The sequence below is a fragment of the Schistocerca americana genome, chromosome 2 (genome assembly GCF_021461395.2).
Source record: "Schistocerca americana isolate TAMUIC-IGC-003095 chromosome 2, iqSchAmer2.1, whole genome shotgun sequence".
In the NCBI taxonomy this organism is placed as follows: Eukaryota; Metazoa; Arthropoda; class Insecta; order Orthoptera; family Acrididae; genus Schistocerca; species Schistocerca americana.
The window spans coordinates 592271716-592385529 of NC_060120.1; the positions used below are offsets into that span (position 1 = coordinate 592271716).

The 113814-nt window shown below is 38.5% G+C and overlaps 1 protein-coding gene across 1 annotated transcript; it reads left to right on the forward strand.

Moving 5' to 3' along the window:
* Window positions 1-659: 659 nt before the first annotated feature.
* LOC124595696 (esterase FE4-like) lies at window positions 660-72635 on the forward strand. The gene is made up of 11 exons (XM_047134554.1): window positions 660-807; window positions 1039-1179; window positions 15814-15948; window positions 22246-22396; window positions 24995-25180; window positions 31997-32196; window positions 49303-49468; window positions 60922-61103; window positions 71842-71974; window positions 72132-72252; window positions 72395-72635. Exons 1-11 carry the CDS (start codon window positions 736-738, stop codon window positions 72546-72548), a joined length of 1641 nt encoding a protein of 546 aa, XP_046990510.1. The 5' UTR covers window positions 660-735; the 3' UTR covers window positions 72549-72635.
* The last annotated feature ends 41179 nt before the right edge of the window (window positions 72636-113814 follow it).

Consider the following 113814-nt stretch of genomic DNA (forward strand, 5'->3'; position numbering starts at 1 on the left):
GTGGTGTGTCTAATAGAGATCTAACAGCAAAAGAAAAAAGAAACAGTGGAAGTGCCTACCAAGCAAGCTGCAAATTAAACTGAAAGAAAAACTGTCTACTGCATAAAAGCGATTAGAATTCATGTCTCTGTGAGTTTATTTCAGTAACAATCAACGCAAATACATATTGGCAATAACACAGATACCACAAAAAATTTCAGTTGACTTGATTTCTTTTGGAGCAGTGATTATTTCATCTGATTTATGTATCTGCAACATCAGTATTATTGTAAACTTAATGGGGTAATCATATTTGTGCAAAGATCTGTAATGCTGTTAAGGAATGATTTTGAGGAAATTTGTTGATATTATTTCCAGTATACAATGAATTTTTGATGTAATTACATGATTAATTTTGAAAGGAAGTGATATGTCAACTATACCCTTGTTTTTGTATTTATAATCAGTCTTCAAAAGGTATTCATGAGAATAGTTCTTATACAATGTGATTACTGTAAGCTGAGAAATAGTGTATTGAAAGGATCAGTGAAAGAGTGGAATTTTCCTTGTTTTGTTATTATCAAAACTCAATCTCTTGTGATCTTTATCTTAATGTATATTTTATCTTAAAATAACAAACTACTGATACACGGATGCACGTACATACATTTATAAAGAGACAGGCAGGCATTAAATTACCTGTGGTAAACTGCTCTCACTCAATAGATTCATACAGTAATTAGTTTCTTATAGACTATGATGCCTCCCTTAAAATTAATTTGCCTAGCACATGTGCTTTTGTTATGCATTCACCTAAAACAAGCTCAGGTAAGAGACAAATCATGTCTAAGTGCTCTTAATTTTGTAACAAGTAGGTTAAAATTGGAAAAAATGTACTTCATATCTATTTTGTATATTATTTTCTGTAATCAACATTTTTTGGTTCAGAAGCGAACCTTTAGAATAATATATGTTATTGAGTGAAGCTGTTGTTCTTATTGTTGAAAATTTTGTTTATTGCCTACAACTTTTTCATAATAAATCTTATTTTTATGTTAGGGTGCAGGAAGTTACAAAACAATTGACACACCACTGGGCTCTCTAAGAGGTCAGCAGTTAACCACTACAGCTGGAAACACTGTTTATTTCTTCAGAGGAATTCCATATGCTGAACCTCCAGTTGGGTCTCTGCGTTTTCAGGTGAGAAAAAGACTAGTACTGCAAATGAAAAAATTTATACATTTGTAAATATGTATTTAAAGGTAATGATCAATGGTAGAAGCATAAAACTATTTTCAGATTCAGTAGCTGGTATCAAAAGACAAAGCCTCAAGTATATACAACATTTAAAACTGTTACATCAAAAGAACCAAGACTGAATATCAAAATTGTTAGTCCTTCTGATGGAAGTTTTATTTTGCTTATGATCCAAAATATTGTTTCTATTAACCAAGCATTCAGTTAACAGAAATGCCTCTTTGATAACATCATCATTTAATTTTGCTATTTATTATGTTATTGTCATAATTTCTTTTGCAATTTAGTTTCATTTTTTTCCTTAGTTTACATATACTACTTTTGTTACATTCTGGACTTTCCATTCTTTGATTTTATTCTTCTGTCTTCCTTGCATCTGCATATTGCTGGCATTTGATAGTGACTCAAGTGAATAATATTTAAAACACATACCATGCATAAGTATTCGTAATGGGCTACTTTCATTTATGTGTCATATAATTAAAAGGAGCCAAATAATAAAATATATGACTGTGAATCCAATGCTCTCTCTTGTACTTTGTAGGAATAGATTGAAGACATTTGCATTTCATTACTGATATCCTATCTTTGTCGTACAGAAAATGCATAATTTTTGTATTTTGTAGTATCCTCAACATAACAGAAGCAGTTCAAAGTAATTATTTTAAATATTTAACACTTAGAAAGCTTTTGGGCCCAGAAAATCAGCCGTTTATGTCATTATTTGAAATTTTACTGGCTGATCTGTGTTGGAGATATCTTAAAGGGCAATACCAATTTGTATCTATGTACAAAAATAATGAAGAGGATCAATAAGATGATACAATACAATACACACTAAAAAGACCAAGCTTCAAGTTTTGTTTCTCATCACTATCATATTTCTGCACTATATTGCAAATTTTACAATACTGATGAGAGAAAATATAACTATCTTTTTAAAAAATGTGCAAGGTAGGTTTTTGAACAATTTCACACATAATTTGCCTATGCATGGAAAAGTCTGAAACACTCTGGCATGAAGAGAAATATGTTGCAGTTAGGGTAATATCAGCTTGTTTAATAATTTCAATTACGTGATTTTGACAGTAATACCATCATACAAACCTACTGCTGATAGTTGCACTAAGAACAAGTTTTGAGCCATTGTTGTGCCTTTTCTATAAGAGTTCTTCATCAATTTCTTCAGACTTTCTCATTCAGATATTTCTCCCTCCAGTCCAGAGTCATAAATTGTTTCATCTAGTTTCCAACCCTTTTCACTCTCTAAACAAATGTGACATATTTGTCACAGAATTACAGAAAATATCAAAAGTTAATGGCTACTTGCATGAAACTCATGACAATGCAAACGCACAATGGCTCAGTTAGTTGTGACAGCAACTCTTAAACTCACTACTGTTTCTTTTGAAATAATTCTGTAAACTGACGACAGAGATCTGCACCAGTCAAGGGACAGGTAGATAGATGTACATACATTGTTCACATATGAAATAAGTCCAGTTTTTGAGCTTAGTTGACTGACTCATCATAAACCATTGCAGCCCAAAATATACTCATGTATGGACCGGTCGCAGCAGTATCACGGCCCAAGTTGTGTGCAGGCTTTGTCATCAAAGTGTTAGAGTGAGGTACCTAAACAGATACCATCATAAAATAATCTTACTGATATCTTGTCTACAACATGGAACTTGTATATACTATCCACAGTAGCTAAAATGATGTGAGAGCAGAAGAGGCTGTGTTTTGTGCTATTGTTTAACACATCCCAGGTACACTTCTTTTAAACATATCCATATGGTCTGTTTCCAGTGCCACAGTAAACAGTAAATGTGGTATCTGTGCATGTTCAGAATCCAGAATAAATTGAACAGATCTTACATACTGAAGGATATGATTCCAAAAAAAGGCAGCAGATATCCAACATTGTCCACAAGAAAATGTATGTTGATGCCAGTAGAATTGTTTTGCAGTTTGCTTCAAATGCCAGTTCTCTGAATGTTCTCTTAATGAACTTCAGAATCCTCAAAATAAACAACTACAATGTGTATTAGAGATAAAAAAAGACCCACTGTGACACTTGCTAAGGAAAGAGGTGGAGTGGAAATAGTATTTGGCACAACAAGAACATACTAAATAAGAGAATGTCTCAAAACACCTCCAGTGCTTCATTATTATGATGTACATGAAGATGAGAAATTGTCAGTTGATCCCAGCAAATGAGTTATAGTAGCTGTCCTATTTTAAAGTGAACAACCAGTTGCATATGCTACAAACTCATAGTCACCAGCACAATAGTTCCATCCACAAATAGAAAGAGGTCACAGCAGTTAAATATACAGTCAAAAAATTTCATGAAGATAATTATGGCAAAAAATTGATCACAAAGGACCGGAGTCAATTTTAAAAATAATCATTGAGAGGTGCACCTGCAGGACTAATTATTGATATTTGGCCATACACTCATAAAGTAATTCATACTAAAGCATCAAAACATACAAATACCTGATATTCTAAGTAGAGTCTGCAAGGAACAAGAAGATAAAGCAGAAATGGAGGAACTGGAAGTACTGATGGTTTCATCTGACAGTGGAGAATTCCTGATTTAAATGAAGGAAGCTACATTAAAGGATAAAAATATTAGTTACCTGACCATATGTAATGCAAGGATTTCCAAATACAATTAAGGAATTTCCACAAGAACTGTCATATTTTTGGACCTTTAAAGAAATGATTAGCTATGCTGAAGGAATTTCCTTCAAAGGATAAAATATAATTATGCCAGCACAATTAACTGGAAGGACAGTGAAATCAATCCATGAAAGACACCTTGCCATAGAATATTGTTGCAAGAGAGCTGTAGAATATGTGTACTGGAGAAATATGAAACAAGACATTAAGAAATACATATCAAGATGTAACATACGAGGTGTGGCTAGAAAAAAACTGGTCTAGTACTGGTGAAACAATAAAACGAATGCAATAAGGCTGAGAGTCGCTTGGCCTGTCACGTGACTCTCGCTCCACCTACTGCTCGAGTTTCATCTGCCTCCTGCACTCAGTCTGCCCGTGGCGTCTGTTTTAAGTAGTTGACGTTTCGTCAGTGCATCGGAAAATGTTGAGTGTACAGAAAGAACAGCGTGTTAACATCAAATTTTGTTTCAAACTAGGAAAATCTGCAAGTGAAACGTTTGTAATGTTACAACAAGTGTACGGCAATGATTGTTTATCGCAAACACAAGTGTTTGAGTGGTTTAAACGATTTAAAGATGGCCGTGTAGACACCAGTGATGACACTCGCACTGGCAGACCATTGTCAGCAAAAACTGATGCAAACATTGAAAAAATAGGTAAACTTGTTCGACAAGATGCCGTTTAACAATCAGAGCAGTGTCTGAGTTAACAGGAGTTGACAAGGAAAGTGTTAGGCAGATTCTTCATGAAAGTTTCAACATGAACAAAGTGTGTTCAAAAATGGTTCCAAAGTGTCTCACAATTGAACAGAAGGAACACCGAAGAATGATTTGTTCTGACATCCTGGAAAACATTGAAAGTGATCCCACCTTCTTACAAAATGTTATTACTTGCGATGAATCGTGGTTTTTTACTTACGATCCCAAAACTAAACGCCAATCGATGCATTGGAAAACTCCTGGTTCTCCACGACAAAAAAAAGCACGAATGTCAAAATCGAAATTCAAGGCAATGATGATTGTTTTTTTTGACATCAAAGGGATTGTGCACATTGATTGGGTACCAGAGGGACAAACAGTGAATCAGCATTACTACATTAGCGTCCTGGCTACCCTACGTGAGCAAGTACGGAGAAAACGGAACAATTTGTGGAGAAAAAAGTCATGGATCCTTCACCAAGACAATGCCCCAGCTCACAGTGCATTGTCAGTGAAGACGTTTTTGGCAAAACACAACATTCCCATCTTAGATCATCCACCCTACTCACCTGATTTGGCCCCCTGTGACTTTTTTCTTTTCCCTAAAGTCAAGTCAGCTTTGAAAGGAACTAGATTTGAGACTGTTGAAGCAGTAAAAGAAAAAGCGACGGAAGTAATGTATGGACTTACTGAAAATGATCTGCAGCATTGCTATGAACAGTGGAAAATTCGTATGGAGCGGTGTAGAGACCGAGGAGGAGAGTACATTGAAGGAGATAACATGAAATTGTAAATAATTGTAAATAAATGTTTTTTCCAGCATCAGTCCGTTTTTTTTCTAGCCGCACCTCGTATGTCAACAGCTTTCAAGAAATGAGATAAATGAACCAATTATAGTAAAATCAATACTAAGTGGTGGCTAGAGCAAATGGATGTGAAAGTTAAGGAAATGTGCAAGCTTTCAGAGCCAGTGACTCCTTATTCTGAAAGAAGGGTTGAGGGGGAAGGTAGAGTATTGAGGGTTACAATTCAAGCACAACCTCTATTTTATTTTGTTTTTTTCAGTGTGTTCCTTTTTCCCTTTCCCATGGCAACTCTGTGCTATTATCTTTTATTCTGTTGTTGATATGAGGTTGCCAACTGTTATGGTTTCTTGTGCTTGTTTAGAAGTGAATAGCTGTTAACTGTAGTTCATAAAATAAATCATTATTATCACTCATAAACTGATAATTCATGTGCCTGAGGAATGCCCACAGCTCTTTAGATTAATCAGGTTATGGGCCCAGAGGTGCATTGATCTACAGGACACATAATTTGCTTATATAGTACAAGGGATGTGATCTCAATATTGATCATGGTTGTTGAGGCAGGGGAATATAAAATTCCGCTGTTTGTGGAATCAGTTTTAGTAACTGGAAATTTCAAAATGAGGTATTATTAAATGAGATCTATGTGTTGGAATTTATTTGAATGAAGTATTCAGAAATTGTCATATTTGAAGATAATTGTATGGCAGAAGTACAAGCAAAGGAAGTTGCACAATTGCATCCTCAGGGTCTTTCGTGGTGGAAAGACTGGATAAAATCCTCTCAGTTTTCAAGCTGCATCAATTCCAATAAAATTCTTGAGCTTTCAACAGCTAGCTTCACTGTCATTGTCAGGAGTAAAAGTGCTGACTGCCGTGAATGGCACTATTTCCCATGTATATACCTATGATTACACCCACTGGCACCAATCAGAGAGGGACAAAATGATGTGTGCGCGGAAGGCGAATTGAGCAGCTCATAGCTTATTAGAAGATGACGCATAGCAGTCACAATCTGACACAGGCCATAGTCAGGAAGACAGGGAAGTTATTAAAGGAATCTGGTTTACCAGATGAAGTGGTGAAGAAATTGATGCTTCACACTGCGAGACCTTCCAGGCTTTATGGACAGCCAAAGATATATAAGGAACTTGTTCCTCTTATACCCATTGTTAGTGCAATCAACTCGCCTGCCTGTAGACTGGCAAAACATGTTACAGGATTATTAGAGCCAAAGCTGGATCATTGTGAACACCATGTTGTAAACTCACAGCCATTTGTTGAAATGCTCAAGACAAGGAAAATAGGTCAAATCAATGTAATGGTTAGTCTGGACGTGGGGTCACTTTTAATGAGGATGCCAGTACAAGATATACTGGATATACTGGATATTTTGGCTAAACAGTTTCCACTTGGAATTCTCAAGTTGTTATCATGTTCTAGCAACAATGTACTTCTTGTACCATGATGAATATTATGAAATGATGGGTGGCACAGCAATGGGCTCACCACTGTTTCCTGCAGTCACGAATTTCTTCGTGGAGCACTTTGAGGAAAAGACTCTGAACTACAGGGTGCTGTGTCCATCTTGCATCCTCAGGTACATTGATGACACCTTCCTGATGTGGCCTCATGGTGAAAATACAATGCAGCAGTTCATGGTCACATGAACGTGTCAATCCCAACATTAAATTTACCGTCTAGATGGAGAAGGATTCTTTGATGTTTTAGTTGAGTGGAAGGAAGGAGGCTGGTTTGGTCATTCAGTCTACAGGAAACTGGCACACACTGATTGATATTTAAATGCCGATAGTTTTCATCACTCTGTACACAAGAAAGCGGTTCTGAACATGTTAATGCCCAGAGCCAAAGTTATTTATGATGACGACCACCTACAGTCTGAATTGGAGCAACTGAGGCATATGTTCAGGGAGAATGGCTACAGCAAAAGAGACACTGCAAATGCTGTTGGGTGTACCAAAGAAAGACGTCTTGTGAATCGGCAGAAGAAGTTGAGCTGATGGCTTTCCTGCCATACTGTGGGGCAGAGCAGCAAGGTAGGATGTCTACTGCAGAGACATGGACTGAGACCAGCGGTCTGGCCCACCCCCAAGATATGAGATACGTTGTGCCCTGTTAAAGATGACATAGCTCTTCATGTATCCAGTATGTGTTGTCCCTTGCGAGTGCAGCAGCATCTATATAGGCCAGACAATTCCCACAACTGCAGAGCATTTTACCAAGCACAAGAGACATATTAAGCAAAGAGAGATTGACACAACAGCCATAGCTGAGCATTGCCTTGAAAACAGACACAAGATACAGTTTGAGAACACAAAGACTGATGGCTCATGTGTCAACATACTGAGACTCAGTTATAAAAGAGGTGGCTGAGATTAGAATGAACAGCAACAATTTCAACAGAGACCAGGGCTACTCACTGGGTGTATTGTGGGGCAGGCTTTGGATATTGAAAGGAAGCAACGGTGGATGTTTAACGTTTATAAGGAGGCGGGAGCAGCAGTTTCATACATGGCACTGGCCTGTTATGCCATCTGACGTCACACGGTCCTGTGGCAGGCTGGAGCTGTTATGAGATGCCCAACTCATCTTTCACACACATGTCATTTTGGCCCTCTCTGATTGGCACCAGTGGACGTAATCATATTTATATAAGCATGAAATGGTGCCAGTTCTGGCAGTCAATAGTTTTACTCCTGATGATAATGGTGTATCTAGCCACCGAAAGCTCAAGAATTTTTTTGGAACTGAGATGGCTTGAAAATGAAGATGATTTTATCCAAGATGCACAATTAGCAACTTTGAAGAAATGTGACAGCAAATAAAAATCACAAATTGTACAGAGAATTACAGATACTTATCTGGAGTATGCCAAAGAGAAAGCTACCCCATTTGATATGTGGTCAGTGTTAAGCAATGTTTTCAAGCAAAGGGGAATGGCAAACCAGTTGTTAATTTGGCAAATTTTACTAATGATGAAATTTGACGCAACAAAAAACTTGATTATTGGTTATTTTCTGCAAAATCACAAATTGATTTGAGAACTATGATTGTCTGACACAAAAGTAGAAGAAGCTGATGTTGTTTGACATCTTTTGTTGACAATACCTCCAGATTATGATAATCTTGTCACAGTACTAGAAAGACTGTGATCAGATACATTAACTCTAGATTTCATCACAAACCAGCTTTTGCATGAAGGGACGAGGAGGTAAGTTGCTGTCAGGAAAGACCACATTAAATCATTGACAGTTTTCTTGTCACAGCCAGGACAGAAATTTAAGTCTGGTAAGTATGGTAAAGTATTAAATCAGATAGCAGACGTACTTATCATTTAGTTTTTCCTTGTTATAATTATAGTTTGAAAGGATATAAAATGTCAGGTTGTTGAAAGCCAAAGAAAAATGAAGCACAGAAACTGAAAAAAACTCTGCAGGGGCAACCTCTGATAATCAAGATGGGAAAGAGAATAATTACTGTTTCCTCACAGCTAGTTGTAAAAATTCATCAAAATTTAGTGGAATTAAATGGTATTCAGATTCTGGAGCTATAAATAATTTAATAAATAATAACATACAATTGAAATGTGTGAAAATGTTTCCATAATCAATTAAAATCAATGTTGTGAAGTTTGCAGCATTTTATATGGGCTGTGATAAATGCATTGTTGAAACTGAAGTTATGAGTTATGTAAAAAAGCCAGAAAATTCTAATTTTGAATATAGATATTTTCTCAGTTGCAGACCTCAGCTATAACCTGTTGTCAGCATGTAAACTAGAACTGAAAGGTTTACAGGTAGTTTTTGAGAACTATGTATGAGCCAAACACATACACACTAAATTTTATATGCAAGGGACTTCAATGTCATGTAGCCTCAGCAATAGAGACTATTGAACTATGGTGTGAAGAGTTGTCTTATCTGAGTTACGTAAGTTTTCATAGGTTACAGATGCAAGTTGATGGAATGAATTTCAAACATGACTAGTCAGTTTATGATTTTTATTATACATATATTGATGGGGAACAGATGTCATATCCCCATAAAACATGAAGAGCAAAAACAACCAGACCACTAGAACCTATTTATAATGATCTAGATGGATCAGTTACTCCAAACTCATATGAAAATAAAATGTATGTTTTAACTTTTATTGATTATTTTACTACTTTTTCTTGTGTCTATCTGCTAGAAACATAGTCAGAAGTGTCGTATTTTTCAAAATTCTTGAAGCAATGTCTACATCTCATTTTAATTTGAAAATTAATCATTTTCACTGTGGTTATGGGTGATAGTTTCTCAAATTAGCTGTAGACTTTCTGTTAAATTTTGAGCATTCAATTTGAGTTAACTATGTGATATATACCATAGCACAATGGAGTTTCTGAACATCTAAATAGGACTATTTTGGACAAAGCATGTTGTATGCCTTTCAAATCAAAACTCGACATGAGTTTCTGGACAGAAGAAATGTTGGCCACAGTTTATATTACAAATAGGAGTCCAACTAAAGCCTTGGTAGGAAAACTATTAGCAGAATGAAATTTTCACTCTGCAGTGGAGTGTGGGCTGATATGAAACTTTCCTGGCAGATTAAAACTGTGTGCCGGACTGAGACTTCAACTCGGGACCTTTGCGTTTCTTGGGCAAGTGCTCTACCAACTGAGCAACCCAAGCATGACTCACAACTTGTCCCCACAGCTTTAATTCTGCCAGTATCTCATCTCCTATCTTCCAAACTTCACAGAAGCTCTCCTGCATACCTTGCAGAACTAGCACAACAGGAAGAAAGGATATTGTGGAGACATGGCTTAGCCACAGCCTGGGGGATGTTTCCAGAGTGAAATATTTACTCTACAGAAGAGTGTGCGCTGATATGAAAGTTAAGGAAATGTGCAAGTTTTTGGAGCCAATGGCTCCTTCTTTTGGCAGAATGGTTGAGGGGGAAGGAAGAGGGATGAAGGTAAAGGGCTGGTGTGGGTCAGGGGAGACTTACTGGACAGTATGAGAAGAAAGGACTGATTGTTGTGGACTGTACTGGATAACACTGAAAACCTTTAAGTTCACAGGTTTTCAAATCTCATCCAGTGCAGTATTTCAGTTGTTTATTGTGTATTCAGTTTGATAACAGGTGATAGAAAATATGTTGGTGACTCTGTCTGATTTAATAAACTAGCACAGTGTCATCCATGATTATCTGATAATAATAAAATCTTATGCCTTGTGCCTGTACACCTTCCAACACTTTCAACTTTCTAGCAACTATCACTACTTATTTTACAGGAGATGCAGTTCTAACTATTTATTAACATTTCAAGAGCACTTTATTTACTTTTGGAGTTTCCATAATTCATCACAGATAACACTTATAGCAGTTAGCAGTGATTGTGCCCTAAATTTACACTTCCATCACACTTTTTTTCCCCCATAATCTGTATACTGTTTTTGTACACACAACATTTGTCCACTTAGCCAAAGAAGTTATTTTCGTGAGTGCATTTCATTATATCTCACTTCAACATTATCTAACATTTTTCTAATTTTACTAATATTTGCTTTGAGTGCACTTATCATAAGCTGAAAACTAGAAACAAGTTTATTTAGCTTTGATACTTCACCTTTACTTTTACATCCACCTGCTTCTTATCAGCTGAATTTGTCTTTTTTTTTTTTTTTTTTTTTTTTTTTTTTTTTTTTTTTTTTTTTTTTTTTTTGTTTTTTTTTGTTTTTGGGTGATACATTATAAACTTTCACATTGGTTCTCAGCTTGGTTCATCTACATCCATACTTCGCAAGCAACCTGACGGTGTATGGCGGAAGGTACTTTGAGTACATCTATCGGTTCTCCCTTCTATTCCAGTCTCGTATTGTTCGTGTAAAGAAAGATTGTCAGTATGCCTCTGTGTAGGCTCTAATCTCTCTGATTTTATCCTCAAGGTCTCTTTGCGAGACATACATAGGAGGAAGCAATACTCTGGTTGACTCTCCTCGGTGAAGGTATGTTCTCGAAACTTCAACAAAAGCCTATACCAAGCTACTGAGCATCTCTCTTGCAGAGTCTTCCACTGAAGTTTATCTGTCATCTCCGTAATGCTTTCATGATTACTAAATGATCCTGTAATGAAGTGCGCTGCTCTCCATTGGATCTTCTCTATCTCTTCTATCAACCCTATCTGGTACGGATCCCACACCAGTGAGCAGTATTCAAGCAGTGGGCAAACAAGTGTACTGTATCCTACTTCCTTTGTTTTCGGACTGCATTTCCTTAGAATTCTTCCAATGAATTTCAGTCTGGCATTTGCTTTACCAACGATTAATTTTATATGGTCATTCCATTTTAAATCACTCCTAAAACCTACTCCCAGATAATTTATGGAATTAACTGCTTCCAGTTGCTGACCTGCTATATTGTAGCTAAATGATAAAGGATCTTTCTTTATATGTATTTGCAGCACATTACACTTATCTACATTGAGATTCAACTGCACCATGCGTCAATTCATTGCAGATCCTCCTGCATTTCAGTACAATTTTTCATTGTTACAATCTCTCGATATACTACAGCGTTACCCACAAAAGCCTCAGTGAACTTCTGATGTTATCCTCAAGGTCATTTATATATATTGTGAAGAGCAATGGTCCTACAGCACTCCCCTGCAGCACACCTGAAATCACTCTTACTTCAGAAGACTTCTCTCCATTGAGAATGACGTGCTGCGTTCTATTATCTATGAACTCTTCAATCCAATCACACAATTGGTCTGATAGTCAATATGCTCTTACTTTGCTCATCAAACGACTGTGGGGAACTGTATCAAATGCCTTGCAGAAGTCAAGAAACATGGCATCTACCTGGGAACCTGTGTCTGTGGCCCTCTGAGTCTCGTGGATGAATAGCATGAGCTGGGTTTCACACAATCGTCTTTTTTGAAACCCATTCTGAGTCCTACAGAGTAGATTTCTAGTCTCCAGGGAAGTCATTATACTCAAACATAATATGTGTTCCAAAATTCTACAACTGATCGACGTTAGAGATATAGGTCTATAGTTCTGCACGTCTGTTCGACATCCCTTCTTGATAACGGGGATGACCTGTGCCCTTTTCCAATCCTTTGGAATGCTATGCTTTTCTAGAGACCTATGGTACACCTCTCCAAGAAGGGGACGGGGGGAGGGGGGGTGTGGGGGGGGGGGGGCAAGTTCCTTAATGTACTCTGTGTAAAATCGAACTGGTATCCCACCAGGTCCAGCATCCTTTCCTCTTTAGAATGATTTTAATTGTTTTTCTATCCCTCTGTCATCTATTTAGATATCTACCATTTTGTCATCTGTGTGACAATATAGAGAAGGAACTACAGTGAAGTCTTCCTCTGTGAAACAGCTTTGGAAAAAGACATTTAGTAATTCGGCCTTTAGTCTCTGTTTCAGGACCAATTTGGTCACAGAGTGTCTGGACATTTTGTTTTGATCCACCTTCCGCTTTGATATAAGACCAAAGTTTCTTAGGATTTTCTGCCAAGTCAGTACATAGAACTTTACTTTCAAATTTGTTGAACGCCTCTCACACAGCCCTCCTCACACTACATTTTGCATCATGTAATTTTTGTTTGTCTGTAAGGCTTTGGCTATGTTTATGTTTGTTGAGAAGTTCCCTTTGCTTCTGTAGCAGTTTTCTAACTTGGTTGTTGTACCATGGTGGCTCTTTTCAATCTCTTATGATCTTGCTTGGCGCATACTCATCTAATGCATATTGTACAATGGTTTTGAACTTTGTCTACTGATCCTCAACACTATCTGTACTTGAGATTCCTGTTAATATGATCTATTTCTGTTTAATAGCAAGAACAATTTCGTGAACTTAACTTCCTAAAGTGACATAGCAATGTCAAGAGTGATATGTCGTGCCATTTCTTTATAGGCTGTGAAAAGATCCAGGATTTAATTTTTAACGGTGGCACACAGACTAATGACTGTGATCTGTATGTCACCATCACTTGTCCCATGTCTGAACAAATACTGCTGATAAAAATTTGTTTCACTGAGTAGACTCAAAATTACTATCTTTGGATGCAAAAGGAATACACCATCATCCTACAAAGTGTAACCTACTTGTTCTGACCCAAGCATAATGAAATGGAAAGTTCAGAATGGAATTACAACAATATGAAAAGGATAGATTGTTACTCACTACATAGAGGAGACATTGAGTTGCAGACAGAAAAGTCCTTCTTCCAAAATAGAAAACACACATTCACACAAACACAAATCACACCGTCAGGCCACTGTCTTCAGGTGCTGGGACTTCACTCACAATAAAACACAGCAAGGAAGAACAGGAAAAGGCTGGTTACTGAGTAATGTAATGTGTTAGACTAAACAAACAAAGGAAAACAGCAGTGGGCTGTGGGATGGAAGGAAAGCCATTTGGCAAAAATCAAACTGTGGAAAGTCAAGGGTGGAATGAGAACAATATCAAAAGAATATTCAAATAAATTACAAGAATGCAGCCAGGTGACTTAGCCAACAACTGTCAATATTTTGACAGGACACACCCTGCCATTTTCAAGACATAACTGCAACAAGGAAGTGCTGTGCAAGGGCATTTAAAAGTCCAGCTTTCAGAGAAACTCTGAAGCTTCAAGAGTTTCGCTGAAAACCAATATTTTAAGTTTCCTTGCAGAACACTTTCTTGCTAAAATTTTGCCTTGAAAATGGCAGGATGTGCTTCTGTCAAAATATTGGTAGTTGTTGACAATGTCATCAACTGCATTCCTGTAAGTTATTTGAACATTACTGAAATGTTTTGACATGAACGAATGTAACCAAGTTAAGACAACAATGTATATGCCAGAAGAAACTAAGGTCTCACATGAAAAGAATAGATTGCTACTCACCACATAAGTCACAGACAGGTACAATGAAAAATACTGCTAACATTTAAGGTTTCAGATAAAAAAGATGAAACAATGGAAACTCTAGGTAGGAATATCAACAATGTGGGTCCAAGCTGCCTGAGATGGCAGTTGTATATGCATGAGGTGTGCTTGCTTGTGTGAATGAATGGTGTGTGTATCTCTTTCTTTTTCTGACAAAGGCTATGGCCAAAAGTTAATCTATAAGTGCCTTTTTTAACTGTCCTGCCTGCAACTTAACATTTCGTCTTTATGGCTAGTTGCAGTCTATCTTTTCCTACATTGTAGACAAAAAAGAACTCCTTCTGAAATAGAAAACACACACACATTCACACAAGCACAACTCGTTCACTTAGCTCTATCAGTATTTCATTCCAACAAAATAAAATATTTATTTAGCACACTGAGCAAAATAATTTAACAAAGCAGGACAAATTGTATTTTTCTGTGTATCTCATTATAATCTTTCATTCACTGTAACCAACTGCAAAACAGCTTGTTTAGATTTTTGGGTTTTGTGTTAAATTCAGATACATCTTGTCAATCAGATACTTCATGGTCAAACGACAGCTCACTTTCAGTTTTTAGCAGACACATGTACATTGTAGCAGACACATGTACATTGTATTTGGGAACTGTCTAAGCATTCATCTCAGTGAAGACTATTTCACAATTGACTTTACAAATATCAGTATTTCCCAAAGGTGTTACGTTGAAGAAAGATGTTACATATCAGAGAGTTTTAAAACTGTTACATGTTTATCTCTCAACACAATTGATTTACGAAAGTATTATGAGTTTGAATATGGTTTTTTAAAAAATGTTGCATGATCAAATTAATATAAATTCACGTCTGATTTTCTGATAAAAGTACTATTAAAAGAACAACTTCGTTGCAACACAATTATACATAATAATAATTCATGCAAATACTTCCTCTAAAAATATAAATGAGCAAACTAATACCATATGGCTTAATAATTACAAAACAAAATGACTGATGCCACATCACAAAACTAAGTGCACTATGAAACCATAAACTGAAGATACTGATGCTCCTTTTGCAGAAACAGCACACAGAGATGAAAGTGGTCATGTGTGTGTGTGGGGGGGGGGGGGGGGGGGTTTACATACCAATTTATGAGTGAGTGTGTGTAGTTTGCATTACTGAATTTATTTGCTTGTGTTTCTGTATCTGATGAAAGACTTTGTCCAATAGTTAAAAGAAGACTACAGTCTGCTTAGCGGCTATTTAACGTTTTCCTAAGGGGTGAATTGCAATCTGTTCTTTTCCTAATGTTATTCCATCCCAGATTTTCTATTATTTGATAATTTGTATTTAGTTTAAGAATAATGTACATATTTTCAAAACCAGTACTGAAGAACACAGTCTTTTACATTTAACACTGTGCATGAGCCCATATGGTTAAATATGTTGTACTTTGCAGCCACCTGTACCTATATCACCATGGACTGAAAGGAGGGATGCCTTGGGAGCATCAAGTAGCTGTACACAGCTAACTGGTAAAGGAACTATAGAGGGAACTGAAGATTGCCTTTATCTCAACGTGTTCACTCCTGAGGTACTTTCCTATATGTATTTGTTTATTTATTTAGATCCTTGTATCTCATCATTATAAAATGATGTAGGATTTGTCATAGATGATCTTTCATAGATAACAGAACATTAAAGATTCATAATTATATGTTGGCTAATAAGATTTTCTTACATATAACATGAAACCATAGACTTGAGAACAGTCATAATATATGAAATTAGAATAATAAATGAATACAATTAATTTTTCAAGTAAACATGTTGGGTCAGTATGATAAAGGAAATAAACTGTTCTATTTTTCTGGCTGAACTGCTGTATTTTGCATGCTGATGATTCAAATATTCGTTGACACTATAAAAACTCTTGCTAATTAACATTTCTTTGGCTATTTTTTGAATATGTGGAATTTTGATATTATTTTAACTTTCTTTGGTAGTTTGCTACACATAATTTTTGGCTGATAAGGAGCATCTTTTTGATACATGATTTTTGTGTAAATTTCTCTTTGAAAAGCGTTTTTATTTCTCATTTTGTAATTTTGTATTCATATTTGTCATATGACATACTTAATATACAAATATATAATGTTTTATAACATGACACCTTCATTAATATGCTCAGTTAATATTGATATGTACATGGTACTATTTTATACATCCCTTCTTTGTATCTGCTATAGTGTCTTGTTGCCTGTGTAGTGTCTATACTCTTATGTCTGAATAATTTCTTTTTTAATTCAATTGATATGTTCAAACATCACGATTTCCTTCTCTGAAATCACTGATATGTTTCAGTCTGTAGTTATCAAATAGATGAATTTCTTGTGACTTCATAGCCTTTCCTGGAGTAATAAGTCTTGAAAGTCTCTTCAGATTTGCTGCTGCATCCTAATTTTAATATTTTGGTGATCGAACTGGTTGCCATCTTCAGGAGAATGCTGCTTCTGCTAATGTGTCCCACTGAGAACTGACGCCAAGCTGGAAATCGACACCCTGTATAAGCCACCATACTGTACATGGCGCATGCACTGCCCATCAAGGTTGCCGCCCTCCAAGACTGGGTAGTTTGAGCCCCCTTTAGTAGAACACTGGCGGCAACAATATATCGCACTCAGGACAATTTTTGAACAATTGGATTGGCCACACCAACGAATGTTCGGTTTTGATGCGGCATAGTACAGGATTCCATGTCCTGCTAAGAGGAAACCCATTATCTCAGTTAATTGAATTATCTGCCAAGCTAATTGCAATTGCCTCTATTTAGAGACTGTTCCAAAAACCAGAAGTGTTGGTAACTATCTTAGTTTCATCAAATTTTGTACTGTGTCCCTAATTTAAGCAGTGTTCTGCTACTCGCGATTTTTCCAGCTGTTGTAGCCTCATATGATGGCAATGTTCCTCACACCTGTCATGAACTATGTGAATCAAATGGACGATGTTAGCCTTTGCACATTGACATGGAATTTTGTGTACACCATGTTTGCTAAGCCCCAAATCATCTTTCACGGAGTCGAGTAGTTCCTTGATCTTAGAAGGTCGATGAAACACACTCTTAATGTCAAAAAGCCTTAAAATTCTTCCAGTCTTAAACAAACACCACAGCACAGGGAATAAATGCCACCAATCTATGTTCCTCTTCATGAACGTCCAGTGATGATCCAGACTCCATATCCCTTCTCAGAGCGTTCATTACCCTTAAAAACAGCCATCAAATGTGCAAGTTCTTGGGTTAAGCTATCTGCATCGGAAATGGCATATGCTCTGCATACCAATGTCCTGAGGATGCCACTGCATTGGTGTGGTGAATGACAACTCTTAGAATGCAGATACTGATGTGTGTGTGTTGGCTTTAGGTAAAATCCTTACTTTTACATTTGAAAAGTTTTACAACTTGTTTCTTTGTTAAGCACAATTAGAGACTAAATGTATTCTTCACTCATTCAGTGACATCCTGTACAGGCTGCTGTTCTCTTACCAAACTTTTGTCCTTATTGAGGTGGTCTCTGAAAATGAATTCAGGCTACTGCAGATAGAAAAAAGTTAACCTAACATCCATTATAAAAAATATTGTGTAGTTAAAACTTTGCTCACAGTATTGTTTCTACAACTGTCCTCTATGATATGCACATTGATTGTACAGAATGTAGACTCAAAATAAAAGCAAATGGAAACTACATTGGTTCTGGTGCACTTTTGTACTGTAGTATGTATGCATACTATTTACATATATTAAACTGCCATAATTCTCAATTTGATAATTGCTTGAAGATAGGAGGATGTCAAGCTAATAGCTGCATGTACATGTGTCTAACATGTATCTGTTATGAAAGTGTGAAGATATCAATATAACTTTATTCAAAAGTAAAAAGGAAATGAAAATCTGTGTTTTGTGAGGTGGAGAAAAGATTGCCATTTACTATCTCAGGTGCAATTAATCAAGAATTGACAAATTCATGCATGGGAAAACAGACCATAGAAATTCTAATGGGTCATAGTCAAGAGAAATAAGCCTGAGTGAGCTAGCAGGCTCAAAAATAGGGTCTGTTGCACTGACACAGTGTACATTAAATGTAGTTTTGCAGAGGTCACTGACGTCCACAGTAACATGTGATAATTTTTTTACTGAGAGTTTAAAAGAGATAGCACTTGCACATGTAAATAATTTATCTCTGCTCAAAGCATGTACAGGTGAATATAGCTACTACCAGCATATCACTGAATATGAAATTAGTTCAGTTAACACTGTCATGGGCAGTGGAAAACTGGCTTCCATGCCGGAAGAACTTGTCACACACTGCAGCAATGAGCATTTCTCACTTCTAGAGACTTTGAAAGAGATAGTATTTGCACAATTAAATATGTTTTTGCTGCACTCAAAGCATTTATGCATATATACATACTACCTTCATGTCACTACAAGTGAAATGAATCCAGCTGACCCTACCATGGGCAGCAGGAGACTGGCTTCAGTCACTATAGATCTTGTTAAGTATTGCAGTAAAGAGCATTACTCACTTACAGATGGTGCTGTGATCTACTGAATGCTTCTGTAAACTCATTGGTGTCATATTGACTTACCTACATTTACACAGTGGCAGTATTATGTTCCCAAAAAGAATTTAAGTGAGGTAGTGGTGTTTACCATTCACTTACTAATTCAGATGAAACAGAATACTTTTACAAAACTGTTGTCACAATAATTGCCAGAATAACATTTTTTTGCTACATATGTCAAAATCTTGCCTACTAATTGTTTACACAGTTACTTTATTTTGGTAAGAAACACCATCCCACTGTACTGTTGGTTGCCTCTGCTATTTGAAGATATCCTTGTGAGATATTTTAGGTACTCTGATTGCATGATAACCAGAAAATGCTCTTTGATCATTTATCAAATTGTGTGATTTTGATTCATCTTTGCTGTCAAGACAAAGATTAATCATCCACATAAAAAACTGTCTTATTAGTATCTTTTAAACTGCAGTTACATCTTTATTACATTTACCGATGTTGAACTGTCTGGATTTGATTATTTTTCTTAAAGAATCCTTATTTATTCACCAGCATAAACTTTGTACCCTTTAAATTAATCCCCCTTAGATATAATACACTTGTGCTAGTGCTTTTAACAATCCTTGAAGTACATCTGGAATTCACTTTTCATTATAATGTTCAGCTCCTTTAGTGATTCTGCTTTTAGCTCATTTAGCTCATCAGTAGTAGCAAAACAAGATCCTTTCATGGTGCTCTTCAGTTTCAGGAATAGAAAGAAGTTGCAGGGGGCATGTCCAGCAAAAACGGTGACTGACACAATATCAGTTCTGCTTTTTGCTGAAAAATAATGAAGAAGCTTTGAGTTGTGAGAAGGAGCATTATCGTGACACAATTTCCCTGAGGAGTTTTGCCACAATTATGCTTGCTTTCTTTAAATTGTTTCATGCAAATGGCACATAACTTCAAAGTATTATTCCTTATTGCCATACGGCCAAAAGGCAGGAACTCATGATGCATTATCCCATTGTAATCAAAGGTAACATTCACATGTGATCAAACTTGTCAAATTATTTTTGGTCTTGAATGTTCAGGTAATTACCTTTGGTATGATTGGGCCATACCTGTATACCCATGTTTTGTCACCTGTTATAAACTTCTTTAGAAGTTCTCGACCATTGTCGACTTCATTCAGTAATTTCTGAGTGATGTCTATGTGATGTCATTTTTGGTCAAAATTCAACAACCTTGGAACAAACTTTTCTGCTACACATATTGTGTCAAAAAGGTTCAAAAAATTGCTAGGCATGAGCCAAGGAATCTGCTGACATCATCAGCAACCTCTGAGATGGATATTCGGCACTTTTCCAAAACAATTTTCTTTACTTCTTCCACATTGTCATCAGCAATTAATGTGCCAGAGCATCTAGGGTGGTTATTTTCTTCAACATCTTATTGAACCTCTTTGAAACATTTACACTGCTCATAAACTCTTGTCTTACTCATAGGAGATTTGCCTATAGTTGAGCAGTGAAGCACAATGTGCTGAGCAGCATGTTCAGCAACTGGGTGGTCCAGCTGTCTCTTGGGCACAAGAGAGATTAAGATGTTTTTTCTGGGACATCTCAAAGGAAATATTAAGGGATCCTAAAACTGACAAAAATGATGAAAAATAAGAAAGGGGTGTATTTTAATTTGAAAATAAAAGTTGACTTTCAGACATGAAATGGATGGATAACAGGTCTGCAAGTTTTCTCTTGGTACTGGACAATGTAGTGGAACTTACAGTTGTCAAAAGAAAAATTAAGGGTGGTTCTCACCAAAAATATTAATCAGTGTTTTGTAATCCAAGTGTGTACTAAGATTATGCTACAGGTATACTAGCTGAATGGCTGCAGTGCTGTGAAAAGCTTCTCTGTTGAGTGGCTGAGTAAGATTTATTTAATTTTTTTGCTATAGCCAATAATTTTATACTGGGAAGACTAACAAGAAACAGGTGTCAAAATCAGCTACCATTTCATGTCTTTGGCAAAGTGATAGCAAGAACTATTTCTTGAAATACTGAGGATGGCAGCCTCTTTTCCTGTTCCTATGGATGATTAGTGTAGGCAAATACCAACCTTTTGTTAGGAATACCTACAATAGGTGTTCAAATTGTTGCATGTACTCATGTGAAAAGCTTACAGTCTGCATGTGTAAAACAAATTATATACCTTTGTCCAGTACCCATTCTTCACAAATTTTCATGTGGAGCTAGATTTTGAATTTTCAGATAAAAGTCAAGTTTTTGCTCTTGAAATGTGAAATAAACAGCATATGCTAAAATGTCTGAAGAAGTGAGTCATATGTAATATACAATTTAATATGGAAGTATATGTTGGAGGAATACTTTCAATCTCCTAGTATAACCAGATACAAAGGGAAAACAACACATATTGTTCTACCAGAATTATTTCAGGTAATCCCAGATAATATTTTAATGATTGTGTCTTCTAAGTGACACACAAAGGGGTTAGAATAACAGACGAACCGGTTGCAGTGCTCATGGACATGATTGATCACATGTAGCTTTGCAGTTTACATTTGCTAATTCAAAATGTTCAGTACAATGTTAAGTTTTAATGACCACGTGTTCTGTTCCCACCTCTGTATGTATAGGCAACAATGTGATTATAAAATTACAAAGAGACAGAATGGTTGGCCAGTACCTACCTCTAGGAGGCTAAATCCAGTATTACAGGCAGACATATTTAATAGAGACAACTGCAATTGGTCTTGTCCCTCCTCATCCACACACTCATAAAAAGAATTGTGGCCTGCCCCTATCTATTACTAGTTATTGTAATGCAGCTGGTGAACAATCTAACAGTTCAGAAGGCTCAGATTAGGGTTTTCACTTTCATTTTTAAATGTGTATCCCGTGGTACAAGAATTTCACCTCCTGACAATAAGTAAATGCCAGCAATTCTGTCTCTTTGTAATTTCATAGTTTCCTCAAGTGAATTTGCGTTTCTATACAGCACTGTAATTACTCTGTTGCCTATAGATACAGAGTTTATGCTTAGAGTGAATAAGATAAAGGGTATGATAAAATTAGCTCCATTTATAGAGTTACTCAGACAATTCCCAGAAAAAAATAAACATACCAGTGTATAGGTAAATCAAAAGTTCTCCTTGGATGCATTTGTCTAGACAGATTACATGATCAAATGTTATAATCTGCATACAAAATCTGATATATTTAGCTATTACAGTGGACATACTTTGAACTAGTTCAAAAGCTGTTATTAAATAAGTATTGGCCTCAAGTTCTCACTTTCTTTCCTGACAGCTACCATCAGATAATGATAACCCCAAACCTGTACTAGTGAATATCCATGGTGGCTGCTTCACTGCAGGATCTGGTGGTTCACGACCATCTGAGTATTTTATTGACAATGGTATTGTATATGTTGCAATCAATTATCGTCTTGGACCATTAGGTAAGCATACCTCCAACATTTTAGAAAACTCACAGATTCTGTAATACATATGTCACTATCCATGATTTTGTTTCAATATGTTTGCAGATAATGACAACATAGAACCCACCAATGTCATCAATCCATCTATGTAAATGAAAAAAAAAAATCTGCCTAAAGAACTATCTGAGTCATATTGGATCAAATGCTGTTATTTTTCTCAGAACAAAAGAGTAAGAGGAACAGAACTGAGCAGTTTTACTACAGAGTATGATGAGGAAATAAGGAAGTAGTGACTCTTTTGCATTTCGTAAGAGAAATGAGTGCTTATTATTAACTGGAATACAATTGATAATGATTTATGATTTGAATTATAGAATGAAACACTTGCAGAATGAATAGAAAAGAAGGAATGATAGGGTAGACCATCATGTTGTTGGTATGGTTATAAGGAACTCAACATTATCTCAACTGAAAAATTTTGGGCTAAACAATATTGGTTGTCACCATCTGGCAGGAACCACAATGGCACTACTTTTACTGATAATAATGTGTAATGAGATTACTGCACATTTTAAATGAAACATAATCTATGTGAAGAAAGCACTCTAGGTTAGTCAATCATTGTAATTGAATGTTTATACAGCTCACCTGTTTTAGGAGCTGTAGTGACTAAAAGTTACAGAGAAAACATGTATAATAAAATGTTTTCTGATTATGCTGTGGCAACAGGGGGATATTTCAGCTTCTTTGTTCTAGATTGGGTGACTCACATGATTAAAACAGGTGCCAGAGACAGACATTCACAAGTGATCATGCTATATATGTTACCTGAAGATTACCTTCATGAGATAGAAAATCTAGCTGTGAGGGCAATGTATTGCATCTAGTGGTAACTAACATATTCCAACTTTTGGATGAAGTTACTGCAGGGTATGGAATCACTGTACATGAGGCTGTTACAGATTCAGTCAGCACATATGTCAGTATTAATGTTAAGAAAGGTAGAAAAATATTTTTGCATTGCAGCTGTAACAAGATACAAACTGCAACAGCAAACATTCTTCTGTGAGGATGAAAATGTGGAAAAGCAATAAATAAATTCAGAAATATTGTATAATATGCTTTACCCATGTTATGGACTAGTTAGTTTGTGACAAATGGGAAATATCTGCCATTATTTACTAGCTATGTTAGAAAGTTGCTCTGAAAGCAACATGTAGATGCAAATGATGGCAAAGAGTTTTTGAGGAAAAACGCAAATAGATTTACAAAGATCAATGTGAGAAGCATTCAGTGAATCCAAAAGTAAACATTTGTCTCCTAGTCTGATGAAAAATCCTAAGACTTTTGATGTTACATAATGTCAATAAATGAATTGATGTCACCCACACAGTATCCCAGTAATTATTCTGGTATTGGAAGGGAGGGTTACAAAGAGAAGACTGAATTACTGGATTTAGTCTTCCAAAACAGTTTCACTGTGGAAGATCATCCTATGGTGTCTCCTTTCAAATATTGCGTGAACGTCAAAATGTCGGATATTGAGAAAGTGATAAGGTAACAGAAAACCATCTACAGTCACTTAACAGGAGAAAAGCAACTTTACCTGATAAGATAGTTGTATGATTCTACATAGATTAAGACAAAGAACTTGCTCCCATTCTTGTAACAGTTTATCATATGACTCTGAAGTAGTCCATGTGACTGCAGAAAGATACAACTCATTCCCATTTTAAAGAAAGTTTCTGGGGCAAGTGCATAACTACTGGTCTATATTTTTGGTATCCATTTTTGTAGAATTATGGAATATGTTTTATTTTCATGCAAAATTACCTGTTTGAACACCAAAAATCTCATCTGTAGTAATCAAAATGGGTTCCATAAACAACATTCTTGTGAAACTGTCACAGGGCAGTAGATAAAAACATCCAGGTTTATGTCACTTTCCTTGACTTCCAAAAGGCATTCAATATAACTGCCCACTGTCACACAATGATCAAAAGTTGAGCTTATAAAATATCACACCAGGTTATAACTGGATTGAAAACTCTTCAAGACAAGAATTCAACACACCGTAGCAGGATGAAATTATATGATGCAAAACTGACTTGGGACATACCCCATGGCAGTATTACAGGAACGTTATTGAGATGATTAGTAAGCACAAGATCATCACAGAAGCGCTTATCAGATTACAGTGACAGACACTAAAACAGAAACATTCTATATCAAGGAGAAATCTGTACTGAATTCAAACAGTGTACATTCCAGAAGAGTTAGGCAATACATTATTTCCTTCATCACACATTTTACAAAATGACCATGATGTAAAACTCAGGGAAATTTGAGTTCATGCAGAGGCTTACTGACAGTAAGTGTCCTTGCACACCATTCTTAAATGGAAAAGGAAATGAAAGAACGGTACCCAAAGAAATTTCTGCCAGTCACTGTGTGGTGATGCAGGCGTAGATGATATAGGGGAAACTATGAAAGATGTGAATCCTGTAGTTCCCTTACCCTCTGTTTCATAATTGGTCTGTTGAATTCTCATCTTTGTTAAAAAGGAATTTGCATTCTGCTTCAGACTTAAAATATATGTTTTTTTTATATTTTTAGGATTCATGAGTACTGGAGATTCACTCCTTCCTGGGAATCTTGGTATGAAGGATCAAGTACTTGCACTTCAGTGGGTACAACAGAATATTGCTGCATTTGGTGGGAATCCCAATGATGTTACTATTTTTGGTCAAAGTGCAGGAGGAGCTTCAGTTCATTATCATCTATTATCTCCATTGTCAAAAGGTATGATTACAAAGACAAAGTATCATAATAGCAGATTTTCAGGAAGACAGAATGGCTGACCAGTATTTACCTTAGGGATGTGAAATTTGAAGTATTGATAAATATGTACAGAAAGACTAATTTTTGAAACTGGTAGTAGTTCCCTCATTTAGGAAAGCAGGACAAACAGAGGAAATTTAGAAAGGAGAACCAGATCACTCTTACCCATATTAAAATGGATTGACACAGAAAATATAATGTAACATACACATTCATGACACTTTAAATATTGGTGTCATACAATGTTTGTAATTGAAAGCTTCAGTTTTCAGCCCTATTCAATATTAACAAAAAATAGAGGGAAAAGGGTTATAACATAGTCATTCTTAAACAACCATAAAATTTAATGTTCTATTATTCATACAATTCAAATAATATTGCATGACATATCACAATTTCTCCACAACATTATGGGTTAAGCATTAGCTATAACTAAATTATACTTATCTGCTTATTTCATTGCAGTCATTCATTGATTGTAGGTAAGTGTTAACCAGCTTCTTCCATCCTTTGGACTCTGTGGAAAATACAAACACAATATGTTGGTCAGGTATATCAAAATCAAAAGAAGACCTTGAATTCATTCATTTTTCATGAGATGCAAAATTTATTTTTCACTATGTGAATACATTTCTTCCAATCACTTTCATTAAAAAGCTACTCGTATTGCTGCAGTTATTACAGCATACAAACATAATACTAACAACTGTGCCCTCGAGATATGACCTGGCAGACTGGTCTTGTGTGAACAGAGAAATTCGCCTAACGAATAGTAAACCGAAACACTTCTGCACTAAGCTTACGAATGTAACACTACTGGATACAGACAGGTATGAGAGACACTGCTTCACAAAGCATGGACTACATCTAAATCAGTTTGGCAAAAATAAACTAGCAGCAGACATTGGAAAAGCTTTTCATGAAATAATAGGCCTAAACAATAACGATCATGAAAGCAGACCAGTCATAGCCCTAACTAACGAGGGAAACTAGTGGCCTGGGCCAACTCTAGAAGGATTTGGTCCAGTAACAAAAATCTGCAACAAGTAATTAATACACAAACGGAAGATCACTCAAACACCAATACAATTAAATACAAACAAAAGTTAACAGTGTTTCATCAGAACATAAGAGGCCTATACTGCAAGCTGGATCAGTTCACAGCAAATATAGAAGACACAAAAGGTATAAACAGTGCCCACATTCTGTGTCTAACAGAACACCACATCACTGCTGGTATTGAAGTGGTCCCTATTCCCAACTATGTTTTGGCAACATCTTATTGCAGGAACTATATGGGCAAAGGAGGAGTGGCTGTATATGTAAAAAACAATATCTTGTTCACGGCATTAGATGTACAAAGATTCTGCTTTAAGCTACATTTTGAAGTATGTGCTATAGAGGTGCCAGACACTGTCTCCAGATTAATAGTTGTGGCAGTTTACAGGGCACCATCTGGTAATTTTAAAGCGTTTGTTAAACAATTAGATACTCTTTTGTTGTACTTAAGTAGAAAAAATAGGGGCATGGTAGTTGTTGGGGATTTTAACATAGATTTCTTGGTTAATTCTCCCTGCAAGGTGGAGTTTGAAAATCTCATGTGCACGTACAACCTTGTTCCCGTGGTTAGCTCGCCCACCAGAACCACAACCTCTTCCAGTACTCTTATTGATAACGTTTTTGTTGATCAGAGTAAAGTCAACCATATTAATATTGAAATGGTTATAAATGGTCTGTCTGACCATGACGGACAACGAGTTACTTTCAACAGCTTGAGAATTCCTCTGAGTGACACCTCACTTAGATGGAAAACAGTAAGGAAAATAAGTGAGGAAGCTATTCAAACATTCAGATCATGTCTTCAGCATACTGACTGGACACCTGTTTATCTAGCAGAAACTGCTAATTCAAAATACCATTTATTCACAAATGAGATAGCAGGTACCTTTGAAAGTGTATTTCCAAAAAAGTCATAGAGTCCAACCTGCTAGGTCTGCAAAAAAAAAACATGGCTCACTAAGGGCATCATAGCTTCCTGTCAGAGAAAAAGACAACTCTACATAGCATCAAAGACTTCTAACAACCCTGCTCAGCTAAAACATTATAAACTCTACAGTAAAATTCTTGCCAAAGTAATTAAAAACTCTAAGAGTATGTGTATAGCATCTGAAATTACTAATTCTGCAAATAAAATTAAAACAATCTGCAATGTGATACAGAGAGAAACAGGGACTGTAAACTACACCAAAGACAAAAATATTGTTTTAACTGTTAACAATTCAGAGATAACTAATAGTGAGGAAATTGCTGAAATCTTTAACCAACATTTTTTAACTGTCCCAACACAGATAGGTTGCCATGGTTCTGTAGATAAAGCTGCCTGTATAATGAAAAATAATTTTCCAGAACCTTTCAGTCAAATAAGTGTGCTTCCCATTACTGCCAATGAAATCAAAAAAATCATACAGTCTTTGAAAAATAAACATTCTGCCGGTATCGACAATATTTCAAGCGAGCTGTCGAAGGCTTGCTGTAGTGAAGTGACCAAAGTTTCGTCTCACATCTGCAACACATCCATGCAACAAGGAGTGTTTCCAGACAGAATGAAATACTCTGTTGTCAGGCCCCTGTACAAAGCAGGGGATGCTACAGATGTGTCAAACTATTGTCCTATCTCTCTATTAACAACATTTTCAAAAGTCCTAGAAAAAGCTCTGTACAACAGGATTGTGGCACACCTTGGTGACCTGAACCTCATTAACAGTCAGCAGTTTGGTTTTCAAAAGGGAGTTTCAATAGATAACGCAATTTTCTCATTCACAAATGATGTTCTAGAGTCTATAAACAGCAAGAGGCTGCCAATTGGTGTCTTATGCGACCTATCAAAGGCGTTCGACTGTGTAGATCACCAGATACTCCTCAAGAAGGCCTGTCATTATGGAATTACAGGACCTGTAGGGAACTGGTTAAAATCGTACCTCAAAAATAGGAAGCAGAAGATTATTCTAGATGTTTCAGATAGTGTATCACAATATATAGTGGACTGTGAGTGGGGAATTGTGCAGCATGGAGTGCCACAGGGATTAGTGCTTGGGCCCTTGCTGTTCATCATATATGTTAATGACCTGCCTTTATCAATCAATAAGCAGTGTAAATTTACAATGTTCGCTGATGATACGAGCATTGTGGTGGATAATGTGTCAACTACTGACTTAGAATCCGAGGTCAATGATATCCTTAAAGAAGTTCTGTGTTGGTTTAGTATTGACTCCTTTTCAATAAACCTGAAAAAAAAACAATTTTATCCAGTTCCAGACAACCCACAGAAGCCCAAAAGAAATAGTTATCACACAGAATGATCAGATGATAAAGCAAGTGTACTTATCAAAATTCCTAGGCGTATACGTGGACAGTAGGCTGAACTGAGAACATCACGTTCTACAAACACTAAAACGGCTGACGTCGGCAACATTTGCTTTACGAATTTTGTCACGCTTCAATGACATTACCATCTCAAAGTCAGCTTACTTTGGCTATTTTCATTCAGTCACGAGTTACGGCATCATCTTCTGGGGCAATACACCTGCCGCAAAGACAATCCTCACAGCACAAAAAAGAGCAATAAGAATCATTTGTGGTGTACCCCCACTAACCTCATGTTGAAATCTTTTTAAACGACTTGAAATACTGACAGCAACATCTCAGTACATATATTCACTGATGTGCTTCATAATAAATAACCCCACTCTGTATGAAACGAATTGCCTACATCATGAACATAACACCAGAAGAAAAGAGGATTTCCACTGTGAGTTAAAGAACTTGACACTTGAATAGAAAGGGGTAAAGTACGCTGGAACGAAAATTTTCAATTCCCTACCCAACAGCATCAAAAGTATAAGGAGTAGTACATCAGTATTTAAACGTAGCTTGAAAAATTATTTACATGAGACCTCACTTTATTCACTAGAGGAGTTCTTTCAGAGAAATAAGTAAAACCCAGATTGGAAAGATGTTTTTAAATTTTTTGACACTGTTTACTGTTAAACTAATGTAATAATGCCCTAATGTAAAAATTCCTGTTTTTCTCATTTCCATTTTTGGGTCACTTTTAAACCCAAAGTGGAAGTTTTGATTACTGTTCAAGGTTAAAATAGATGCAATAATGCCCTAAATATGAAACTGCTATCTTCACACATATGTTGACTAGTTTTTGAGCTAATAAGTATGACTTTTGTGCACTGTTATTAATACTATAACAATGTCTTTATTCTATGTATTTTATTATGTACATTGACACGTTCCACAACTGAGTGACTTGCTCACATGTACAGATCTATGGAACAAGTATATAAATAAATAAATATATAAATAAAAATAAAAAAAACAATCACTCTCTAAGCATTAATGCACAACCAACAAAATCCATCTTACAATCAACTACCCAATGTTCAGCAAAGATGGTGTTCATTTCAAAGACATTTAAGATATTAAATATTTATCTTTAACACATTTATTTTAAAAAGCATTTTGAATTTTAATATAATTATTGTAAATGTTCATGTTAAATATTTGTTTTTTCAAAGTGAAATAATTATTGTAACTAATAAAAATTTACAGTGTGATTATAAAAAAGAAATAATTTCTTTTTCCTTAAAAAATTGACATGGATGTGACAGAAGTATACATCATGTGAAAAATTTCCTCTATTAGATAAGGAGCAAAGTATGGCATACAACACAAAAATAACAAAATGGAAAAACTGATATCACATCACAAATAGTATTGCAAAACTTAGTTTTTGTTGTCTGCGAAGTTGTTATTTCTTAGTAACTCATGATCCCTGTGGCACTGCAGGAACTGACATTATTTAGCCCCTCTTGTAGCATACTTATTAGTGCATTCAACTTTTTGAAACTTGATTTATGTGAAACTGTTTCCATAATGAATATTAACAAATCAAAAACTTAGATCAGCATGATCAATGTCAATTTACAATTAATGTTTTGCTTAGCTATCATAAAAACTGAGGCAAATAGCAAAGCAAGGAGAAATCAGTGGAGTGTTACATTTCAAATCAAACTACGTAAATAATGTTTATGTATAAATACAAATTTGTATTTATATTTAAATAAAAAGATTAAAATACACACACACACACACACACACACACACACACACACACACACACACACATACACACACACAGAGTCATAGTTAGGGTTTGCAGTCCACCATGTCACTAAGTCCGTTCACATTTGTACTATATCTGTATCATCCCAAATAGTTATATGTGCAATTGTAAGTGATGTACTATAGCAATGCACTCTTTAGTTTGCACCCTCTGACAGATTGTATTATCTCACTGCCAAATTGAAGGAGAACCATTAGGTCTAGCAGTGAGAGGCAGACAGTATTAATCAGGTCTATAACCTACACCAACAAAAAATTATCACATCAACTATTAAGGAGAATCATTATGTGCAGTTTGTACTTCAAAAATGAATTTATTATTTAAGAAGCACTAAATATAAGCAAAACGAAAAGAATTAAAACATCAGCAACTCCTGCTTCGTCAGATAAACTAATTCATTGCTGTGTAGTTACTACTGAGTAGCGTACTTTATGTTTAAGTTTATTTTATGGTCAATACAGATGGATAACATTTACTATGTAGTGCAAGAAACCAGACTAATTCAATACATTGGTTATTTGTAATACTGCTATTGACATTTTTCATTTTAATGCAGACTGGGGTGAAAGATGGTCTGTGATGTACTGCATGGTCCAAGTTAGGTTGGAAGCTGATAAATTGGTTGTGAGGTGGCAAAGCCAACAAATGTGTCATGACAATCATGCCAAGGAGTAACAAACAGATGTAGAGGTGGGCATGCATGGTCCTCAAAGATAGAAACGTACTTGTGCTGATCCATTGTGCCGTTCAGAATGATGAGATCACACACGTGATTACATGAAAACATTCCCCATACCATAATCTTCCATCCTCCTCCCTGGACCCTTCCAAAGATTGTTCAGAGTGGTTTTTTTTTAGACTTCATAACATATGCACCAATGGCCATCTTTCTGAGTTTAAAATGTAACTCATCTGAAATGGCCACATATCACTATTCAGTGGGTGTCCAGTAGTGATATTGGTGTACAACTTCTAGCCTTCATCACCAGTGAACAGCAGTAAGCCCCGGTGCATGAACCAGGTGCCTGCTGCGAAGGTCCATACACAGCAACATTCATTGATCAGTCATTGAGGAGACATTGTTGGTAGCCGATTGATTGATCTGAGAGGTCAGTTGCACCTGTCACCTATAGACCGAGGGGCACCACAGTTGTCTTGGAGCGAATTTTGGATAGCACCATTTCACCATGTACAGTATAATTTAACCACAGCAGCATGTGTACAGTTTACAAACTTAGTCATTTCAGAAATGCCTCCATCCATGGCCTGAAAGCCAAAGATGATGCTGTATGTCAAACAAATCCCACTATTTCCACATTATGACAATGACCGCACTGTTTTCTGGATCCCCACCAACATGTTATATATATCCTCCACTGCTCATAGTGCCACCTTCCATGATGTTGAACATAGGTGGTCGCTTCATAAGTGTGACTGGACTGTCTAATTCACTTTTCTCTCTACCACCTCTCCCTTCACCTATGTCTAGAAAATAAATATCTACAAAGTATAAATAATATACTCATAATATCTCATTACAAATTATATTTGGTGATGATTATTTCTAGTTTGTCTATCCACAGGTCTTTTCCATCGTGGAATAGCGTCAAGTGGAGCAGCCCTTAATCCGTGGGCATTTGATAAAAATGCAGCAGATAGAACTTTCCGTTATGTTTCATACTTAGGATATAATGCAGAAAGCACTTCAGATCTTATGGACTTTCTTATGAATGTTGAAGCAACTGAATTGGTAAAAGCAAAGTCCCCAGCTCTGTCTGATGAGGTATGATCCCAGCTGTTTTTTAATGCAAAAATAGATATATTGTCTTGCAGAATGTCCATGACTGATATTATTATTCTAACTAATCTATTGCCAAATAAAACTTTCATCATTCTACAGTTGTCAAAGTAATTTGTCTGGGAATAAAATGGTTGAAACTTTTTTTTTGTCATATTTGTAAAATAAGTATTGGTAGCTCAGTTCCAGCTTTATAAAACTATGTTAGCTGACTAAAGTAATTTACTTCCACGTAATGAAATGAATGTGTGGGAAGGCATTTCTAAATTTGGAAAGACTTTGGTGTTTTCTGTTGCCCTAAAAGCAATTGTCATATTTCTCATAGTATTTGCAACATGTTAAAGGAGCTCTTTAAGATGAGAAAGATATAAGTTGGCTTGCATTTGGTTACGTTGATATCTTTAGAAACACAAAATCTCAGCTCACCTGCACTTAACTTCACCAGTCATATCAGTAGAGACTTTCATCATCCAACAATCAACTGGGAAAATTACAGTTTTCTTAGTGGTGTGCATGATAAGACATCCTGTGCAATATTACTAAATCCCTTCTCTGAAAACTGCCTAGAACAGATAATTCAGAATCCTGCTCATGATGAAAATAAGTTAGATCTATAGGCAACAAATAGACCTGACCTCTTTGAGGATGTCCACACCAAAAATGATATCAGTGATGATGAGGTGGCTGTGGCAACAATGATTATTGAAGTACAAAGGACAACCAAAACAAGTAGAAAGATATATATGTTCAGGAAGCTAGATTAAAAATCAGTAATGTCATATCTCATTGAGGAACCTGAAACTTTTAGCACAGTACAGTTTAAAAGAATAGTTGACGATGCACTGGATGCATATGTACCCAGTAGATCACTTCATAATGAGAGGGACCCTCCCACTTCATAATGAGAGGGACCGTCCATGATATATAGTCACGAGTCACTATAAAGAAGCTTCTAAAAAAAAAAAAAAAAAAAAAAAAAAAAAAATAGAGATTACTGCATACCAGATGAAAAACAAAGCCTAGGGCTATAGATACAGAGATGCAGAATTGCATGCATTTGGCTGTCAAGAGAGCAGTGTTGAAGCCTTCAGTGACTACCATAACAGAATATTGTCAAATTATCTTTCACAAAACCTTATGATATTCTGGTCATATGTAAGGGCTATTAGTGGAACCAAAGGTAGTGCTCACTGCAGTGTTATGTGGCTTTATGCTTAATTACAGACTTACAGTTTTATCAGTTGATTTGTTTTCACCACGTAACACCCACTGTTTACGTCCTTCTTCATTGCTGAGTGTTGTATCACTTTTTGTTCTGACACCACAACTCTTCCTTTCCTATATCTTTACTACTTTTTATCTATATAAATGATGAACTATTGGTTTTGCCATTTAACAACTTTTTAATAACTGTGGAAGTATTACAGGCATCGGGTCCCACCTAATGTGTCACCCACCTATATGTTTTACATGAACCTTTCAAGACTCAATTGATCTGTTTTACAAAGAGAAGGCAGAATATCTCTTCCTTTGATGTTGTCCAACAATGACCTAGGAGGCTCGACGCCCTCGTGGCCCAGTCTCTTCCATGGCTCGCGGTAGTTTGCAGCATTCGTTTTATTCCTTGCCCACTTGCCGCTATGTCAAACTTTCATGGTGATCATTGGGCAACGTCTTCCATGTTATCTGCAACATAAATAAACTTTCTTCCCACAGTATTTCTAAAAACCCAAAAACAAACTTAAAGAACATAATAATAATAACTGTTCTTACAATTATTCGTATAAGTCTTGGTTGATTTAATGAGGGGTGGGACAGGCCTAAGCCTTGTGACACCACACCACACGCTCATGAATGAAACAGGAACTGGTATTGTGGGCACCAAAACAAAAGCTGAAATGCTTAATTCCATTTTCAAATGTTCTTTTACAAAGGAAAACCCAGAAGAATTGCCCCAATTTAATCTTCATGCCACTGAAATTATGAGTGAAATAAGTTTTAGTGCCAGTGATGTTGAGAAACATCTGAAATTGTTAAAACCGAACAAAGCTCCAAAGCCTGATGAAATCCCTGTCAGATTCTATAATGAATTTGTAGTTGAGTTAGTTGTCCTTCTAATTAGAATCTGTCTTAGGTCCCTTGAACAAAAGACTGACAAGAGGCACAAAATGTACTTGAAGTGATCCACGAAACTACCATTCAATATCCATGACATCAATTTGTTGTAGAAACTTGGAACATATTGAAGCACAAACATAATGAGGTACCTCAGACAGAACAACCTCCTCCATGCCAGCAAGCATGGATCCTGAAAACATCAATCATGTGAAACGAAACCTGTACTTTTCTCACATGATGTACTAAAAACTTTGGATTAAGCCAGTCAGGTGGATGCAGTATTTCTTGATTTCAGAAAAGTATTTGAGTCAATGCCACATCTACGCTTATTGTCAAAAGTATGATCATATGGCATGCATATAAGCAAAATTTGTTACTGTATTGGGGACTTTTTAGTAGTGAGGGTGCAGCATGTTATCTTTGTCAACTGTAGAAGTAACTTCAGGTATGCCACAAGGAAATGTGTTGAGACTCTTGCTGTTCATATTGTACATTAATGACAATGTCAATAGTGATCTCAGACTTTTTGCAGATAACACAGTTATCTGCAGTGAAGTACTATCTGAAAGAAGCTGCATAAATATTTGGTCAGACCTTGATAAGATTTAAATGTGGTATAAAGAGTGCCAAATCACTTTGCTAACTTGCTTTAAATGTTAAGGAATGTAAAATTATACAGTTCACAAAATGAAAAAAATTTATTATCCTATTACTATAATACAATCAGTCACAGTTGATATTGGTCAACTCCTGCAAATACCTAGCTGTGAAACTTGGCACAGATATGAAATGGAATGATCACATAGGCTCAGCTGTGGATGAATCAGATGGTAGACTTTGGTTTATTGGTAGAAAACTGGGAAAATGTGATCAGTCTACAAAAACAATTGCTTGCGAATCACTTGTGCGACCCACTCTGAATATTCCAAGTGTATGGGACCCATACCAAATAGCCCTATCAGGGGATGTTGGAAACAGAGAAGGGCAGCATGAGTAATCACAGATTTGTTTTTATCCATGGGAGAGGATCACAGAGCTTCTGAAGAAACCAAACTGGCAGACTCTTCAAGATACACATAAACTATCCCAAGACAACCTACTTACAAAGTTTCAATAACTGGCTTTAAATGATGGTTCCAGAAATATATTAGAATCCTCTTTTTTTTTTTTTTTGCTGCCATAGGGACTGTGAGTCAAGATTAGATTAATTACAGCACACACAGAGGCATTTAAACAATCATTCTTCCCACAATCCTTATGTGAATCGAACAGAAAGAAACCCTAATAACTGGTACAGTGGAACATACCATCTGCTGTGCACTTCACAGTGGTTTGCAGAGTATAGATTTAGATGTATATGTACAATTTCTGTATTACTGTTGTTACAAAGCTTTAATCAGTGAGAATAAGCAGCATAAAAATATTTATCAATTGCTATATGTCCAAATTTTGATACATGTATCACCCTCTGTGTTACCATTTGTAGTATTTTGAAGGAGAATGCCATAGCAAGTAGTTTGTATGTATACACCCAGATCTTCTTATATGCAAACATAAAATCATTTTTCCCAACATATATGAACTGCCATTTTTCCAAATATCATTTATATTCTATATTATTTAGTGCATGGAAAAGCAACTGAAAAATGTAACATTTATGAAACAGAAAAATTAGATAGAAGGTAAACATGAAAATATTAACATATTAAAATGTAGTTATGTCAAATGAACATTAAGAGTAACTACACAATAGCATTTGAAAAGACCTTCATGAAGTCATTTCAGCCTCCTAGAAAATTCCATTTTGAGTATTCACAAATGGCATAGTGTGTTGTTTGCTCCAGTGTGTAACAATGGGATTCGAGGCTGTATACAATCCCCCATTTATAAAATGATGCTTTGCATCTTGAATGCCTAGCTCTGCTGCAGTTTAGGTGGTTTGAAATATTTTTTGACGAATGCATGCTGTTGGTGGCATTGTTGGCTCCGTTTGATTTTCCAGGCATTGTCCAGCAAATATTGTTCATGTAGTTCTCTAGCACTCTTTTAAATTTCAATGACTATGTTAGTGGATTAGTGGAAACTGTTGACATATCACACATGCATTTTAGATAAAGCTTGATATGTGGAAGCTGAGAAAGAATTTTGTTGATCTGAGACTTTACATTCCTTATTCTGCTCCAAGTTCATTATATTTTGTCAGTACCTCACTTTTTTTGTTTCTTTGGCTGCTACTTGTGCTGTTTTCCCTCTTTATCACTTGTCACTTTTCAGTTTTCAACTCTTTTTCATTACTGTTTTACAGCTAAGTTTTCTCATGTACATCTGTCCCATCAGTCCAAAAAGTTTCAAAACTAGAGTAATAAAATGTAGAGAAGAGTTAAGATGGCGGTTTAGTGCTTCAAATGCTCTTCATAGTCTCCCCCTACTTGTGTGACTTGATATGTATCCTGTAGGTATGCCTGTAAGAGGCTTTTGGCTATTCCTCTGATACCATAAGCTTCGATTTTATGAAGTAGCAGCTCATCAGATACTGTGTCAAGTGCACATGATAATCTGGCAACAAATATGTCATCTTTTCTTTCTCATTCAACTTCATAAATGTTGTATGTATTAGTTCACACATGGCAGATGTTGTTGAGAAGCCTTTTTCCTCTGACAAAAAAGCTTTCTAACCTTATTGCAGTAATCTTTTCTAATACTATGTTGGTAGTTTTCAACTTCATCATATTACCTTTTTGTGCAATGGCTTCACTATTGTATATTTTAATTCAGAAGGAAACACATCTTCATTCGAATTTTCATTGAAGAGGCGGCCCATAACAGGAATGAGTGAATGTTGGCATCTTTTTAAGATAATGAAGGAAGTTTCATCAATCTAGTAGAGACTTTGTTTTCCATTTTATTTATCAGTTATTCTCTTTATCTTCAGTGTTTTCTGCACAATATATATCATTCTGTGTCTCAAACTGCAGTGTGGACTTGAACTTCTCAAAAGATTTTTCTTTGTCATCTAATTTTGCTCATCTCATATGTGCGTTGTGAATTGTGCATGCTCAGTAATTCCATTGTCTGGCAAAGATGACCAGAGAGGTGAAGTTTTATTATATAAACTCTGCAGTTTTCTAAGTTGGTGTAAAAGTGATCTATACAGCTAGAGGAACTCAAATACATCATGTCATGCATGTGCATACTTCAGATTGAGACTGAAGGCTGTCATTCAAGCTAAAGACAAATAAACTGAATGATTGTACTTGATAGGCTCACCCAAGTACTGTGAAAAGTGATTGTGTAATACGTAAAATTGTAAGAAAAAATAGAAAAGTAGGAGATGAGATACTGGTAGACATAAAGCTGTGAGAATAATTTGTAAGTTGTATTTGGGTAGCTCAGTTAGCAGAGAACTTGCCCACAAAAGGAAAAGGCTGTAGGTTCAAGTCACAGTCTGGTATACTATTTTAATCTGCCAGGAAGTTTCAATTAATGGTGACACATCCTATTGACATTTGTTTGTATCTTTTATTTACATTTTCTTTGCATGGAGCTGTCACAGTGACGGCTCTTGCAAACTTCAGAAATAATAGTATGACAATAATTAAAAACTAAACTAAGCTCCACCTGAACAGACCACAAAGGCCAAATGATACCAACTGGCCACCATGCCATCTTCAGCCCACAAGCATCACTGGATGTGGCTATGGAGGGGCATGTGGACAACACTCTGCTCTCCTGGCTGTATGTCAGTTTGTGAGATCAGAGCCACTACTTCTAAACTCTAGCAGCTCATCAGTTTGCCTCACAAGGGCCGATTGCACCCCATTTGCCAACAGCATTTGGTAGACTGGATGGTCACCTTCCAAGTGCTAGCCCAGTTTGACAGCACTTAACTTTGGTGATCTGATGGGAACTGGCATTACCACTGTGACAAGGCCACTGGCATGATAATAATTACACTTACAAAATATCTTACAAACTACAACTGCTGCATCTTGTATCTATTTTATACATTTAACAATAGATGACAGGAAGACTTTATAGAATCATGTGATCATTGTGCAGTTATACATAGAATATTTATGTCTAGGTCACACTTAATTTCTTATAATTACATGTTTCCGCAGACTGTCAGCATCACAACTGTAGTAAGCCAAAAAAGAATAAGCATGGAATACAACTTATTACATATGTTACTATAAAGGACACAATTTCAGAAACTGATAAAAGACAAATAAAGCAGACAAATATGAAATATACATATCAGTAACTTAAAAAATAAATACAACATATTACATCAAAAAGTACATGTTCACACAGGCATGTACTACTGGTAACAAATCAACAAGTGAGAAAGTAAATTGTTGATCCATTGCCAAGTGGAACTCTAAACTCAAGAAAAGTGCACTCTAATTTAACAGAAGAATCACAGGTTTGAACATAATTAAAATACAAATTACATTAAAAATTTGTTTTACCTTTGGGTTTCAATAATGCAATGTCATTTGTCACATGCTTATGGATTAATGGATAAACACATACATACTTAAATGTTGTAAGCTTTACCAAACATGAAGTTACATAAGGATAAGACATTATGAGAAAGAAACTTTCCTAGCAAGTTAAAACTATGTGCCAGGCAGGAAATGAAAAATGGGACTTTTATCTTTCATAGGAAGTGTTCTATCAACTGAGCTATGCAAGCACAACTGATGTCCCAACCTCACAGCTTTTCTTCCACCTGTACCTCAACTCCTGGAAACAAGCCATGTCTCCACATTATCCCTTTTTTGGTAGTTGAAGTCTCACAAGGTACACCAAAGAGCTTCTGTGAAGTTTGGAAGATAGGAGATGTGATACTGGTAGAGAATAATCTGTGAGACTGAGTCATGAGTAATGTTTGGATAGCTCAGTTGGTTGTGCAATTGCTCGTGAATGGCAAAGGTCCCAGGTTTGAATCCCAATCTGGCACACAATTTTAATCTTCCAGGAAAGTTTCAAATCAGCATAAACTCTGCTGCAGAGTGGAAACAAATTATGGAATTATGAGACAGTTTTATAACAAAATGGTAGCAAACATTAAAATAATATTGGGTGAATGAAGAATACTAACTGCAGCCCAAACTTGTGGTGGACCTGAATAAAGGAGTGCAACTTGAAGAGCAGTCAGATCTCAAATAAAGGTGCACTAAATAAGATATTTTGCTTTTTAAAGATATATGCAACACAAGATAAAACTAATAAGAAAGACACAAACAAATCACATACAAAATAACGTGAAGAAACTGTATAAAATATTGAAGTAGCATGATTCGGAAGAGTAAGGCCACAGATTGTTGTGAGAAATTACAGAGCATGAAAATACAGTTAAAAAAATCAGTAGCTAAAGGACATTGCAAGTGTAAAGTATAAAAGTCAACCACTGCACAACATTCTTTCAAAGCCATGAGAAAGTAGAGCTTGCAGGTGTTTTGACATCATAACAAGTCATAAAAAATATCAAACAACCAGTTGTTACTAAAATCAATGTGCTCATTTAACACATTCTGACTGTAAATACTTTAGGAATACACACCTAAAAGTAGAATCATTAACTCATTGACAGGAAAAAAGAAAGAGAGAGAGAGGAGGAGGATAAGAAGAAGAAGAAGAAGAAGAAGAAATAAATAAATAAAGAAAGAAAGCTTGCTAACTTCTAGAATAATCCTTCTTTGAGCTAGTGTAAAAACTCACACAGGCACACCTTTGCCCCTACATGAAACCACTTGGACACACAGTGCCAGGTCTGTCTAGGATGAAGTGGGGGTTGTGTTGCGTGGTGTCACTAGTGGGAGAGAGAGGTGGAAGGCAGGGAGAGGGGTTGGGGGTGGGTTGCTAGTGGCTCAGAAGGAGGCAGCCACTTCCTGGCTGGGTTGGTTAGAACTGAGGATGTGTTGCAACAATAACTCCCATCTGCATAGTTGTGAAGCGACCATTGAAATTGAGCATGATATGCTCATCTGCATTTTGCACCATCAGATGGTCAACTTTGTTTTTGGCTACAATTTTCTGATGGTCATTCATCCTTGTGGACAACTAGTTGGTAGTCATTCTGGCATAAAAAGCTGTACAGTGTTTGCAGCAGACTTGGTATACAATATGGCTGCTTTCACAGGTGACTCTGAAGCGATAATGGAAGCCTGTGGCATGACTGGAGTAGGAGGTGCTAGATGGGTGGATTAGTGAGATCTTACACCTGACTCTTTCACAGAGTACCACTTGAGAAGGGGTGGAAATGATCTTGGGTAGGATATCCCTCATAACAGCATGATGGTAGATAATTGAAACTGTGACAAAGGACAGGGTTCACTCATTTGCAGCTGATTCTTGTGGGTGGTGAGAGGATTGGGAGTGTGTGAGGATGTGGCACAGGAGATCTGTTTGTGGTGGGTTTTGGGCATAGTGCATGTCTGTGAAGGCCTTTGTGAGACTGTAAGCATACTAGGCAAGCGTGTCACCCATGGGTGGTCAGGATGACTGGGTGGGATTTATGATGTTGAATGGATGGCAACTGTTGAAATGTAGGTACTGTTGGTGGCTAGTGGATTTAAAGTGGACAGAGTCATCAGAGGTGGAGGTCAATGTCCAGGAAGGTGACACTATGGGTTGAGGGGGACAAGGTGATGCATATGGGAGAGAAGGTGTTGAGGTTGTGAAAGACTGACAATGGGTGTCTTGGCCCTAAGACCAGGTCATGAAGGTATCATCAGTAAACCTGAAACAGGCTAGGGTTTGGGAATTTTGGGAGGCTAGGAAGCTTTCTTCTAGATGACCCATAAACAGGTTGGCATATGAGGGTGCCTTGCAGGCAGGGCAGTTTCAAAAAGATTTTTCCATACAGAGGACAAATCATTTGGCTCCCTTTCCCCCTCCCACCCTCCTTACCCATACAGACCTAAGTTACTTTTCTGTGTGCTCTTATCAAGACTTTCATGAATAAATCCAAATCTAGTGATTTTTTACAAATAAATTTTACATAGACAAATCTCTGTAACAGAAATATATTTCTTTATCTTACTCCAGTGCTAAACACTAAAATACCAACGATTTATTTCTATTTAAGATAATCTCTGAGATTTTGTTAGCTTTATTTTATTTTTTATGGTTTTACTACGGGAGAAAAAACTAGACAGTGTAATTTTCTATGTTCAGTTAAATTGTGCTATTGACTAAAATGAGTGAAAAAGCATGCAAACATAAAATTTTGTTATTTTATTTTAGTTTATTAATAGAAGTTTTTAACTTTATAATTTCCAAGTTATTTCATTTTCTACCAGAAAAAGTCTGGGAGCAATATGATAAAACATCGATATAACTTTCATTTGCCTAGATCGTCAGTTTGTAAAATACAAGGACCCATCACATTAATTTAACCACTGCCCATGTTTGACATCAACATATTTTAATCACTCACAGATGGCAAGTGGCAGCTTTAGCAATGGAGGACACATAAAGTTTGTTGGGGCACATGGAAAACAGTGCAGCTGTCATCGTATTACCTGATGTCCAAAAAAGGGCATGACATTGGATTTTGAGGCAAACATGGAACCATTTCTAAAATGGCTAAGCCTGTAAACACTTCATGTGGCTCTTTGGTTAAAATATACCATCTATGGCAAGATAGCACTTCCAATACTGGATCAAGGCAACTGTGGTCAACCATGGACCATGGATGACAATGGTTACCAATGGCTGCAGAGATGTGTACAGGCAAATAGATTACAACTGTTGAGGAGCTGACTGCCCAGATGAACTACCAACAGGGTCTCCTCAAGGAACGTTCGCTTAATGTTGTTGCATATGGGCCTTCACAGCAGGCACTTGGTTCAAGTACCCAAGCTGACTGCTGTTCCTCAGCAATGAAGGGTGGAATCTGCTCACCAATACTGCAACTTATTGTCCACTGAATGCCAACAGGGGCCCGTTTCAGGTGAATCACATTTTGTGCTCCATTGTACCATGGCTATTGAATCACCAGAAGGGTCAAGATCAAAGGAAGGAAGTTATGAAGTGGGGCTCTATGGCATCCACCAGCAGCAAAATTCAGTGTGTCTCACAGCTTGCAGCATATGTGCATGGTTCAAAGATCACTGTGATAAACTGATCATACTCCTATGGCCACAAAACACCCCAGATTTAAACCCAATCCAGAATCTGTGGGCTCACCTTGATTGGGGTGTTCACACCACATATCCTTAGCCAAGAAATCTAGTGCAGCTGGTGACACCATCAGGGTCATCATACTCCAAATGCCTTTTGGTGCCTCTGAGAGCCTCAATTACCCTCTTTCTAGATGTTTCACAGTGCTCTGCACTGCAAAAAGTGGTTACTCAGGCTTTTGATAGGCAGTCACACTAATGTTGCTGGACAGTGTACTTTTACTAGTTTCAAATGTATTAGCAATCATCTCAAGATCATTATATGTCATTACTAACTGTAACACATCACTTGTTTTAAATTCAAGTACTGCATTATTTTTTAATGATTCAGTGCTTGATTGTACAACATGTGACATGTTACACTCTGTAACATTATTTTGTGATCTGAAGATGATTGCTAGCACAGTGGAAATTGGACATATAATTCTACAAACCCACTACCTAGACAATTAAAGGTTATTAATGTCAACACAGTATTCATTTCATTACATTTCTTTAATAATACTTTTCATGTCCTTACCATTCTGTTTTGGAAACATTTACTTTTCACTGATCAGGACACCTCTTCCTTTTCCAGGAGGGACCATCACCCTTGGTCTCATCATGATCATTTGCAACTGCTACAGTGCATTTGACTTCTTGCAGAATTCCTACTGTTTCAATTATTCCCACTTTGTCTGTACCATCTCTTGCATTTAAACCATCCACAAAATAACTTATTTTCTTCAAAACATTCATTCAAATATGTCAACAAATGTCCTACTGATAAGCTGAACTGTCCTTACCAGTGTCTATTTCGACAATGCATTGGCAGCAAGAGCTTCATTGTTGTGTACGCATTCACTACAGCGCAGCCAACCTAATTCTGAATAAGAAAAATATTCCTTTGAATTGTAACAAACTGAAAAGAAACTTCGAATGTCTAGATTGGTAAGTCTGATGTCAGTTGGTATTCCTTGCATCTGGACATGGCATGATGACCACCATGCATATTGAATTTGGTTGGTTTTGCAAACGTTGGACTCTTAGCGGGATTTGAACTCAAAGGCAATGTGCAGTTAGCAGCTTTTGCAACTGAATACGATTTTCCACAGCCAATTTCAGTGGTTTATTGTGGGGTTTGCACCCTGAAACCTATTCCATCGTTCCAGGACTGAAAAAAATTTATATGGTAGTGCACTCCAGTCAAAATCAACAAAAAATGCATTTAGCAGCATTTGAATCTGGCCTGCTCGTGTACAATTTGTTATTTTTGGAACTTCACAGTCATTTGTGAAACTGCTAGGATAGATTTTGCTACTGTCAGTACTGATAAAAATTTAGTCTGTGAACAATATAGTGGTCTAGGAATTTAGAAATGTTCCTGGAACCATTTTATGGGCATACACTGGCTATGTCCTATTTACAAGTACAAGCACTATACTGAAAATCATGGAAAATTATGAAAACCTTAATTAAAGGCTTAATCCAATTAATGAAGTATGCCAACCCATGTTGCGTATAAACATTAGGTCAGCAAAAGTGTAATGTCAAAGACAAGAATCTAAAATGCAAAGAGGCTCTATCTGTTATGGAAAATGTAACAGTTTTTGTAGTTTTCTGTTGATTATATTGTAAGTTAATTAGTTTCACCAAATTTGAACTATTTTTCTGAAAAGTTGGAATGCCACTCTTTATAATGTATAATGTGTGGTGTCACTAAGCCCATAAAGACATATTTTCTTAAGCAATATTTGCTACATTTTATGGCAATGAAAAGTTTAATCATTCATATATTTTGATTAGTATCACTTTCATAAAAAAATACATATATTAGAAGTATTGGAACATTAAAACCAATATTCTGAACATTGAATCTAAGTGAAATGAAGTGTAGAGAATATTTTGAAACATTTATGTACATACCACGTGTAAATTTCATAAGTAGCACTATCCAGATAGGATGAAGATCAGAAAAAATTAGTTGTTACCAGGAGTTGAAATCATAACAGATGGAGTAATCCCAGTTTGTTATGTCTCAAAGTCTAGTTGGTTTCTGAGACACTGAATATTTAAGTGAATCATCTTTAAGGGTGTTACATTTTCTTGTTGATTTGTCACTTGGTTCAAATTACATTTAATTATGTCACATTGTTGCAGTAACTAATTTCACTAACTGCCTCTTTAGGACTGTGTTTCAATAATTGGTCACTTATTTCAGAACAGCTTTTCTTCAAGCAAACAGGACTCAGACACATCGGAAATACATCCTTGAACTCTTACATGTTGGCTCTTTATTCTAAAAGAAGCCTCTTGGTTGTAGTCTAGGCCAATTGGACCCTCATTCTTTTTAGCTTTGTGGCACAGCTTACTTATTTGGGAGAGAAGCTTACCTGTCCCTTTGTGCAGTCAATGGCTTTTGTGTTCATTACAATTTATTTTACCTAGATTTAGCAAATGTTCATAGTTAAACTTATCACTGCATTTTTTGGCTCTGAATTGTAATACTGAACTTCTTTGTTCATACGTAACCATTGTGGCAAATCATATCACACTGACATGTTTTTGATGATGGTATTTGTATCAAATAGCAGAGGGAGGCACACAAAGAGGATGAGGGAATGTGAGAGGGGAGGAGGTGATGAGACGAGGGGCCAGAAACTATTGGGTGGAAATTGTAGGGACAGTAGGTTGCCATAGGCTGAGAGGCCAGAATAATTTCTGGAGTGGAGAATGTGTTGTAAGGATAACTCCCACATGTGCGGTTCATAAACGTGGAAATCAAGCATATTATGTTCTGCAGCATTTAGTGGTATAGGGTGGTGTACTTTGCTTCTGGCCACAGTTTGGTGGTGGCCATTCATTCTGATGGACAGTTGGTTGGTAGAAATACCAATGTAAGAAAAACTGTGCAGCTCAGCTGATACACAACATGACTGCTTTCACAGGCAGCCCTGCCTTTGAAGTGGTAAGATAAGCCTATGAGAGTTCTGGAATAGGAAGGGCTGGGAGGGTGGATTGGAAAGGTCTTGAACCTAGGACATTGTGGAGGTTGGTTAGGAGATGAAACACCACATTGGCAGGGCTGAGAAGGATCTTGGGTAGGATGTCCTTCATTTTTCAGGGCATGACGATAGCTAATCAAAGCCCTGATGTATAAATTAGTGCAGTTACTTCAATTCAGGGTGGTTTTGGGTGACAAAAGGGGCATTCTTTTGTAGCTGGGTTAGGTTAGGTTAGGTTAGGTTGGGTTTGGCTCTTGGAGATGGTGGGAGGATTAAGGGTGAGTGGGGAAATGGCACATGTCTGTGCATGTCTTTGCACGCCTGTATGCATTTTTACTTATCTTTTTTGTTATCCAGCCCCTCCCAAGCAACTAACAACTTTATTTCATTTCCTACCCATTTCCTAAGGCATTCCCATTTTCCCAATGCCATCCCTGCCACATTGGACCCCTGCTCTATCTTTGTGCACCAGTTCAGAAAGATATCTCTTTCCTTGGCTAAAATCCCACCCCACGTCCTGTTCTTTAAATGCTGCTTAAACCATGGAATCCTGGCCAATGGCCTAACCAAAAAAATTCCTTTCTCCAGATCAGACTTGTCCTTTCATAATGGCATCCACCTTTTCAGAGTCCACCAAACTCTATCCCTTACATACTGCAAAAACACATTTCCATGGCACAGGCATCCCAGAACCTCCTCTGCTCCCTCTGCAAGATGATGCTACTCTGCAGTCCCTATTCCATACATCACATTTCTGAAATTGAGTCCATTGCTCTCCAGCACCTGGGAGAGCTTTCCAGACACCACCTCCATAAGTTACCCAACATGCTGACATCCTACTGCTGCCATGGGGCACCACTATCCAGTCCTTATCCTACTCAAAGTGTTTCTCCTCGTCAACCTCTCATAGCACCCAGACCCTGCCTGACAGACCTTTTCAACATGACACATCCCCGAAGACTCCCTACCATCATTCCAAATCTAGAGTCTGACAATCTTGTAATATTGTTGTTAATCTTTCCATAAAATTACTCAGCCCCACAGAAGTTTCAGTCCTATCCAAAGGACTCACTTTTAGCACTACACCCGTATTTAACCATACTGGACTTGTCAAAGATGTACTCTCCTTCTCATCCCTGTAATGGAAACATTTCTTTGCCACCAATTTCTCCAACCAAATCCAACCTAATTCCAACATTGAACCCAGCCTCTCCCAGATCATGCCACCATCCTACAAGTGTAATCCTCCCCCACTTCCACCTAACCTGCCCCAGACCACTTTCCAGGAATTCCTTGCCTCAAAATTGGCCTCACCATCCTTCCCCAGGAACCTTCCTCAGAAAACCAACCTTTCAGCAGAGGAAAGGACAGCCATACACAGTGTGACCTAATAATCCTCCCTACTGACAAAGGCTCCACTACTGTCATGATGCATCACAGTGACTATCAGGCAGAAGGGCTCTGCTAATTGTCTGACCCATCCACCTATAAACTCTGCCTTAGTGATCCCATCCCAGGAGTACAACATAACCTCCAATCCCTGTTTAAATCCTTAGGCTCTTTCCAGAACCTCTCCCCTGACTCCAGTTCCCTCATCACCCTTGCGACACCCTGCACAAGCACAGTCTACATACTCCCCAAAATACACAAACCCAACACCTTGGTTGCCCCATTGTAGCTGATTATTGTGCCCCCATGGAAAAGATTTCAGCCCTCACTGACCAACACCTCCAACCAATTGCCTGTAATCTACCCTCCCATGTTAAAGGTACCAACTACTTCCTTCACCAACTCTCAGCCATCTTGACACCTTTACCTCCTGTTTCCCTATTGGATCACTGTTGATGCCACTTCCCTATGCATCAACATCCCACATGCCCATGGTCTTGCCACAACTGAACACTACCTGTTCCAATGTTCTTCAGACTCCACACCCACTACCTCATCCCTCTTTCACTTAACTGACTTTATCCTAACATATAACTACTTCTCCTTTGAAGGGAAGGTATACAAACAAATGCATGACACAGCCTTGGGTACCTGCAAGGCCCTCCTATGCCTACCTGTTTATGAGCCATCTGGAGGAAAATTTCATAGCATCCGAGAACCCCAAACTCTGCCTGGTTCAGGTTCACTGATGATTTCTTCATAATCTGGACTCAAGACTAAGACAGCTTATTCTCATTCCTGCACAACCTACCAATCAATTCACTTGGTCCTTCTCAACCCAGCATGACAACTCCATAGATGTTGTTATTGTCCTCTCTGATTGTTCCATCCACACCTCTGACCACATTAAACCCACAAACCACCAACAATACCAACATTTTGACAGCTGTGAACCTTTCCACTCAAAACATCCCTCCCATACAACCATGTTACCCAGAGATGGCATATCTGCAGTGACAAGAACTCCCTTTCCAAGTATACTGTATGTTTCACCAAGTCCTTTACAGACAGGCACTATCCTTCACACCTAGTCTGCAAACAGATTTCCTGTGCTATTTCCTTACATGCCCCCAGTCCTCCATCAATCTCAAGAGTCAGCTACAAAGCAGTGCCCCCTTTGTCACCCAGTACTGCTCCAGACTGGAACAACTGAACCACATCCTTCATCTGTGCTTTGATTGTCTATCATCATGCCCTGAAATGAGGGACATCCTACCCAAGATCCTTCCCACATCTTCTAAGGTAGTGTTCCATTGCCCACCCAACCTCCACAACATCCTAGTCCATCCCCATGCCACACCCAAACTAAATCCTCTGCCCCATGTATGATATCCCTGTGAAAGACCTAGGTGTAAGACCTGCCCAATCCACCCACCCAGCACTTCCTGTTCCAGTCCTATTACAGGTTTATCTTACATCATCAAAAGCCAGGCCACCTGTGAAAGCACCCATTTTGTGTACCAGCTCTGCTACAACCATTGCATAGCTTTTTTTATTGCGGCCAAGAGCAAAGTAGACCACCCTGTGGCACAACAGGCAGCTGAATATAACATGCTTCATTTCAAAGACTGATTCACAATCCAGGACATCTGGATCATTCCCTCAACCACTGGTTTTCTGAACTGTGCAGTTGGGAGTTATCCTTACAACAAAGTCTCTGCTCCAGAAATTATTCCAGCCTCAACCTAAAGTAATCTACTGTCTCTACACGTCCACCAAACAGTTTCCACATCCCCTTTCCTATCATCTCTTCCATATTCACATCCCCTCACCCTCTTTGTGTGCCACCCTCTGCTGATACACCCACCCCTTCCCAGCTCCTCTTCTTTTTCACTCCACTTTCCCCCACACCCCTTTCCCAACCTCTCTGCCCCACAGCCTCCCGACTCTGCACCTGGTGGTAGTTTTGTCATACCTTGTTCATGCTCCATTCTTCTCTTCCACAACCTACAACCTGCTATCCCTTCCCCTTCCTTGCCCCCTCAAGATTGCTGCTTCCTTTCAATGTGGCAGCGGCATTCTGGTCCAAGCCTCCGGAGATGGCAGTCGTGTGTGCGAGAGGTGAGCTTTATTGTGTGAATGAATGTGTGTTCCTTTATCTGAAGAAGGCTTTGGCTGAAACCTAAATGTGTAACAGTCTTTTTGTAATTCCTGTCTGTAACTCAGTGAGTCAAATTTATGATGAGCAGCAATCTGTCTGTTTACTTATATTGTTGATATTCCAAACTGGAGTTTCCATTGTTTGAAAATTTTATGACTCATACAATCACTACCTGTTGCCCAGTTGTGCACATGGAGAAAATTTTGGTATCAGCTCAATGTTTTCAGAAATATGTACTGTATTACAGGACCGTACAAGTTTCATGATGTGCGTGTGGGTACCACATGTGGAACCAGAAAATGATGGTGCCTTCCTGACTGAGGAACCATGGGTTATTATGTCTGAAGGACGCTATAATCAAGTACCTTATCTAACTGGCATCACAAGTTATGAGTTACTTGGCAGAACACAAGGTACGACTTCAAAATATATTAAGTCCTCTGAAGCTTCTGTGTTGTTTCAATAGCAGTCACCAAAGTGAGAGCAGGTACCAACTAGGTCAGCTAAGAAAAGCATTCTTTGAAAACACAACTTGTTTTATTCTTCATTTTATATGCTCCTGTAAACAAGTAAACCATAAGTGTCTATGTATTTGTTTTGTGTAGTGCTTGTAATTTTGTGAGCGTTACTATTGATTGGGTGTAGTAGAGTAATAGTTAGGAGCAACATAGCAGCAGTATTTAGATTGTATCTAGCAACTACCCAACTTACAGTATATTTCTTGTCGCATAGCGGAACAAAGTTAAAGACCTATAGGGACTGAGCCTGTTGTAAACACAACAGAATAGTGGGGGAAACTGAGCACTACCTGGAGACAGTTGGGAGCTGAGTTGAATGTGGTTGACTGACTTGAGGGTGCTTTCCTGATCTGCAGTAATGCTGAGACACCTGCAGCAAAAACTGTGGCAGCTCTTCCCTTGAGGACTCTTATGTCATATCACCCTCTGGCCATCCCACACTCACCTGAGTGTTAACAGCAAACCTCTGGGTGGAAGGTAAATGTGAGTACTGGCGGCAGTCTTGCCATACCTTGTTATAGACCCCACAGGCTCCAACAGACAGTGCTCTTCTTTCCTCTTCCCTGACCTGTCCCAGTGTTGTGTCAATCTTGTGATACATCATGACGTTTTAGATATATCTTAGAATTTCACTGAGACAGTACAGGATGCCTCATATTTTGGGCCTTGGTATAGTCATATGATATTCCTAAAGGTTCTGGACAAGTGCAGAGAGAGTGTTTGCTGGACATGGAGATGTGAAATGTAAGATGGGTGATGGAGCCCATCAGGAAAACAGCAAGCATGACAGGAAGGCAAGTGTGCATTGTGGTTTCTGGATGTAGAGAGCATCAGACAATGGCTGTTTAATGCACTGGATACAGCCAGTAACAAGTTTGTGAAGTGTGGCCCACATCAGCACAAATGATGCTTCCCCAATTCCAACAGGGAATGACTAAGTTGGTGAAGGCAGCTAACCTCTCACATTGGGTGAAATCTGAGCTAGCATGCTGATTGCAGTCCTTGGTTTGGAGCTCAACAGAAAGCTTAAACAAGATGTTCAGGCAAAACTATGATGCTGTAGGATGCAGATTTCTTGACATTTTTGGGTATAAAACAGCGGGACAGGCATTGACTATACCATGAAAGCGTCTACTAGAGAATCAAAGTCCATGTGGAGTGCACATGTTGGTGTCTTAGGTAGGAGAAGCCCCTCCTTAGATAAAATAAATTAGATGCTGATTTTGGGGAGGATAGAATATAAATCTGATGAAATCAAATGTTAAAGATGGACAAAACATTGAAATCAGAAATCTTAACAGGCTCATTGGCTCAGGAGCCATATTTATTTGTCATTAGCCAACATATGTTGCAACAGACACTGCAAATTTTGCAATTCTGAAGTTTTGCATGAAATTCAATAGTTTGCCATCTTACAGATAGAAATTTGCTTCATAACAGTTAAATTGATGTGCTGCACTTGGAACTTGGGGTGTTATTGGTGTCACTGGTTTGCATTCATGTGCTATCTGTCACCTAGTTGCATGTGTGTCAAATCCAAATAATTTATGATCACTAGTTGTGAAGTGAATTTCTGTAGTGGACCTGCTCTGCAGTGCCACCAAACCATACCATGTGACTTTTTCTCTTTTCCAATAGATGTGGTTGCTAAAAGAGAGCTCTGATCTATTTAAGCTACTAAAATTATGTTATCAGGTGTGTGCTAACTCTTCTGTACTAACATCAATGTCTCCATTGTACAATTACTTTTACAGTTGCAGGTGATGCAAATCACTCACATCCTGTAGCTCACGATAGAGCATAACATGTATGTACCATGCTTTGACATTAGAGACCAAACAACATTTCTCATCATGATTCTACAGTTGTTCCATCATTCATATTCTTGCCAGTGCCCCTATTCTCATTGACTTCCACAGCACAACCAAGCTGTGATGCCAAAGCATAAGTGGGCCTCCTCAGCAGGTGGAGACGCACATTTGCCATAATGCCTTGCTCATTTGCCAAGATGACTTCTTTTACATGAATCTGCACTTAAATTTAAGAAGGGCATGCGCGGTGGGATGTTCTATACTTAACAACAACTTAAACTACATTTTTATCATTCATCAGTGTAAGAGGGTAAGAATGGAAAACACTATTTCATTAAAAATGCACCCAGCCTTTTTTCTTCTCTACTTTTCCACTAACGCCCCCCTCCCCCTTCTCTCTTCCCTGCCCTCCACGTAACCTCCCAAGAGCACCTAGATGTCCTACCCTCTCTCCACCTCATCCCTGCATGCTCCACAACAGCACTTCATGATCCCCCACCACTACCCTGCTATCCCTCACCCCCCCCCCCTACCCCAGCCTCCTACTTATGCTCACCCACTTGCCTCTCCCATCATGCACTGCTGTTGCTGCATGTAGAGACTGTGGTCATGTGTGTGTGAGTTGTGTTTGCATGAGTTGTGTGTGTGTGTGTGTGTGTGTGTGTGTGTGTGTGTGTGTGTGTGTGTGTGTGTGTGTATGTATGTATGTGTTGTTTATTTTTGACAAAGGCCTTATTGGCCAAAAGCTTATTTTGTGACAGTCTTTTTGTTGTGCCTATCTACAACTCAGCATATCCGCTATATGGTGAGTAGCAACTATCCTATTAATAATATTGTTACATGCTCATCATCTGAATTTTCCTCTGCATCCTCAAGAGAAATTGACTTCTTGTTCTTCTCTAACCTGACTTCTATTTTCTTCCACAACCTAAATTGTCATTTCTCCTTCCTGCCCCTTTCATTTTGAAATTTTGTCTACGTTCTCTTCATCACAACAAGTAGTATCTGATTCTATTACAGGAATATCAGTTTGCTGGTGGCAAGAAACCTAAATCTTGATATACCTCAATTTTCTTTGTGAAAGGTTCAAATACTCTGTACCCTTTCGCATCATCATCATAACTGATAAATAAGCCATCTTGTACTTAGGATCTAGTTTCAATCTCTTTTCTTTGAGTAGAAGGACAGACACACAAACCCCAAATATTTTCAAATCCTCTAAAGGTGATTCTCTGACGTAATAACCAGTTGAAGTGGCGCTGTGGTTAGCACACTGGACTCACATTTGGGAAGACAACAGTTGAAACCCATGTCCAGCATAGGTTTTCCACAATTTTCCTAAATCGCTTCAGGCAAATGCCAGGATGTTCTTTCAAATGGCCACAGTGACTTCCTCCCCTAGCCTTCCTTAACCTTATGGGACTAGACTTCGCTATTTGGTCCCCTGCCCCAAATTAACCAACCTGCCTTAAAAGGTTCCAGAAGAAGTTTTACCTTCGACAGGACTTGGACCAGATTAATTTAGCACATAAGCCACAAGTTAAGCACATCAGACCAGAAATGTCTGGGCATTCCTTACCTCTGTGAACAAGGAGCTTCAACCAAGGTGCACATTTCTCTCTCAACTCTTCCATTTTGCTGTGATGTTTATATGGAGCATCTATTTTTTGATGGGTTATGCCATTTTCACTCACAATGTACCTGAGTCAGTACTGATACATTCCAGTACATTATTTTTGATTTTCTCTCTCAGCTTTTGCAATAAAGTTCTTGGTCAAACCTTTAACTTCATGCCTCTGTTCATAAAGAATACTTTGAAATAATCTGAGTAGGCATCCTACGAATGCATTTCCCTCAGTCTGCAGATGTTTGCATGAAGTCGGCATTAGCTCTTTATGAATTTATGAATTGATGTAGAAAGGAAAAAAAAAATGTTGTTTATCTGCCAAACACTCCTCACAACTGACAAACTCATCAGTGAAGTCCACTACTTTATGTGACAATAATTCTTTTGCATGCACAATGCTATGATGGCAGAACTTTTTATGTCAGAGACTCAAATTTTCAACATAATTAGACGAATTTACCTGACCACTATTAGTATTGACTGATGAAAGGTCACTAGCGTCATTATTGTCAACCAAAGACTGCATTTTATCTGCAGTCATCAGAATAATCATTTATGGTTCTTACTGCAGTCTGTTTAGGGAAAATAACATATGATACATTTTACTGATGCATGAACTTCACTTCTACTGTTCAAGGATTTGTATTTTTCCTTCTTTGGCACTAAATAGGTACCTTCATCCAACACAGCTCCTACAGAAAACAGATTTAATTTCAGTTCCGGCACAAAAAAGCAGTCCACTAAAGTACTGTTTTGATAACTTTAACCCCATTCCCTGCATGCAGTTCCACAGTACCACACCCAGCCTCATGAAGAAGTTTACCATCACCCACAGTAACTTTCATTGAGCTTTCACCTGGTCCAGTTTCTTAAACAATTCTCTCTTATCACACATATGCTCACTAGCACCTTACTTATGAACTAGGCTGTTACTCATAATATCACCAAAACACTCTACCACTGCATTGAAAAACAGACATAAGCACATGGGGCTGTAACATTTAATCAGGCACAGTACATTAAGCTTTATTCTAAGTAAGCTTGTACAAAGTTTATTTAAAAATGTAATAGCTTACAGTCAATGCCTGATGACAATAACACACAATGAGAATAAGCAAAAAAACCAAAGCAGTTTACAAACATAAGTTAACTCAAACCAAAGAGAAACAGCAGTGCTGCCTTAAAATTACACTAACATTTTACCACTAATAAGAACACTGAAACCTTTAATAGGAAGCTTGAAAAACACACTAATATCTATGTTTGATGAGTAATCTGCACTAAACTAACTGTTATTTCACTCTAAATAATTTATCTTTTTGAAACCACAAAAATTTGCACATCTCATCTGGCACAGAGCTGTTCATGGTGCATTGGTATGAACAGAAAGTCACCCTGTGTTAGAAGTAGGACTAGACTACACTATTTCAACAATGTGTTGCCATTTCTTTTAAGGTTGTTGTACTACATTTTCAGAAGAAAAATGGGAACTTGGAAGAATAGTTATTCCACACAATGTGATCCAGGGCATGAGCAACCTGATTGAGGTGGTCCCACAGATTCTCAACTGAGTTTAAATCTGAGCAGTTTTGTGGCCAGGAAAGTAGGTAAACTAATCCTGGTGTTCTTTGAACCACGCATGTTCAGTAAGAGCTGTATGACATGTTGCAAAGTCCTTCCAGTAGACACCATCATGCTGAGGGGGGCGGGGGGGGGGGGGGGGGGGGGGAAGGTTCAAATGGCTCTAAGCACTTTGGGACTTAACATCTGAGGTCATCAGTCTGCTAGACTTAGAACTACTTAAACCTAACTAACCTAAGGACATCACACACATCCATTCCCTATGCAGGATTCGAACCTGTGACTGTAGCAGCAGCACGATTCCGAACTGAAGCACCTAGAACTGCTCAGTCACTGCAGCCGGCTCATGCTGAGGAGAAATAAACTGCATGTAGGGGTGTACATGGTCCCCAAGGGCAGATGCTTACTTATGTTGATCCATCACGCCTTCCAGAATGACAACATCACCAAGGGAATTCATGAAAACATTCCCATACCATAAAACTCCCTCCACCATCCTAGACCCTTCCAATGATTGTGGCAGAGTATTTGCTTTCAGACTTTTCATTCCCAATGGACCATAAAACATGATCATCTGAAAAGGCTATCTTTGCCACTCAGTGTATGTTCAGTTGCAATATTTTCATGCAAATTCCAGCCTTTGTCGGAGATGAACAGCAGTCAGTGAACCAGGCACCTGCTTTGAAGCAACATTCATTGAACAAGAATTGAAGAGATGCTGCTGGTAAACCTTTGGTTCATCTGGACAGTAAGCTGCTCAACAGTTGTACTTCTATTTGCCTGTACATGTCTCTACACTCATCACTGAGCCACATTATCTATGGCCCATGATGCACCACAGCTGCCTCAGTGCCAGTTTTGGAGAGCACCATTTTGCCATGTGCAGTACATTTTTATAAAAGTGGCACACAACAAGTTTATAAACTTAACCATCCTAGAAATGCTCCTACCCTTGGACAGAAAGCCAGTGATCATGTTCTTTTGGATGTCAGATAAATTGCTTCATTTATGTGGTATTACAACAATGACTGCACTGTTTTGCAACCCCAACCCCTTCTCTCCCTGACACACTTTACGTATACCCCACTGGTAGTGCTGCCACCTGCCATCTGTGAGTCGTTATTTCACATTGATGTCAGTCACAGGGGGTGGTCACATTAATGTGACTTGAAAGTGTGTTAGTGCCAGTCCATTATTCTTGGTATTGTAGCACTATAGCTTACATATGAGTATTTTCTGTGGCACAGTGAGATCTAGAAGTAAGGCACAAGTGAAGGAATTGTCTGAAAACCATCAAGAATATCTGCAACAAGCATTTGTACTGTATTTACTGTAGAAAAACCTACCCTAAAACCAAAGAATGAAGAGGAAATCAAATTGTGATAGTCAAAATAGTTGCAAAAAAGACAGCAGATAACAGCACCCAAATTGATTACCTGTTCCTTGTCTTCCTAAAACCATTCAGTATAGTTCCACCCCCTTGTCTAATGGATATTGATTGAATGATTCACCTTATTTATTTATTTATCCATAGAACAATATGCATTGTATGGACATCACCAAGCAATCTGTTGTACAATTTTATTCCATAGTATAATGTACTACCTTGAGATTTGATTTGTTTCTTATGTTTGGATGTAAACAGTGGATTTGGTTCCATGGTCACGTACTGTGCTGTTTGTGGTGTACTGATTAAAATTTTTTCTTATATAAAGTTGTGATAGACGTAATCACACAGAAGTGTAAGATTTTTTCTTATATACTCCCTTTGTCAGAAAAGTTCCAGGACAAGACTTTTAAAAAAATAGAAAATTGCACTTACCAAGTAATGACCATAGCTCATATTGAAGTCGTCCCCTCGACTATATACACATAGAGTGTCAGAAAAGTTCCAGGACAGGACTTTTTAAAAAATAGAAAATTGCACTGACCAAGTAATGACCATAGCTCATATTGAAGTAGTCCTCTCGACTATATACACACAGAGTAACCAACGTTTCCAGAGGTCTTGGAAGCAAGCCGGAAATTTTTAAACTGTGATGCTAGTAAGCTCATTCAACAGAGCCAATTGGATGTCTGTGATATTTTGATGAAGCTTTCCTTTCAGTCGCCTTTTCACTCATGTAAACAAGAAAATAGCCACAAGAGGTCAGGCAAATATTGCAGATGTGTGATGGCAATAACACAGTGTCTGGCCAGATATTCGGTAACAGATAACTGTTCCGCAGTTAGCACCAATCTTGAGAATGCCACAAATGGGGGCAATAATGAATTGCTTCTCACAAATGTTTCAAGATTTGATGTAAAGAGTTTGGTTCAATGTTTGACTTTGAGGAATATTCTCATCATGAACCAATCCTTTACTATCAAAGTATTTTATAAACATTGTCCCTATTCTCAAAGGTTGTCATTTGACTTTATTCAAGGCTGGTAATCCAGGACTCTGCCATTCAGCACTTTGACACTTCATGTTATGGTCATACTGGTAACAACTTTCATCCTCAGCAATATCTTTGACAGAAAAGTGGGATCCCATGTGGCTCTATCCAGTAGATCAGCAGAAATTCTTCATCTTACCTCTTTCTGTTTGTCTGTTAGTGTGTGAGGGACAAGTTTCTGTTTCCATAAATCTTTGCATAAAATTTTATGACATACATCATGATTCAAATTAAGTTCTTCTGATATTGCACACACAATTTTATGACAGTTTTCTAGGAATAACTGCCTACATGCTCCATATTTGCATTGGTACATGCTGTAGGTGGATGACCAGTTCTTGGATCACCTTGCACTGAATCTCTGCCTTCGCAAAACTTTTTATGCCACTCAAAAACAGGACTTCTTGAAAGTGCCTCTCCTCCTTATGCTTACTTAATCGTTGCCCACATTTCACCAGGGGTTTTCCTGAGTTTAACACAGGACTTAATGTTCACTCTTTGCTCGCAATCAGGATATGTTGTGTCACTGTACTAGTGCACCAAGAACCCAAACAGTGTGTTGCTAGGCACAGGCCTGCCACCTAGTGAGTTTGTCGAGAACCATGATTAAGGTCATTTCAAGGATGCACGCATACCAGGTAACATAAAAACAATGCTTGTTCCTTTTTAATATTACAAGTTCAGAAATGAAAAAATCTGGTCCTGGAACTTTTCTGACAAAGGGAGTACATTATGTTGTGATAGGTGTATTCACATAGGACTGTCAGAATTTCTAGCTTTATGAATTATTCTTTACAGTGTTCCCTGTTACTGCCATTCATACAAGTCTTTCCTGTATCTTGAAAACAGTTTGCATCTTCACAGCACTTAATCCCCAAAAATTTATCCCATAATTGAGGGTAGAATGGATATATCCAAAGTAGGCTACTTTGAGGAATGAGATACTGTACACTGGTGCAAGGTTTTGCATGCTGAGGGTAAAAGGCTCACATGGTCTGTCAATTCCAACTGACAGTCTACATTCCTCCCCAAGATTATGGTATCAGTTACACTATCTAGTACATCATTGTTTACTTTCAGTGTAGTATCATTGGGTTTTTTTAGTCAGAAGTTTATAAAGTTTTTCTTTTTCACATTTAAAGTTACTATATTGTGCAATGACCAGTTGTGAACATCTCTGAGAGCTCCATTGCATTTGTCTGTTAACTGTATTGCATTTTTAGTCTGTAATCACTACAGTACTGTCATCAGCAAACAGTATCTTTTTCTACTTACCTGACACACTGTGTGAAATCATTTACATATGTATAAGGAAGAGATCTGGGTCCAATAAACTTCCCTGGGGGACATCAATATTAATATATCTCAGGTCTGACAAGTCTTTCCTTTTCATCCCATCTGATAAGTCTCCCCAGACCCAGAGTCCTGGGTGACCTTCACAAACTCTACCCCTTTTCCTAAACCTCTCCAGTTCCTTTCACTTCACCCCTCTTCCTTCCCCTTCAGCCTTTCTACCAAAAGAAGAAGCCACTGGCTCTGAAAGCTTGCATTAGTAAAAGCCTTTATTTTACATGTGTGTCCTCCTACTGCCACTTGGTGAGTAGATCTTTTATCTATCCATTTGTTTTTAATTGGTATTTCCAGGTAAAATAGTGTATGGGATATCAGGCCAGCTTTATGGTTATATTGTAGAGTTTGTTTTGAACAGGACAGATTGTTTCATTCTTACCAGAGAGAAATCTTCAGATGTAGAAGTAGCTTAAGGATCTGCCCTGAAAAAGTTTCATAGAAGATGGCTGTTTACTATAACTTATTGCGTATAAACATGTGGCAAGGTCTACTGTAGTTTGATTATATGATTGTTGAATGATCACTGGAAATGGTCACATGTATTAAATATCTGGAGGTATGCATGTGGAATGATTTAAAGTGAAGCAACTAGATAAAACTCTTCATATGAAAGGCATATGCCAACCTGAGATTCGCTGTAAGAATCCTCAAGAAGTTGCAGTCCACTTTCAAAAGAGGCAGCTTACAAAACCCTCAGTAGATTAATACTCGAGTACTGATTATCAGTCTTATCAGGTATTATTGACTAGAGTATTACAGTGCACTCAAAAAAGAATTGTGTATTTCATCACACATTCATTTAGCAAGTTAAAAAGCACCATGGAAATCCACTAGAAGAAAGGCACTGTGCATCACAGTACAGTTTACCGTTAAAATTCCAAGATCATGTGGTTCTAGACATGTCAACCATTGTACCGATGCCTCCTACATATAGCTTGCAAAGATTAGAGAAATTTAAGCGAGCTCATTCCATTAGTCATTCTGTCCCCACACTGCTTGCACCCAGAGCTGGAAGGGGGAACGTAACATTGGTATGTCAACTAACCTCCACCACACATCATAAGTTGACTTCTGCATTATGAATGTAGTTATAGTTGTAGATGCAGATGTACACGTAGCCATAAGAATTCCTTCAAGATATTCTTCAGTGGAGTAGGTAGAGCCATTCAACAGAAGCTTCTAAACTTTAACAGTCTTAAAATTCACTAAATTTCCTAGGAGACATTTAACATGCTCCAGCAAGTTATTTAATACATGTGTACCCATGAATCTAACTGCTTCCTATTTTTATGTTCAACTCCTCTTGTGTTTATAGAGGTTTCTTGGGTCCTAGTATGATAATCATGCTTTCCATTATTTTTTATCAAATTAGAGATAATGGAATTGCTTTCTGAAGAGTAGGTATCTGGAGGAGTTTCTAGAAGTAAGATAAGCTATTATTTCTATAACACTTAATTACTTAGTTTAATGTTCCATAGATCAATTGCACAATAAATCATAATAATGTGAAATGGGCCATTTTACATTCACATCAAAAATTACGAGAGCATACAGATAAGTTATGCCTCCAAATTTTTTATATGAAAACTCTTAAGGCTTTTTAAATAAAATAAAAATTATTACATTGTTGCAGGTGTTGCAGCACTCATGTGTGGTCTGGCACTTTTATGCTGAAAGAGACAGTGCTCCATTTGTGGATAAACTCTTCGAATTCAAAACTGAATTACAGCACACTGTTCCACTCACTAGACATTACATGCTGCCATGTTTCATGCTAAAATTAAGAGTCCTCTTGCAGCATAGGGCTGCAAATATGTAGACTGTTAATAACATTTGTTTTATTTAAAAAGCTTTAAGAATTTTCACTTAAAAAATTCTGAAGCATTACTTATCAGCAGGCGCTCATATTTTGTAAATATGGCTACATGCTGAACATTTAGAATTTTTGTTAAGACAAACAAATATAAGTTGATAATTTCTACCCAGCACCTTTCACACATTACAATAACACAAAATATTTTACAGAATAGAAGGAGTTATCTAGGAGAAAGTTTTTCAGATTATTTTCAAATTTTACTTTGCTGTCTGTCAGGCATTTTATGTCAAATTTCTGTGTTCTGAAAGTGTTATCATTGCAACTTTAGGTTCCCTAAGAAGTGGTTCCTTAACATATAACTGAACATAAAAACACAGAACAAAGTACTTTTATCAATTGTTAAATCATTTATGGCTGTATTCGTGTGTGCATATAATGGCTTCTTTAAATGCTGTCAGCTCTAAACACAAATGCAATGGTCACCAATTACATTTTTGAAGTACAAAAAGTTATCCACTGGAACTGGTTAGATATGTATAGCATATCTAAATTATTGTGTCATATAAAAATCTTCACTTAGATTATATTACTTGTCAGTGGGACTATATTTTGTTTCATGTCATGTTTAGTACAAGAGTTGCTTTTATTTATTTATTTTCTATAAACTGCAGAAGTCTTATTGAGATACTCACTACTGCACTAATAAATTAATTTTCTGTTTGCAGCAAATGGAGCATTTGCATCTGAAGATGGTGTAAAAAATCTGAATGATAATTTTGATGCCTATGTTGCTCATGATCTTCGAATCTCAGATAAAGATGAACAATCGGAAGTTTCAGCACAGATTCGACAGTTTTACTTTGGGGACAATGAGATTACACTGAAAGATAATGATACAATTGCAACTGTAAGAGATATTTTTTTACTTATTTTTAATGAAAACACAACTTCCTTGCTTTATGAGGATGTTAATCATGATTGGTGAATGATTACCATCCTAAAATCAACAAGTAAAACAATATATTTCAGACGTACACTGTGCTGTTGAAATCTCCCCCTTTATTTATTTTTTCCATTAGCATTTATAGATATGAAAATCACTGTGTGTGTTACTTCATGACTTTGAAATACCTAGAACAATTTCATCAAAACTTGAGGCAAATATGATTTATCATGTAGAAAATCCTTTTATGTTATTTTTACTATACAAAAAATGCTGTGGTGATGGGATGTCCATGTGATCCAGTCCGTAGATAGATGTAGGTGGCAGTGTGAAGAGAGTGACATGTAAAAATAATTTGCTGGCTGACAGCAATCCCAATGACATAAAGCACTCTGTCATCAGGCCCCAAGTGGCCCATTGGGACCATCTGACCGCTGTGTCATCCTCAGCTAAGGATGCGGATAGAAGGGGCGTGTGGTCAGCATACCGTTCTCCCGGTCATTACGATGGTTTTCTTTGACCGGAGCTGCTACTATTCGGTCGAGTAGCCCCTCAATCGGCATCACGAGACTGAGTGCACCCCGAAAAATGGCGACAGCACATGGCGGTCCGGATGGTCACCCATCCAAGTGTCGGCCACGCCCAACAATGCTTAACATATGATGGAGATGCTGAGTTGCAGACAGGCACGACAAAAAGACTGTCACAAATAAAGCTTTTGGCCAGTTAAGGCCTTCATCAAAAATAGATCACACACACACACACACACACACACACACACACACACACACACACACACACACACAACTGCAGTCTCAGGCAACTGAAACCACACTTCAGTTGCCTGAGACTGCAGTCATGTGTATGAGTTGCATTTGCGTAAGTGTGTGTGTGTGTGTGTGTGTGTGTGTGTGTGTGTGTGTGTGTCTGTCTGTCTGTCTCTCATCTATATTTGACAAAGACCTTACTGGCCGAAAGCTTTATTTGTGACAGTCTTTTTGTTGTGCCTGTCTGCGACTCAACATCTCCGGTATGTGGTGAGTGGCAACTTTGGTTTTCATAATATTGTTACATTCCATACTGGATTTTCGACTGTTTGATTGTCACCATGCATTGTAGCATGGATTATGGAGGGTGCATGTAGATGTATATGAATTTTAGTTTGGAGAGGGAGTTAAGCTGTTATAGGAGGTTGAGGAGTTCTTCTTCACCATAAGCCTAGGGCATGAAAAGTTCATAACCTGTATTATTCTACAGCATTTAACAGCAGAGCTAGCTAGAGTCTTTAGTTCGCATATATCAACATGGCTGTGACACTACAAGATGTAAACCTTCAAAGAACTGCCCTGCTAGGCAAGAGGTGAGGCTATCCAGTTCTTGAGAGCAAGACGGAATTTATAAAGTACATTGAAGCTATTAGATTTAATGAATGTGCATATAAAGATTTAGTACCAAAGTACACTTGTATCAATTTTAAAATTATTGGCAACTTCTGAGGTAAACACAGGCCGCAGTAATACAGGCCCCTTCCCTGACACTCTTTCTGGTCTGAATTCACAGGCAAAAAGAATATCAGAGTGGACTGACAAAGTGTAGAAAGCATTCAACTAGCCGAAGACTGCCTCACAAGAGTGATCACTTTGGTCCATGCAATACTCAATGCACCGCTCACTGTCACAGTTGACGCTGGTGAATCAGCCATCGAAGCATTTGTACAACAAGTTGTAGTGCATGAAGCACAGTTACTTCGCTTCTTCTCTAAAAAAAACTGAATGGCCTCACAGTCAAAATGGTCCATGTTTGACCATGAATTACTCACCGTCTACGAAGCAGTCAAACATTTTAGTGAAGATAATGAAGGAAGACATTGTTATTTACATGGACCACAAGCCACTTGCAGATGGCATATGACACCCTTCGAAAGACATTAGTCAACGTCAACTCAACCTTATTGCACAGTGCATGACAAGACATTTGTCATCTATGTGGTGCCAACAATGTAGTCTCCTACTACCTATCATGGATCTATGTTATTTCAGTACAACTAGACTACAACAAACTAGCAGAAGAGCAGAGCCACAATGTGGATATTAAAGACTTACTTAACAGTGATTTCACTAGTCTCAACATAGAACAGTGGACAGCTCCTTTGACTAATATCCAAATACTATGTGATGTATCTCAGAATAAAATTAGGTCACTAGTACCAACATCTATACCCCACATGACTTCCAGTCAATTAAACAACCTGGTGCTCCTGGGGGTTAGGCCAACAGCACTGCTCATCACTGAACATTTCATTTGGCTGAATATTAAACATGACTGTTGAGCCTGGACACAAACTTGCCTGGTGAGCCAGTGCAGCAAATTTGGTTATCATACACAATGTCAAATAGGTCACTTTGATATACCATAATCACATTTTCAAAACAGCATATAGACCTCATAATCCCCCTGCTTGCTGTCAGTTACAGGCAGAGACTCTCATTGAGTGGAAGCAGTCCTAAATAAAGATACTACAGAAGAGTCAGTGACTTGTGTTCATGAATGATCGAATACTTGATTTGGCTACCCTAAAATGATAGTGACAGACCAGAAAAGACTATTTCAGTCCATGATATTTGAGGCTCTCTGCCACCTTGTGGCATTACACATAATTAGATGACCACGTACCACCCTCAGAATGCTGGGCTTGTGGAGCAGTGAGAGAGAACCCTAAAAGCTGCACTCATGTGCCACAGAGGACAGTGGAGAGAAGCCTTGCCTTGGGTGCTACTAGGCATTCACATGGCATTCAAGGACAACTTACACAGATCACTAGCAGAAATTGTGTATCAAGAATTACTCACACCTCAGGCAGAATTCTTTCTACCAACTCAGCCCTCTGGCCCAGCAGACTTACCAGCACTGGTCAAGTGAATGGATAGCCACACCAACAACACTTCGGTGCCACTGCCTACCTCGTATGCCAGGGTGAAAGTTTTAATGCATTAGGCACTGATTAATTGGTAATTTGTAATGCTATGGAACATTATGATCCAGCCAGCTTAACAGCCACAATACTCTGGCCAGTATAGAGTGTTAAAACATTACACCCACACAATGAACATTTTGCTCAATGAGAAAGCAAAAACACCTAAAACCAGTGTGGATCCTGTGCAAACACTCAGCAGTGCATTGCAAGGACCCTCAAGAAATGGACAATGACCCGTATGGTCATTTACCGCTTGACATGCAGGTCCCTAATTTAAACTCAGAGGAGCCAGTCTTCATCAAACTTAACATGAGACACTGATCCAGTGAATGTCCTTGTGAAGCACAACAGTGTGCCACCTCTGTTATCAGCATGACCACTGCACTTAGTCCGCACCATTAGCTGAGTGGTCAGCACATCTGACTGCCACACTATGGGACCAAGTATGATTCCTAGCTGGGTCATAGTTGTGTTGTCCTCATCATCATTTCATGATTACCAACACACAAGTTGCCCAATGTGGCATCAACAAAAGGACTTGCAACTCAGTGACTGAACTTTCCAAGGACTACAGAACCTCCATCAAACTGTAATTACAAGAGCAATTGCTGCTCCTATTGCATCTGGGTCACCCCTAATAATGCACTCTCTGTCTTTAGCCAGGCTGATACCTTCTTCACTTGCTATGATTACCAGATATCCATTATCAAAATCCCTTTGTAGTAGTGCTGTCCCCAGTTACCTGCCTAAAACTGGCTTCACAGTGGTTATGACCTTGTAACCTGATTCTAATTTCTCTCCATTTGGCCTACACCCTTCCCATGACTACTACCTAGTAGCAGAACTCTTTATCTTCCTGCTTCATTTTGTTTACAAACTACCATTAGTTATATGACTATCAGCCCGGTGCACTCTTCTTTCTATTATAGCTAGATGAGTTTCCTCCTCAAATACTTCAGGTAGCAAGCAAAATTATTATCTAATATGATTTCAAATGTGACTGCAGATCTCTTTTCATTTTGCTCCTGGCTTGGCATTTATTCGCTGTTTCCACAGTATTTTTCCCCTCAGCTCTATCTAACTCACATTTCTCAAAATCTAATTTAGTCTGAAGGGTACAGATGTTTTCCAATACTCTTCTGTATACCCTACTGTTCCATGGGAGAAACTCAATCCATTCTCTGTGGAATTCCCCACCACTATCGGTCCAGTGGAAGATCCACCCACAACCCTCACATGGCATTATATTGTTCACTACCCTACAGCAGTACAGAGTCTTGTCACGTGTCGTAAAAATTTCAAATCACAAACAAGATTAAAATACTAAAGGAAGATTAGAATTCACATAGTGCTGTCAACTGCAGCACCCAGAGGGTCAATAATGTGCTGAACAGCACTTTCAGGCATGTTTCATTGATATAACAGTCGATTATTATTATAACTGTTATTTTTTACTTTATCAGCCCGTCTAATTTTCAAAACCCATCTGTAGAATATCTCAAATGCATCAAGTCTCTTCAGTTTTCCCACAGTCCATGATTCACTACAATACATTCTCAGAAATTCCTGCCTCAATTTAAGGCCTATGTTTGGTACATGTCTTCTTTGCCAGGAATTCCCTGTTTGTCTGCTCTAGTTTGCTTTTTATATCCTCCTTTCTTCAGGCACCATGGGCTATTTTGCTTACAAGGTAGCAGAATTCCTTAACTTCATCTACTTCATGATCAATTTTTATGTTAAGTTTTTTGCTACATTCATTACTTTTGTCTTTCTGCAATTTACTCTCAATCCAATCCGGGGGGGGGGGGGGGGGGGGGGAGGGACATTTCAGGGTTTCTCTTCAAAATGACATATGCATGTTATCTGTACAATGTTTGGTTCTTGTGCAATAAATAATTGAAAGTGTTCCTGGACTTTATGTACACCCTGTATATTATTACGTGCAAGCACGTGTGCACACAGAAACACACACACACACACAAATCTCTCAAAACATTACACCAAACTTGCTTTGGTATTAAGTATTTCATAATGTCTTTCTTTCAGCACCATCTTTAGGCACTTTGGGCCACACTGTGCAGAGATGACAGTGACCATCTGTGTGTGTGTTATGCATGGGTGAATGTGTGTGTGTGTGTGTGTGTGTGTGTGTGTGTGGCGGGGGGGAGGGGGGGGGGCCACAAGCACACATGTGCACCTCTATTGCTAGCACCACATATGCGCAGATGTGTGTGTAGTAATATTTTTAGTAATATCCGACACACTTCTTTTAAATCTGCCTGTCTGCAACTCAATGTGATGAGTAGCAAACTATTCTAATTAAAATTGGTCAATGGAAATTCTGAGATGGAATAACAACATGAATTAGGATAGATTCTACTCACCACACAGAGGAGGCATTGACTGACACACAGGCACATTTAAATTAGCTGGAGCAGGCAGTGGGGATATAGAAGAGATCTGAGGCAGAAAGAAGAAGCAGATGTTAGAAAGGGTTGAGAATCATTTATGAAGCTGGAGTGGGAGCAGGGAAGGGCACAGAAGCAGGCTGAGGGTAGGGATTAGCAAAGGTTCAGGCCAGGGGGTTTATGAGAGCAAAAGATATGCTGCAGGGAGAATTCCTGCCTCAATAACTAAGAAAAGCTAGTCTTGGTGGGGAGAATGCAGACAGCTTTAGCCATGAAGCAGTTGTTTGTGTAAAGTAGACCAACCAGCATGGCACACTTAGCAACTGGGTGGTCGACCTATATTTTGGCCACAGTTTGATAGCAGCCATTCGGGTGATGTGCACATAGAGTGCCGCACGTAGGATGCATTAAAGTTAGTACACCACAGGACTACTTTCTCAGGTGGCCCTGTATTTGATGTGGTAGGAGAGTGAATAAGACAGTTCTTCCATTTAGGTCTTTTATAGAGATATGAACCAGAGGGTAAAGGTTTGTGAGGGGGGTGGAGCAGGGATGGGCAAGAATACTGTATAGGTGGGGTGGGTGGTAGAGTATCTCTGTGAGAGAACAATGCAAAGAATACTACTAATTTCAGGGTATTATGAGAGATAGTCGAAACCTTGGCAGAGAACACGATTCCGATGTTCAAATCTTGGGTGATACTGACACATGAGGGTGGAAGGCGGAGGGGGGGGGGGGGGGGGCTCCTTTTGTGGCTGGTCAGTGATTATGTAATGGATAGTAGGAGACTTGGGGGACACAAGGATGGAAATCTGTTTCTGTACACCTTATCACTTAATTTGTGAAAGGAGGGCATTAAAAACCTTACAGCTACTGAAGTGGATAACCTTTGTACTATTCATAGGTTTGTATGATCATAGTGAATGTCCCTTAAAAGTGAAAGTTCCTTAAAAATATTTCTGCATTGGTTCTAGGATCAATTCCTCTCATGATTCTTAGTCTCATTTCTGTGGATATAGTGCTTCTCTCGCTAGTAGCTTTATTCCATATTTCTGTGATACCAAACAATGTGTGAACACAGTCTTTTGCAATAATCCAGGATATAGTTTGACCAGTTTAGTTTGCAGTATAGTACTACCCTAGCAATCTTTTCGTCAACCAGTTTTCTCCTATCTATTCATCACTAGAGGTTGTCTGAAACTAAGAAAAGCTCGTTTTACTGTAACTAGCAGGAAGACCATTTATGTATAACATTTCATAATATACATAAAAACCTTATTAACTGACACTTCATGTCCATTGTAAATTTACAATATTCTGCCCAGAGAGACAGATCATTAATAAAAATAATAAAAAATTAAGGCACCCACAACTGAGCCCAGAGGCACACCACATGTGATGGTAGCTCTCTCTAATGATACCCTGCAAATTGACACCATTGGAACTGTTGCTTATTACTGTTATCTTGATGCCACACACCTCAATTTACCATTCACCACAATATTGGTGTGATACTAGAGATATATATAATACATTATTTCCAACAACTTACAGTCTTGTTTACACACAACTGGCCAAGTTCCTGCAGGATCACCACCCAACCCCTTACTTGCATGAGCAGTTGCTGCTCCTATTTCATCCATTTACCCCTAGTGTGAATCTGAGTAAGGTGATGCAGTGGTTAGCACACTGGACTCAAATTTGAGAGGACAGTGGTTCAAATCCTCATCCAGATACAGGTTTTCCATAATTTCCCTAAATTGATTAGTGCAAATACTGGGATGGTTTCTTCAAAAGGGCACAACTGATTTCCTTCCCCATCCTTGACATAATTCGAGTTTGTTCTCCGTCTCTAATGGCCTCAGTGTCGACAGGACATTACACCAAATCTTCCTTCCTTCCTTTCTTCCTAGTACGGAACTCTCTGTCATTAGTGAGGCTGTTACCTGCTTCATTTACTAAGATCATGCTAAAACTGGTGCTTGGCTTCACAGTACTTGAGACACTGTAACCTGATTCTAATTGTCCTGCAGCATACATAACTCTCCCACCTAATGCAAGGCTCTTTTCTTCCTGTTTCATTTTGTTTCTGACCTACTCAATAGCTAGATAAGTATTCTGAAGTACTTCTAGTAACAAGCAAAATTTTCATCTAAAGTAATTTCAGATGTGACTGCAGATCTGTTTCCTTTTTGCACTTTACTTGTTACCATTTCCACAGAATTTTTCCCCTTCAGCCTATCTGATTCACATTTCTCAAAACATCTTATCTCTCCTGTATGGCCACCTGTTCCACAGGAGAGTCTCAGGTCTTTCTCTGTTCAATTCTCCACCACAGATGGTACATAGCAGAGATGCTACCCATAACCCTGACATGGATGACCATTCTATAGCAACAATAACACTTGTTATATATCATAAAATACTTAAAGGAAGCTTAAAATGCACATTTTGCCATTGTTCATGCATATCAATATTAAAAATATATAAGATCACATGAGCCGTAAACATTTTTCATCCCTTTTACCTGATGTTACATAACAACTTCACTAATGCACCTAAGCTTAACTTATATCTATATTTATCAAGGCAAATTGTGCATAAAGTAACTTCTAAACTACCAATTACTTAAATATTGAAGGAGCAAAAATCATAACATTCCTATGCACAGTGTTGCCAACTGTTGCACAAAGGGGGCCTTGTTAACAAATTGTACAATGTGATTAAGTGTCAGTTTGAGATGGTGAAACAGTAAACATGGTGTCTCATAATGTTTGGTGGTAAGCTACTCTTATTCCTGGTTTGCATAAATTATTTAACTGGAAGATTGGAGAGTGTTCCAAAAACTGTGATGTTTGCTAATGAGACTAGTATACTAATAAAGAGTTCAAACACATCCATACAAAATACAGCCAGGAGAAAAATGAAACAGGCTTATGACTGCATCACACCAAACAGTTTAACCCTTAATCATACAAAGACTCATATTATGGAATTCCAAATTAATCTAATTGATTTACAGAAACCAGCACATACAGGATGAGCTGGATGAGTCTGCATGTGTGACATTCTTGTGTATCTAGAGAGATAGTAAACTGAAGTATTAACAGCATTTGGATAAGTTAAATGAAGAAGCTTTGTAATGCATGCTTTACTTGGAAACCTTTCTCATTACACTATTATGAAAATTAAAGTTATTACTCACCCCATAGCAGAGATGCTGAATCGCAGATAGGCATAACAGAAAGAATGTCACAAATAAGCTTTCGGTCAGCAAGGTATTCATCAAAAATAGACAACTGAGCTGCCAGAGACAGCAATCATGTGTGTAGTCTCATCTGTGTGTGTGTGTGTGTGTGTGTGTGTGTGTGTGTGTGTGTGTGTGTGTGTGAGTGTCATCTATTTTTGACAAAGGCCTTGCTAGCTGAAAGCTTATTTGTGACAGTCTTTTTGTTGTGCCTATCTATGACTCAGTATCTCTATTATATGGTGAGTAGCAACTTTTCTTTTCATAATATTATTACATGTGGTCCTATATGTCTCATTATACTGTTATGCAGGTGTAATTCCTAGACTGCTTTTCACAGTTTCACTCTTAGAGCATAATCTTCCAGCATACTGCAGCTACAATTAAAAAAATTTTTATTACATTAGTTATTTAGACACATACACTAAGGGCATTGTGTAGAGATGATAACCAAACATCTTGCAGAAGCATTTTCAGTAACATGTGGGTTCTTATATTCATGTGGCAAGTACATAACCTCCTTAACAGGATTTGTCAATAATGTAGGATGATTAAATTAGGGCAAAATGTGCACAATTCACAACTATAACACTAATAATAAAAGCAAGGTAATTCACATAGTCATCTGTATGAGCTAGTTAGCATTAACCATAATTTATTGTTACTATACTTTATAGAAGTAGCCTTCAGTGTTTTCTCCTGCCTGTTGATACTTAGCTTGATTCATTCCAAATCCCTAAATGCTGTCCATCAAGGTGAGATTTATAGAAAAGCATGTGTGAGTGAATTAATGAATGACATGCCACAACTGCATTACTAACATGTCACTGTATCCATCACTTTCATTCATTCATTATGTTCCATAAATCCCTTCATGAAGGAGAGCTTTAGGAATGTGCAATAAGCCAAGCAGAAACTCCTCTTGCAGCCTACTTCTGTTAAGTATACTAACAACAAATTATGACTGTTACTAATGTATTCACACTGACAATTATTACTTCCAAGTTGCTTCATTCATGATTGTGTATATAAGGAGGATATTAGCTACTTTGAGAAAAACCACTGTTCCTCGTGTTCTGCTACTCACATACTGTCTTATCCTAAACTTTTATGTAACTTACCTAAAAATGTTCGCATTTAAAGTAACTTTACTACTTTCCCTTTTATTTAAGAGGCTGCTTATGTCCTACTAACCTTACCCTCAACAGGCTTTTGTAAATACATCCAAAGTCAAGATCTGTTTAACACAAAATGTTAGAGATTTGCATAATCTGTCTCCCTATGTGTCCAGATATTGTAACAAGTTGTAGAACAAATGGCCAAGATGTGTTCTTTCACTTAATTTTTGAATATCTGTTGATGTTAAACACCTGCTTGATGTCTACCAACAACCTATTAGATAGGGATGCATTGGTTTTTGTGGGAATTATTTTTGCTCTAAGTATTGAGGTTGTGAACTACATAGTTCATCCTAAATTAATTCGTGTTGTTAATCACAAATGCAATTTTGGACTATATTTATTGGTGCATAAGTGTAAGAACCTCTAGGTCCATGAAGAGGCTTCTGTAAGATGTTATGTTATCAAATTTACACAATGTTCTTTCTGTACACTTCAGAAGAATTAGGTTTTACTTCCTTTGTTGTACTGCCTCAGAGGATTATGTCTTAGGACAGTATTGAGGCAAAGGTCACAGTCCGACTCTTCTTCTATAGATAGACCAGTATAAAAAAGAATGTTGGAATAACTTGCAAGCAGATAGGAAAGATTTGATTTTTTTCCTTGACTGGAAACCATGGTTGTTTCCATTATTGTCTCTTACATTCTGAGTTACAGTAGTGCATCAAAGACTGATCACCCTGTAACAGTTCAGTTGAGAAAAACATAATCCATCATGAGTGGTAGTGTATACAGATCCATGACACTTGAAACCACTCTTAACGCTGCAACACAATATATTATTAAGCTTACATCACAGATCATAGAATTCATGTTATTTAATGGCTAGCTATTGTAGTTTAGTGTCTATGACCTAATAACTTTGCAGTATACAAATTTTTCCATTCTGTTGCAGCTGGCATCAGATTTAATGTTTGTTGAAGGAATAGACACAGTTGTGCGGAACATGAGTTTGAGTTCTGCAGAACCAGTTTACTACTATGAATTTTCTTTCAATGGACCACTCAGTTCATATCCAGATTTCCCAGGTAAACTGCTATATGTTCCTAAAATTAATAATTACACATAAATTTCCTATGTATTTCATGTACTATTACAATTGTTAATGTACATTATTTATATGTTCTATGTCTTCATATCAAGTGCCACTTCCTCACAACCTTACTGCTAAATATTGTTTCACAGGAGCTTGCCATGGGGATGATGCAAGATACATGTCGAATTATGCAGGCCAAGACCCAAATTCTGCTGCTTACAAAATTGGGCTTCAGATGAATCAAGTGATTGCCAATTTCATCAAATACGGGTAATGCAATTAAATCTTTACAGATATGGAACATCACTCATGCTGAGAGTGTGTGTTCTTTCTTTTAAAAATGAATGAAAAATCAGGAAAATTTTATTACAAGTATGTTTTGTCCATAATTTCTGTTATTTTGTTCTTTCAGTGATCCAACACCAAATACTGATGATGTGGTTACAGTTGACTGGAATATGTACAACTCAGATAGCACAAATTACTTGGAATTTGCCTCACCTCTTTACGTCAGCACTGGGCTCAACAAGGAAAGAATGGATTTCTGGCACAGTGTGATGCCCTAATCTGTTGAAAGTATCAAATACGTATTAGAAGAACCAAAATGTATTTAGAAAGAGATTTAAATAAAGCATCTATTTAAAAAAACTGAACGTATTCCTAATTTTATTGTGTTAATAGACTTAAAATCGTTGTTACCACCAATTATTATGTTTGTTCTTTTCCTATGTGACATAATTTGTTGAACAGATACTTATAAATGATGGAAATCAGTCAGAAATGTTGAACACCTACAAGCATTATAAGAACATAGGCTTCCGTGGCTGGTGTCATAGTGATTAAAATTCTTCTGGGTATTATGCCACATCATTGCTAAAAACTAACAACAATAATAAACTAAAACCAATGTTTCGGTCAAATTTCAATGGCTTTCCTCAGGGGATGACTGGTTTTGCATGGGGATAGGTGCTTCTATTTATTACAGACTATCGATGTCTGACGTCACTGTTGTAAAACTTTTAATTGGCCCTCTAATATGATTGGTTAGTCATGACATATGGGACGATGGAAAGAAATAGGCTATTCGTGGATGTCGATGTCATCAACAATTGGTAGCTGTCCGCCAATCAGTGTTCGGCTTCTGGTTGGCAAGTTTTCCTCCTGGTGTGCACGGAAGTGGACTGACAGTTGCTCTTTGCTCTACAGTTGTTTGTGCAGATATGTCCATGTCCCTTGTAGCTTCTGCCCCGTGACAGCAAAATAATAAATAGAAGCACCTATCCCCATGCAAAACCAGTCATGCCCTGAGGAAGGCCGTTGCAATTCGGCCGAAACATTGATTTTAGTTTATTATTGTTGTTAGCTTTTAGCAATGATGCGGCATAATACCCAGAAGAATTTTAATCACTCACAAGCATTATTTGGAAAGTAAGGTGAAAACCACCATAGCTAATCAAATGTTATGCAAAGATTGAAACATGCATACAACTGACCGCCAGCACACCTTGCTCATCAAATGTGGCCATTTCCATTTGTATTGCTGCAATGTGCTGTTTACAGTATCAGTTGAAAATTTTTAAAACAATTGAACAGCCCACTGGCTGTGAGATATTGTCAGTGATTCAGTTTTTGACAACAATGAGTGTTGCAGCAGTGGAAATTTATTGATGGTTAAGTGAAGTGTATGGCCACAATCCAATGAGTGACAGCAAAGTGTATAAGCAGATGAGAGCTTTTAAGGATGGACATGATAATGTTCATGGTGAACTGTGATCAGGCCAATCATCAGTGATGTCAGAAGATTTGGTCAAAGCTGTAAATAAAAAAATTTATAAAGACTGGTGATCACAATTTCAATTTTAGCATTGGAACTTCTGAGTAAGGATAGAATGGAATACTGAAGAAAATTTTACTGTGTCTGGAAAAGATATTATTAATTATGCCTGTGAGCGGTTTACCAGAAAGAAGCTAATTGTAAGTCCCTAGGAAACAGTATTAATAAACTTCAGTATAGATCAAAATAAAAATGCACCACAACTAGTAAAAAGTGTGGGTAATCAACATATCATTGTGATTTATTGGGATCTGTATCAGGAAGATCTGAAATGGATTTGTCATATCTCAACTCTAAATTCAAGGCTGGCAAAAATGAACTATGTTCTAAGAATGCTTTGCAATAAACACTAGTACTAAAGCAGTTAGGGCTGTTTACTTTTCTCATGTGCATTCATAACTGAAGGAAGATATTATTTTTTTGAGGAAATGTACAAAATACCAAAACAGTTTTCAGAAAACAAAATCCAATTTATTGAAACAAGCAAGCAACATAATACCATACATTCTGTTCTTTAAAGATATAAAAATTTTACCTCTTCCTAGCATTTATATACTGGAAGTATTTTATTCAAAGTAAAATTATCAATGGTTACAGTACCAGATCCAACGTGACATACATGATTGTCATTGCAACACCAAACTGTGCCAAAATGGTGTGAACTATGCAGGAACAAAATTATACAACAGGTTATCCAGACATATAAAATATCTTTCTGAATTGAACATCTTTAAAAAAAATCCATGACATCCAACCTACTGCATACCTGTTTTTAGTCATTCAGTATCTCAGTCATGAAAACATGAAAACTCATACCTTTAAATGTGTAATAATACTCAGATTTGTTAAATGTGCAGTATACACACAACAGGTACTTAACTGTACAAAATGCAAAGTGCCAAATTTATGAACTGAAGTTATTACAAACAAACTGTCTGTATTACAGTGTATTAATTATTTAATCCTCAAACTTTTCCATGTTACAAATGAGAGTATCTTATCAAATGTTAGTGGTGGTTTCATGACACAGTTGGAACTGTTTGGTGCTGAAGGCACTTCAAACAGAAACATTTGTGAAAGGTGCTAAGTCCCATCAAATTATTCAAGGTGCTATGTTCTTAGTCACTCTCCACAGATCTGCATATCTTTATGCTCATTCTTTTCCAGGTTAGGTATCACAGCCTTTAAATCTTTCTTCCTTTCATCTGTAATTGAATGGATTGAGGAAATAGATTCAAAGGTAACACATTGAATGTTTTTGCATATCTCCCTTTTTTGAGCACACCCACCTTACAGAGTCTTTCCATGTTGGTGTAACATCCTACCCATGCTACATCTGTTGAATCATATGTGATGCAGACAGCTTTGAAATGTTCGGCTTTTTGTAGAGAGTATGTCATCTGCTATAGCTTGAATATTTAAAAAAATCTGAAGTATTCATAGACATTACATTGAAAGGCCTAACAACCTTTGCTTCCTCGACCATTGTGCATAGGGCACTGGGTATAAAAGCTTCTGTCAGCGACTTCCTTCTCTCTACCAAGGCAAACTCAGAGTCACAGGGGAGGAAGCTGAGCCCACTGACAAGAAACCACCGTTCTATTCATGTGGACAACCCATTTGCCATCAGGAAAAGAAAAAGAAATACCATCATTCAATTCTTGTTTTGTGCAGCACAGCTGTCACTCCAAACAATAAAGTTTTTCTTCATTGTTATCGTGATGTTTAAGACTTTCAGAATGCATGATGCAACTTCATTTCCTCCGCTACCAGTGACACTCTCATCCCACATACACATGTAAGACTGAAGGGTGTCATCTACAGATACTGCCATGTTATAACAAGGTAACTGGTGGGTATAAAACATCTCAGAGTACGTTAGTGTGGGCACAAACATAATCTACTGCATGTCGATTGATATTCAGCAAATGTAACTGTCAGGGAACTGAGAAGAACTGATGTCACTCATCAGAGGGCTCTGTGCCATCTCTGCCTTCCTATGGTGAATCTCTAAATGTGCCTGTGACTGCAGTGAACCTGCTTTTGCTTCAATGTTCAGTAGGTCACATGTCTTGCAGGTATCTTTCCTAGGTCTGTGGAAGGAAATTCTTTCAGAAAGACAGCACAATAAAAACTGGAACTTAGGGTGCTTTCAGGTAATATATTTTTTAAAGTGGGAGTACATTCTTGAAATATTCAGGTCAGGACTGAGGAATTTCTTGCTTGCTCTTGCTCGGCTCTAATGCCAAACTTCCCAGGGAAAGCAATTTGTGTGCTGCTTCATAAAAATTTTGTCTTCTTCGCTGTATTGGGATTGAGCATGTCTTGTTCTGTGGTCAGTGAATGTTGTCTCCCCAACACTTTTCTTCTTAATAAATATTTCCAGCTTTTACTTTCCAACAGCAAAAATATTCATAAAAGTGGTTTTGAAAACTGGAACAAGATCCCCTGTACCATCTGGAATAGAATACCGAACTGTTCCCTGTTTGTGACTTTCAATGGGATTATCATAGGTTCCATGCCAATGACACTGTGCTGGTATGTTCTTTATGTTGTGTTGTCTTGCTTATAGAACTTAAAAAACAAATCTGTTTTCAATACAGGCATCAGTTCACTGCACCTTAATCTACATTTGCATAGTACCTAACGGAAAGAACAACAAAACATTATGTTTTCTATAGAGGTCACTCAAAATATGAACACTTTCAACAGTAATCATTCCTTATGTAGATTTCACAGCTAGTGAAGGGCTTACAATCGTACCGGTACCTGCAATGAGAGACAGTTTCCTAGCTGGTATATTTTGTGTGTGTGTGTGTGTGTGTGTGTGTGTGTGTGTGTGTGTGTGTGTGTGTATGTGTGTGTTTCATATGCTTAACCTTTCGTCTTTAATTACTTCTGTTAACCTCTGAATGATCCACTACCATTCTTCCTCCATCTCCTACCCATGTGGCTTTCATTTGCCATAACCTAACATATGGACATAAAATACTTACCAAATGATTTAAAAATAACATGTAGATATATAATATTTCATTTATATGACAATGTTGTATGACTGTATATGACCATAATATTATGTGATGTTTATACACATATCTTATAAGCTAAAGAGCAATGATTCACAACAAAGGACAGAATAGAAGTCTATGCATAGAAGTCCACACTTATCATGGCAGCAAAGTGAAACAAACACAACTGAACGGCACGTTGCACCATTCTTATGAAATCAGCAGTCAACTTAACACCATTGCCATCTAGTGGTGGCAAGTGTAACCACTTGGAATTCTCTGTGGACTTAGCACTTTTTGTATGTAATCCTCGGTATCCTGCACCTTTCAAACCACTTCACATTTTCATGAATTTGGCAATTAGCACATTTCTATATTTGTTCATTATGTGGTCCACTTTATCATAAAAATATAAATGACATAAGTTTGCTAGTTGTAAAACCAGCAATTAAAAAGTTTTCCATCGTACAACATATTTACTGAAAAAATGATTTTTATGGACAAATAAGACAAATAAAAAAAAACTGAAAAATATTTCTCATCCGTGGGCAGTCGTCGAATACCGGCTCATGCAGTAATGAAGTGTGGGTGAATTTATCTCTTTGAGGAAGCCACTGCTCTACCCACAGCTTTCCTTCACTAATCCAACCATGCCAGCTCTGAAATATCAAAGAAAATCCTGTTTTACACTTTTGTTGCGCAAAGTGGCATCTCGAACAGCCAAGCAGCCAGTGATGGGCATGGGGCACTGCTGTGCCATCGAACGATAAGTGTGGAGCCTGCCACCAAGTTCGTCAGCAGATGAGTCAACCAATAAATCGAACATTCGTGTTGGTGCCACTAGATTGTTTTGCACAAATAGCTTGGGAATCATTGTACATCATTTTATGTCAGAGTGAATATTTAAATCATTGAGCTGGTTTACAATTTTTTGTCTATCAATTTTTTATATTTTGTGTTGGAAAACTTTGAGTTTCTGAATGTGTCTACCACAGAACAGTTCGCAGCTTTACTGACCAACTTACAGGTCATAAGCGAAAAAGTCATGAGAATATATTAGATTGCAGATTCCACAGAGTCATGATCGAAAAATTCATGAAGAAATAGTCGCAGCACCAGATGCAATTGCAGCTGTGCAAGCAGAATTAACACAAAAAGTAGAAGCTTCATCTGCTGATTTATTAAAGGGGAAAGGCTCTGGTAAAAACTTATCAAATGCAGGGAGTAACATGGCAAAAAACTGTATGCTTTCTACAAAAGAAATTCGATGAATGAGGAAAACAACCAAGTAGAAAATTTGATGAATAGTGAGCAAATCGATTAGAATAATTCAAAAAGAACCTTGCTGATGCATTCTCTGAACAGCATAATGATAGGAGAATTCCACTGAAGAGAAGTTAACTGTCACATTGTGAAATGTCGACCTAGCAAAAGCTGATGAGGTAAAAGAACTCAGCGGCAAGGTTTCAAAGGCCCAATGATAGGTACAGAGCGAGGTACAAGACAGATTGAGGCTAAAGCTTTAAACCTGCACATTCATGAATAGTTAAGAGAACCTACGGGGCACCGTTGGTGAAGTTGATAAGTTGCAAACCGAGCTTGCAGATTTGTATGCTCATGTATATGAGGATATGATGTATAGGCTAGGTTTTATTTAAGTATTCATCATTAATTGATATATTAATGTGTGTTATTATAACAAAAAAATCCAAATATCTCTTGCACATTGTGCAGCTGCAGATGAAAATGGATCAATAAATCAAATCAAATCAAAAAGTGTACAATACAATGTGTAGGTTCCAAGTGAACCAAATGAATGCGGGGGAAGAATTAGCCGAGCAAATCCTCATTGTAGTGGAAGGTATTCTCCCACACTGTAAATTCTCCACTTTCAAATCAGCAAAAAAAGTTTCCACCCTGGGTCTTTATAAGATCATTCTGTGACGTACTACCAAATAACTGTAACGAAGTTGTCGCATTTTTATGTAGGCGGTCATATGCAGGGTGAGAAGCAGATGCAGATACTGGTGAAAGGCTGAGAAAGGCTTCTTCATGAAAAACTGGCCCAGGGGCATTCAAACGCATAATTTATTTGGGATGCTCAATGGCCACTTTCATTTTCCTGACATGTTTTTTCTTGGTTGGGTGGCCCAGACTGGTAGGATTGGCACCCTGCCGCAATACTGTTAAAAGTACACTGACGGAAAAATATTGCAGTGCCAAAGAGGTGTTGTGCGACATAAACAAAAGGTGGTAGGCATTTTTATATGTATGACAAATGATGTGTATTCAAATTTCGCATCAGTCGCAGAAGAGTGGTGCTAGTAGCAGCACTATGAGGATGCAAATCAAGGCCGCTGTAAATACATGCTGTAATGGGAGTGAGTGTTACATGCTGTAATGGAAGTGAACGTTACTTACCTTTGAGATTGGATGTGGTGGGTCGATGTTAATCAAGAATGCTGTGACAGTACCTAATGGCTGCTGCTGCTGAATTGCTCCGTTAGACACCTTTCCCACACGAGCAAACCAGTTGTTTCTTTACCTGCGGTGAAAAGGGTTCTATTCTAATGTTTATAATTGGTGTAAATGACAGAGAATTATGTTGAATAATGTTATTCAAAAGGACATCTTAAAAATTATTCTTATCAAATGCAGTAAAGTTACTTTGAGAAGGTTACAAAATCGTAGCAAAATCAGCAAACTAACTACCGGTAGTTGTCAAAGACTAGTGAAAACTTAGACCATTTCATGACCACAAGACATGAAATATTCACCAGCTCAGACTGTTCAGAGTTCAACATGATGATTCAAAAAGTAACACACATGATACAAAGAACAGTAACTCATACCCTGTCTATCCTCAGTTCTGTAACAGTGGCAGAAAAAGATTTAGAGTCCTATTCTGGAGCACATTCAGACCTGTCGAAATGTATTGTAGCGGCTGTTCACCGCCCAGAATCAATCACCTGTATGAATGCCTTCTTCCAGAACGCATCAAGTGTCCAGAATCACTCTTTTGAACTCTTCACGTCAAAAGCCCCATTCTCCACTTGACAACCATAGTGTACCACTACTGTCTGCTTTTCCACTTGTTGAAGGCCATCCCTACCAAACATACATCATTCTTCCATGCTAGAGACATGATTTGACTCATCTTGACCACTTTCCTGCTCTAAACGAATATATTACAACAACTTTTTTTTTTTAAGGAATATTATAAACGTTCCGTCACACGCGGACTGTGTATTATGATCACAAATAAAGGTTTTTTCACAAATAAATAAGCTAGTATTATAGCGCCCATGTGCTCACGATAAATGACAATGAATTGTCGTTAAATTTTATTTAAACAATTATTTGTGCCTTCTTGAAAAAAGGTGTCTTTGGTGCTCTTTTCAATTGTTGCGTTCGCTAACACAGACAATTGAACACTTTTAAATTGGCACAGTTTTTAATAGCACTTGCAATCATCATTTAAATAAATGTAACTGACAAAATACTAAACTTTTCCTTGAATGACTGCACAAGTATGACATTATGTGAGGTACTCATACTGATTCATTAGCTGTGTAAATGTGGAGAATACGATGTTCTGATGAATGTATACGTAATGCAAAAGATATAAACGACGTCAAAAATCAATAAATAAAATATATACAGGTATGTAGCATTCATGGATGATAGCTACAGTGCAGTGCTATCATCTGACAACCATTTGCTGAAACCGCATGAAGCGATTGAAAGTTGTTAATTCAGAGGTACATTGTATAAATGTTTATCCACTGTGAAATATTAACTTCTGCAGTTTTAAAGATGTGTCATTGGATGTGTCTCATTTATCTGAGATCACTGATGCATTCAGATTTGCTTTAGTACTTGATAAGAATTATTATAGACCCCAAGAGAGCTATAAGAAGCTACCCTTCAGCTTGTCTGACACCTCGCCATGTCTTGGAGCAAGGTCTCCTTAAATTTACCATTTTTATCCCTTACACAAGCAATATAACCCCCAGAATACTTAAAACTTCACATGAAAATATGCCCATTTGCACACTTATATTAAAACACACTTTTTCATACTCATAGCACTTCAACGGAGAGGAGTAATTTCCACAATAGGAAACTGTTTAAGTCTTTTGGATAGGTTGTTTCTTCTTAATACTTGTCGGAAAAATACCGTTTACAAGAACCCGCTCTAATTCACTAATATCTACATTCGATGATATAGTGGAGAACACTATCCTGGACTGGGGAGTAATATATTTCGCCAGCTTTAATGCATTGCTTTTGTGTGATACTTGTATTGTCTTTGTTGAAGTTGGTGTTATGAATCGTTATGTAGTATGCAGGTGGATAGTTAAAACTGAATGTAAATAGAGCATAACTTTAAGCTTTTCTCAGTCTTGGGTGTCTGGGAGGTTGAAATTGTATCAAAACGCCCCCAAACATCATCAGAATGTCTATTAAAGTACATCCAAACTGCAATAAACTGTTTCTGAGACTACAACATCCATCATAAAAACTTTCAGCTGCTCCACCATTACAAGAACTCCCTCCCCACACAGGTGACAAAACTTTACTCAGGTCTTGGTTAAATCTATGGAAACAACTTCAATCACAGACCTGTACATTCTGCATGATAGATAAAGGCCCAGTAGTTATTCTGTGAACAGTAAAATATGTATCAGAATTGGATGGTATAAACAGAAATAGCAAGCCACATCCAGTAAGCAGTAAATGTATGTACACAGGGGTAAATATCGAAAGTATTGAAGAACATCACAAAATCAGCAAAATTCTGTTACGACCCGTTCTTGCTAGACACCTGTATTTATACTTAGAATCTAGTGGACATGCATCTGTTCACAGAATAACTGCTTGGAATTTTATCTACTGTGCTACATGTATTGTCCTGCGATTGAAGGATGGTGCATTACACAGACGTGGTTTCAAGACGAAACTGTCATATCCCTTTATGCATGAATAATGCTACCTAATGAGACCACTGCTGTACCAATAGTCTTCCCTCATATCCCTTTATGCATGAATAATGCTACCTAATGAGACCACTGCTGTACCAATAGTCTTCCCTTCACCCCCCCCCCCCCCATCCCCACCACCCATTGCAGTTACGCATTGTATGCATGTTAACTATGTCCAAAGAGTTTGGGGCGAGGACATTCAATGAGGCTAGCATTTCCGTTCATCCTGATTGGCAATTAAGTGCCAGAGCCATCCACGAAAGTCACTGAACTCGCTGCTACAGGTTTGCAAGCACAAGCATATTTGTAATGACTTTCCAGTATATTCGCATCTTTAGGATCACTCTTATACACAATATTTCAACTTTTATCAATTTCCATGAGGGATCTGGCTTGTTACAAGTATTTTATTTCAATCAGTGTCACACACAAGTTGGTAATGGAGAAACTGAGAACAATGTCATTGGCTGACGGCATCATCGGATCGATGCCATGAGATATTTTGTTGGCATGACAAGTCATTGAGAGCAGTTGTTTGTAACTTGAGTAATTGGGTAAAATGAGTTAAAATTATGGAAGACCCAGTAAACTGCGAAAATTTATGTAAAATACATAAAAATGAGGAAAATACAACAAACGTGAGGGTACTTACATGTTCACTTGCATTTATGAAAATCATTCCAGTCCTTTACTGATATGATGACAACCAATGGCGCATACTATCTGTGTTCTATGGGTTTAAGTACTGCAAAATACCCCCCTTATTCCACATGTGGTTATGCATTTTAAGCTATAGAAATTTGGGTAAAATGCGTTGAAATTAAGGAAAACCTAACAAAATTGCACAAATTGGTGGAATATATATAAAATTGAGGAAAACGTGACAAAAATGAGGTTACTTACAAGCCAGCCTGGAAATATGAGAGTCGTTCAAATGGTTCAAATGGCTCTAAGCACTATGTGACTTAACATCTGAGGTCATCAGTCCCTTTGACTTAGAACTACTTAAACATAAGTAACCTAAGGACATCACACACATCCATGCCCAAGGCAGGATTCGAACCTGCAACCATAGCAACAGCGCGGTTCCAGACTGAAGCGCCTAGGACTGCTCGGCCACAGCAACCGGTTAAAGTAATTCCATTCCTCTACCAGTGTGGTTGAAAACTGATGCTGCAACTACCCATGCTCTCTGGCTTAAAGACCTGAAGAACACACCTTGTTTCATGTGTGGTTATGAATTGTAAGCCATAAAAATGAAAGACACAGTGTCGAAAGATTTGGAAGTCAGAATCACTAACACCTAGGACACTGGAACAGTGAGCCTGTGCCTGGGAGCAATATGAGGAAGCAATGCTCTTGGTCTCTTCAAAACTGGGACACCGTGGCAACTGCTACCCTGTCACTATGGAAGGCGATATTAAGTGTAGAGGTCATCATCTTCAGACAACTGTTTGGCAAGCTCTACAATACTGCTAATTCATCTACTTTCCATATGTTGTCATGTGTTCCAAATATTTGCCCATAAGAAACACCACCCCTGTCTTTTATTTACACCACCCTGTGTGTTGTGGGAGCAGCACACCCTACACCATGCTATGTTGAGCTTTCTGTGGGAGCCAATGGAACTAAACATGTTAATATCAGTTTAGCACCTGATGTATGAAACACACGAGATCTCAAAATTGTGGTATGAAAAGAGAATGAATTGCAATATACATATCTGTAGTCGTACACTGCTTGGATGTGTTGCAGCAAAATCAATGTATCAAACTGCTCATGAAAATACCCAGGAACTCTCTGTTGTGACTGACAGTCTGTGGAATCTGGTCTTCTTACAGTACAGGTGACAAAACTTTACACAGGTCTATGGAAGTTACTTCTATCACTGGCCACCTGCTCCAATGGACCAATATGTGTATACTTAATGGGCTCACAACATATACTTGCTGTCAACTTGAGGAAGGTAATTGTTTTCGAAATATTAGAAGAGAGAGAGGTGGTAAAATCTTATTGTGCTCTCTATCAGGTGCCATTAGTGGAGTTTTTATAGCTCATTGTTTTACTCCATTGGATGGTATGAAGTAACAAAGAGAGAGAGAGAGAGAGAGAGAGAGAGAGAGAGAGAGAGAGAGAGATGGGAATTGTAGCTTGCTGTTGAATGTACGTAAAAATGACCGTGGTTTTTTTTTATCCTGACATGCAAATAGATAGCTCAAAAGATACTGTTCTGTATTGATATTTCACATATTGAAATTCACATAATATCCATGTGCATAACAAGTTATTTACAAGACTTCCACACATTGTAATTTTGAATGTGAGGAATGCTCTCAGTTATGCCAGTTTGTCCATCAAATTGAAAGAAATCAGTAGTACATGTTCTCTTGGAATCATGACTACCGGGATTGTGTTTTTTAATAGCTGGTCACTTGTAAGAGGCAAGTTGATCTTAGATACAACTGTTTCCCTAAAGATTTCCATCAGATAATAGCTTATAATATGAATGTTTTGGTAGATCGAATGTTTTTGGAGGTTAAAGTTGTTGCCTTTACTCAGATGGATGTTCCGAAATAACAAGGACATTGTGTGGTGATCGGTAGTTTTCACACCAAAATATTGTATTCGTTAGATTGATGTAGGACGTGTTATCGATTTTATACATGGTACATATGTACAATAGGTGTGTGATAGGATAATACATGTATCAGATGTATCGTTACAGAGATCTGACCTCAGCTATTTGCTCATCTGCCATCGGCAACAGTATCATACACCAAATTCGTAGTTTTACTCAGCTGGATATAACAAAATAATGAGGAAGGGTGGGAAATACAAACTGCAGCTTGCTATTGGGTGTGAAAATGACAGTGTTTTTTTTCCTGACATGAAAACAGATTGCGTGAAATCTGGTGTTCTGATTAATATTTGCGCATCTAAAATGTATGTAATACCAACACATGTGACGATTTATTTACAAGACTTCCACAGACTAATTTTGAGTGCTCCAAGGCTAGAAGAGCATGCAGGCTATGGGAGGCTGCTGGAACCAGCCAGCGGAAGTGAGAGTGGTCGGCACCAGCATATTGAATAGTGATCACCCGCAATGACCTCAGTGACTGCTGGTCATGGCGCCCACCACTGTGAACACGTAACTGTAATTGTAATTTTGTATATCCTGTAGATCAGGCTGTTCCAACCGAGCTCCAGGGAGCCTGAGCGCTCTGGAGCGCTCACTGCAGCAGCTCGGAGCTCGCTTGGAGAGGGAAAGCGAACTCACTGCCCCCTGGCCGCATACAGCCGCAACTGTCGCAATAATCTGTGTTCAAAGACAGCCATGACTATTTGCGAGAGCCCTGTACCTCTATTGGAGGATACCTTTCTAATCATTGAGAGGGATGGTCGTCCGCAGTGTCTTGTCTGTCATGAAGTATTTAATTCTGCGAAGAGGTACAATATACAACGACATTATACACGTCTTCACGCAGGGCACTACGATTTAGATATGTTAGACATTTCAGGATTTAAGCTAGCTTCCTACTTCTGCAAAGTAGATATGGATGGAGGAGGAGATGCCACATTTATCAAAAACTGCCATAAATCCAAGAACATTGACATTAATAAATTCTGTTTAGAGCAGCATCTAGAAGCATGTGCAACAGAAGTAGAGTTCCATAACAGATCCTATATAATAATAACTATTTACCAAGCACCTGCAGGAAATTATAATCTATTCTTAGATCATCTAGAAGCTCTTTTGGGTTATTTAACAGGAAGAAACAAAGAAATTTTGATTGCTGGTGACTTTAACACAGATTTTCTAATGCAATCTTCCAGTAAACTTTCACTGCAGTTAGTAATGTTGTCTTTCAATCTAACTCACACTGTAAACTTTCCAACTAGGATCACTAAATCCTCAAGGACAGCCATTGATAACATTTTTATAGACAAATCAAAGGAGCAAAATCATATCATAAAACCTGTTATAAATGGACTATCAGATCATGACATGCAGCTCCTTGTTTTAGATGTAAATTCTAAGCAGATTATCAAGACTGCTAAATCTGAGTACAGGAGAGTAGTCAATCAACCAAAAATTGAGTGTTTTAGAAAACTGCTCAAAGATATGGACTGGAAAGGTGTTTATAGTGCTCATGACATGAATGAAAAATATAACACATTCATGAACAATGTCAGTACCATGTTTGAAAACTGTTTTCCTCTAAAAGTTACTCAAATTAAACAGAAGTCTATAATAAAACCATGGATTACACAAGGAATAAAGATTTCCTGTAAGACAAAAAGGAAAATGTATCTGTCAACCAAGAATAGCTCCAATGCTGATGATTTAGCTAAATACAAGGAATACTGTAAAACATTAAAAAAAGCAATTCAGACGTCTAAACAAATGCACTACGAGAAGAAGATAGCAATGTCAGGGAACAAAATGAAAACAATATGGGATATAGTGAAAGAGCAGACTGGTAGAACCAGAAAGGAACAGGAGCAAATAGCACTAAGGGTAGATGACACATTAGTAACTGTTGGGCATAGAGTGGCAAATCTATTTAACAAGTACTTTATATCCGTTACTGATAGAATGGGACTTTCAGGATCAGTAAATAATGCCCTTGAATATCTGAAACTAGCCTTCACAAATAGCTTCAGGTACATGAATATATACTCACTTCACCAAAAGAAATAACTTCCATACTAAAATCTTTAAAAACAAAGCATTCTAGTGGGTAGGATGAAATATCAACAAAGTTAATTAAGGCATGTTCTTGTGAGTTTAGTACAATTCTAAGTTACTTGTGTAACCAGTCAATTATAACTGGGACATTTCCTGACTGGCTAAAATATGCAGATGTTAAGCCTCTATTCAAGAAAGGGGATAAAGAGATACCATCAAACTACAGACCGATTTCACTTTTGCCAGCATTCTCAAAAATTTTAGAAAAAGTAATGTACAGGCAGCTGCTCAACCATCTGACCACAAATAACATATTATCAAGAACACAGTTTGGGTTTCTGAAGGGTTCTGATATTGAGAAGGCTATTTACACCTATAGTGAAAATGTACTTAATTCATTAAATAACAAATTACAAGCAACAGGTATTTTCTGTGATTTGTCAAAGGCATTTGATTGTGTGAACCACAACATCCTTTTAAGTAAATTAGAATTCTATGGTGTCACGGGCAGTGCTGCAAAATGGTTCAAGTCGTATCTCAATAACAGGAAACAAAGGGTGTCAGTGCAAGGGACTAGTGAATTAAGTCATCAGTCATCATCAGAATGGGAAGAAATTACATGTAGTGTCCCACAAGGATCCATCTTAGGGCCATTGCTTTTTCTTGTGTACATTAATGATCTCTCATCAGTTACACTGCCAGAAGCAGAGTTCGTTTTGTTTGCAGATGACACAAGTATTGCAATAAATAGTATGTCAAGTGTAGTTCTAGAAGGATCTGCTAATGATATTTTCATGGATATTAATAAATGGTTTAAAGCCAACTCACTGACATTAAACTTCGATAAGACTCACTATATGCAATTCAGAACCTGTAAGAGGTTTCCACCCAGCATATGCATAAAATACGAAGAAGAGCAGATAGAAGAGGTTGACAGTCTTAAATTCCTGGGATTACAACTTGATAATAAATTCAGTTGGGAAGAGCACACCACAGAACTGCAGAAACGCCTTAACAAATCTGTATTTGCAATTCGAGTGTTAGCAGACATAGGTGACATAAAAATGAAAACGCTTGCATACTTTGCCTACTTTCATTCCATAATGTCATATGGTATAATATTTTGGGGTAACTCTTCAAGTCAAACAAAAGTTTTCAGAGTCCAAAAGCGTGTAATACGTATTATTTGTGGAGTAAATTCACGGACGTCCTGTAGAAACATCTTCAAAGAACTGGGTATACTAACTACTGCCTCTCAGTATATTTACTCATTAATGAAATTTGTCCTAAATACTATATCTCTTTTTCCAACAAACAGCTCAGTTCATACATACAATACCAGGAACAAAAATGATCTGCACAAGGGCTTAAAAGCACTTACTTTAGTTCAAAAAGGGGTCCACTGCTCAGGAACACTCATCTCCAATAATTTGCCAGTAAACATAAAAAATTTAGTTACAAATAAAGATCAGTTTAAACGGAGCCTGAAAGACTTACTATTGGCCAACTCCTTCTACTCCATTGACGAATTTTTTAATAGAGACAAATGATGTATTGTATATATTCACACTATTAGTATTGTTATTTCAGCTAAAAAAAAAAATTGACATGTTCCACATCCACGAGGATCTCCTCAGCACGGATCAATGGAACGAAAAACTAATCTAATCTATCTAATCTAATCTATAAGGTAGAAGGCGTAGTACGAAAAATGGCTCTGAGCACTATGGGACTCAACAGCTGAGGTCATAAGTCCCCTAGAACTTAGAACTACTTAAACCTAACTAACCTAAGGACATCACACACATCCATGCCCGAGGCAGGATTCGAACCTGCGACCGTAGCAGTCGCGCGGTTCCAGACTGAAGCGCCTAGAACCGCTCGGCCTCCATGGCTGGCAAAGGCGTAGTACGCAGAGAACTGGTAGCCAGGTTTAAGAACGACATACCAGCGACTTAAGTTTAAAAACGGTTTCGTGATACGGAGGGTATCAAAACATGCAACATAGTGTTCTGTAATGCGTTTATAATTTTCAGGTGAATGAGAGCGGAGAAAACACTACTGAATCTGCAATTCGAACAAGCTACAGGGTCGCTCACATCATTGCGACGAGTGGCGAGCCGTTTTCGGTGGGACCAATCGTAAAATAGTGCATGGTAGCAGTTGCAGAATGTTTGTTTCCAAGGGTGGTGCAGGCAATTGAAGGGGTTTGCCTGTCGAAGCAAACAGTGTCTCGTCGAATCCTGGCAGCGGATTTAGAGAGAAGCTCAGGAAAAAGGTGGAGAGCTTTGTTGGATTTTCGATAGCGCTTGACGAAAGTACCGACTTATCGGACTGTGCTCAGCTTACAGTCTTTGTGCGTGGTGTCGACATGGAGCTCCAAGTAACTGAAGAACTCTTGGATGTGGTACCACTCGATTACACCACAATAGGACGTGACATTTTTGAAGCTGTTTGTGAATCAGTGGACAATATGAATTTGCCGTGGGATAAGCTCCATTCTGTAGCGACAGACGATGCACCACAAATGATCGGGCGTCACCAAGGTTTTGCTTCTCGTTTGAAAAATAAACTCACGGACGAATTCGGGAAAGACATTTTGACTCTTCATTGTTTTATTCACCAAGAGGCACTGTGTGCTGAAACAGTAGATCTAGGTGGCGTAATGAAAGATGTCGTGAAGTGTGTGAATTTTGTGCGGCGTCACGGCATGAATCATCGCCAGTTCAAAGGATTCCTGAAAGACATGGAAGCGGAGTATGGGGATATACCTTACCACAGTACAGTTCGTTGGCTGAGTCGGGGAAATTTCTTGATGTTTTCTTTGCCATTCGTGAGGAAATATCCCTTTTTCTCGAAATGAAAGGGGAAGAAATGCGTTGTCTGAAAGATATAAAATGGATATCAGACCTGGCGTTCCTAGCTCACATAACTATGCATTTGAATAATTTAAATCTATCATTGCAGGGCAAAGGGCAGCTGTTTCTTATTTATTTCCTGAGCATCGTATTTCCCGGTGTAGCATGTCACCATGTCCTAGCAGCTAAGAGTATGACCTTGTCGATCTTGTAAGACGAAGCTGGCACCTCAAAATGCTTGTCTTGCCGCCTGCCTCAGCCAGCCGTGCCACGTGCCGGCGTACCGGCCCACTTGAATGGTCACAGCGAGCGACACGGCTCCCTGGAGCAGGGAGCGCTCCGCGGCTCACAACGGAGCCGACGAGCTGGAACAGCCTGCTGTAGATCATACATTATGTGCAGAGAAGAATATGATGATGTTGTTGTTGTTGTGGTCTTCAGTCCTGAGACTGGTTTGATGCAGCTCTCCATGCTACTCTATCCTGTGCAAGCTTCTTCATCTCCCAGTACCTACTGCAACCTACATCCTTCTGAATCTGCTTATTGTATTGATCTCTTGGTCTCCCTCTACGATTTTTACCCTCCACGCTGCCCTCCAATGCTAAATTTGTGATCCCTTGATGCCTCAAAACATGTCCTACCAACCGATCCCTTCTTCTAGTCAAGTTGTGCCACAAACTTCTCTTCTCCCCAATCCTATTCAATGCCTCCTCATTAGTTACGTGATCTACCCACCTTATCTTCAGCATTCTTCTGTAGCACCACATTTCGAAAGCTTCTATTCTCTTCTTGTCCAAACTGGTTATCGTCCATGTTTCACTTCCATACGTGGCTACACTCCATACAAATACTTTCAGAAACGACTTCCTGACACTTAAATCTATACTCGATGTTAACAAATTTCTCTTCTTCAGAAACGATTTCCTTGCCATTGCCAGTCTACATTTTATATCCTCTCTACTTCGACCATCATCAGTTATTTTACTCCCTAAATAGCAAAACTCCTTCACTACTTTAAGTGTCTCATTTCCTGATCTAATCCCCTCAGCATCACCCGATTTAATTTGACTACATTCCATTATCCTCGTTTTGCTTTTGTTGATGTTCATCTTATATCCTCCTTTCAAGACACTGTCCACTCCGTTCATATGATGATATACGTCAAAGATTGAGCTGAGATGATACATGGTCAAAATGATCATGACAATTATATTAGAATGATAGAAATGTTCGTGTAATACATATGTAATACCAAGAAACAGAAAAGCAAATAGGTAGATATTTTTTGAAAAATTAAGAATTGCATAATATTTCTAAATAAGTCCACATTATTAAAGGAAAGAAATACACAGGGTGAGTCACTAATTATTACCACCAAGAATAACTCTGAAAGTATGATAGGAGCTGAAAGGTTTGTGGGGAAAAAGTTGCATGGGGCAGCGGGGGCCATAACATGGCATTGATTTTTTGTTGCTAGGTGGGGTCGCTTCAGAGATACGGAAGTCAACTTTGTTTTTTTAAATGGGATGCTATAGTTTGGTACTTATTTTCTGAAAGCAGCTATCAAGATGAATCCAGTGATGTGTAACAGTAAGGTCTTTGAAGGTCAACGAAGGTCAAAAACGTGGCCTGAACGTCCATTTACAGAAGGTGTTTGAAGTGATAACCATTGGTATCAATGCAGTGCTGCAATCTTCTTATCATGGACTGAGTGGTATTTCTTATCACATCGGCACTTATCGAAGCACATGCTCTGACAGTTCTCTCTTGCATATCTTACGGTGTAGTTGGACTGTCTTTATAAACAATGTCTTTTACGAATCCCCACAAGAAAAAATCCAGAGGCTTCAAGTCTGTTGAACGAGCTGGCCATGACACATCTCCTTCACGTCCAGTTCATCGATTTGGGAACTGCCTCTGCAAATCGTTTCTAGCCATCAGCAAAAAGTGTTCCGGACACCCATTGTATTGATACCACATTCTGTTCCTTCTTCCTAAAGATATTTCTTCCATTAATAGACCTAATGTTTCTTGCAGGAATGTAGTGTACTTCCTAACATTAAGATTTCCTTTGTTGAAATAGGGGCCTATAATTCGCACACCATACAATAACCGACCACAGGTTTTGGTGTGCAACTTGCCACAGTCAACATGGATATTCAGTTGCCCAATAATGCATGTTATGCAAATTAACATCTCTGTGGTTTGTGAATGTAGCCTCATCAATAAATAAAATCAAATTAATAAATGTGTCAGTTCTCTGAATCTGAAGTTGAGCCCATCGGCAGAATTCAATGTGACACGTACAATCTGCACCAGTTAATTCTTGGTGGAGACTGATATGGTAAGGATGATGTTTATGGCGATGCAACACAAACAACACTACTCTGGCTCATGGCAGGTTCCCTTGCAATTTGAAGTGAACTAACACAAGGATCTCGAACCACAGTGGCAAGAGTACCAATTTCCATTTCCTCGTCAGTAACTTTCCGCCAGATATGTTTCCGGTGCATTAAAGATCAAATTGTTCTCAATTTATGATATGCATATTTAAATGTATGACGTGTAGAGTGAGTAGGTTGAGGATATCTTTCAGCATATAAGTCTCTAGTTCTCAATGAATTTCGTTGTCATTCTCCATAAATGAGAAGCATATCGACTTATTCTTTGAAGGAATACATCATTCACATTCGCTTGATTCGATCATACTAGTCTCACTATTCCTATTAGTTTTGTACAGTGAAACCGTCAAATGGTGTTTGCATGTCAATGGGACGTTAGATGGATGCACCATATTCGGCGAATATTTACTATTTGCACGATATAAGAGAGAGAATTGTCAGAGCGTGTGCTTTGATACAGTAAGTGCCAATGTGATAAGGAATACCACTCAGTCCATGATAAGAAGATTGCAGCACTGCATTGATACCAATGGTCATCACTTTGAACACCTTCCATAAATGGACGTTCATGCCACCTTTTTGACCTTTGTTGACATTCAAAGACCTTACTCTTACACATCACTGGATTCAACTTGATAGCTGCTTCCATAAAATAAGTACCAAACTATAGCATCCTATTTACTAAAACAAAGTTGACCTTTATGTCTCTGACGCGACCCCACCTAGCAATGAAAAATCAACATCATATTATGGCCCCCGTTGTCCCATGCAACATTTGTTCCACAAACTTTTCAGCTACTACTATACTTTCTGTGTTATTCTAGGTGGCAATAGGTATATAAGCAAGTAACATGAAAATTCTAAAGTACCATATACATTTAAAAATTCATCACTAAAGTAAAACAATAAAGGTGACACACTTCTGTATGAAAGTGTTCAGGTTTACATACAAAGTATAGAACTTGTACAGAACAAGTAACATGGGAATTCAAAAGTATACATTTAAAAAATCAAATAAAATGGAAATACAAAAGTACCATATACATTTAAAAATCCATTAATAAATCAAGACAGCAAAAATCTATATTAAGGTTTTGAAGTTTACATAAAAAGTACAGTACATGGAAGAACAAATAACATGGAAATTCAAAAGTATACATTAAAAATACATTACAAATGGGAAAGCTCACTTCTGGATCATAAAGTTTAGGTACACATACAAGTGTATAGAGGATCAACAGAAATAGTGACAATTTAGACAGCCTTACATTGCATATAAGAAAAACGCATAGATCATGGACAGAAAAAGTAACAATTCCCACAGACTTATATTATATATAAGAAGATGAGCTGTATGGAGAAATTAGAATTTTGTGTCAAGAAATGCAGTAACATAGCCAAAAATAATGTTTTGAAAAAATTTATTTTAGTTTTGTTCTCATTTCCTTCAGATTATTAATTGTCTGTATCTCTGAGGAAGATGGTTGTAAATTTCGGTGCCTATATATTTAACACGTCAGCACATAATTTGGTGCTGTGTGCTATAATTTTTACTTACATTTGTTTCTAGTGTCGTATGTGAGGCAATCTTGATTTCTGTGTAGGGTTCCTAATTGCTAAGCTACAAAGAAAAACAGTTCTATTACATAAAAACATCGCATTGCCAGGATTTTTATTGCGTTAAATAGTGGTTTACAGTGTTCAGTTCTGTTTTTTGATGCCATTATCCTGAGTACTTGTTTTTGTAATTTGAAGACTGTATTGGATTCAGAACTATTTCTCCAGAAAATTAGGCTATAGCTTATAATGGATTGAAACTGAGCGTGGTATTGGCAGAATCTTGTATTGATCTGAGTAGGCAGCGCATTTTGCTGAGCTTCTTTGCAACTATCCCTACATGCAGTTTACAGTTTAGTGTACTACTGACAGTGAGTCCAAGGAATTTGGTGTCCTGTACACTGACAATTTCATCTTTGCCTATATGTGAGTCTGCACACAACAGGCTAACATTCTGCCTTGTGTGAAAGTTCATGCTTACAGCTTTCTGGGTGTTTATTAGCACTCTGTTTGCCTCAAACCAAGCCTTATGTGACAGGTGGTTTCATCGACTGTTTCTTGACATGCATCTTCTCTGATGAAAATAAAAATATTCCTATCATCAGCATACAAAAAGAATTGGCATTAGGGATGTATCGTCAGAGTTCATTGATGAACAATGTGAAAAGGGCTGGGTCAAGAGCAGGCCCTGTGGGACACCACAAATTATATTTAAGATATCTGACATGCAATAGGTAGAATCCTTGGGGTTTCTGATTTCTACACATTGTCTCCTTTCGCTTAGATAGCTACTGAACCAGCTGTGGGCAGTACCCATGATTCCAAATTTCTCAAGTTTTATGAACAGCAGCTTATGGGTGATCCTATCAAAGGCCTTGCATTGGTTAAGGAATATACCAATAACAGTCTGTTTATGATCAATTGGACTTGAGCACTCTCTAAAAACTCATACAGTGCATTTACAGTTGACCTATTTCTGTGAAAACTGCATTGAGAAGCTGTTATCATGTAGTTGGAGTTTAAAAAGCATTCTAATCTTATGGTAAGACAGTATTCAAAACATTTTGAAAATGCAGATAATGTTGCAATGGGCCTATAATTTGACATGGTAGTTTATTCTCCTTTCTTATACAGTGGTATAATTTTAGAAATTTTAAACTGGTCAGGAAACATTCCCTCCTCAAAATAGGTGTTAATAATATTTGATAGAGCCCACAGATGAAATTGGAACACTTTTCAAGTAAAAAGCAAGGTACCATATCATTGTGAGCAGAGAATATTTTTTTGATATTTTGCATTATAATATCCTCTATTTCACAATGTGTTGTTGGAGATGGGAAATAGAGTTCATGGGAATATTGATGTTAGTATGAGAGTGAACAGTGTTTGAACAGGCAGCTAATACATTTTTGAAATTTCTGAAAAATATTTGTTAAAACCATTGGCAATTTTTAATGTGTTTTCTGTTTTTTGTCCTTCTATAATCAGCTTAAATTTATCCTCTGTGGTTCTCTTTCTTCCAGTTTGGTTGTTTATTATACTCCATACTGTCCTACATTTGTTGGAGGAGTTCTTAATGAGGTTATCATTGTGAGCCTGTAGTGATTCGAGAATTTCTGTGTAAATTCTAGAACCACTCAGCCTTCTACCATCTGGAACGCACGATATTCTGGGTATGAGTGTGGGATGGTAGAATCCTACCTACTGTGTGTCACATGTTTGTGTGTGCAGGTTTAAAATCAGTCGCGGGAAGAAAGTAGACTCCGCGGACGAACGGCACCGAAAAGTACCTATCAAGCAATCCATAGATGTTTTAGTGAGTGTAAGGAAGAACCATGGAGTTTATATGCAGCTCTGTGCTTATTGTGTCACTGACTATAGTTATTAAAACAAGGACAGTTGAAAAAGAACCCTTGAAAACTCTTAACGTAAGTTGCTGTAGGCAAGACTTATTTTCTGATTCATGTTAAGAAAAGTTATGGTACCTAAGCCAACTTTCTTTTAACTGTAACTCAATTTATTTCTTATGTTCGACTGTATGAGAAACTTATAGGAAGTTACATATTTATGTGGAAAGTGAGAGTTTTATTGTGTATGGAGGTCAAATACATCATTAATTGACGAAGAGTAAAGTTTGTATGCCTACTTATTTCATAAGTAGAAAGAGTCTAAAAATTCCTGTACATAGCGTTATTCGACGGAGAAGAAGTCAAGAGCATTTCCACTAGGCGGCTAGCGAGTAAAAAAGAGTGGCTGCAAATTCCAAGTACGTCACCTCGTAATGAAGTGGAAAGTGGTTCTGGGGAATAAACTGATATAACCCAGATTCACGCTCACACCCTAAGTTGTTAGAACGTCAGAAGCTTTTTCTGTTGCTTTAATGACTCCTTTATAAGTATTTTTGTATTTTGTAAAGCACAAACTGAATTCTTCCGGTCTGCCACTGTCCTCCGAGCAGTAGCCTCATTTTGTCTGAGATGAAATATTAATGCCTTTTGTAATCCAAGAATTTTTATTTTGTGGACCATGGTTTTTGTTTTTCCTGGGAAATGGTAATTGAAGTGGATCTGGAATATATGTGTGAAGTTTTCAAATTTTTCATTTACTGTTGCTGAATCATATACACTTCTCCAGTTCTCTTAAACTATGTATAAAATAATTTAAATTACTGTCGTTATATCTTCTACATTTTATAGCTACTTTCCCAGAGGAAAGTATGGAGTTTGGAGATTTCAACTGAGTAATAAGCGCACAGTGATCTGAAAAGCCAACTTCCCTGACCTTTACAGTGCAGTCAGTGCCAGTTGCTACCTGGTCGAGACAATTTGTTAGCCTTGTTGGAGACATGACTCTTATACTCAAGTTGAAAGAAAACACTGAGTTCACAACCTGTGAGCGTTTGGAGGATTCTTCAAGAAAGTCGATTTAAGATCTCCACATATAACTTTTTTAGACTCATTGTGTGATGATTTTTCTAGTAATAAGGTTAACTTTTTAAGAAAGAGGGGGACAAGGAAGGGGCCTCCATGAGAGTATTCTATAGCAACATCATCAGATTATATCATGCCAGCATCCTCTGGAAATGTTATCAATTGCGATAACGGCCAATCCTTCCACCACCGGAAATCTTGGAAGAGGTAACGAATAGGCACTTCTCAGAGTCAATCCTGACGATTGTAAGCCTAAACTCCGAGGGAATTATGAACAACAAACAAGACATCTTATCAGAACTCTGCCAGACTCATAAATGGGAAGTGTTATGCATCCAAGAAACCTACAGAACCGCAGAAGCAAAAACACCTGAAATACAATGAATGCAACTAGCTGTGGAAGCACCACATCCTAAACATGGCAGTTCCATACTTGTTAGAGCTCAGATGACGGTGACTTATGTCGGAAAATCTACAGCCAATGATATCAAAATACTAACAGCTGAAATTGGAAACTTTACAGTAACATCCATGTATAAACCTCCACGAAAAATATCTGCTTTCATCCCGCCAAAAGACTTTACAAACCAAACCACCAAATCCACTGTAGGAGATTTTAACTGCCACAGCACCACTTGGGGATATAGTGAAACAGATGAGTATGGACACCAATTGGAGGAACGGATAGAAACAAGAAACCTCAGTATCCTCCATGAGCCAACACTTTCCCCCCTTCTTCACAAGTAAAATATGGAAACGTGGATATAGCCTCGACAACTGTGTTACCAGCTCAAACATAAATGACTGCTGTGCTAAAGTAGTATATCAGCCTATACCTCAAACGCAGCGTAGACCAGTAGGGATACAGGTGTATACAGCAGTCAAGATCACTAAAGTACTGTTTTGCAGAAATTTTAATTTTAAAAAGGTCAGTTGGGAAACTTTCGCAGAGGAATTGGATAAAGCCATAGTAAGACTCGCCTCAACCCCAGAAAACCACCAGGTATTTGTGCGAATGCTACAGAGAATCTCCAGACAACATATACTACGAGGCTGCCAACAACAGTACATCCCAGGCTTCTCACATGACACCAGGCATCTCCTAGCCAAGTATGAGGAATTATACCAAAAGGATACCTTTAAAAATGGTCCCAAACAGTCTGCCACAGTAACACCTAATAAAGTGGCTCGTCGGCTGCTCCTGTCTGGAAAGACTAATACAAAATAACAGAAAGTAAAAATTAACAGGACTTTAGAATCAGAAACTAATAGATTTTTAACACACTTTACAATGAAGGAATTCAACAAGGGTCTCAGCAATGTGAAAAGCAGCAAAGCAGCTGGGATGGATGACATGTGCACAGAGCAGATCAAACGCATTGGACCGGGCACAAAGAACTGGATCCGGCGACTTTTCAATCAATGTTGTGAATTATGTAAGATCCTCCAGATATGGAGGAAGGCAAGGATAGTGGCACTCTTGAAACCCGGAAAGGGACCTGATTCACCAAGGAACTATTGCCCAATATCTCTCCTGTGTCATCTTGACAAACCGTATGAGAGACTTATTTTAAATCGTGTGACAGGCTCTATTGAGATGAAACTTACTCCTCAACATGTTGGTTTTAGACCTGGAAAATCATGTACTAGCCAAATTCTGTGTTTACCAGAACACACAGAGGCAGGATACGAAAATAAAAAGATAACAGGGCTAGCCCTGGTCGACCTTAGCTCTGCATACGATACAATTAGCCACAGGCTGCTGCTCCAGATGCTCTACAATGGACTAAAAGACTACAAAATTATAAGATTATCGAGTCGCTATTACAAAATAGATAAGTTTGTGTTGTTCTCAATGGGCAAAAGAGCAGATGGAGAAACCAGAAAAATGGTCTGGCCCAAGGAAGCGTTTTGGCCTCCTCCCTACTTAATCTGTACAGCAACGACCAACCGACGCCTAAGCATACGAAACATTTTTTGTAAGCAGATGACCTGGCAAATACAGCACATCGGAAGACCTTTGAGGATGAAATGTCAGAGTATTATAAAAACAACTTTCTTAAGCCAAATCTGTCCAATACACAAGTTAGCGCCTTCCACCTTCGATCCTGGCAGGCTAACCGTAAACTTAACATCTCTTGGAATAATATCACACTGGAGCATACCGACAAACTGACCTACCTGGGTATGGTGCTCGATAGAGGTCTGACATACAGGTACCATTACGAAGAGATGCGACAAAAGGTAACTGCCAGAAATAACATTTTTCAGAAAGTAGCTAACAGCAAATGGGGTGCTAAACCTTCCATATTAAGAACCACCACACAAGCCTTATGCTTCTCTACAGCCGAATATGCCTGCCCAGTATGGTCCAGATCAACCCATACAAAGAAGATCGACGTAAGTCTTAATGAAGTATGTCGATTAACAATGGGATGCATGAAATCTACTTGCCTAACAAAACTATATAGAGCTGCTGGGTTTTAGAATCCTAACTATCGAAGAACATCACATGAATTCACAGAGAGGTGCAGACAAACTATTGACGAACAACATCCTGTTTTGGGCAGTGAGTGTGAACCTGGGTGATTGAAATCCAGTAAAAGGTTCTTAGCCACGATAATAGAAGCGCCCAGCAGATTCAGCACAAACTGGAAGACATGGAGGGCACTGAACTGAATAAGTACAGGGATGGACCCAGTGAAGACAAATATGATTTGGTGGGGTCTTGGAACCAAGTGTGACTGGCACTGTGCAGGATATGGATCATCTGCTCGCCTGCCCAAACAGCCCTTACAAGCGCAACCCTGACGATTTATGGTTGGACAAGAAAGAAGCCTTGAACGTGGTACTATACTGAGCTTAAAGACAATGACCTGCCTTCCAGACACGAAAAAGTAAAGTAAAGTATGTTTCAGAACGAGAGAGACATTACCATAAGGTGATCTGTGTACGCATATAACACATGTATTTAGGTGTGCAAGCTCTACTCCTGCTAATTGAGAGTCTTTGTCTAAAAAATACATTTCACAGGGATAGAAAGTTTCACTTTTGATACCATTTTTTGGGTGCATACAGGTTCCACCATTTTTATAGTTTTCCTAACCTAAAATTTTCAATATAGTGACAACTCTGGTTCTTTTACCCAGTGTTCATCAACACACAACAAATGTAGATCTGGTAAGAAATTCATATCATCTGTGAGGTTTTCAATTTCATTTGCTTTATTTCGCAATCTTTGGACATTGTGACAATATACGTTCAGACTTTCACAAATACGATTTCCTGTCTGATGTGTGGAAATAGAAGAGGCCAGATGCATGTCTGCTATTTTCTCTTGTGAATTAGGAGGCTTGACCAAAAAAAAAAATGTTTTTCACTGCTTTTTTTTTTTTTTTTTTTTAAATCTTCTTGGAACCCTTGAGCTCTTGAAGCTGCTGGTTGCAGTTGTACAGTCAGACGGAATTTGGACATCTGATACTGAATGTGATGGTATTAGAATCTGCTGAGGACTTGTTGGTCTTGCTAGTTGGGCTCTCAATTCGATTTTTTTTTTTTTTTCTGGAGTATCATTAAGTCCCCAACTGGAGTTTCTTCTGTTTTCCTGAGTGATGATTCTTCATTTTCTGTTCCTCTGACTGAAGTTAGTGGGAGGTTTGATGACGCTATTTGTTTTTATATTGGAGTTGATGTGCTTTTTTTAGGCGTAGTCTCAGCAGTGATGGAGCTGTGAGGTTGCATTGAAGATAGAACTTCTACTGGAGCTGATGTAGTTTCGTTACTTAAATCACTGGTTTGGGAGGCCAGTGTAGCAATGGTCGAAGAGTATGTCGGAAACTTCCTGCCGTTGCGCAGCTGGAAATGATTTTTTCTCCGTCATGGGCCAAGTAATACTGGAGCCCGTGCTCCACCCAGCCTCGCCAGAAAGTAAGACCCACTGCCGTAACAGTTTCTTTAAGCGGTTGCGTTACTTAAATCAACACGTCTTCAACTCCGGTACCAGCTACTGATCACAGAGACACACACATTCACAGAGACACAGTGGCGTCGCATATGACCCAGATAGCATCCCATAGTGCCCCAGGGATCTACAACATCAAGAAGAATCGCTTCTCGGTTTTTGGCAAGATCAATGTTTAGTCTTTTTATTCAAGGCCAACACCTTATTTACGATAATACAGAGTTAAGTCACCTACAAGTGATACATCTCCACAGCTACCAAGTCCTTTATACCAAAAATATACAGCCTCATCATCATCTACCTTCCTGCGACCACGTGTATGTACACTACTGGCCATTAAAATTGCTACACCAAGAAGAAATGCAGATGATCAACGGGTATTCATTGGACAAATATATTATACTAGAACTGACATATGATTACATTCCCACGCAATTTGGGTTCATAGATCCTGAGAAATCAGTACCCAGAACAATCACCTCTAGCCATAATAATGGCGTTGATACGCATGGGCGTTGAGTCAAACAGAGCTTGGATGGCGTGTACAGGTACAGCTGCCCATGCAGCTTCAACACGATACCACAGTTAATCAAGAGTAGTGACTAGAGTATTGTGACGAGCCAGTTGCTCGGCCACCATTGGCTGGCTCTGAGCACTATGGGACTTAAATTCTGAGGTCATCAGTCCCCTAGAACTTAGAACTACTTAAATCTAACTAACCTAAGGACATCACACACACCCATGCCCAAGGCAGGATTCGAACCTGCGACCGTAGCGGTCGCGCGGTTCCAGACTGTAGCGCCTAGAACCGCTCAGCCACACCCGCCGGCTCGGCCACCATTGACCAGACGTTTTCAATTGGTGAGAGATCTGGAGAATGTGCTGGCCAGAGCAGCAGTAGAACATTTTCTGTATCCAGAAAGGCCCGTACAGGACCTGCAACATGCGGTCGTGTATTATCCTGCTGAAATGCAGGATTTCGTAGGGATCGAATGAAGGGTAGAGCCACGGGTCGTAACACATCTGAAATCTAACGTCCACTGTTCAAAGTGCCGTCAATACGAACAAGAGGTGACCGAGACGGGGATCCAATGGCACCCAATACTATCACGCCGGGTGATAAGCCAGTTTGGTGATGACGAATACACCCTTCCAATGTGCGTTCACCGCAGTGTCACCAAACACGGATGCGAACATCATGATGCTGTAAACAGAACCTGGATTCATCCGAAAAAATGACGTTTTGCCATTCGTGCACCCAGGTTCGTCGTTGAGTACACCATCGCAGGCGCTCCTGTCTGTGATGCAGCGTCAAGGGTAACCGTAGCCATGGTCTCCGAGCTGATAGTCCATGCTGCTGCAAACGTCGTCGAACTGTTCGTGCAGATGGTTGTTGTCTTGCAAATGTCCCCATCTGTTGACTCACGGATCGAGACGTGGCTGCACGATCCGTTACAGCCATGAGGATAAGATGCTTTGCATCTCGACTGTTGGTGATACGAGACCGTTGGGATCCAGCACGGCGTTCCGTATTATCCTCCTGAACCCACCGATTCCATATTCTGCCAACAGTTATTGGATCTCGACCAACGCGAGCAGCAATGTCGCGATACGATAAACCGCAATCGCGATAGGCTACAATCCGACCTTTATCAAAGTCGGAAACGTGATGGTACGCATTTCTCCTCCTTACACGAGGCATCGCAACAACGTTTCACCAGGCAACGCCGGTCAACTGCTGTTTGTGTATGAGAAATCGGTTGGAAACTTTCCTCATGTCAGCACGTTGTAGGTGTCGCCACCGGCGCCAACCTTGTGTGAATGCTCTGAAAAGCTAATCATTTGCATATCACAGCATCTTCTTCCTGTCGGTTAAATTTCGCGTCTATAGCACGTCATCTTCGTGGTGTAGCAATTTTAATGGCCAGTAGTGTATAAACAAAGCTTGCGCAGGAACTAAATAACAACAACGATCACCTACTACTTCACTAAAATGAAAATTACGATAACTAATTACATCTCCAGAGCAAAACTCTCAAGGCCACTGTACTCACTTATGCCTCCACATCTAGCAAACACAACAGTTAACCAACCATTACGATTACCAGACGGAGTAGCACCAGCCTGACTTACAACAAAATCAAATCTACAAGCTAAAAACACACGGTCTATCCATAACAGCACGAGAAGCGATGCCTTTAACTTTATTCTTCGCTGTGATAATAGCAGTCTTCGACTCAACGTTCTCTTTAGCGTTACACACAGTCGCGGGGGAGCAATGACGACAACGATAGCGACGCCCCCTGAGTCGTTCAGTGCTGTTGCACGTGTACCATTCCAGGCCAGAGTCGCTGTGATATTAGCTCCGCGACGCTAATTATAGCCCAGCAACAGCCTTATCAACCGTATCTTCCTGCCAGTTGCGCAACAGGAAATGAATTTTCTCCGTCACGAACCTAGTAATACTAGGGCTCGTGCCACGTCCCGCCTCGCCAGAAACTAAGACCCACTACCTTAACAGCTTCTTTAAGCGATGACCAATTGCGGCTCACAGGGACACACACATTCACAGACACACATGGAGACTCGGGGGAGCTAGATTTTTTGCTTGGCAAATATTTTCACTGATATATGATTTACCATTTCCATTAAGGTGTTGCCCATGATTGGTGACCAATTCCCTTTTCATATTTTCAGTGGACACAAAGTTTACATTGCGAAATGCAGCACAGATTTTTCTGAATAGCCAATTTGTTTTAGCTACTTCTTTATTCACACATGAGTGAACGACCAGGTCGTACCTATGTGGAATTTCCGTGAGAATAATCTTAGAACTACCAGAAGTATCCTGTTAATCAGTGAGTGACCTCTTTTGCTTCGTTTCTATAAACGCCATTTGCACCCATTACTGGACAATATACTTATCATGTTCTGATAGGCCTATATTGTTATTTATACCGTTTTTCGTGATTTCACGCAAACCTGCCGAAGGTTTCACAAAACTCGTTACATTAGCTAGCTTCTCAGACCTTAACGTTTGTGCTAATCCACTTCCATGACTATCAGAACAAACTGAGATGCTCTGAATTTTCAGCAGAGATTTTCCTTTGTGTATACCGCACTGGTTGCAATGTTTACTGTTTTGTTTGTCCGGTCTAATTTGCAAAGATGCCTTAGGACTAATTTATTCCACTCACTTTTCCTTGAATTTATGTCCGTGTAGGCAGTACTACACCTGTAGCTTGTAGAGGTTATCAGAGCTTGTCGCACTTGTTCCTCTGATGATTTCGTTGCACTTTTTAAACTGTCTTCAAAAAATCTGACGTTTATTTTTTATTTTTATTTTACTTTGCTTCATTTAGCTGTAAACGCTGTGTGTCCGTCACTGAATCGCTCAGATCTTTCTTGCACATTTCAATTGCCGATTTTCGACCCTTACAATTTGGACCACAAACACAGGAATTGTTTGGTACAGCAGACTGAGAGAAATGTTCGGAATAAAACCATATCTGAAATACAGCACACGTCCTTAAGCCTCTTTACGTCATCCACAATTGACATTTTATAGACGCGGAATAGTCTATGTTTGCTGAGTGATTTGTTCCTGCCTCGTCACACGCCCACGCCGTCACGGCAGCCCTTCGAGATGCCTCTTCCGACCGCGAAACGCAGCCGAGGGCTGTAGCATGCCCCATCCGCGCGAATAGTCAAATATTTCGTTATTGTTCCAGGTGTCGGCATTTCCGAGAAATGTGTTTGATTTCTGCAGACCTGAAGCAGTGTTTCATTGCCAACCCAACACTGACCAAAGCAGAGCATCGTATGCAGATGGACGGATTAGATTAGATTAGTCCTTGTTCCATAGATCATGAATACGACACTTCGTAACGATGTGGAACGTGTCAGGTTAATAAAATACAAGATATTACATTACACAAAATAATACATGACACTCAATATTTTAATTTTTTTTGTGGGAGTTACGAAATTACCCACTTACTATATCCAAAAATTCATCTAATGAGTAGAAGGAGTTGCCATTAAGAAATTCTTTTAATTTCCTTTTAAATGCTATATGGCTATCCTTCAGACATTTCTTGCTATTAGGTAAGTGACCAAAGACTTTTGTGGCAGCATAATTTGCCCCCTTCTGAGCCAAAGTTAGATTTAACCTTGAGTAGTGAAGATCATCCTTTCTCCTAGTGTTGTAGCCATGTACACTGCTATTACTTTTGAATTCGTTCGGATTCTTAATAACAAATTTCATAAGTGAATATATATATTGTGAGCCTACAGTGAAGATTTCTAGCTCTTTACATAACTGTCTGCAGGATGATCTTGGATGAGCTCCAGCAATTATTCTGATTACACGCTTTTGTGCAATGAACACTCTTTTATTCAATGATGAACTACCCCAGAATATGTTGCCATACGAAAGCAGAGAATGATATAGGCGTGGTAAGCTATTTTACTCAGATGTATATCGCCAAAATTTGCAATGACCCTAATAGTATAAGTAGCTGAACTTAAACGTTTCAGCACACCCTCAGTGTGTTTTTTTCCAGTTCAACCCCTCATCAATGCATACACCTAGAAATTTTGAATATTCTACCTTAGCTACCGATTTCTGATCGAAGTCTACATTTATTAATGGTGTCATTCCATTTACTGTATGAAACTGTATGTACTGTGTTTTGCCAAAGTTTAATGAGAGCCCATTTGCAGAGAACCACTTAATGATTTTCTGAAAAACATCGTTTACAATTTCACCAGTTAATTCTTGTCTGTTGGGTGTGATAGCTATACTTGTATCATCGGCAAAAAGTACCAGCTTTGCATCTTCGTGAATATAGAATGGCAACTTTGCGTACCACCAACGAGGGATTAGAACAGGCCTGGAAAAGCAGGAACACTATCTACTGGAGGATCCAGTTGCAGACCAGAAACAGTATATCATTGTCATCCCAACACTACTAACCTGACAAAATTAATTTGGAACAGTCTCGTGTCGTTACGTAAATAACGTGGTCGTTTCAATCTAATATGACAGCGGCAAAATGTCGTAAAGCAGATAAAGGGTGTAAAAATGATTTATTTCTTGTAACTAAAGTGAGTGTGTGTGCATATGTTCTAGAAAAACCAGTATTGTAACCAGCTGTACAAGTATTCACCCAGAAACGGCGAAGAGCATCTATACAGCGGTGGCTGACAGCAGCTACACGCGCCAGAGACCATCCTGGGTGAGCTGGCCGCTCTACAATGGAACGACAGCCACAAGTAATTACATATTGATTGTTGAAGAATAATGGTAGCGCCCTATGTTTGTCTAGATTTATGGTTCAGCTATGGTTTTGTGGAAAGAAGCAGTTAGTCACTATCGAGGAGCCGAATGGTACGTGAGCTTGCGTCGGTAAGTCGACTGATGTGTTACTGCAAATGGGTCGAGACACGTTTACGTGAGTCACTATCGATACGTTGCTATGAGAATTCGGTATCGACTATCCAGACAGCTGGAATTTTCCGTGAACTTTTCCAAAAGGTTTCGGAAGCTAGTAATATATGGATTTAGATTTTTAAATGCAAGATTAGATGATGCAGTAACGATACTAGGGCACAATCAGTGGAACTGTTTAAAGACATTTTTTGGAATGTAGCTGCTAGTAATTTTGTTTTATACTCGACCTGTAGTCAAGCGATCTTTGAGCGACGGGCTTAGTGTGGCGTTGCTGGTACGCTGTGTTGGTTGGAAGACTGGTATTCGTGTGTCGTAGATACGACCGTGGAACTTTTAATCTCAGCCGTAGTATCTGACGAAGTCCTGAAGTATCCTGATCCGAGTCACCTTTTTGAACCTCTCAGCTACAGTCCTACAGATAGTCCTTATGCCTCTTGCAACTACCGCCATTTCTGCAGCTATGGGCATGTGATCGTTCCAATTTAATTAGGAACTGAGCAGAATTCGAAGAGAGCTGTATCTACCATCTTCTGCAACCCACGTAGAAACAGAGTGATCTTAGTGGGTGTGACGGGACTGGGTTTTTACCATTCGGAGGAAATGGGAACATGTTGTTATACTCTGCCAACATTGTACGATGTGTAATGTCAGCCCCATCTATATCTACATCTACATCTACATTTATACTCCGCAAGTCACCCAACGGTGTGTGGCGGAGGGCACTTTACGTGCCACTGTCATTACCTCCCTTTCCTGTTCCAGTCGCGTATGGTTCGCGGGAAGAACGACTGTCTGAAAGCCTCTGTGCGCGCTCTAAGCTCTCTAATTTTACATTCGTGATCTCCTCGGGAGGTATAAGTAGGGGGAAGCAATATATTCGATACCTCATCCAGAAACGCACCCTCTCGAAACCTGGCAAGCAAGCTACACCGCGATGCAGAGCGCCTCTCTTGCAGAGTCTGCCACTTGAGTTTATTAAACATCTCCGTAACGCTATCACGGTTACCAAATAACCCTGTGACGAAACGCGCCGCTCTTCTTTGGATCTTCTCTATCTCCTCCGTCAGACCGATCTGGTACGGATCCCACACTGATGAGCAATACTCAAGTATAGGTCGAACGAGTGTTTTGTAAGCCACCTCCTTTGTTGACTGACTACATTTTCTAAGCACTCTCCCAATGAATCTCAACCTGGTACCCGCCTTACCAACAATTAATTTTATATGATCATTTCAATTCAAATCGTTCCGCACGCATACTCCCAGATGTTTTACAGAAGTAACTGCTACCAATGTTTGTTCCGCTATCATATAATCATACAATAAAGGATCCTTCTTTCTATGTATTCGCAATACATTACATTTGTCTATGTTAAGGGTCAGTTGCCACTCCCTGCACCAAGTGCCTATCCGCTGCAGATCTTCCTGCATTTCGCTACAATTTTCTAATGCTGCAACTTCTCTGTATACTACAGCATCATCCGCGAAAAGCCGCATGGCAAACGAAGCCTGCTCCTGCAACATGAGGCAGTATAATAGACAGTACGGAAACTGGGGGAGAGGACGAGTATTTTGCTACTGCATTATGGTACGCCCCCAAACTACAAGAAGTACTGCTGTCTTAAGCAGATCCGTGTCCCTCAGGGCCAATTCACGTCTATCACCACAAAACGACAAATACGTAACGGCGGGAGGCTTTTTTGCAGTGCGAAAACGACATCCAGCTGGTGCAAGTGAGGACATACCATAATTTTTACAATTGATAGTCAGAAATGTTAGGCTGGTGCTTGAATGTAAAGGGACTGTGGCTTATGTTCCGACATATCGCCAGACGTTTGTGCGACGTAATCAAACTGCTGTTCACATAAAAAAGAAAATTACGTACGTCTAGTCATAAGGGAAGGATACATTTGACGTGGTGAATTGTGATTTCAACGCATTGAGGAATACATCCGAATGTAAGGGGTGATGGATTAATTTCGTAAACGACTGCACAATATGGCAACGCAAGGTCTCAACTGAACTTGCTGTTGTGTCCAAAAAGGACGTTCAATACGTCTGTTAAAAAACATCTCCTCATCAGTACGCCCTAAGCGTATCCTCACGTTTTCCTTGTCGCACTATGGACAATGATGGTTACAGTACACCAAGCCGTATTAGTGATATCTTTCCAACCTTTTCGACCGCCGGGGCGTTGCTGATTATCACACAGTGCCGGACGCCTGTGCTTTATAACACTTGTTTGAGAGAGTCTTGACAGGATGTAGCACCTTCCGGAAGCGCTGACTGGAAAATTTAAACGTCAAATAATTTCCTAGAACTGAAGAGAATGGAGACACGCTGGCGTGAACGTGGGTATGCCATTATTTTTTCAGGTGCTATACACATATAAACGATAACTGTACTGTTTGTCTGAAATGCATATATACGGCAGTGTAAAGTTACTGTGGCTTATGTTCTGGCATGTCCAGAGATACTGACTGTGTGTCCTATCGTGAGGGAGGTATAGATTCAGCACGTCAGTAGTGATAAGTGGAATGAAAGATTTTTTCCCTACGTTGAAGATTCGTTCCAGAACCAGGGTCATAAAGAGGCTATGTATCCAGTACATTGCTCGGTGTCAGACTGTGGCAGCAATTCTAATATTTAATTGTAGGTACACCAAAGTGATTCGTACAAGATGGAGGCAAGGTATCTCCGAAAAGTTCTGAGAAACACTGTGGCATTAGGACATTTCCAGACTAGTAGCTGTAGGACACAAAAAATTCCAGCCTTTTTCTCTTCTGTAGCATGGTGCTTCGAATTCTGTTTGTGTAATTGTTCCGATTTTCCCGTCTGTGCTTAGACAGTGCTCTTTTTCCAAATAACAAGAATGCTTTTATGATTAATGGTGTTCTCGCGAGAGTGCACAGACATGATGAGGGCTTTTAGCGGTGAGAATGTTTACTGTTTCTGACACGTATGTTGAAAGCAGGACATCACTATTTCCAGGACGGGGACAAGTGGTGTCTCGTTGGGGCCATCAGGAAGAATGCGTTCGGTGTTATTCTGGTCTATTTTCGTAAACAGGTCCTGTTAGGGCAAGAAATTCCATGCAGGCAAGGTGAGACATCACGATAGCTCCTACAAAAGCGACAGTTAACTATTTCTGCAGCACTTTACGAATTCCAGGAAGGGACTGATAAGTAACGGACGGGCTTTCCTGTAACATTGCTCTCTGTGCTGGACCTGCAGCTCTGCGCCATCACACCAGCAACGGTGCGTAGGTGAACACGTATTTCGATAGGTATTTCTCAGATGTCATGTATCAAAGGGATGCTGCCGCCTCATCCTTGCGGGACCTGAACTCACATCTGCATGTGGTTCAACAGTTTACGGCCGCGTCATCACTTCGTGGAGGCCGCTGGTGCATCCCGACTCTTGGGAACGGCCGGCCGAAGTGGCCGTGCGGTTAAAGGCGCTGCAATCTGGAACCGCAAGACCGCTACGGTCGCAGGTTCGAATCCTGCCTCGGGCTTAGATGTTTGTGATGTCCTTAGGTTAGTTAGGTTAAACTAGTTCTAAGTTCTAGGGGACTAATGACCTCAGCAGTTGAGTCCCATAGTGCTCAGAGCCATTTGAACCATTTTTTGAACTCTTGGGAACGTGTGTGGTAGCGTCCTGTGCGGTGCAGTGGACAGGGGACGGCGGGCGGTGTGTGCTTCGTGATAGAAAGATTTTGAACTGTGTGCAATTACGTGTGATGTGTGTTTCATGATGGTATTCCTTGTGCAGTCAGAATAAGAAAAGAAATGCGATCGATGTAATTACTTCTCACAAGACCGGCAGAGAATGGTAAGCAAGTGAAATCCAAGCCCCCCAAACTGACTTTTTTAAATGAAAGAACAATATACCCTTTAATTTCCCTCTCTCCACCGCAGATCCGCCAATTTCCAGATAGAGGAGGGGAGGGCAAGAGGGGAGGGTGCGAGGGGGTCGGGAATGGTGTGGCGGAGGTGGTGATCGATTTCCTGAAAATTCTTTAAATAAATAAATTAACTATATTCCATACACCGCCTTGAATCCCCTAAATTGTTTAAATAAACAATATTCGACACATTGTCCAAATTGTTTAAACAATATTCCGTCCACTACAACTGAATTCCCTCCAAATTATCGATCAATTGAATCTTTTTCCAGCCAATTTGTGGGAGGGAAAGTGGTAGGGGAGGGGGTTTACCTGTGGGGGAGAGGTTAATAAACTGATTAATTTAATTAAGTAATCAATCAAACTGATAAGAGTGAGAGGGGCTATTCCAATAACTCAGACCTGAAAGTGTACCTGTAGCAGCGACGGGGGAGGTTTCCTGAGGGTTGGGAGGGCGGAGGCTAGAGAACAATAGGTTAAGTGCCTGTCAATCCAAGGAGAACAATATGTTAATGGCATGTCAATCAAAGGAGAACAACAGATTTGCTCCTGAATGCATACCTGCCCCTGATGTATGCAACCTGCACTGACAAAATGCACCTGTAAAAACTTTGCCCTACTACTCACTATATTGCTGAAGTCTTGTACTCACCATTGGGTGTGGAATATACTAGTTGGGTATATGTGTAGAGACTGCTGGATGGAGTCAAGTTTAATTTTGTGGTATTGTCAACCCAAGATTCTATGTTCTCGGTTCAATATTCATTGTAGCAACTGAAGTTCAAACCATGAGAGTGAGTTTACACTTATTTAGCAACAGATGTCATTGATTTTAGTACTATAGCCGCTATTTACGCTGTTGCTGTCACAGTATTCGTTTTAAAAGCAAAGACTACACCCGTTACACGATGTGAGATGATATCTGTCGGTGCAATATGTGTTGTAGCAAGCATAAGAATCACACCTGGAGATTAAGTTTAAACTTATTTAGCTGGAGTTTTCATTGATTTTTAGTACTGTATCCACTGTTAGCATTGTCACAGTATTCGTTTTAAAAGCATAGGACTACACCCTGATTTCCGTCGGTACAATATTCGTTGTAGGGAGCATAAGAATCACGGCTGGTGGATACGCAATGTAATTCTTCATGCAGCAAATGAATGTTTGTGTTTATTGAGTCACTTTTTTTAAATTAAGTAATTTGACATTACAGCAGTGGAGCGGTTAAGAAGTGCAACATTTCAGGCAGAAATACAGTGTCTTACTCCACGAGGAGCATCCTCTATTCCTTCGCCGTCTGTACAGCAGGAAAAACATCCTTCCATAGTGCACGAGAATACACACACACACACACACACACACACAGATTTGTATTATTATCTCAATGTATTTCCGACATGAATCTGATTTTACTTAGCTGAGGACCACTCAGACAGTACCGACACATCAGAACCTTTGAAAGCATGCTGCAGTTCACCATTCAGTTCTTATTCCATGATGGATAGTTGTATGTATTGCTATTGTTCCAGGAGGGCCAGTCTTTCCAAAAAATACGTTTAATGGATTGCAGGGCACGTCCTCTTCTTGAGTCTTTTGTCCATCTGTGACTGATTTTTGCATACTAGAAACGTTATGTCACTGCCAGCAGATGAACCTCTTTGTGTACAATCAGTGAAAAGATTGAACAGAAATGGAAAACTGGTATCCCTGCTTGATGGCAGAGAGAGGGAGGGAGGGTAGAAGTAGGACGGGAGGCAAGACTGGTTGTAAGCTGCTTATTCTGTATCCAGGCATCGAGACCTTCTGCTGTAGCTGTGTCAGTACAATGATTTTTCTCAGTTCCCTGTGTGTGTGTTGCATTATCATCCGTTGTAAGAGTGGTGGTTTCTTCATGACAATTAAGATGTGTGATCAGAGCAATGAATCATTTGCCATCAGTTGTGGTAGTCTATATTGGCCTTTCAACATCAGTGATAGTTTGCTGCCTTGTCCCTTATTACCGTGTGTGTGTCTGTGTGTGTGTGTGTGTGTGTGTGTGTGTGTGCGTGTCCAAGTTCCTCATCAGCTATTTCATTTATAGATCGGTAGGAGGCAACTCTTCCTGCATTTCAGTGATAGTTTGCTGTCCTGTCCCTTCTTACCATGTATCTGTGCACAAGTTCTTCAGCAGCTATACACTTGTAGATTGGTAGGAGGCAGTTCTTCCGGCAGTGGCTGTACCTTCCAATTTCGAGTGGTATTGTGGACTAGGCACACTGCAAGGTGGACACATACACACACGGGATCGGAAAGGAGAACAAAACCCGTTTAATGCCCCCATACACCAAGGGGAGCACCTCTGGTTCATTCAGTTTGTGATGGTGGAATAGGATGAAACTGTCTCCTACACTGTGGATTCACCAGCCCTTCTTTTCTTTTTTTTCATTTTTTTTAAAAAAAAAAAAAAAAGAAAAGAAAACATGAACAGTTCCAGCACAGCCAGAATTTCTATGAGTTGCGAAAGGCATTCTCAGTTCGTCTTGCTGCACCACTATTATTTGCTGAAACGTATTCCCCTTATGCTAATGCATTATTACTTCCTTACATTCCTCGTGTAGGAGGCTATGGACGCTATGTACGCTTACAGATAATACACTTATTAAACGGCTGTCTTTCACAAGCAGATGAGGGTAGACAGCCCTACGACAATCCGATATATCCTTTCCCTCCAGTAGCTCAGCACATACTGATTCTTTTCCCCACCAATTCATAAGTGGGGAAGGGGAGGGGAGAAGCCCTGTCTCCCGCAAACTGATTAAATAAAGAACATGCAAACTAAATTATATAAATAAACAATATATCCTCTACAATGTTATTGACATTGATTTTAATTTCGTGTCATGAGGTCCTACCGACCTACCACCATCACACGACCAGTGCTTAATGTATACAGTTACGTTGCGGTTCAATAAACGTCTACTATTTTAAATGCAGTGACAAAAAAATCCCTGGAAGGCGCCAGAACATCTTTAAAGCCGAAATTAAGTCCTGCACACGACTGGAAACTGCTGGAACTCAACTGTGTCACGCCCTGGACATTGTGTAACAAGTGCAGAGTGAAATAGGTAGAGCTCCAGGTCATGTGGCTGACAAAGTAAACAACGAATTGCAAAGTGTTCTCCAGCGGAATTATGGTTTAAATAGCTCCAAGCACTATGGGACTTAACATCTGAGGTCATGAGACCCCTAGAACTTAGAACTCATGACCGAGGCAGGATTCGAACCTGTGACCGTAGCAGTCGCGCGGTTCCGGACTGAAGCGCCTAGAACCGCTCGGCCACCACAGCCGGCCAGCGGAATCATGGATATTCTACAATGTGCACAGTTAGTGACAGTCTTTCTGGGAATGACAGGACATTTGAAGAAAATGAACCAAAGCTGGCCTGTAGTGACCCCACCGCCTTCAGATACACTCCTGTGGCGTCCTGTGATGTGGAGAGAAGCTTTTCCAGGTGCAAAACCATCCTCAGTGACAACAGAAGATCTTCGAAAATGGAAAACTTTAAAATGAACCTTATGATCCAGTGCAAGTATGCAGCTACGCATAAACTCAAGACTGATGGGACGTGTTAGCTAATTTGGAATACTTTGAACAAGTGGTGCAGTAGCAAAAATGTGGTTTTAGTTTAGTTTTATTGTTTGGATAGCTGTTATTGGTTTGAGTGTACTTCGTGGTTTTTTCAGATGTTTCAAAGTCATATTTACATTACTGTTAGGTCATGAAGGCTCTAATATTCCGCTGTTGTTTTTTTTACGTCATTAGAATCTGGGCGTACATGAAGGGAGAGAGAGAGAGAATATGTGAGTGAGAGCAGCGTTTTGGGGTGGGGGGCAATGTTGATGTCAGTACTAATTGGCTCAGAGTACACAAGATCTTGCTTTTACGTGTTCTGCATTTGTTGTGGCAGAAGTATAATGCACGGTGGCCAGTGCTGCAGGACGATTTTAGAGCTCCTACTACCTCTTATTCCGTGGCAAAATTATTTGTACGTAGAAATACAATATGCGTTGGTGCACTTCTGCATGTCCTTTTTTGGTCCATTTTACATAACTCAAAAAAAAAAAGAATAATTATGTCGTAAGTCGAATTTCCAGCGATGATTATCGGTGTAGATTTTCTCACCAATTTTGTAGACTAGATTTTGATTGGTGGGAGATTCAATAAATGGCACTTGGTAATTTTTTAAGGACAATAAAGAGA

Bases quoted from the DNA above. Each gene is read 5' to 3' on its own strand.
- LOC124595696 (XM_047134554.1), top strand. From the start codon at position 736: ATGATGCCTCCCTTAAAATTAATTTGCCTAGCACATGTGCTTTTGTTA. The intron at 22,397-24,994 runs GTAAGCATACCT...TTATATTTTTAG, and splicing joins TTATCGTCTTGGACCATTAG to GATTCATGAGTACTGGAGAT. The intron at 72,253-72,394 runs GTAATGCAATTA...TTGTTCTTTCAG, and splicing joins GCCAATTTCATCAAATACGG to TGATCCAACACCAAATACTG.